Below are 144179 nucleotides of genomic sequence, written 5' to 3'. Positions count from 1 at the left end.
GAAGAAAAAGTTCGTATTCTTCGAGATTGTTTAAAAGCTACCTCCGATCGGCAAAAATCATATGCAAATTTAAAGAGAAGAGATATAGAGTTTAATGTGGGTGATCATGTATCTTGAAAGTGTCACCGTGGAAGAAAGTTTTACGGTTCGGTAGAAAGGGAAAACTCAGCCCACGATTTATCGGGCCGTATGAAATCATTGAAAGAATCGGTCCGCTAGCTTATAGATTGGCTTTGCCCCCGGAGCTTGAAAAGATTCATAACGTGTTTCATGTGTCTATGTTGAGACGGTACAGATCAGATCCATCACATGTAATCCCTTATACAGAAATAGAGCTCCAACCCGACATGACTTATTCAGAAGAATTGGTGAAAATTCTAGCTTGAGAAATTAAAGAGTTAAGGAACAAACGAGTACCGTTAGTAAAAGTGTTGTGGCATCGACATGGTGTGGAGGAGGAAACCTGGGAAATAGAGGAATCAATGAGATCACAATATCCGAACCTATTTTCAGGTAACAAATTTCAAGGACAAAATTTCTTAAAAGGGGGAGAATTGTAATAGCCTAAATTTTCAGTGGTGTCAGAACAGTGATTCGAGATCACTAAATCCGACAAATGAGTAGAAAATATTAATAATTTAGTGAATATAAGTTAAGTGTGAAGTTAGGAAAATTTTTGAAATAGCGAATAGTGTACTAGAAATAAAAATTTTAAAAATTAGAATCGAAAATGAGATATCGATAGCTCGAAAATTTTAAAACGAGCTATAAATATTTTTATGAATATTTATGGAGTGTTAATAAGTTAGTATTAAAGTTTCGTTAAGAAATTTTAAAGTTTCGATAGTTAATTGAATAAAAAGGATTAAATTGTAACAAATGTAAAATTATGGGAAATGATTAAATAGCTTAAATGATAAAAGAAAGAGGGTTTAAAAGGCAAATAGACCCAAGGTCTATTTGGGCTGGACGGCAGGTGCATGAGATCAGCAGGAAAATTGATGAATTAAGGGTAAAATTGGAATATTGCAAAATTTACTTAATAAACTAGGACTAAAGTGGAATTATCTAGAATTCTCATTATTTTTCTGCATTCTCATCAGAAAAAACACCATAGAAGGGTTTTCTTAAGCTGGTTTTTCATATTTTTACTGCAAGTAAGTTCAATTCTTGATTATTTCTTGAAATTTTTGTGCTTTTATGACTTTTACAACTAGGTCCACTTGTTGAATTCATTAGTTTTTGATTCTATGAAAGAAATTGGAAGTTTTTTGAATATGTGTTGGAAGTATATGATGATTTAGCATGGAATTAGAGTTTTAAATTGTTTATATGCTGATTTTATTGAAAGAATTGAATAGAAAGTGAATGTTTGGGACCTAATGGTGAAAGAGTTTGAAGTTAGGGTTTTATGTGGAAATTATGAATTTAAATAATTGTGAAATAACTTATGATTTCTAGGTAAAGCATTAATTGGGAAAAATTAGCTTCATTGAGGGATTAATTGAGCAAGGACTGAATTGTATGAACTGTGAAATTTGGGGCAAAAATCAAAATCAACATTTGCACTAAAACAGTTTTGGACAGCAGTAGTAGTCTAACTTTGAAAAATCACCATAAATTGTAGAAATCGAATTAGAATATGAAAAAAAAATGAAATTAAAGCTTATTTAGTCTAGTTTCTCATAGAAGAAACGGTGTAAGCAACGGAATTGTAGATCATGAGATATAATAGATTTTGTGAGACAATATCAGAATGATTTCGGGTTCCCCTGTTCTGATTTTGGAAAATCATCACAAATTAGAGAAAAATAATTAGGGGATTAAATTTATATTTTTAAAATCCTTAATAAGTCTATTTTCAATACAAACAAACATGGACATCATCCAAATTCTGTACGAAGAGATAATTAATTTTTAGTGAAGAAGGGTCGGAATTGTCAGATAGTAGAACAGGGGTCACATTAAAGAATAAACTGTACATATTGGCTAAACCAAAAAATTCTAAAAATTTTATGATAAGAAGATATATGAGTCTAGTTTCAGGGAAAATTAGCGGATCCTAATTTGGAGTTCGGTAGCTAAAGATAAAAATAATTTAGTGACTATGACACTGATGGACAGCATTGGAATATACATAAGTAAATAATGAAATTATAGATAATATTACCTATAAGCGGGTTGAAGATGGTCAATACTGATAAGTGAATGATTTTACAATGATAGATCGAGAACCCGAAGCAATTCGAGGAAAAGAAAAAATAGCTGATTAGTCCCTGAACTTTCACAAATTTTGCAAATCGACCCAGGTAAGTTCATATGGTTGAAGTTTAATGATTATATGTTAATTTTATGAATTATATAATGTAATATGTATGATGAAATATATTTATTGGTAAATAGAGAATAAAATAACAACACGAAAATCGAATAAATGATTAAATTGAGCGGAATGTCAGATTTGAGTACTTCTGATCAGTGTGGTAGCCTTAGCTACACTTATCTGATCAGCGATAAGTGACAAGCGACAAGCGGCAAGTGATAAGTGGTAGCTTTAGCTACACTTATCTGATCAGTGACAAGTGATAAGTAATAAGTGGTAGTTTTAACTACACTTATCTGATCAGTGACAAGTGATAAATGTGATCAGTGTAAGACCGTGGCAGGACTATGACTTCAAAAGGTGATAAGTGATCATACGCAAGACCATAGTTATACTATGGCAAAGTGAAAGTGAAGTACTCAATTTTCCGTAACCATTCTCTAATTTGGTTAAAGAATGATATGTGACAAATGGGCCCAAAAGAATTAAAGGAAATGGATAAGTGGTAGTAAGTTTATACAAGGGAACTCACCAATGGCTGTGGTTGACAAGTGAACTTAATAGTTGTGTATATTGTATAAGTGTATAAATGTTTGGTAAGATTTATGTTTTATGCCTATGAACTTACTAAGCTTCTATAAGCTTACATGAGTGTAATCAATGTCTCTTGTAGATTGACGTGGAAGTATACGGAGGATCGGATCAACACAGAGGATCACACTATTCAGATTATCTCCTGTAACTTTTGTAAATTTCTTTTTGATTTATATGGCATGTATAAGGTTTGATGATTATATAAATACTAAGACTTGTTTAAGAAATATACATTAAAGTAAAGAATGATGAATATGTTAAATAGTATAATTATAATAGTAGTATAATTTGGTATCAAATTGATAGAAATGAATTGGTTGGTTGGATTGGTCTCGGTTTTAAAATTTGCAGGGAAGGTTAGATATTTATAAAGGGATTATATTGAGCAGAAAAAAAAAAACTTTAGGATTTTGCGAAAAATTCCTTATGGTTTCGATTTAATTCTGGTTTGGTCTCGAAATATGTTTTAGGTTCTGGAGGCCCATCTAAAGGACGCCATGACATGTTTTAGTAAATGAATAGTATTTAACTCGTATTAATGGAAAATTAATTCGGTAAACTCCGGTAATGCCTCCTACCCTATTCCGGAGACGAATACGGGTAAGGGGTGTTACATGTAGCCAGGGGGCTGGCAGGGGTCTCGGTCTCTTAAAATAAAAAATTTTCCATTAGGGTGTTTAAATTTTTTAAAAATTTAAATTAGTAAAAGTAAAATGGTACTTTAACGCCTTAAAAACGATAAAAATTTGATTTAATCTTTTAAAAATTTTAAAAATTATAAAGATATAGACTATTTTAATGGTGAAATTGTATTTTTACTATAATAAATATTGTAATTTAATTTTAACCTCCTAAAACTATTTTTTGCCTTCATCCCTGTCTACATGTACATTATATTGGTATATACGATTTACATTCTCAATAAATAATTTAAAATAATAAAATTATGAAGAAGTTTATATGAAAAACAAAACCATATACAGCAGATTGATTGTTTCATATTCATATTGCTTTTAACTCCCCTTCGTCTCATACGAATGATTTGTTTTGTTTAACCCTATCCGTTAAACCTTGTTCAGCTTGTTGTTTCCTGCCAAAAAGTCTTCAATTTCTCTCCCCCCATATGAAATAGATATAGGTTGTCCATGCTAAGCGCAACATAACAGATATGAGGGAATTGCCTTTTAACTTTGCACATGCCTGTCTTAGCTCATGACATAGCTGCAGCACCATCTGCCAAATAGGTTTGGTGAAAGAACATTCACAATAAAGATGATCCCTGGACTCTTGTTGCATCATACAAAAAATACATCTGTCATCAATAGTTATCCCCCAATTTGAGGTCCTATCTTTAGTAGGTAACCTGTTCTACAAAGCCATCCATGCCTCCTCCATGGTGCACTTTAACAGCTTTTGACTGTATCTCATTCCAAACTTTTTTCGTCACAAAACATCCTTGCGGAACAGCAATATCAGTTGGTAGAGTAATCACCTACAAAGCTACTTCCCTTAACGTTAACAGCTTCTTCCAACGACTCCAACTATAGCTTTGAGTGAGGCAATTGCATCAAATGCTTCTCTTTGAGTATATAAGCTTCTATTCATGTTATCCACAAAGAACCCGATTCCATAAGAATAGCCCAAACATGACCAATTATGCTAGCTTGACTCCAACTTCTAAAATCTTTGAAACCAAGCCCTGTAGCATTTTCCTCAGTTCCTTTTCAAAGAAACCTTTTACACATATGGTTAATTTTCTTTAGAATAGCTTTAGGAAGCAAAAATTATCTCGCCCAATAATTTTGAATATTGAATTACACAGCTTGTATAAGTTGAGCTCTACCGGTATAAGATAAGAACCTTGCTGCCCAAGAGTGTGTGCGCGCCTTTACTTTATCCTATAATGGTGCACAATCCCTTTCAGTTAGTTGGCGAGTCATAAGAGGCACCCTAAGTACCGTACAGGGAGCTTGCCAATTACAAACCCTGTAAGTGATTTGACCTTATGCAACTCATTTTCAGTCATTCCTGAAGAATAAAGCTCACTTTTGTAAGAGTTTAGCTTTAGGTCAGAAAAAGAGTTAAAACTGTTTCAACACGAGCTTAATCCACAAAATAGAACCAGTTCTTCCTTTTGCAAAAATCAAGAAGTCATCAGCAAAGCATAAGTGGGTTAAATGGATCTTCTTAGTTTTTGGGTGATAATAGAAGAGCCCATTCTCAACTACAGCATCAAGAAGTTTAGAAAGAGCATTCATAACAATGAGAAAGAGGTAAGGGGACAATGGATCCCCTTGCCTCACCCCTTTAGCACCTTTTAAAAAACCCCACCAAGCCTACATTGATGGATACAGAAAATCTAGGAGTTGTAATGCATACCCTTATCCACTCAATAAATGTTGAAGGATACCCCACAACAAAGGGAAAGCCCCAACTTACTGAGTCAAATTGCCTTCTGCAAGTCTACTTTAAGAGCACATCGAGGAGAGATTGACTTCCTTCCATAGCCTCTAACAAGTTCTTGTGCAAGGAGGATATTATCAAAGATACGTCTTCCTTTCATGAATGTGGACTGATTTCTTGCCATGGATTTAGGTAAGTAACTTATTCAATAAGTAACTTATTCAATCTAGCCACCAGGATTCTTGTATTACATTTATGAACCACAGTACAACAAGAAATAGGTCATAATCTCCATATACACTGTTATTAAACTTCCTAAGTTCCTTCTTCAGTCTCTTCCTTTTTTGAAAAAGTTGAATCATAGGGATACCTTCAACTGGAATAACCAAGATTGTTTGGAATGTGAGGGGGATGAATGACCACAGAGAAGTATTGTAAGTAGGGCAACCAAACTTCAAGTAAACGTTATACGTTTGATGGAAACTAGAATAAAGAGTAATTTGCAGCAGATTCATCGGGGTTGGCATTTTTTGCTTAATCATAATGAAGATAATAATGTTAGAATATTAATTTTGTGGCAGTGTAGCATGTCTTTGAGCTTTGTTATCAGTACAGATCAAAGTATTACTTGTGAATTATGTGTTCAAGCATAGGTTTTTTACTGTTATATATGGAAGGAATGAGGGCATTGCAAGAAGAAGATTATGGAAGCATTTAGTTTATTTGCAGGCTGACAAGTCTTGGGTACTTGCTGGCGACTACAACATCATAGCAAATGTTGAAGAAAGTTTTGATCCACATAGTTGTCAATTTGCAGGTGATATTTTCGATTTTCAGGACTGTACATTTACTTAGTGTTCAGGACCACCCTTCTATGTTGGTCTATCAAATCATCGAAAGAAGAGTTTTTTGGCCAAGAAACTTTGATAGGGTACTCATCATCAATGGAAGCTGACTTGCTTGTTTTGCACATTCTGTCGTGGAATTTGTGTCTCCACAAATTTCTGGTTAAAATAATTATTTCTTGTAATTTTAAAATATTAATTTAACTTCGCGCTTTAATCTTTTTTACTTTTCAATTTATCGTCAATGTTAGTTGCTGGTTGTTCAAAATCCTCCTGTCTTAATAAAAAAAATTAATTGTATTAATGATTTAAATTAACATATAATATCAATAACAATAGAATTATTATTAACTACACTTAAGATGATGAGATATATTCCATTTATTTATTTCTTGGAATTTTTAAATATTTTTTGAAAAATAGTGTCATTACTTCAAGTTCTCACTAGCATAATACCAAAAAAAATAATTCAAATAATGATTAGAAATTATATTAAATTAAAGGGTAAACTACACTCTTAGTGATTAAACTATGGTTAAATTTTCATTTTGGTCATTTAAAAAAAAAGTTACAATTTAGTTACTAAATCATTGGGCTATTAAGTTCTTTTTTAAGAAAAAGTTTTGTCAGCGAGCATCAAGCGATGATTCAAAGATAAGTATGATGGATCAATACCTATCAACGAGTAGAGAAACATATATTAGATCCAAGTCGATCTGACGGTCAATTTAGAGATCGAAAAAAAACTGTTTAAATTTTGACTCGCAAATTCTTGATGTCCAAAGTTGTTTCATGAAAAAAAAACTGAACTGTAGAAGAGAAAGAGAACTCTTGGTGTAGGTAATGCGAATAAAGAAAGTCATTAGTATCGATTTTAATAGCTTAATGACTTAAATGAAAACTATGAATAGTTCAATGACCAAATCATAACATTTTTTAGTTAAGTGACCAAACTAAAACTTACCTATATTTTAATGACTAATAGTGAAATTTACCCTAATAATTAAAAGTCGATATTATATTAAATTAAATTTTAAAGATTTTAAATGCCCATGCAGCAACATTTATTTTTCTACTTCGAGGCGCCTAGCACCAAATTTTCACTTCCTTTTTTTCGTCTTCTCAGCAATATACTTTCCCCTTACCATGATGTTTTCCGGTATGTCAGATTTAACGGCGACCTGGTTATCGCCGGCCTCTCTTTTCATCTTCCTCAACATAACCATCGCCACTATCTTCCTCATCTCCCGCCTCTGTCCTCACAAAACGCCCTACGTCGCTGACGACTACAACTCTTCATCATCCCCACCGCCGTCACTCCACCGACCTCCGTCGTTCCTCAGCCGCATCAAGTCTTTCAACTTCTCGACGTACAGGTTTCCTCTTTCGAACCCAGACATCGATGACGACTCAGCAGCCTATCGGCTGGAGCGAGCCCCGTCGGTTCTCGAACGAGTCAAGTCCTTCAACTTCTACAGATATTCATATTCTCCTCAAAGTCCAGAAACGGATTGTATTGAACCGGTTCAACAATCACTACTCAGCCGAGCACCGTCGCTCTTAGAGCGAGTCAAATCGTTTTACAAACCGGATTCGGTTAAACCAAACGAAACCGAACTCACTGGAACTGATTCGAACGGTTCAGAAACGGGTTTAGGTCCGGTTCATGGTGAAGTAAAAAGAGTCCAATCAGAGCCTACGGTAACACAAAGGGAATTATCAGAGAAGATGAAGAAATCAAGGCGCAAGGTGGAAAAAGAAGAGGAAGAAGTGGAGGAGACGACGCCGTTTGAAGAGGAAGATCATAGTGTTGATGCTAAAGCTGACGATTTCATTAACAAATTTAAGCAGCAACTTAAGTTGCAGAGATTGGATTCTATTTTGCGTCACAGGATGTGCTCAAATGGCAAGTAATGTAAACCTACATTTAAAAAATAATCACAAAATCGAATCATAAAATATTATTTATCGATTTGATATTACAATATCATTCGATTTATATATTTTAATTACTTACATTGTTGTTATATTACAAGATGGCCATTTTGTCGTAATATCTATTACCTTTCAAATGGTAATTCAACTTGGTAGTTAAAATAGATTTTCATTTGACTATAAAGTTTTCAACATAGTTAAGCAACCACAATAGCAATCAATTATAGAGGTTGGTGCGTCCATTTCTTCTTCTCCTTATCTGTCATTTTTTTTCTCTTATGGTAACAAATAATACCCAACTGGGCAAAATTTTGTATTCTATTTTCATAAAAAAATTCAACTTTTCTCATCCCAGCTGGATATACATGTGGCATTTAAAACTCTTTAACTGTCACGTCAGACTGCCGTGTAGAAGGTAATAGATCTTAACGATAGAGTGATCATTTAGTAACAAAATGATAATATAAATAACTAAAACGTAACATTTTAAACGTAAACAACTAAAATATAATTTAAGAAAAACAAAAATGACTAATTTAATAATTTATATTATTAAAAATATATATACTAAAAAAAATGTATAGCGATGGAATAATTGTTAATGTGCATAGGCAACGGAATAGTTGTTGTGGCATTTGTCTCGTATGGAACGTGATCAGTTGTGGATGTAGATCAACTATTTCATGTCATATATTTTTTAAATGTCAATTTCAATAATTTAAATCTTAATACGTAATTAATTTCATAGAAAAATTTAATACGCAACTTGTTTTTGGTAACAAAGAAAAAACCAAAGCTTGAAAGCTATAAAGTTCACATCACAGACATGGTTTCAGACAATAATATTTAAACTGTACCAATGATATATATATTTGTCAAATATGCAGAAGCATGATGTATATATTTCCCTTTAGAATATTTGTAGATGGAAATATGAAAAGGTGTTTATGGGTCAGTTTTATTTGAGTTTAAGCATAATATTATACTTGCTTATGGTGGATAATTTGTTTAGGCTTGAAGGCCCCTCTCTTACAATTTAGGAGGGTTTGGGTAAAAATATTATGCTCAAAAGTGGACTCGAATAAAAATATTAGGCCCATTTAAAATATGGGCTAAGCTCGAGCTTGAATATTTAAGGCCTAAATCCGGCTAGACCCATTTTTAAGTTTATAATATTTTATATTATGTTATTTTTATATATTATGTAATTTAGAACACATGAAAATATAAATTTATACTAAATATACAATAATACTCTAATGTAAACATTAAAATAATGTTAAGATGACTATATAAAAAATTTCAATAAATAAAAAATTATCAAATATTAAAATATTTTTAAAAAAATCAAAAATAATATGAGTGGGCCTAAAATGGACTTGGGTTAGGGTAAAATTTTAAGCTCATATTTTAGGTCGGGCCAGGCTTGGGCAAACATAAAACATTTTAATATCATGCTTAGGCCCGACCCAATCCATAGCATTCCTACATGATATTAATATATTTTATACTTGCCCAAGCTTGACTTGGTCCAACCCTAAATATAGGCTTAAAATTTTGTCCATATTTGCAAAAGATCAACTCAAGTCCATTTTAGGCCCGCCCATATTATTTTTAATTTTTTTAAAAAATATTTATATTATATTATTTTAATATTTAATAATTTTATATTTTTTTATTTATTAAAAATTTTTATATAGTAATCTTAACATTATTTAAAGGTTTTTATTATATATTTATATGTTTATTTTTTAATGTATTCTAAATTATTTAATATATAAAAATAACATAATATAAAGTATTATAAACTTAAAAATAGGTTGGGTCGAGCTTGAGCCTTGAATGTTTAAGTCTAAACCCGACCCATATTTTAAATGGTTCTAATTTTTTTGTCCAAATCCATTTTTCAGGTCTACTATTTTTACTTAAACCTTTTCAAATTTCAAATAAACCTTTAAGTTTGGGTAAATAACCCGACCTATGAACAGGTCTAGAAGTATGTATTGTTTGGAAAAAAAATACAATCCTTAAGAAATATCAGCAAATCTTGTGATAGCAAAAACAAAATAAGCAAGAACAACAATAGATAGGATCCTCCTTGTACCCACCGAGCTCATATATATACTCGTATCAATGGACTTATAGGAATTAGGGGTGTTTTCTATTACGATAAGGACTTCTCCATTGTAGAACTAATTTTTTGAATTAAATGGGATTTTTCATCCTAAAAAAAAAACTTTTAGATTGTAGATATTAGATTAATATAATTATTTATATATATTTAAAAAAATAAAAAAATAAAATTATTTTTATATTGAATTAATATAATTATTTGTATATGATATATATAAACATAAAATAGTAAATCAATTATAATAATTAAATCTATAATTGTTTAATTCATTCTAATACTAATGATGAATTACATAATTGTTTATGTTGTAGTTTATAATTATGTAGTGTTGATGTATGGTCTAGCTTAAATAAACCTCATTGAAGTGAGTTTTTTTTGTTAGAATTAAATGTCTCTCGTTTTTAATGTTGTCAGTAAGTTAAATATTAGGCATTGAGTTATAAGGTTATTTATTGGTTGAGGAAGTAATTTTAAATAAATTGCCTATTAGTTACTGAACAAGCAATGAGAGATTGGTTGCTCGGCATTGAATTAGTAACTGGAACTAATTTATTAAAGACATTGAAGATATCCTTGCGTCGATAATTGAATCTATGAATCAAACAAAGATTTTACATTTGGCTAAAGTTTTTCCCTTTGAATTTTCAAAACCCCTAAATTTACTTTACTTGTTTCTTTTACTGTAAAATTATTATTGTGGATACGACCCTACTAGCCGTTATCTGCTAATATTATATTTAGAAGTAGATTTTATTTTTGTAGGTCTCGATAGTCTAACACTCTTCAAATGGTCTAAGATATGCTCATTAACCTTCAAAGATTCTAAATTATATCGAGGACAAACAACTCCATCTTTTTGTTGTTCAAAATATCTCAAAAAGTAATATTTAATTCCTCAAAATCTTTAAAAAAAATTCTACAAATATAGCAAAAGTTTTATAAAAATTGAGTTGAAAATTTTACTATATTTACGACATGATTTATATGTATTCTCCATAAAGCTTTAAAATGACTATTCTTTTCTAAAAAACATGTAGAAAATAATAAGTTTTTTTCTGGAAGAGATTGGGAAGAATTTTAGTGGAAAGAAAAGAGAAATGGGACGAGATATATATAAGGGAGAAAGTCGACTCTCGTAATTGCTTTCTTTGTATTAAATGGGTTGATCAAGTTAACAGACAAATAAATTTCATAATAAGATATTACAACCTGAAATTTAACGGTCATTAAAATTGAACTAGTTTGCAATCTTTTTTCTTTTTGCATGTAGGACACATTCTTATATGCAACACCCATGAATATGAAAGCATATTCAAAAAAATTTCTAAATAAAAAATAATTTTAAAAAATCACAATAATCAAGTCAAAATCACATAATCGAGTTAGTACAGATAAGTTCTTAGAATATGTGTACATATATATGAAGTAAATATAGTATGCCTTGAGGCTTGGGCCCATAAAAGGTTCTATGTGGGCGTTATAATTGGTTAGTCTCGGGCTTTCCCAGCCTTTAAGACACCAAGGACTAGACGTAAAAAGACCCTTATTAAGTGTTTCAAAACGCTTTTTTTTTCTTTTTCTTTTACAAGTTCGTTTTACGGTTTATATTTGGTATTTGTAACTGCTATTTTTAATAATATTATCTTTAAGAGTCAAACCTATATTTTTTTTTAGAGTGTAATATGTCTTACCATTGTACTCAACCACTTGTTGGTACTCCTTTTTTATTTTTGATTTCTTGTTTATTTCAATTATTTCAGTAAAAAGACCTCTCTAGTCATTCTCTATTCTGAATATACCCATAAAAGTTTGCATGTTAACTTTATGTCACCTTTTAATAGCTAGTGTCTAAAAAAGACAAAATCAAACAAACTAGTTGACTATTTTGTATTTTTTTTTCTAATTGGATGACCAAAATGAAATTTACCAATAATTGGATGATTACAATAAATCAAGCCAACTCAAAATTAGGAAAACAAATCTGCACTCAACCTAAAACAAGTCAAACAAATCCGACCTACGAACAGGTGTAATATTTTGAACATTAATCCCATTATAAGTTCTTATCATATCTGCTCTTTTCGATACCATGTCTAGAACTAGGCATAGCCATTTTCAGACCTTTAAATAGGAGGATAATGCACTTCAACGTACTTGAACCCATGATCTCCTGCACTAGCAATAATATTAATATTAATCGAGTTAAGATTCAATCGGCAACATTTCTAATATTTTGTATTAAAGAAAATGAGTTGAAATGCTCCATATATTAATTAATGTGGATAGTTGGACCGTCATGTTATCTTTCATTCCAAAGATCATGTAGATACGGAATCATGAGTGGTTGGGTTGTATATGTAATGCATTTCGTCATTTATTTCTTCTATATTGCTCACTCCCATTGATGATCTCATTTAGAATTCTTGTCCTGCTCATCCGTACTCTTTAAAAAAACGTATGTAAATCTTTTGAAAATTTATATAATAAAAATTATTAAGTATCAATATATATAAATATTATTTTTTTAGGGAAGGGACCCGTTTATATCAGTTCAACTGTTGAATTTATCGATATAATTTTACTTGTCATGTATGCAAAGTTTTAAATAAATTTGATATCTCCCTCGTATCGATCTAAAATATTATATGTAAATCATTATTGAACAGTTGAATCATTAAAATTTTAATTGTATAAAAAGTTACAGAAGAGATCCTCCTCTACTTTATAATATATATTATTATAGTACGATAAAATATACGAAAATGATACAGCTTGGAATTCGAATATCAACATTATTTGTTACTCGAGTTTTTTTATTATATTCAAATCATACATTTCATTAATAACAGCAACCATATGTAATAAGAATTGAAGGTAAATAAAATCGAACTTGAGGCTTAATTAGTTCAATAATTTCATATTATAACTTTCAAGAATCGATGATATTTGATAAATTAAATTTGAAATTCGAAATTTTTTTTTAAATTTTAAACTAAAAATGTCTTCTTTTAAAAAAAAAAACTAAATTGATTTAAATAACGTGGGGCATCATGTAATAACTAATAAGGTGTGACTAAATTTTCAAATCTGATTCTTCTAAATCATTTTTGTTTTGCTTTATTGAGTACATTAGAATAATGAAGCTTTGGACAAAATTTGAAAGTCCAATTAGTACAAAATTTTGTGACTTTCGACACAAACCATCATCTTCTTTCACACCATAAACTCGTTACTAACAAATTCCACGTTAAAAAATTTTCATAAATTTTTTTAAATACTTAATTATAAATTCTGATCATATCTGTTCTTTTTGACGTAATACGTAGAACTATTCATAGCCTTTTCTCAACCTATAAATAAAAAAAATGTACTTCAATATATTCGAATCTATATTATACTACATTAACAACAATACACATATCGATTAAGTAAAATATTTTCACAATTTTAAATTTTAGAAAAAATACATATATGAATCAAGCAATTTTCAACAGATCAACGGTGTCCCACGAGAGCATTAATTATTTTTAAGTTATATTTTAATTTTGTCTTTCATAATGGGCATTTGATTTTCTTTTCTTTTTCTCTGTCACATCTGCGGCTATCACATTGAAAGAATCTTTTGAAAATTTTTATTTCCTTTGAATTTTTTCTTCTATTTTGTCAAGAATTAAGGGGTTTTTTTTTTTGTCATAAGAATATGATGCTTTTACTTGTAATTTTGTTGTTATTTTTCTTTATATGGCACTGTTTTTTTATTATAAATTTGCCCATGTAACATGTGGAAATATTATATAATTTTAAAAAAAAATATTTGTTGAAGAAAAAAAAGAAGGGATAATGATTTGGGACAGTCCTTTGAAAATATATATATTTGTTGGGTCAAATCCTAACATTTATTTTTTTGAGAGAATCAGATTAGATTTGTTTGTTCTGTACGATACCAAAATGACAGCACTGTCAGAGATTGCATTTTAAAAAAAAATGGGTTTCTCCTTTAAGCATAAATCAAACTTTAAAAAAAAATGGATCCGTTTTAGATAAATAAAATTTATGCTCTACTTTTTACTACTTATTATCACAAACTTGAACAGACACTAGATACACTCAATATAAAATCACGCAATAGAAAAAAAAACTCTCTTTATTGAAATTAACAGAAGATGAATAGGGAAATATCGATTCTGAGGATCGAGTCAAAATTTTGAAATTTTTATTCAATAAAGTTATAACTAATCCCAACAATACAATTAGAAAAAAATCTATTAGAATAAAAGAAATAAGTAAAAAAGTTCCTTGATGGTCATACAAATTAATCGAAAATTTAGAACAACAGGGGGGAGAAAACGAGGAAAAAAATAACAAAAGCAGTGAAAACAGTAGCAAGTTTTTTTTTGCAAATTCAGGTTGAGCCAGGGTAAAAAAAAAGCTTACCCGAGGCTCGGACCGTTTAGAAAATAGGCCTTGTTTTTTTTGCCAAAGCTCATTTTTCGGGCTTATATTTTTTTCCAAACCCTCCCACTTTTTGGACAGGCCTTCGGGTCAGGTCAGACCATCAGGTCTATTGGAGATTCTCTATTATAGCTATAGGAATTGAATCAAATTAATCACTCTATTATTAAATGGATTAATTTAATCTCTATACTATTAAAAAGAATTAAATAAGTCTAAATTGTAACAAAGTTAACATTTGCGGTATAAAAAATATTTTTTTAAATTATAGTTTAATTATGAACAAAAGATTCATAAAAACTTTAAAATTATTAACTTTGTTAAACGGTAAATGATAACTTTATTATAATTTGGCCTTATTTGATTCCTTTTAATAGTATAATGACTAAATTGATCCATTTAGTAATAGAGAGACTAATTTAATCAGGTCCCTATAATAGAGGAACATTTCAAGTATGTACACCTATATATTTATACATAATAATCATATGAAATTATGTTCGTAAATGGACCATGGAGATCTCTATACTAGGAGTTAGATTGCATTTTGTCTTTTCTACTCAAAAAATGAGTAAATTAGACTCTACACATTAGATCAAAGAGAAAACTAGTCATTATGTTAAAAAATTCATCCGTTTCTACTGTTAAATATTGGCGTGGAGGGATTAATTCAAGCATAATGGATGAAATTTTTAATATACTATGAAATTCATGGAATTTTTTATGTGGATGGACTAATTCAAGCAATCAAACAATGGCATGCCATCAATTAACAGTAGAAATTGATGAAACTTGTAACAAAAGGACCAATTTGCTATTTAATTTTATGTACAAAGATTGATTTATCTATTTTTTTAAGTAAATAGGGTAAAATGCTATCTGATTCTTAATACAAGGACTTTCATTATAGTTTTACCAAATATATTTATATATAAATAAAAGCAAACGAGTAAAAGATGCTGCATAAATAACCCGACCTAAAGAATATATCAATATATAGGGTGTCACGTTTTCTTTTATGCTTGAAATTAAATAGAAGAGAAGAGAATATAATATATAGGTTCCTATAAATTCACATGTTTAGATTATGACACATTAAAAGTTATATAATAATTAAATATTTTTTTATTAAAATGGTAATATTAAATGTTTAAGATTAAGGGCTTGAATTTTTTTATCCAAGTTAGTCCTTAAACTTAGCAATTATTCTTGTATTGGGATCTGAACTTAACAATTGTTTCTACATTAGAGCTTGAACTTTAGGTCCAGGGATTAACTTAGATTGAAAAGAAGTTTAGGCCTCAATGTTGATTAATTTTTTTAAATTCAAAACTAAATTGGCACAATATATAAATATTAAAGACTAAAATTACTATTATACCAATTTTAAAAACTATCACATCATCTTTCGGTGATTAAAAAAGATATAATCGAAACATGTTTAACCATTTATTAAACGAGTATTGTCTTTAAAACAATGGCATAGCAATGGTGACTAAAGAACAAAATACATGTACAATGGCACGCAAAAACTCTGGGGGTAAAAAGGAAAAAAAGAAGACATAATCTGTTACAAGAGATGAACTTCACAGATTCTGTTGTGGTAGGAAGGCATCAATGGAGTACGGATAGCATGATTGATTGAGGTAACAAAAGATGGGAGGATGATGATGCTGTGAGAGAGTATCCAAATCTTAATCTTTTTGGTACCAATTTGGACTGCAACTGGGACCCAAAATTCGTACAAACACAACTTTGGTTTCATATTATAATATTGGACTATCATCATTCAAACGTATCTGATATTTGCAGATACGTACTCGGAATATGAGATTGATTCTTTTGAAGTTGCAGGCCACTGCAAAAATTTATACATCACAAGCAATATATATATATATTTAATAATGGTAGATGGTTCATTCGGGATCATATATAAATATAATATATGTTGATATTAAGTAAGAATTATGGTGGTTGATGATGGTTCACTCGGTGAGATAATTGTAGGAGATGTTATTAGTGTTTGGAAGAGAGAGTTGGAGCGATATCTTGAATTCTTGACCTTAAAAGGGTCTTATAATAGGCGCGTATTACATGCTGGTTCTAATCGATATATAGATATCATTTTCTTTTAGATATGAGTAGGGTGAGTATTCGATCGAGTCGAGTTGAATCGAGTCAAAAAATTTTAAATTAGTCGAGTTGACAAATCCTATTTTAGTAACTGAACTCAATTTTAATTTTTTTCGAATTGAATCGAATCGAGGCAAAAAATTTCAAGTCAAATCGAGTCAAGTTAATGAATTCTATTATTTATACTTAATGTTGCGTTTAGATGGGTCGATTATTTAATTAGTAAACGAAGTATAAGATTATTTAACTACATGAATAATATAATGAAACTTAATGGGTTAACATTTATCAAAATGACGTATTTTTATCTTTTAATTTAATTATTTTAAATTTTAACTTTTTAAAAAAGTAAACATTTATCAAAACAACGTAGTTTTGTCTTTTTTTATTCGGATTTTCGGATAACTTGAATTGTGTAATTCATATTTGAGTCAAACCGAAAAACTTAATTTTTTATTCGAATTGATCCGAATAAGTTGATTAATTCAAAAATTCGAACTATTTAATTTAAAATTTAAATTTTTTATCGAGTTTTTCGAATCGAATCGAATTTTGCTCACCTCTAAATATGAGTTGCCTTGACAAAACAATAGTAGATATAATCTACAAATATCTCTCATCTATCCGATGTGATCCCCATAGTGCATGCTTGCGTTGTTGTGGGCTTATGTAATGGAAGGTGTACTACAAAAGGTAAATTCGCGAAGCGTTGGTATAACAATAAATTAATACTGTTCTTTTATTTTCGTTGACATAACTCATTTCCTTTAAATCTATTCCTATCAAATTGATTGTAATTAACGCATTAATTGATATCATATTCATTCGAATCAATATAATATAATAAAAACTTAAATTTAAAAGAACTTAAAACTCAAAACGAATCAAATCTAAAATTTATCTAAATTTAGAATAATCTGAGCCCTATTGACCCAATGGCTCCTACTATTCTAGGATGTATATTCTAGCTTATCGGCTGAAAATTTGTGCTGTAAAACACCCTAATAGACAGCCAAAAGCACCTATAGCAAGTTGCATTTGCAAGTGGGATCGTTTGGTCAAACTTTTTTCCTTTTACCTTAGGTGCTCCAATAAGTACCTTCCACCCACGGGCATGACAGCAAATCTTCTTCACCATGCTCGATATTTGTATCCCATACATATTCAATTATAAATATAAAAATATTGTTTTTTAAAATTAATTAAATACATTATAATATTTATAAAAAGATTAAATATATTCATATCAAACATATAATTCGATGTAACACAGTTTATAGCTGTCAATTATGGGAACTGGTGAAAGAGAAATATGGTTAAGTTCAAATCAATCGAAAAGATATTCCTTACACTCTTCACATGATGAGCCAACTTTACTTTGGCAAATTAAAGAACAAATTCATATGCTGCGTAATTAAGAAACGTGCTTTAATTATTTGTACTTCATTTCATTTTTCATGCACGTATGGGTTTAGATATGATTGCTGTACGTGATAAGGGATCACAGTGGACATAGATTTTGGCGGTGCAAAGTTATTGCCTTTTTTATTATATAATTTATGACGATTCGAATTGATTTTCGATTTTCATTTTAGGACCATGTGATCTTGTAGAGTGATTTTGATCTCAAAAAATATATTCAGTATCTTATTATGTCTTCCTTCTTTTCTCTATTATGTCCTTACAAAATTTTCAAGATAATGAAAATCTTAAAATTTAAAATGAAAATATTAATAGGGCATTGAACTATTAGAAAATGATAATATTTTTATTTCATACAAACTTTTCCCGTAAATATTATCAAAAACCTTTTAATCCTATAAGCAGGATTAAGAAATAATGATGTTTTTTCTTTAGTTGATTTTAATAATTTAAATATAGGTTAAAAGCACATGGTAAATATATGTAGGATTATTATATTGACACCTATAGAACAACTCATTTAAAAGAATATATATGAATTCTCCCCTTTGCCCCACTTTTCATAATGTTTTGAATTTCACATTCATGATTAGGAAAATTCACTACCTCACTTTTTTTTTTGGTATAAAAGAAAAAACAAATTAAATTCAAATGATTTTACATGTATAATAATAATAATAATAATTTGTAGGCCCAGCTTTGGGGTTGTTTGAGAGTGCAGATGTCCAAAGTGTAAGGCTAGAAGGGACTAAAAATAAAATATTTTTTCAATTTTTAATATGGGAAAAAAATTTAGGACCCCAAAAGTTTTCAGCTTTTATCGTATTATATTTTATAATTTCTTTTAAAAGACATCTAATTTATTATTTGTCTAAAGCCTCAAAAATATCAAGAATGGCCATGATGATTTGATATATATGGATGGTGAAAAATTTTAACTTTTGGCTAACTTTTTACCCCATATAATAAAAAATTGTAATTTGAAGATAAGTGTAATTTAATTATAATTCATGAATTAATAATTATTTCAAAATTTTAAAGCGGATAGAGACAGGAAAAAAAATTTAGTCTCAAAAATTAAAATTATGATTCAATTAAATAATAAAATCTCAAATTAACCTTTAAAAAATTTATAATTCAATTTCGTTTTTATGCATCCCAATTATGTGGAGGCACCATTGTTTTCACTGTATGATGTTAGGTATAAAGAGACCTAACTATCACTGTTTTGCCATGTGAGTATGGCATGCTTAGTTGTTATCAGCATATACAGTTTCTTGATGTTCCCATCGGACATTGATCTTTCTTACATTTGATTTGTCATGTTTCTTAATATTTTAGACAATTGCATGTTGCACATGAATGTTAAACATTATATTCTTAACTACATTTTAAGATTAATACAAGCTATATAGGTGCATGGAAATTGTTGAAGGGTCTCCTATCTGACAGGTCTTTATACCTATCAGATCTTTAGGTCAAAGATTTTCCTTTTGAATTTATGTTCTTTTTTTTAGTCTAAATACTTGAATTCCAACCGTATCTAGGACATAATTTATATCATTATACAATTTCAATATAATTTATTTTTTTATAAAAAATATTATAGATGCTTGGATTATTATTTTTAATATTTGTATATAATTGTTTTATTATTTTTAATATTTGTATATAATTGTTGAATTAAATATTAAATCTAATTGATGAAATTATTGTCTACTAAAAAAACATGGTTAAATTAATTACTAATTGGTCATTTCTGTTAAAAATTTTATTTATTTTATACTATTAAAAAGACAATAACATATAGTATGCCACATGTACCTCATATTGACGTACAATGATCGATTTTTAACGGTAGTAATAAATAACCATTTTGCTCTTTGATCTAACATATAGAGACTAATTTACCCATTTTTTAATAGAGGCGACAAAATGCTATCCAATCTCAAATATAGGGGCCTCTATAATACTTTACTAATAAAGGGAAACATGTAATTTTCTTCCTTGTGCATGGCATGATACTTGTCCTCTAGTTATATTTTATTGTTGAATGCAAATTGCTTTTTTTAATATTCCTAGATAATATAGTTGATGTCTATATATATATATATGAGATAAGTTTAGATCCTATAATTAAACTTAATTAATTTTGTTCTCCAAAGTCTTTTTGAAAGTTTGAAACTTCATTAATTAATTCAAAAAGAGTTTGATAATTAGTAGGATAATTTTTTTAATTCAGCTTTAAACCAAAATGGGAATTGTTAATTAATTAGTGTTTTCTTAAAGAAAACTTTTTTTTGTAAATTTATTCAAGTTTTTAAAGAAATTTTAATTATATATCACACATTACATGCAATAATTAAGTTATAAAATTATTTATTTTAAAAAAATATTATGTGGGATGATTCAAATGAAAATGTTTTGGCATGATTTATACAAAATTTTTTATATTTAATATAAAAATAAAAATAAAAATTAAATAATTTGATAGGTTAAATTTTATATCTCAATGGTTCCACCCTCATATATCTGGAATTGAAAGTTGGAAATTTTCTAATCCAATCACAAAAAAAAAGAATTTTTTTTAAAAAAATTGCCTTAGTTCATAAAATTCCTCAAAACCTAAAAATAAAAAGCAATTGAATATGCTTTAGATGATTACCTAATTTTGACCAAACTTGCATCCTAAAATAGCAAGAGTATAAAATAATAATATATTTTAAACAATATAATTTATCGAATCTGAAGCCAAATTGACCCAATATTGACTAATTTTGACCATAAGATCATGATCGGACGGTGAAAATAACTCGGCTTTGGGTCCCCCACAAGTAATAAAAATCCATGTGGGTGAGTGGTTACCTGGCTATAGCTATAGCCAGAGGAATCTTTGATGATAATTAATAATAATACTAATCATAGTAGTGATAATCATAGTAATAAAATACACAAAGCATGAGCGACTTTAGAAGTTTTTTACTAATTGAAGAATTTCTTCTCAATTTTTTAAATGTTTCAAACTGTAATTTTATCTTTTATAATGTGTTTTAGCATATTTGAACCCATATCCTTTTGTATTTACAACAATACTAATACCGATTGAGTTAAGACTCAATCGACTTATAATAATTTGAGTAGTTATAATTATTTGGATATATATATTATTTATAATAAATAATAATAGATTCTCAAATTGTCAATTAAAATCATTTGATTTTGTTTTTTTATAAAAAAAATTTACATTATTCTTAATCAATTTAAGAAAAAAATAATAATTACGTAATGTTTTATAAATATAATTTTGACTAGCACTAGATACTGATTAACAATACAAATATACAATACAGATAGCCAACGACGTCGTTTCCTTCGGCTCTAACCTTCTATCATTTCCATGCAAATTTTCCTATGCACTATATATAACCATCTTCTCCCTTTGAACATCTCATAGAAAAATAAGCTAAGACATAGCCTTTTTTTCTTTCCCTTTTCGCTTACATTTTTTTTCCATTAATTTTCATTTTCTCTTTAATTCAAAAAGAAAAAAGAAAGAAACAATGGTGATGAGTTTTCAATTTCCAGCTTATTTCACAGCTATATTCATTATAACCCGTGTGATGTCCATCATGAAGATATCAAAGCCGTTAGATGTCCATCACAAGGATATCAGAGCCGTTGATCTTGCAACCAAGCTCTCCGTCGACCCTTCTGCCATCGAATCAGCCTCTCGAGACTTTGGCGGGATCGTAAAAGCCGAACCCGAAGCAGTTCTTCACCCTTCAGCACCACAAGACATTGCTGCACTCATAAAATTCAGCTACTCCAATTCAGTTCCTTTTGGTATAGCAGCCAAAGGGCACGGTCATTCTGTCAGGGGTCAAGCGATGGCGGAAAACGGGGTCGTGGTGGACATGAGATCGATGGCGAATAAACGTCGGAACGGAACCGGAATCCGGGTCTCGATAGACAGGCTTTACGCCGATGTCGGCGGCGAACAGCTTTGGATCGACGTGTTGAATGCGACGTTGGAATACGGACTTGCACCCGTTTCTTGGACCGATTATTTGTACTTAACCGTCGGCGGAACGCTCTCCAATGCTGGAATCAGTGGACAAACTTTTCGTTACGGTCCTCAGATCAGTAATGTTCTTGAAATGGATGTTATAACAGGTATCTGATTTCGTATTCTTTTTCAATTTTTAATCTCGAGTTGGGTTCAATATTCTTTTGTCCTGTTCACAAAGATTCGAACAATAAACTCATTTTTCAGCATTCTTTGGGTAAAATTACCATATACAACATTATAATAAGAATCGAATCATTCAAAAAATAAATAGATTAATTTATATATATTAGATAAAAAAATCGACTCTATACATTAAATTAAAGTACATGTGACATGACACGCGTAATTATTTAGTTATTTTTAGTTACTTTAATTTTTAACAGTAAAATTAAATAAAATTTTTAACAAAAAAAAGTCAATTTATTTTTAGTCTAATTTATAAAAATTTTAAATAAAATAAATAAAATACATTCTATAATACTTTTATACATTTCTTAGCTGGTGCCTGACGGTTGATCATATGTACATTTAATTTTAAATGGCAGTCCATTTCATGCCAACCTATTGAAATAATTTTCTATAAATGTATTCGTTCTAGGGTCCCCACTAGGAAACCCCATAGGACAAAAGTTCAAACGGTGATCATCATCACCATCATCATCATCATCATTTATATAATGTTGTATGTTGGTTGCATCATGCATGCATGCAGTTATTTACGAGCAAATTTTATTTTTAAATTCAGGGAAAGCCGATTTTTTGACATGCTCGCCGAGGATGAATTCAGAGCTTTTTTATGCTGTTCTTGGAGGTTTAGGACAATTTGGAATAATAACCAGAGCAAGAATTCCACTTCAACCAGCACCGAAAAGGGTAAATATTAGGTTTTTTAACTAGCTCAAAGAATAAAAAAATTAGTCTCTTTCCAGTAAAATTTTTATATGGTTAAAAATTGGTCCGTGCATATTATAGTACGAGAAGATAAAAGAATGAAAATTTTAATTGAAATAATTAATTTGCTTTTTAATATAGAGGAGATAAAAAGTAATTTGATTCTTAACACGAAAACTTTTATTGTACTTTTATGGTAAATACTGTTACAAATTATCATGTTTATTAAGATTGTGGACTTAAATAATTGGTTGATTTAATTATTTTTAAACAGGTAAAATGGGTTCGACTACTGTACGATGATTTTTCATCATTCACCAAAGATCAAGAGCTTTTAATCTCAAAAAATGGAAGAAAAGATAAAAGTGCATTGGATTATTTAGAAGGTTCATTGCTTATGGATCAAGGCTCACCAGATAACTGGAGATCGTCCTTTTTTCCATATAAAGATCATCCCAAAATAATCTCATTGATAACCAAGCATGGAATCATATACTGCCTTGAAATCGTTAAGCATTACGATGATCGAACAAAACATACAGTCGACAAGGTAAACTAAAAATAATGGTCGAATTTGTCGGTGTCGTAAAATTATAAGTAGTGCATATCATATTGATTTTGTATGTTTTTTTTTTATTATTGCAGGAGATGGAACAGGTTCTGCAAGGTATGAATTACATGCCTGGATTTATATTTGGAAAAGACGTTGGGTATGAAGAGTTTTTGAATAGGGTTCGAAGTGGGGAACTGAAGCTTAAATCACAAGGATTATGGGATGTTCCACATCCATGGTTGAATCTTTTTATACCTAAATCTCAGATATCGGATTTCAACAATGGTGTTTTTAGAGGCATTGTTCTTGAACGGAATATTACTACAGGACCTGTCCTCGTTTATCCTATGAACAGACAAAAGTAAGTATTTCTTTTTGGGCTATTTTGATTAAATGCCTCGAACTATCACCTATATTCTAAATTGGTCCACATCTGATTGAGGAGTTCAAGTCAGCTTAGTTTTCAATTTAAGCATTAAATGTTGTTTGAGTATGTTGTGTACGGAGGCGAAGCCGGAATTTTTTTTTTTGTGGAGGGTCGAAATTATTAAGTTATAATATTTTTTTATGAAATCTAAAAATGCAATTTCACCCTTGTATTAGATTATATTTTTATAGTTTTTAGGATTAAATCAAAATTTCATCTTTTTAGAAGCTAAATTACAATTTTTCATACATTAATCTATAATTTTATAAATTTTAAACGGTTTAAAACATAATTTTTCCATTTTAGGATGCCAAGGCACTACTCTTCTTTCACCCCTATGTGTGTACCTACCATATTGACAATTTAGATCTAACATATTAAAGAAGGAAAATTATTTCATTAATTTAACACGTCAAATCTAATTTATTCATAATGTATGTATACACTTATTTACAATTTAATCCATGTATTTTAAATATTATCCATGTAAAATATGAACGGTCGTTTAATATTAAAATTGAAAATTAAACTACAAGAAAGACTTAATTGATACGATGACTAATTTAAGTAAATAAAATTTTTTTAACCAAAAACTTGATCATCATGAATTTTATATATAAAGCATAAAATAATGAACAATTTGAATGTTTGAATTAATGGCAGGTGGGATGATAGGATGTCAGCTGTAATACCAGATGAAGAAATATTCTACACAGTGGGTTTTTTACATTTAAGTGGATTTGATACTTGGAAAGCTTTTGAAGACCAAAATAAAGACATAATGAGGTTTTGTAATAAAACTGGAATTATGCTTAAGCAATACCTTCCTCATTACAGTACTAAAGAAGAATGGGTTCATCATTTTGGCTCAAAATGGAAGGTTTTTCAACACAGAAAATATCAATTTGATCCAAGAATGTTATTGTCACCAGGCCAGAGAATTTTCAATAATAATTAAATCCTAATTTTTTTTTGTATTTTTTAGGGTTATTAATTAGGAGGAAAAAATAATTACTATGTCTAATCTTTTCATGGTTTGTTAGGGTAACTTTTTTTTCCATGTATTCTTTAAGGGTTTTTTTTTCAAGAAAATTTTACCCATGTAATGAAAATTATTAAATTTTTTTTACATAGAATGTTATTTTTATATGTATTTTTTTTAATTTTTACTTGTGTTTAAAAAATTATCCACTCTTCACGTAATAAAATTATATATAAAATTTGATTTAATATGTAATTTAATACATGAATTTTGATTTGATATAATGATACACATAAAAATTTGATTGCAATCCAGACATACACATAAAAATTTGATTTTGATTCGGTTGTACACCTTTTAAAAATAATAAATACAATAGTTTGTTTTTATATTGGATCTTAATATAATCATTCATGAATGCAATATATAAACGTACAAGTTGATAATGTTATTAGTGGTTTGTTAAAACTGAATCAAATTAAAATTTCATTTATAAAAATTACACAATATCAAAGTTCATGTATAACATTACACATTAAATAAAAATTCATGTATAATTTTAATATTTATCTCTATTAACCAGTGAGGTAAACAAGGTGAAGAAGATGGTAGTAGAATAGAGGAGAATGAAGCAAAGGCTGGGAAGGGTTTTAACTTTTTAAAGACTCAAGATATCAAGAAGAAGGAATGTCTATGTGAATGTGTATAAGCTATTTGCATGACCCTTCTACAGTGGGGACAAGCTTGAATACCCTTAGCGATGATGATGATACTACATTTTAAGATGAGACATTCTAGGGTAACTAGCAATCAATTTCTCTAGACCTCCACATAGCTTTCACATAGTTTTAGCGAAGTTGTCCCTTTTTAAAAATTATTAAGTTTAGGTTCGTGAACCCCAAGTTCGCAATATAGTTGGTCTCATTGAGGGACACGTGTTTAACTCTCTATGAATGCACTATAACATCAGTGAGGCTAGCTACACATGATATAACAATCCCTTATTTTAAAACATAATTTTTTTAGGGTTTTTCTCACCATTTTATTAATTAGTTTGGTTGGGTTTATGTGGATCTAATGGCCCTCTTGGTATGAAGTATAATATTCCATATTCTTAAACCTTTTTCAATGTTTAATTAGAATAAGTTTATTGGATGATTGTGGATCTTAATTGAAAATAGCCACTATACCTACATTTGAAATGATAAGGTTGGTAGGATTATTCTTTAATACAATAGCGGTGTGAAATCAAAAAATTTTCATGTATTTCATTTATTTATTTACTTTAATTTTTTTAAAAATATACTTATATACACTTTTATTATTAAATTACTTGTTGAAAGTAGTGTTTTAAGTCAATTGATGTTAATTTTTTTTAATAATCTTATTATAGGTTTTGATCATATCTGTTCCTTTTTACACAATATAATGCTTAAAAAAACTCATAGTCCCTCCTCAACCGATAAAAAGGAGGATAATACGCTTCAGCGTACTCGAACCCATATTCTCCTGTATTGACAATAATATTCATGCCAATCGAGTTAAAAAAAAAGGAAGAAAAAAGAATATTATCAAGAAAATATGTAAATCTTATCCAATCCTCACAAAAAAATGAAAGAATATTATGATTGAAAAAAAAAAGTGGAAAGAAAGAATCACAATTCAGTTCATACTACACTAAGCAAAAAAGAATGGGATCAAATGCTTAACAAATTAACATGTCCAATAAGGACCAAAATGAACAAAAATTAAAGGGTATATATGATTGGTGTACATGGTAGGCAGGACAAGATTGCCTCCAATATTCAAGGCATATCAATTAACAACATTGTCCCTTTATCATGGCTGCTAGGATTAGAAAATTAGTGTTAGGGTTTTCTAAAATTCTCATTACTTAATTAAAAAATATAATATTAATTTAAGAGCTTGTATTTGATACATTATAATATTTTCTTTAACTTCATTAATTGATTTTTTTTATTTGTTGATTAATTCACTGGTAAAATAATAAAAACACATTAATATTAAATTCAATCATTAATCAGAACAACCCATACCCTATATCTAGAAAAAGGAAATCTTTATTCTTTCAAAATGAACTCAAAACCAGGAAACATGGCTGCTCCCTCCCCCTTATTCTTTTTACACTTTTTCATTAATTAATAAAAAAAAAAGCTTGTTTTAGAGTCCAAACAACAATCGCGATTCAAATTTAGGCCACACTTGGAACAATAAACACTATTAATCATCAAGCCATCACAAAGAATTTTTAATCTTTAATATTGTTAATCAATTAAATCGATTCCACACTAACTCCAACTGTTTTAGTTAGTGCTTATCTATTTAATAATAAAAATTAAATAAATTAAACATACCCTTATAACGTTCAATAATGAAAAAAAATATTGTCTAAAATTAGAGTTGCTCATGAGCCGAATCGGATTTAAAAATAATATTAACATACTTTATGCTTATTCAAACCCGGTTCAGACCAAAACCTGAACTTAAAATTTTATCCAAACCTATTCATATTTGTAAAAATGTAATCCAAGCCTTAATATTATTTTTAAATTTTTTAACAAATATTTATTTTATTTTAATATTTAATAATTTAATAATTTTTTATTTATTAAAATTTTTTATATAATCATCTTAATATTATTTTAATATTTACATTAAAATAATATTATATATTTAATATAAATTTATTTTATTAATATATTATAAATTACATAATATAAAATATTATAAACTTAAAACGGACTAAACTCAAACCTTAAATATTCAAACTCAAGTCATATTTTAAACGGACCTAATTTATTTATCCAAATCATTTTTCAGACCTAATATTTTTACTCAACCTCTTTCAGATTTCAAAAAGACATTTAAACTTCATAAGATAACTCAACTCATAAACAGATATATATAAAACCAACCATACTCTTATATTTTCCATGTCTTTCTAATTTTCTTCCCACTTTACCATACCAAGCAATGCCTAAGTGACATAAACAACAAAACTTAATTTTCACACAATTTTATTTCAAAAGAGTGTATTCAATAATTTCAATTTTGAATATCAATATTTGTTCTCTTTTATATATTCCTAACATCCTGACCAAAATATTAAAAACTATTACCTTTTCTTAAAATGAACCATTTACTTTATTTTATCCAAATAAGCCCTATTTTTTTCTTTTTGGTATAGAGGAAGTAGGAGGATGATGGCAGATTCTAACATTCAAACCCCAGAGAGACAAAGTTACCACAGTATATAAATAAATACTACTATATATAACATATATTTGGCCTCAATAACATGTTGAATAGGGCTGGACATATGACAGTAGAGAAGTTGGAGAGTCCAATGAAGAGCAAGTAATTTTTCAACCTATTGAACCACAAAAACATTCAAACCCCACTAGACCATACATGTACAAAACAAATACAACTTAACAAACTTTACCTTACAATGCTGTCTATTCGTATGGCAAAAGGTTGAATGTTTACTGTGAATCGAAGAACCTTCAAATCCTTCAGTCATCATGTCCACTGAAAAATTCAATCAGCAAAGGAATGAACCTGTAAGGGGAACAAAGGGGGTTTCGTTCCGAGTCACATGCATACTTAAGCTTCAATGGCAGTAACAGCTTCTTCATCGGTAGTATCAGTTGAAATTATTTCTTCTGATGCATCCCCATCAGAGATATCACCCTGCCGTTCCTTTTTGTTCTCAGGTTCAAGTAGCTTTTCCCTAAGTTTCGTAGCAAGTTCTTCCCGTGCACTTTCGTTTTCAACCAAAAAGTTTTTGAAGGCTTCCTTGCCATGGATTTTCTGGTCATTGAAAGTGTAGAATGAGCCAGCCTTTGTAACAAATTTGTGTTTCGTTGCCAAATTTATGATCTCCCCTTCCCGGCAGATTCCCTTTCCAAACTCAAGCTCGAATTCAGCATTCTTAAATGGCGGAGCGTGTTTGTTCTTCACAACCTTCACAAGAACTTGACTTCCAATAGTCTAAAGATCATAGAAACATCAATAAACACTATGATACATGGAAAAATATAGCAAATTTGTTCGACTGTCAAAGAGAATTATCGAGATTTGGATATTTTATAATTTCCTAATCTTCATGACAAGTCTTTTGCACTCAAAACTGGATATGCAAGGCAGTAAATAGTGAAGATTGATTAAAGAATTTAAGCCTTTCAAAATTATATTAGCCAGCCTGTAGATTTGAGCAAAAACAATATAACTGCATGTTTAACTTTCTTGGGAATGTAAGAACATTGAAAGGAAATTTTAGTGAGTTGCTCAACAGAGATTAAGAGCATTGAAAGGAAATTTTAATGTGTTGCTCAACAGAGATTCAACCAAGATAAAGGAAAATAATCAAATCACTGCACCTAAGAAAATTTTAGGTGAATTATAAGATCAGAGACTTTCTTAAACTGTTACATCCAAAATCAATTCATGCAAGGAAAGAAAGGATACAGCTTGGTACCTCTTCTCCTTTCTTGACCAACCCAGTTCTCCGAATATTTAGACGAACTGAAGCATAGAACTTTAAGGCATTACCACCGCATGTAACTTCGGTTGGCCCACCAAATCCAAAAGTTGAAAGTTTTGACCTCACCTGATAAAAGTAAAAAAGTTAATTTCTTATATAAAAGCATGAAATTTCCATGATTCATTTGGTATTGCAAACCTAGAATCTTGCAAGAACTCCACGCCTGACCAGAATTGGGGGCAACAGTTCAGCTAGGAACATTCTATCAGTCTGACTAGAAGCTTTAAAAAAAGGAGCAAAAAGTTTGCCAATGGGCAAAACTCTCGATGTCAATGACATGGAGTATAATCTTAATCTTTGATTAAACCACCTCAAAGCAAAAAAGTTGCTCATTTTAACAAATTGAAGCTTTAGAGAACTATCATGCTAATATTAAGTTTATCAACAAAACTTATCAAGGGCATACTCAGGATATAAATCGTATACCTGATTTATAAAAATCAATATGGTTTGTGACAATGATAGGGAATGACTCAATTTACGGAGAGCCTGGCTCATCAGTCTAGCTTGCATTGCCATATGAGCATCACCCATCTCACCATCAAGCTCACCTTTAGGCACTAGAGCAGCTACCTGGCATGAAAACAAAATTATTTCAGGACTCACTTCCAAATAAATATAAGAAAATCAGAATATAACATAGAAAAAAACTATAGAATTCAACCCTTCAACAATGACTATTCCAATTGATTTGGCACAAAAAAACAATTATTACAAAAAATCCTCCTCACAGCATGTTCTACCAGCTAACAGCAGTATTTATTAGACCAGACTCCATAATGGAAAAAGAAATAAATCCGAAAACACCTTACACTGTCAACAACAACAACATCAACAGATCCACTCCGTATAAGGGTGTCTACAAGACTGAGAGCTTGTTCTCCACAATCTGGTTGCGAAAGAAGTAAATTCTCAGTGTTTACTCCAATTGTCTCAGCTAGAGCTGGATCAAGAGCATGCTCCGCATCGACAAAAACACAATAACCTGCATATTATAAGATTCTAGAAACATGTAAGCATCCAGCACAGAGATAACGGCAACAACATCAACAGAACAGTAGTCACAACAAAAACTCCTCCACCCTCCAAATGTAATCACCTTATAAATATAAGAATGTCAAATCGCTCCATACAAAACTCACATAATGATATTGGAAAGTAACAAGAGGTCTAGCCGTAGCTTCCTACTATCAGTTTTAATCATCAAAGCATAAGAGAATTGTTTATGAATAATGAATGTCATATGAATGAGAAGTTTGTCGTAAGTCGTAACAAATCATAAATCAGACAGTACTAAGTTAAACTACATTAAATGACCTCCTTGTTTCTGTGCTTCAGCAATTACATGAAGTGCGAGTGTTGTTTTCCCAGAAGCCTCTGGTCCATATATCTCCACAACACGGCCCTGTAATAGTCCAATAAAGTGGTGTTTAAGGAACTAATAAACATCATAGGCAGCTATCACTTAGTAGCAGGAAAAGGGGGAATAAACAAAACGAGAATTGCGGGGTACCTTTGGAAGGCCACCGATACCAAGTGCTACATCCAAAGCAAAAGAACCGGTGGAAACTACTGGCACATTTCGAGGAGACTCGGAACGACCAAGCCACATAATAGATCCTTTTCCAAAAGAACTAGTAATCTGATCCAGGGCTTGCTTTAGAGCTAAATCTTTCTTCGAAATATTCTCCTCACCAGAATCACTTCCATCTGACTTGGATTTCCTCCTACCTTCAAAGCGTACATGCATTAAGTAAGTACCATATTTATTTTTTTAACTCAAAATAAAGTCAACTCAAGCAAAATAACTAAAGAGCTCCATCATTTAGATCAAACTTCCTTTTTTTTTTTTTACAGAAAGGACCCTGAATTAACCACCATACTCTATGGTAAACTTGACTTCTTTCAATTAAATATCATCACAGCATTCAAACATGAATTAAGTTAATAAAAAATGCCACGAAAAAAAAACACTCTTCTACAGTCACATGCAACATTAATTTGGGTATCAACATTCTAATTAAAAGCTCGAAATGGAAGTTTCAATACCTTTAGAAGAAAAGTTACATAGCTGTGAATATGACCCTAATACCCCTCCTCTACATATCTGCAAAAAAGAACAGATTCGAAGTTCCATGAACACAGTGAAATACAATCAGATACTTTTAACATGAAAAAAAACAAAAGGGCTGTGATCTTATCGAAGAAAATAAACAAAAGGGTAAGCATTAAAACCTGTGGAGCATGGAAAGAATGTTTCAAATGAGAAATATTTCGAAGAAACCTCGCCATATCAAGCACGGGAAGAACAAATTAGCAAAAAACAATGGGTTTTGAAGGAAGGGGATTGAAGAACAAATTAATTGAGCTTAAATGTTATTCCATGGACTAAAAAATGCTTCGGGTCTTTCTGTTTTCATTTGGGGTTTAAAAGGAAGAAGAAATGAGAGCAGAGAAACAAAGTGACACCCTGCTCTGTGAAATGTGAAATGTGGAAGTTAGGGTTTTGGGGTTGGGTTTTGTTTCCCTCTCTTTTTAGTGCGGTTAAAATGGCCTCTATATGGCAAAATAATCCAAATTTTATCTATCTAAATTTTATTCTACTTTTAAAATTTTTAATCTTAACTACATTAATTTTTCTATAATTATATTTTTAAAAGCCATTAAATTAAATTATTGAATTTATTTAATAGTTCTTTTTAAGGATGAATCTAATTAATAATTTTATATTTTATATTTACATATAAATATATTTATATAGATGTAATTGAGAATATATTTACATGTATATATAATATATATTTTATTTTTATCAAAATAATATATAATCATTAAGAAACTAAAAACGAGACTATAAACATATATATATATGTGAAAAAATATTTAAAAACATCAATAAACTCGAAACAATACATTCAAACATGCCCGTATCGATATATAATGGTACCAAAACAAAAACGATAAATCTATGGATACGATATTAACTACGGGTCTGTTTGATTGGCAGTAAAATGTTTTCCGTAAAATGATTTCTGGAAAATGTTTTACTTTTCTGTAAAATGACTTACTGGAAAATATTTTCTGGTGTTTGATTGAATCTGTGTAAAATATTTTCCGCTGTTTGACAGATTTCCTGAAAACATTTTCCGGAAAAGTTATTTTTTACATATATTAATATATATTAATAATTTTTTATATTTTAAATTGTTTTTACATATATTGCAATGATTTATTTATAATAATACTCAATAATAAGCTACAATATTGATCGTTATAAATTGAAAAAATATTATCCACAATGAGTACTAGTAAGAATATTGAATAATTATAAATTGCTTCGAAACCATAATGAGTACTAGAAATAATATTATCCAAATACATAATTAGTAGTACACCACATAATAACAACATTGTCCAAGTGCATAATATTACACCACATAAAAGTATCAATATCTTCAACCCTGAGAAAATTTTTGAAGCCAAATTTTTCTATGCTTCTTATTTTTAACTAAAAACATTTTGGCCTCTGATTCATGACTCCCTAGATAATCACACACCGAACACAAGAATTCATCATCAAATCCTTCTTCCTCCATCGACATCACTTGTTCGTAAAGCTGTGCTGTCTTGTCGGCAGTAAATTGTTTCAAAGCATTAGCAATTTCGCCAAGTTGCTCACCCACAAATTTAATTTGTTCATCAACGAGACTTTCTTGACCACTTTTTCTTTTACGTTTGGATGTGCCAGATGAAGATACATTTGTTCTTACCTCTTCAGCCTCTTCATTGTCGCAGTCTACAGGCATTGAATCTTCATTACCATCATCCAAATCTATGTCAGCAAATGTTCTAGCAAAACTCCCTGTTGCCATATCTTTGCCAACAACCACAGCCATTTCATCATAATGATCAATGCTTTTATTCAAAAATGGTTCATACTTCTTGTGTGTCTGTTGGATATTATACACAATTAGAATAACAAGTAAAAAACAATTGAAATATACTTAACATATATATACATATATTACCATCACTGTTGCATCGTATGTTGCTCTATCACATGTGATCATTTTCATGTTATCATCCCATCCAAAACCACTTTCACCTCGAATTTTGCATATAATCTGCCACTGGTTTTTTACTGTCCTCAAATGATTTTCCACGTGCTTCGTATCGCATTGGACTTGGAATCTAGAAGAAATGGCGTCAGCAACTCGATTAATAGAAACTGATTTGAAAGTATTAGAAGGCTTATTTCCTTTTCGAGCCTCCTCTGCTAGAATTTCAAGGAAAACATGTTCCATCGGTTTTGTCCACCTGAATTGCTTGGAGGTCCCTTCTTTGTTGCCCTTACCCATTCTACATAATAATTGTCATTGTCAATAATTTCAATATCCAACAAGCTTAAAACATAATAATCAATTCAATATCCAACAATGTTAAAACATAATCAATATCTAACAAATTCAAGACATATATCAAAATCCAACAATCTAAAATTTGACAATGTTATTATCCAACCAACATTTACAAAAAAAAACATCAGTCTAAAACATACATAACATAGAAATAATAACCCTAAGCCCTAAATCTACCTAATATTTCTAGCCATATAATCAGTCCACATAGTTTCTGCAATCTCATCTCTCTTAGCAGACCATTCTCTTGCTTCTTGTCTTTCTTCTCGCTCCGTGAGAGTTTGTATTATCGAATCAAACTCAGACTCATCGTATAATCCTTGATTAAGTAAATCACTAGGATCAACTCCAATTATATGATTATGAATTATACAACAAGCCAAAACTATATCTACTTGAGTTTGAAAATTCCAAAATGGTTCAGCATCTAATACACGAAACCGTTTCTTCAAAATCCCAAAAACACGTTCAACAGTGATCCGTAATGATGAATGTCGAAGATTAAAGAGTTCCTTTGCATTTTCAGGCTCTTCAGCACCAAACTCTTTTAAATGATATCGAACACCACGATATGGGGTAATACATCCAATTCGGATGCCATATCCAGCATCAGCAAGATAATATTTACCTACAATTTTACAATACGTAATTAATACTGATAAACTATGAGCTTACTGGAACTATTTGTGATAAATATTACCTTCTGGAATTCTTAATCCTCTTGGGCGTGAAAGTGCATCACTTAAAATACGAGAATCATGTGCACTACCTTCCCAACCAGCTAGAACATAGGCAAATTTCAAATCAAATGTAATGGCAGCCAATACATTTTGTGTCGTCCCCCCTTTACGGCTACGAAATCTTCCTTGCATGCTAAGTGGAACCGATGCACGAATATGAGTTCCATCTAATGCTCCAATACAATCTTTAAAATAAGGATAAAACCTTGGATTGTTTCTAATTTCACTAGGAGTTGACTCATCAGGTAATCTAATAACTAGTCTATACAATTTCAAAATAGCTCTCAATACAACCCTAAAGTAATGGTGAACTGTCTGAATTGATCTATAATATCTAGATCCAATCACTCGAAACCTTACATTATGACCAATTATATGTAAAAATATAACTACTTGCTCCCTAATATCGACAGATTTAGACGATTGTAACAAATTATTCATACTAAGAATATCACATAAATTAAAAAAGGCGATCGGTCTCATCCTTATTATATCAATGCAATGCTGGTCACCACTATATAAAATACTATTAATATAGTTTTCTCTTTCATAATCTCGATTCACACGAGGGCGAGAAGCAATTTCCTTCCTAGTTTCTAATTTTTTAATCCAAAGAGCCCCAAAAGCTAAATCTGAAGCCACAACTCCGGCAATTGCCATTTGATTTTGATTACGATCCATCTACACAAAATAATGCCACACAAATATATGATCACTACTACAAAAGATGCAAGATTTTCATAAGATCACATAAAGTTACCATGACTAAAAAAGTGCATACATACATATCAAGCTAATTATAATTGCCCAATAATAATTTTTTAAAGTAGCACTTAAATATTGATCATAGTTAATACAATACTTCAATTGGTGCAAGAGTTTGTTATATATTATTAAGTTACCAATACATACATATATTGATCATGTATATAAAAGAGTTTTAAATACTTCAATTGCTATCAAGTGTGTTTTCTTTTTTTATTTCAATATAAACAAAAAAATTTGACAATGTTATAAATTTTTTTTATTTCTATTTTTTATAATTTTTTTAAATTATAAATTTGACAATGTTATAAAAAAATTTATTTCTATTTTTTATAATTTTTTAAATTATAAATTTGACAATGTTATAAATAATGTTTAACTGCACTGCTACAATTGCTATATATACAGTTAAAATTTCGGACATAATTAACAAAAATATCAGTCTTATCATAAATATAACAGCTCATCACTGCCATTTCCCAACAAATTACAGAAAAAATGTAAATCAATAATAAACCATACCCAAACACATCCAACAACCATTTAATTCACTTGAACCGAATTATAACAACCACAAATGCATATTAGAAGGCTTATCATAAATCAAGCACACCACAAACCTCTTATGAAAATATCGACCAAGGCCACCAACACGAGTACGAATGCTGAGGTAGAGGCTAGGACAGCAAGAACTATACAGCTGGAGGTCAAGCATACAAAGAAATTAGAACCGTTAGGAGCAATAAAAATAGAAGCTAAGACAACATCAGTCTTGCCATCATCAATAAACATAATCAAAATCCAAATCAATAAACATACAAAAATTGGGTCATCTTCAACCGTTTATTTTAACACAATTACATCCAACTTGTATAATTAAAGACAACATCACATGTTTTTATCTTTTCACTTCTATAATAATTAAATTTATATCGATATTAATTAAAAACTCCAACATTTCATCCATAATTCCTGATATAATATTTAATCATCCTCAACAACTCTCATTACCATATTAACAATAATCTGTAGAAGAACAATTAAAGGCAAAAAGGTAGCTTAAGGGCAAATTTGGTTATGAATAATATATAATGTAATGCATGTGTCAGATTAAGAGTAGGGAGATGTATATAGCTTAATTAAGGATAGAGGAATTTTGTTCATATACAATTAATTGGATTTAAATTAAAACAATTAAACCCTAATTTTAAACCATATATTAATCAAATTTCGAGCATTATATTTTTACATTGATATTCAAATATAAGTAAATAATGAGATTTTTTAGGGAAATATAGGTTGAATCAAATACCCTAAACTTAGTATATAAAATAATGCTGCATAAATAACGGTCTTTTACGTTGCTCAAACTCTATTAACTTTTTTAAGTACACATGTCCAACATGTTTTGGACAAAGATATGACCATTAAAATAGATGAAAATTTTCAAAAAAGATTTGAAAAATATTCAAATCAAAGGAAATGAAGTCGTGTGCATAGAAATCAAAGTTCAAAAGAAGCTTGGAACACATCCATACTCAATGGCTGCCAGTTTATTCTTCCCATCACTACACTTTATTTTCTATCTTCTTACTCTTCATTTTTTTTAGTTATAACATCCTACACATTCATACATTACTGAGTATAATCTTTCAAAGAACCTTTATAATATGATCCTTCAAAGACCATATAAATATATGAAAAAAAAACTTATAAATAATCAAACAAATACATATTCATATCCAACAGCCACTTGAGTCTAAGCAGCATAAAGTTGAATTTGGTTAGTGCTAATGGCAACTCACGGTCAAAGAACTGTTAATACAGCATAGGAAGCAAGCAGACTAAATTAAATTAAAAGTAAACAACGAACAGGACAAGACAGCTGAATTTGCCTAAACGATCTAATCGAAAACACAAACAAGCAAATGATCAATAGTTCAACATAGATTTTCTGAGGGCAATTCTATTACACTAAAAAGCCATGTTCTTTCGTTGAGTAACGAGCAAGTTCCAAGACAGGTGTCTCATTGGTGTGGGAAGCTACCATTTTAAAGTTATGTTAGCAAGGATAAACAGACAGAGAGAGAGAGAGACGTACATAGGATATACTTCCATATTCCAATGAGGTCATTTCGACATTTGCCTTTTCTTGACCTTTCTACTTGAGTTCTAATCTGATCTGGAACACTAACTTTCCTAAGAGCGTTGCCCCCTAACTACTTAGCCCTACCCTTCCTCATCGTAATCTTCTTCATCCTCATCTAACCTTTTTCCAAGCTGAGCAAGTTGAAGAGGATCAATGGCCATCTTGTCCATGTCTGAAAGAGACCAGCCTGGGTATTCTTCATGTTTAGTTTCATCGAAATAGGAGTGTTGGCTCTTATCAGATTAGGAGCTTTATAGAATCTATTATAAAACAATTTCTACTGCTCTCCACATAGTATGATCCAATCAATTCTAACAATGAAACTCACTCCTACATGAAACACTAATTACCTAACCGAACCTTTAGCAATCCCATTGTTGCTCCTTTTTTATTGATTTTCCAAAACAAGAAACCCAAAAAGAAAAACCGAACCTCCAAAATGAAATTCAGAACACGAACAATCAGTTAGACCCAAAATACTAATCTTCTGGCCTTATTCGATCCAATCTGAATCACATCCATGCAAACCCAAAAGATAAAAAGAAAATCCTACCCAAAATCAATAATAATGCCAAGAAAAGCAATCATTTCTTTTTCTTTTTAATAACAAACTCAAAATGAATTAAACAACGCTGAATAGAACCGAAGCATCATCAAAGACGTGAAATCAAACCCAGAAATCTAAAATAAGTTACCATAATCAAATGCAATAATGAATCAAATAAATCACTGATAAATCAAACATTTAGCAAAGAAGCTAAACCAGCTAAACAAACAAGTGATGCTAAACAGACAAATTATGAACATCAACGAGTAAACAAAGAGTTTACCTTAAATACGAATTTGTTGGCGATTCGGGAATAAACAAACCCTTGATTTTCTGGAACTGGAACTGGGTGGAGGACCGGAGGTAGACCGGAGGTGGATCGATGGAGGACGGAGGTAGCTTGATGCCTTGATTTTGGATTTGGGAACAAAAATGGAGAAGGGGAGATAGGGTTAGGGAAGACTGTCGGCAGTAAAACAAAACAATAATGTTGTGGATACAGTAAAATTAGCAACAATAGCAGAGGAGATGAGGCAGAGATGATGAGGAGCTATGGAAATGGTTTCAACGGTGAGAAGATGAGCTGTGGAAAATGTCTTACCGATTTCTAAGGGGTAAGACATTTTCCGGAAATATAGGGTTGATTTTCCCGTGTTTTGGAATTGATTTTCCAAAAGGAAATCATTTTCCTCCAATCAAACACCGGAAAATGGGGAAAACCATTTCCGGAAAATCATTTCCCCCTATCAAACAGACCCTACATTGATATCAAAATTAATTTATAGCAATCTTCCTGTCAATCATGTCTCGGTCCATGAAGAGAACCTATTGCTACAATCCCAAATTTTTGCAGATTCAACTTCACAACTGTAACCAAAAACATCATTGTAACTTCCCCAATGTTATTATGTTACTCGGATTGTAGGTACGTAAGGCTAACAAAGAAAAGTTGAGTGACCCATGTCTTTTAAGATGGGAGTAAACCAAGCATAAAAGGGGACTTTATTTGTGACATTTTTTAAGAAAAGTATATTCAAATATTTAATTGACCAAGGTATTTATTTCTATACCATTTCATGGTCAGGTTATATATTTATGCATGAAAGTTCATCCGAAATTTAAAAGGGTTTAGATAAAAATATAAATTTAAAAAATAAGTTTTGATAAAAAAATTAGGTTCGTTTTAAATATGAGTCGAATTTAAGTTTGAACATTTAAGGCTCGAGCCTAGCTCGACTTGTTTGTAAGTTTATAATATTTTATATTATGTTATTTTTATATATTATATAATTTATAATACATTAAAAAATAAATCTATACTAAATGTATAATACTAATTTAATGTAAATATTAAAATAATGTTAAAATAACTATATAAAAAATTCAATAAATAAAAATATTAAATTAAAATAATATAAAATTAATAATAATAATAATAAAGCTTTTTTCTTTTCTTTTTTTCTAAAAAATAAATGTGATTAATTTTGTATTCCCTCGTGATTTAAATGTTTAAAAGAGGCAGCCAAATATGGTTGGAAAAAAATGAGAAATGTCGTAATTCAATGTTGTTTCATCAAATTGTCATAATTTATCCTTAGTTCTAGATTTTTGACGCCATTTGTTACCATTAGATTTATTCATAAGTCGGATTATTTATTCAAACTCGAAGGTCGTTCAAATTTTGAGAGGGTTTTGGGTAAAAATATTTGACCTAAAAAATAGACTTGTGCAAAAAAAAATCTGTTTAAAATATAGGTCGGGCTTGGACTGGAACATTTATTACTAGAGCTCAACTCAGCTCGACCTATTTTTAAGTTTATAATATTTTATATTATGTAAATTATAACATATTACAAAAATACTTATATTAAATATATAATACTACTTTAATGTAAATATTAAAATAATATTAAGATGATTATATAGAAAATTTTAATAAATAAAAAATTATTAAATTAAAATAATATTAAAAAATTAAAAATAATATGGACAGACTTAAAATAAGCTTGTGTTAACATTTTACAAATATGGACAGGTTTGAGAAAATTTAATGTTCATATTTCAAGCCGAATCAAGTTTGACGAAGCATAAAGTATATATTATGCTTAAGCCTGACCCAAACTTAATCTGACTCGACCCATGAACACCTTTAAATATAATTTATCAATTAAAAATCTGATCGTATATGTTTTTTTAGTTATAATATATACATATGCATGGATGGAAACATCTCTCAAATATTTTAATATTAACTTTGGAAGGAAGAGGTTGAATGGACGAGACAATTCTAAAAGTTGCCGGTTTAAGGTGGAGATTTTGGAACTTTTTGGGACCAGACGCCAACATTGAATGTCGCCGGATCAACATGGTGTCTTCCTTTCATATATTTCGGTCGAAAAATGTTGGATTTTTTTAAATAAAAAAAAAGTTCAATTTTTAAATCCACGGTAAACAATATAATTTTACTTGGTCGAGATTTTTTTGGGCTTAATGCAATATTTTTTTGGTTTTAGAGTGTAAAATGTATTTGAACTTTTAAATACATAAAAGAAAAGCAATTAAATTCATGTTTATTTCAAAATATGTGTGACTAAAAATATAAAAAAATAAAAATGAATAAAAGTTATAAAAAAATTATAAAAATTTTCTTTTAGTAATTTAATTTTTATAATTTTTTTACGAATTTTATATTTCTTTACTTTTTTTATAATTTTCTTACGACTCTATAAAATGTTATAATTTTTAATATATTTTTATATTTTTATTAAAAATTAATTTTTTATTTTTTTATTTTTATCATTTTTACCACATGTCACGCCGTGGTTGTGACACGTGGTGGCTTTAACTAAAAAAATTAAAGGCAATTAACTTTAATAATCAACTGTTAAAGTTAACGATCAAAAAAAATTTTTTTAATGCATTTTAGCAGTTTAAGTACTCAATTGAGTGGGGGGGAAAAAGACAATAGCTTAATTGCTTCTTTTTTTTTAAAGTTTGAGGGTTTTTTACACCCTTAAACTTATTTTTTTAGTGTAATGGTAAGGGAAGTTGTACTCTTAAAAGGAAATCTCATATTCAAACTCTGAAAATAACAATATTTTGTGATGGAACTACGAACCATAAAAGAATTAATCTTTGTTGATTGTAAAATGGACATGAATAATATTTTGATAAAAAAAATCTTTGAAATTTAACCTTTTTTTTTTGAAAGGGAAAGCAACAAAGTATTGCAGCAGGGATCTTTGAAAAGCAGCACACTCGGCTGTATATACATCGGTAACAGAAAGAGGAGCAAGATCAATGAGTTGTCTCTCCGATGGAAGCTTCACTGCTAATCTTTCCATGCCATCCGCTACTAAATTCCGACTCCTCGCAACATGCGACACCTTAACCTCCCAATGCCTTTGGATTTTACTTTTCATACCAATCAAATTAGTCTTGGAACCTCCTAATTTAACGAAGCAGTGATTCAAATATTTAATTTTAGATAACTTTAATGGTGAAATCGAAAAACTTTTTAAGTTAATGACTAAAATAAAAATAAGTTAATACTTGGGTGACCAATGATATAATTTACCGTAAAGTTATAATTTATTTTTACCAAAAATAGATAACTTAATTGAGGAAATTGATGTTTGACCTTTTTTTTTTGGAAAAGTAGAATATAAAAAATTAATTACATAAACTAGACCTAGTCCCTTCAACAAGGAGACCTTAAACAAGCAGAAATCTTTAGATCCATGCTGGACCAGTTTGACCAAACGACTAGCTTCTTAATTTTTCTCTCTAGAAATGTTTTTAATGATCCACTATTTGAAATGCGATAACATCTGAGGAATTATTCTAACCAAAGCATAATTTAACCTTTCTGGAGACCTCTCTTAAATAGATGTAACTGCCTTAAGACAATCCGATTGAATTAACACATTATTATATCCCCTGTCAGATAAAATAATCAATCCATTCAAAATACCCCACGACTCAGTATTAAAAACAAATCAATCTTCCAAATGTCTATTAAAACCAATAATCCATGCTCTGTCTCGATCACGCACTATTCTCCCTCTGGTCGCAAAACCAGCTTCTTTCTGGACAGACCCATCTGTACTTAAAATGACTGAATCGTTAAATAAACATAAAGTTGAAAACTTACCTCGTATCTCAGTCATCTTGCCCCTAGTTGAAGAGACAAATTGCTTTCCCTAACTGTAAGACACCTTAATAGATTCATTAACACTCCAATAAGCACCCTAGAAAAATGAGAAGATTACGATTCTTCCAAATATGCCATGCGGTGATCCCAAATAGACATCGCTAGTCTACATCTCCTAAACACCAGTCATGCTAATTTTGCAAGTTTAACATAAGCCAATCATACAAATTTCCTGCATAGAACCTAGCATGCCATTTAGTTGGAATTAAATGATCCCAGACATTCATCGTTGCAAAATAGTCTCTAATCGCATGAAGCGCATCCTCAAAACCATGACCATAAACCCCACATGTTGAATTATGACCTAGTCCTCGCCTTGCTAGTTCCACCTCAGTAAGCAGACGTTGATTGAAAGTCAGCCAAATAAAATACCAAATCTATTGGGGGTTTTGGAATTTTCAGGGGATATGCCAAATATGTTTTTTCGGATTCCACGACCCTTCCTGAAGCTTTTCATAGGCATTTTTAAGGGAAAAAGAACCTGTCGAGGTACCTCCCCAAATGATCTTGTCAACCCCGACGGGTAATTTTATAGTTTTTTTTAGGGTGAACTATCTAGTTGCTCACTTAACTTTTTCAATGCTTTCATTTTGGTCACTTCTGTTAGAGAATTTTTTTCATTTTAGTCACCCAATTTTACTGTGTGGAGGGTTAAATTAGTAAAAAAACATGATGACATGACATGCACAGTAAACCACCGTTAGGGATTTAATGTTTGGGTGACTAAAATAAAAATTTCTCTAATAATGATGACCAAATTACAAATAATTTTATTTAGGTGACCGAAATAAAAACATCTAAAAAAATTGGGTCAACAACTAGTTACTTTATCCAAAGAAAAATTCAAGTTTTCAATTTTGACTCATTATAAATTATAAACAAATTACAAATTCAAGTTTCCAATTGGGTTTTAAATTAAAAATTATATACTGTTACTTTTGAAGGAAATTAGAAACTAATTTTGGGTGACGTGAGATGTAAAGAAAAGTGGGCTTTTTTTATTATTATAAAAATAACCTTAAAATTTTGATTAATTATGAAAATAACTTAATTTTCTAGTTATATACATAAATGACCTTAAACGAATAGTAAAAGTTAGTGGAGCAAAAAAAAAATGGCACCATCAACATGGTACGTTAGGTACTCGAATAAAAAAATCAATTTTTTGATGTGTCAAGGAGAATGAGCTACCTGTATAAATATCACGAAAATATTGTTATTTCTCAATAATTAGGGTCTTTAAAAAATTAATTTTTTGGTGGAGCCATTAAGAACGACGCCATCACCTTTTTTTATGTATAAGGGTTTTTTTTTTATTTTTAAAAATTTAAAATATATATTATTTTATTAATTTTTTTATTCAGGTGCTGACGTGACATATTGATGGCACTATTCGCTTTGGCTCTAACTTTTACAATTAATTTCAGGTCATTTATATATGAGTTTTTTACCCTAATAATATATAAAAATAAAATAAAATACCAAAATAGTATGTTGCTAAGATTAAGTACCAAAATGGTACATTTAGATGGGTTGAGGGTGGTGCATAGGCGACACCATCCTTATTTTCTGACAATATACATTAAAAAATATTATTTTAGTAGTGGAGGGTGTCAGATAGACGACACTAGTTATGCCTATCTGATAGGCAGCACACCAAGTATATTTTTCCTCTCCACCTAGTGTAACACCGAGTATATTTTTCCTCTCCACCCAGTGTATTTTTTATGAAAGGCATGTTATTTTTTATTATTTTAATATTTTTTTATTTTTAATCAGGTAAAAGATGAAATCATTGATATGAAATTTGGAATTTATGAGATAAATTAGGAATTAGTTTATATGTTTTAATTTTTTAAGATTTTATGTTTTTTTAAGAAATTATTTTTTGTTTTTTATAAATAATAAAAATGAAATTTATTTTGAACTTCTATAAAAAAATTTATATTTTTTTATAATAATTAAGTTGGGGTGTTATTATATATATATATATTATATTTTAAACCAAAAATGTTTACTTATTATCATTTTAAAGTAATAATAAAAATATTTGTATTTATTATGTATCGCTTATGTTATGTTTTTGTTATTCTTTTCCAAACTGATACGAGCCAGATGGGGGAGTGGGGAGAATATATTGGGTGTGCTATCTATCAGATAGACACCACCAGTGCCGCCTATCATATAGGCATAATTGGTGTCGCCTGTCTAACACCCTCCACTACTAAAATAATATATATTTTTATTGTATAGTGTCAGAAAATGAGGGTAGTGTCGCCTATGCATCACCCTCCACTTATACCATTTTGATACTTAATTTTAGCAACAACTCATTTTCATATATATATTTTTATAATATTCCGGTAAAAACCCTTTATATATATATTAGGGTTTTTTACCCCAATATTATAAAAAAAAATTATACACTAAAATGGATTGTGAGTCAGATTAATTACGAAAATGATATACTTTTTGGGGTCGTGCCTACCTGACAGGCACAATCCATTATTTTATTATTAATTTTTTTGTTTTAAAAAATTATTATTATATTATTTTAATATTTATATTAATATATGGATAAAAATACGGGTTTTACACGGATAAAAAATACCCGAAACGGGTCGAGCCTGTCAGGTAGTCGTGCCTGATAGGCATGCACAACACCCTGCACATTTCATTTTACAAAAAAATGGTCTTATATCACTTTTGGTCCCTCTACTAAGCCTAAAATTAAAATTCTATTTTTATACTTGAATTTTTACAATAATATTTGGTCCTATTTTTTTATAATTTTTTTTCCAAATAATTAATATTGTTAATTATTCTGTTAAAGTTTTGACGTGTTTTTTTAAAATGATATGTTAAGTTAGAATAAGTTTTAAATAATAAAATTTCTAACAAAATTGTATTAAAATTTTTGTTAATTACTTTGATAAAATTTTTGATTAGTTTAACAAAACAATGATATGTTAAGTGGGAATAAGTTTTAAATAATAAAATTTCTAACAAAATTGTATTAAAATTTTTGTTAATTACTCTGATAAAATTTTTGAAAATTTTTGACTTGTTTTTTTAAACAAAATATTAGTTTAACAAAACAATGATATTTTAAGTTGGAATACATTTTTGTTAGAAATTTTATTATTTAAAACTTATTACAGCTTAACATATCATTGTTTTGTTAAGCTAAACACGTCAAAAATTTTATCAGAGTAATTAACAATATTAATTATTTAGAAAAAAAATTATAAAAAATAGGACCAAATATTATTGTAGAAATTCAAGTATAAAAATAAAATTTTAATTTTAGGCCTAGCAGAGGGATCAAAAGTGATATAAGACCAATTTTTTGTAACATGCAAAGAAAGAAAAGGGAAATGTGCTGGGTGTTGTGCCTGCCTGTTAGGCTCGACCGATTTCGGGTTTTTTTATCCATGTAAAATCCGATTTTTATCCATATATTAATATAAATATTAAAAATAATATAATAATAAATTTTTTAAATAAAAAAATTTAATAATAAAATAATAGGTTGTACCTGTCAGGTAAGCACGACCCAAAAAGTATACCATTTTTGTAATTAATCTTGTTGAGAACCCATTTTCGTGTATAATTTTGTTTTTATAATATTGGGGTAAAAAACCCTATATATATAATCAGAAAATTAGTTCATTTTCGTAATTAATCAAAAATTTAAGGTGATTTTATAAAAAAAGCCAGAAAAGTGGTAGGAAAAAGAATTGAATGCAGGATGATTGCGGCAACAATGGACAACAAGAGCAGAACAAAAATCTTAACAGTAATTTTCAAGAAATTATAAAAATGTCATTTGCATGATCAATCCCATGACCGAACACTCGTCGACTGTTAAAAATAATTACACGACAACAAAATCCCAGTGTCTGAAAGATTTTTAAACCATTTTCTTCCGTTTATTTCCATGGAAGCTCTGTTTAAAAAGCTTACTTTCTTTGAAAAATTTCAAGGTTCCAAGAAAGGAAGAGGTTGACCTAAAAATGTAAGCCCTTCAAAGTTTTCCTTTAAGAAATCCCAATATTTCAAGCTTTGAATTCATCAAACTGCTCGTGGTCTTCAACCACGAGGCTCGAAAACCGTTGAATTAGACCCATATTTTTAATCCCATTTTTATCAGTCAAAGCCCTATGTGGTGTTAGGTACACGATTTCAATGACTTTCCATTGCCTGTTTTTTTGGGAGGTTTGGTGTATACTTATTTTAAGGCTTAGTGGACTCCATAGCTTTCTTTTTTGCTTGTATTATATAAGAGAGAGCGAGTTGTCAGATTCTGAAACAACGTTTTGATCGATTCGTACAGGATTTTCATAGAGAATATATCCAGTATATATATTCAGGTAGATATATGTATGGCAGTTAATATTCTTTGCCAAAACTTTGGTTTGATTTTGCACGTAGCATGCTAGATGAAAAGGGTTTAATCCTTTACATAGAGTCTGTCTGTTCGTATTGAATTCATAACTTGATTCTTCTTATATGAACACTATGATATGGGACAATCTGTAAAGTATCTGATATAATCTTCAGTATATATACAAGTAGATATGCCAAAAAGTTGTTTTGCGTTTGCATATAAGGTGCTTGATGAATGGGTTTAATCCTTTACATGGAATCTGTGTGTTGATATTGAATTCATGTTGCTCAGATTAGAATTTAGTGACTGAAATGATTTGATTTGATTCTTCTTATATATGAACTTTATGATATAGAATAATTTGTATCCTGTAATATATCGTATATATCTTATGCATTCAGTATATATGCAGATAGATATGCCAATTAAATTCAGTATATATGAACTTGATGAAAAGGGTTTAGTCTTTTACATAGAGTGAGTGTGTTGGAATATTGAATTCATATTGTTCTGGTTTTTCGATTCGGCTTACAACGTCAGTCTTTGTTCGAAAGACAGAAGTGATATCGAAGGCAAATAGTTTGAAGGGAACAGATTCAGAATCCATGACTAACTCGGTTGAATCAGATGAATTTCAAAGAAAAGATTCAAGAACATTGAGAGATGGCACACATGATCATGAAGTGGTACTCAAGAAAACGTTTTCTTTCAAGGATTTAGTTATAGATAAAGGGAAGTTTGGTTTGACTGTATCGAATTCAAATGGACTCTTGCACGAGCCGTTTTCCACGCTTTCTCTACCAGAACCGACGATTTTGTTTTCACCAAGACCAGTTAGTGAGCTCGATGAGGCTGCTGTTAAGCTTCAGAAGGTGTACAAGGGCTACCGGACTCGAAGAAACCTTGCCGATTGTGCAGTGGTCGTTGAGGAGCTATGGTGGAAAGTATTAGACCTTGCAGAGCTCAAGCAAAGTTCTGTGTCGTTCTTCGATGTCAAAAAACCAGAATCCATGGTTTCGCGATGGGCAAGAGCCAAAACAAGAGCAGCAAAGGTATGAATCCTTTCCTTACAGTTAACACATTCAAATACGTCTCCATTTAACCATATCAATGGTGTTTTTTCCTTATTAAATTGCAGGTAGGAAAGGGATTGTCCAAAGATGAAAAAGCTCAAAAACTAGCCCTTCAACACTGGCTTGAAGCCGTAAGTTACTTTGAAACATTAACAATTAGCTGCAACTCCATGTCCCAAATCATCGGAGGCTAGTACTCAAGACGGGGACTTTTCCCTCTTTGTAGATTATATACACACATATATACATATATACATAATCTTAACTGTATGGCTTTGACATTACATTATCTTCATTGCAGATTGATCCACGACATAGATATGGACATAACTTAAACCTGTACTATGATGTTTGGTTCTCAAGTGAAAGCACTCAGCCATTCTTCTACTGGTACAAAACAGTAACAAATCAGCCCTTCATCACATCCCTGTGAACTCAAAATAAATCATCTCATAACATAGTAAAGACATTGTCTTGTCTTTTGATGTTTTGAAACAGGTTGGATATTGGAGATGGGAAAGAATTAAATCTCGGCAAATGTCCAAGGAAAAAACTACTGCAGCAATGCATCACATATCTTGGACCAGTATGTTCTAAAACAAGATTAGCTTGAAAATGTATATGATTCAACAATGGCTGCCTCAATTTAATAAATCATTTTTCAATGACTATATTTGCAGAAAGAAAGGGAAGAATATGAGGTAATAATTGAGAATGGGAAACTTGTTTTTAAGCAAAGTGGGTTACTAGTTGATACAACAGGGGGATTCAAATGGATATTTGTTCTTAGCACAACTAGAGCCTTGTATGTCGGTCAAAAAGAAAAGGGTAAATTTCAACATTCTAGTTTTCTAGCTGGTGGTGCCACCACCGCTGCCGGAAGATTAGTTGCTTGTGATGGGGTTCTTGAGGTACATTTCACTTTCGTCCAGCCTTCACCGCTCGACTTAACCGTATTGGTGTAATTTATGTGCTTAACTCTTTGTCACTTTTTGACATTGCTTTTTAGGCTATATGGCCATACAGTGGTCACTATCATCCCACAGAAGAGCATTTCATGGAATTCATCAACTTCCTTGGGGAAAACCATGTAAATCTCACTAATGTTAAGGTAAAAAAAATCTCTATTCAGCTCGACATCGTATATAATGCTTTCAGAATTCGAATTCTAACATCTATGACCCTTTTTTGTTTACAGAGATGTGCCACTGATGATGACTATTATGGACAAGCCTCGGCTAATGAACCCAAACCAAAAGAACTAATGGAGGGTACCGAGTTGGAACCACCAATGTTCAATCCGGGCAACAGATTGTCTTGTAAGTGGACCACAGGGGTCGGACCACGTATCAGTTGTGTTCGGGACTACCCAACTGAGCTCCAGTTCAAAGCACTGGAACAAGTTAACATGTCACCAAGGGTGGCTCCTAGTGTGGTGAACCATGGACCAATCCCTTCACCAAGGCCTAGTCCAAAGATGCATATTTCCCCACGGATTGCAACCATGGGTCTGCCAAGTCCAAGATCCATATCAACATCTAACTGAAAGCCAGTTCAATAGCCAAAAATGTTAATTCATTAGTATTTTTTGTATTCATTGCTCATTTTGTTTTGTATGTAATCAATCATTATTAAGTCAATCAAATTTTCTATAGCATTACAACGAAAGAATGGTTCCACTGTGACCTAAATCCTAAAAGGGAGAAGAATACATACAACACTAGAGACCTTAAGCTTAACCCCAACTTGTGATGCCTAAAACCCATACAATGAACCTTAAGAGATCTAAGCTGGACTTGTCGCATACCATCGTCGAAGAGAATCACATGTGGCACCTGACCGAAGATCACGCCATACCGGAAACAACACTTGATCTTAAAAAACGAGAAAAAGAAGAAGAAAGAACACTAGTAAATTACAAACAAGTTGAAAGCAAACCCATTGTTGGGTTTCAACCCCTGTGAGCACTATGAACTAATGTCACGGGCCGCAGTTCAAAGCCCGTACCATCGCACCAAATGCGTTCAGTGGATGTCTATTGTTTAGATGGGGATCATTTGGCCCATGAGAACTGGCCCGATTCAAGGAATTGTTAAAGAAGCCTGGTTGGCCCGATAACAAAAATATGGAAACTTTGGCTAATTTGGTAACTAATCTTAGAAGATAGAGGAAATCATATCTTATAAAGTTTAGACAGGATTTGATATGGCATATCTTGTAAATCCCTTAAATCATGGGATATGGTTAATCTCATTCGTCGGTTTTAGGGAGCTCAATTATAATTAGAGAGTCTCCCCCTCATTTGTAATCACTCCATCCATTTTAATTGTGAATTCTTAAAAGTAATAGAATTCTGAGAGCATTTACTTAAACAACTTGTGTGCAATCTTTTCTGTGGCTTTCTATTGTTCTTTATTGCTTCTTTTGGCATAAGTTTGTTTCAGCTCTACAACTGGTGCCTTGGAGGAGTTCTTAAGGAATCCTCATTTGAGTAAAGGTTGACTTAGGTGAGTTTGGACGAACGGGTCGCCTAATACCGCACGGATCGCAAGACGAAAGATCTAGCCTAGTGACACCAGGGCATTGTTTTCGATGCTGATGTCTATAATGTTTTAGTAGATCTCAGTGTCGCATACCTGGCCCAATTTGGAAGCCTTTCCGAAAAAGTAGAATGATCTAGATAAAAATATAGGCTCGAAAAATGAGATTAGTAAAAATATAAGGCTCATCTTAAAAAACATGCGGGTCTTGTATAAAATTTTTTTGGCTTGAGTTTGTGTAATGGCCTAAATTCAAAATTATCGGAACAGTGGTTTCGTAACCACAAATCCGATTTAAAGAGAAATTTATTTCAATATTTTTGCATGAAAATTGATATGATAGGGAAATCGTATGAAAATATTGATAGAAAAATTTTACTGATTTAGTGATTGGATAGAAAAATAAATTATTGAAGAAATTGGGTAAAAACAAGGTATCGAGACCTCTATCTCGTAAAACCGAGTCAAAAATAATTTTATAAATATTTATGAAATGTTATTAATGTGGTATTAAAATTTCATTAGGAAATTTTAATGTTTGGGTAGTCAATTAAATGAAAAGGACTAAATTGTAATAGGTGTAAAAGTTGCTAGAATGATTAAATAGCTTAAAAGTCTAATGAGAAAGGATTTAAAAGGCAATTAGACCCAAAATTTATTTGGGCTGGACGGCAAGGGTATGAAATCAGCAGAAAAATTGATAAATTAAGGGTAAAATTGGAATATTGCAAAATTAACTAAATAAAACTAGGACTAAATAGGAAATATCTAGATTTCTCTTCATTTCTCTTCAATTCCAGCAGCTAAAAACGCAATAGGAGGGTTCTCTAAGCTGGTATTTCATAATTTTTGCACCAAGTGAGTTAATCCTTGCCTTTTTCTTGTAATTTTTGTGTTTCTAAGACTTTTACAACTAGGTCCTACTATTAAATTCATTAGTTTTTGATTTCATGGATGAAATTGAAAGTCACCATGGTTGAGTTCTGTAAGTTTATGATGAAATAGAATGAAATTAAAGCTTTAATTTGTTTATGAGATGATTTTATTAGGTAATTTCAATAGAAATTGATTTTTAGGACCTAATTATGAAAATGCTTGGAATTAAAGTCTATTGCTGAAATTCTGATTCCTAAAGGTTGTAAACTAGTTTAAGGTGATAGAATAAAATGTTAATTTAGAAAAATCAGCTCAATTGAGAGGCTAATTGAGTAGGGGAAAAATGGTAATAAACAGCTTGCACAAAAACAGTTTGGACAGCAGCAGTAGACTAATTTTGAAAAATCACCATAAATTTTAGAAATCAAATTAGAAGATGAAAAAACATGGAATTAAAGCTTATTGAGTCTAGTTTCTCATAGAAGAAATAGTGTAAGCAATGGATTTGTAAATTTTGAGATATAATGAATTTTGTGAGACAAGGTTAGAATAAATTCGATTTCCCCTGTTCTGACTTTGAAAAATCATAAAAAAATTGAAGAAAAACAATTATAGGCTTAAATTTATATGTATAGAATCCTTAATGAGTCTATTTTTAATAGAAATAAACAAGAACATTATTTGAATTCTGTATGAAGAGATAATTAATTTTTAGTGAAGAAGGGTCAGAACTGTTGACAGCAGAACATGGGTGACTTTAAAGAATAAAATATACTTATTGGCTAAACAAAAAATTCTTAAAATTTTATGGTAAAAATATATATTAGTATAGTTTCAGGGAAAATTAACGGATCTTAATTTGGAGTTCCGTAGCTCAAGTTATAAATAATTTAGTGACTATGACTCAAGTAGACAACTTTGAATGAACTATAAATAATAGTTGAATTATAGAGAATGTTGCATATGAACATGAAATGTATTAAATTGATAATTAAATTTATTTATGTAGATCCGGAAGACTCAAATACGAAGCTAGATCGAGAAAAGGAAAAAAGTTTGGGATTAGTAGATTTTTATTGTTTATAAACAAGTATCAAGGAAAGTTCATGTAACTTGAATTATATTCTTAAATGCTTGAAATGCACCTTTTTTTATATGAATATGATTTGAATGTTCATTGTACGAAAATTGATAAAACATTGATATATTTGATAAAAATGGGAAGAAATCCCAGTTGAATGAAAGGAAAATTTCGATGGATCTCTGAAAAGGAATTGACGGTAAAAAGGATCTAGCCCGGACGGGTGATCCTATCCTGATATAGCCCTCCCGAAGAATATGTGTAAAATGAATTTAGCCCGGACGGGTAATCCGAATTAGGGTCTGAATTTAGCCTGGACTGGTAATTCAGATCCAAGCTCATTAGAGTAATTGTCGTTGCAGGGGATTTAGCCTGGACTGGTAATCCCGACAATACTCTATGAGTTTATATTGCAGGGGATTTAGCCTGGACTGGTAATCCCGCTGTAAGATTGAGGTTCGCTGGAGTGTGCTCTCTGAAATGGAAATGTGCGCACATGAATATGAATTGATGGACCCGGAATTGTACAATAAATGTGTACCTTTGAAAATCCATCGAAATTCCGATAAATTCAACGGGATAAGTATAAAAAAAATAACAAGGAAATGAAAATTATGATATTGATGAGCTCATCAATCATGGTATATATTATTGATACATGGAAATTATTGTACTAACTTGAATGTTGAGTTTGTGCATGTTAGGGTAATAATGCATTGAATGGATATATGAATGTTTATTATATTGTATTGAAAATATTAGGTAAGTATAATTCTTGTTACATGAGCTTACTAAGCACAAAGTGCTTACCCCGTTTCCTTTTTCCCTGTTTTGTAGTGTTAAGAGCTCAGAGGTCGGATTTGGTCTAAGACACATCACACTGTCAACCTCAGGATTTCTGTATATAAAGAAACTTTATTTTGGAAATCAATGGCATGTATAAGCTAACAAAGTAAATGTTAACGTGAAATGAATGTAAAGTTAGCCATTAGTATGGTTAACAAACCTGGTTTTAGATATGTGATGACGTTATCTTATAAATATGCATGAATTTATCTTGCAAATATGTTGAATTGATTTGGTTGATGTGGATTGGTCTCGATTTAATATTGCAGGGAAGGTTAGATATTTATAAAGGGGCTATATTGAATATAAAAAAAATTTAATTCGTAAACTCCGGTAATGCCTCGTACCCTATTCCGGCAATGAATACGGGTAGGGGTATTACAGTCTGGCCCAATGAATTTGATAAAAAAATGTTTTTTCTCACTATTTTTTTAAAATTTATTTTCAATTTATTGGGAAACATTTATTTTAATATTTTTAGTATTTTTAATGCATTATATTTATTTAAAAAATAATAAAATAATAATTTAATACAAGTCGAGCTCAGATTTTAGTATTTTTATTCAAGTTAAACTTAGACAAAATTTTAAGTCTATTTTTCAAGTCAAGTCAAGCTTGAACTTATCAAACAGACTTGAAATTTTGTCAAGATCCGGCCCAAAACCGGCCTGGTACATGGATAAATCTAGCATAGCCTCAATAAAAGCAAAAAAGCTTTTCAGATCAATTGAAGAGAAAACACAAAGCCACAAACTTGAGAACGTGAGCCTCTAGTGGTTGGAGAAAAAACAACTTTGCAAGCTCGAGTTATAAGAGGCTTAGCACAAGCCCCACAATGGGGAATCCCATGAAAAATGTAAGTCGAAGCCATTATTTTGCTCAAAAATAGGAGATGAATGGGGTAGACGGTGAAAGAAATGCGGAGGTCAAGAGACAAAGGGAATGAGGTTATGCCGACAACAAAAGAAGGCAAGAGCGGTAACAAAGGAGGGAAAAGGAATGAAAAGACGAGAGAGATGAGGTAATGAGAGAAGGGAGGGGAAAAGGGTAGTAGCCAGCGATTGGCCATTAGCTTGAAACCTAATACCTCTTCTGAAGGCTAAGAAAGGGAAGTACCATTCTCATTAAAGAAACCATGTATGAAATTGTCTTTGCACATGACATGATTAATGTAATTCATCAACCATTGAATTCCATTATTTATATTATGGCCTAAAAAAATTTCATTTAACTCGATCAATCGTTGTATTCATACTAATTTGAGGGTAAACTTTCCATTACTATCATTCTCACTTTCAACGTATAAATCAATTCATATATCACCATAATATTATTTGTATTTTGTCTCGGAATAAATGCGCTTTGATTTTTCAGTAGTGTAGTATAGGAATCAACTTCAATTTGTTCATAACGAAGAAAGAAACAAATTTATGTATATTACACAAGCTCATGGAGAGTCGAAAGTTTCCACCTTTTGGCTTATATTCATGATTTTTAAATCGAGTTCAAGAGGTCGAGAATTACAATATTAATAGTATGTGAAATATTCGAAGAAATGAAGGATAAAATCGAGTTCAAGGGGTCGAGAGCTACGATTTAAAGCCAAACAAAGGTCGGACAATTTGTTTATTAGGTGGTCATTTAAAGTAAATTATGTAGAAAATAGATGGCAATTAGGTGCTGGCCCACATTATATTTTCGTTAAAAAAAGCAACAAATAATTAACGGGTGGGTGATCAAAATGTTACAACTTGATAATATGGGTGACTAATAGTAACTTTTAAAACGATGGAAAAAGAATTAATTACATTAGACATCCCTAAACTATGATCTTCATTCTAAGTGGTCTCTAAACTTTAATACATTCTAATTACATCCCTAAGCTATCGTTGTTTTATTAATTAAGTCCTTTCATTACTAAAATTGTTAATTTAACTATTAAACGAGATGTCAAATAAGATTTGGCATGATTTAGAATGAAAATTTTAAACGTTACGTGACAACATTTACTTTTCTTTTTTCAGTTTTACCTTATTTTTAGTTTTTACTTTTAAAAGTTATCTGCTAACATTTCATTTTTAATAAAGCCGCATAAGATATTGTTAGAATTAAGTGACCCGAATCCTTATTTAAATAAAATATAGTGGTAAAATAAATAAAAGAAGAATCCATATAGAATTACACTTCTTTTATTTTATTTTAGAATAAGGTTTTTTAAACCTTATTAAATTCTATCTATTTGATATTAATTAGAATAAGGTGTTTCAGTCTTACTAGAATATGGCTTTACAAGCCTATAAATAGACATAGTCTATTCCTCTTGTAACAATTTTATTTTTGAATTCGACATAGTAAATTTTCTTCTCCTCTACTCGTGGTTTTTTTTCCAAAAGGGTTTCCATGAAAAATCTGTGTGTTTTTTATTTATTTATTTATTTTATTTTTCACAAATTGGTATCCGAGCTTCCGGGTTGTTCATCTCGATCACGGTAATGGCGTCTTTAAAATATGAAATTCTGTTGTTGGATCGTAACACCAGATTTGCATTGTGGCAAATTAAAATGCAAGCAGTTCTTGTGCAGATGGATCTGAAGGATGCCCTGCTAGGGATAGATAAGATTCCTTCGACATTAACAGATGAAGAGAAGAAGCGTAAGGATCGAAAGGCATTAACACAATTACATCTGCATTTGTCCAACGAAATTTTGCAGGATATGATGAAAGAGAAGATTGTCGCTGCATTATAGAAGAGACTAGAACAAATATGTATGTCGAAAACTCTAACAAGCAAATTGCATATGAAGCAGCATCTTTATGCTCATTGTTTGGAGGAAGGTGCGTCTGTACACGAACACTTAACAGTTTTTAAAGAAATTCTCTCAAACTTGGAAGCCATAGAGGTTCAGTATGATAAGAAAGATCTAGGGTTGATTCTACTTTGTTTGTTGCCGCCGTCTTATTTAACCTTTAGAGACACGATTTTATATAGCCGCGAGTCCCTCACAGTTGATGAGGTTTATGATACTTTGACCTTGTATGATAAGATGAAGCATCTTGTGGTTAAACTTGACTCTCAGGGAGAGGGTCTCATTGTTTGTGGGAGACAAGATCGGAATACTGATGATGATCATGGAATGACACAGGAACAGAATCCTCGCGGTAAATCTAAGGGTAGATCAAAGTCTTCAAACAGAGGTAAAACTTGCAACTTCTACAAGAAGAAAGGGCACATTAAATCTGAGTGTTATAAGCTACAGAATAAGATTAAAAGAGAAGCTGCGAATCAAAAGGAAAAATAACCAGAAAATTTCGGTGAAGCTGATGTTGTAGAAGACTACAGTGATGGTGAACTTCTAATCGCTTATGTCAATGATTCTAAAGTAAGCGAGGAGTATATACTTGATTCAGGCTACACCTTCCACATGAGTTAAATCGAGGAGTATATACTTGATTCAAGCTGCACCTTCCACATGAGTTCCAATTGGGATTGGTTTACAACTTACGAAACAGTGTCTGAAGGTGTTGTTTTGATGGGAAATAATACTTCGTGTAAAATCGCAAGTGTTGGAACAATTAAAGTTGAGATGTTTGATGGAGTTGTCAGAACATTTAGTGACGTACGACATGTTCCAGAATTGAAAAGAAATTTAATCTCATTGAGTACTCTTGATTCAAAAGGGTACAGATACACAACTGAAAGTAGGGTTTTAAAGATTTCCAAAGGTTCCCTTATTGTAATGAAAGGGCAGAGAAAGATTGCCAAATTATATATTTTGCAGGGTTCTACTGTTACTGGTGATGCAGCTCAGATGATGATACTACTAAACTTTGGCATATGCGCCTAGGGCATATGAGTGAGAATGGCATGGTAAAATTGAGCAAAAGAGAACTTATTGATGAGCAAGGAATTTGCAAACTGAATTTTTTTGAGCACTGTATTTTTGGGAAGCAAAAGAGAGTTTGATTCACCGAGGAATCCATAACACTAAGAGAACGTTAGAATATATTCATTCTGATCTGTGGGGGCCATTCAAAATGCCTTCGAGAGGTGGAGCTAATTATATGTTAACCTTTATTGATGATTTTTCCAGAAAAGTTTGGGCGTTCTTCTTGAAGCAGAAAAGCGATGTGTTTTCCGCATTTAAGTCTTAAAAAATTATGATTGAAAAATAGACGGAAAAACAAATAAAATACATTCGTACAGACAATGGCTTAGAGTTATGTTCTGATGAGTTTAATAGATTGTGCAAGTCAGAAGGGATCGTAAGACACTTGACAGTTCACCATACTCCACAGTAAAATGGCGTCGCTGAACAAATGAACAGAACGATCATGGAGAAAGTTCGATATATGTTGTCAAATGCCAACTTACCAAAGTCGTTTTGGGCAGAAGCAGCCTCTACTGCATGTTTTTTATCAACCGGTCTCTATCCGTTGCCATTGAGAAAAAGACTCCACAAGAGGTATAGTCTGGTAATTCTGCTAATTCTTCTGATTTAAAAATTTTTGGGTGTCCTACGTATGTTCATGTTGATAATGAAAAATTGGAACCGAGATCCATTAAATGCGTTTTTCTTGGTTATAAAGCTGGTGTAAAAGGATGAAAATAGAAAAGTTGTGATTAGCAGAGATGTTTTTATGAAACTGCTATGCTACCTAACTTATCGCTTAAAGACTCTTCCAATAAAGAAAATCAAAAGCAGGTGGAGCATCAGATTAATACAGACTCAACTCTTCAAGCCAGTACAAAAATTGAGAATAGAGTTGCTTCTTCACCACAATACTCTATCGCCAAAAACAAAATTAGAAGAGAAATTAAACCTCCAAAGAAGTATGCCAAAGCTGATTTAGTTGCTTATGCTTTAAATGTGGCTGAAGATATAGATGTAAACCAAGAGCCATCTAATTATTCTGAGGCGGTTAGTTGTGAAGACTCAGAAAAATAGATGTTTGTTATGCAAGAGGACATGGAATCACTTCACAAAAACAAAACATGGGATCTTGTGAAACTTCCTAAAGGTAAAAAGACTGTTCGTTGTAAATGGGTGTTTAAAAAGAAAGAAGAGACTCCAGGAGTTGAAGAACCCAGATATAAAACAATGCTTGTTGTAAAGGGTTACAGTCAAATTCCAGTAGTGGACTTCACAGATGTGTTCTCCCCAGTTGTAAAGCATAGTTCGATTCGAGCTTTGCTTGGTATTGTGGCCATGCATGATTTGGAGCTTGAGCAGGTAGATGTAAAAACTGCATTTTTGCATGGAGAACTTAAAGAAGATATTTACATGCAACAATCAAAGGGTTTTACAGTCTCAGAAAAAGAGGACTATGTTTGCTTGCTGAAAAAGTCCCTTTTACGGTTTGAAACAGTCACCAAGACAGTGGTACAAGAGGTTTGATTCCTTTATGACTTCTCATGATTTCAAAAGAAGTAGTTTTGACAGTTGTGTTTACTTTAAGAAAAATAGTGATGGTTCTTTTGTGTATCTACTTCTTTATGTTGATGACATGTTGATAGGAACAAAAGATAAAGGAGAGATAAGAAAGGTCAAAGCACGATTAAGTGAAGAATTTGAGATGAAAGATTTGGGACCAGCAAATAAGATACTTACTATGGAGATTCTTAGAGATAGAAAAGTAAGTAAATTGTACCTAAGTCAGAAGGGGTAAATTGAGAAAGTTCTTTGCAGGTTCAATATGCAGAGTGCTAAGCCTGTTAGTACTCCATTAGCAGCCCATTTCTGACTTTCATCGGCTTTGTCTCTACAATCAGATGATGAGATTGAGTACATGTCACATGTTCTATACTCTAGTGCAGTGGGATCTCTCATGTATTCTATAGTTTGTTCACGTCCAGATTTATCATATGCAGTTAGTGCAGTTAGCAGATATATGGCGAACCCCGGTAAAGAACATTGGAAAACAGTTCAGTGGATTTTAAGATATTTATGAGGAACTACTGATGTTTGCTTACAGTTTGGAAGAACTAGAGATGGAGTAATTGGGTATGTTGATTCTGATTTTGCTGGAGACTTTGATAGAAGAAGATCTCTCACAGGTTATGTCTTTACAATCAGAGGTTGTGCAATCAGTTGGAAAGTCACTTTACAAACTACAGTCGCTTTATCTACCACTGAAGCTGAGTACATGGCGATTACTGAGGCTTGTAAAGAAGCTATTTGGTTGAAGGGACTCTTTAGGGAACTCAATGAAGACCTTCAAATCAGCACAGTATTTTGTGATAGTTAGAGTGCCATCTTTCTTACAAAAGATCAAATGTTTCATGAGAGAACAAAACACATTGATGTTCGGTATCATTTTGTCCGTGATATTATTGCTCGTGATGATATTGTTGTGAGCAAAATTAGTACTCATGAAAATCCTGCAGATATGATGACTAAGTCACTTCCTATAACCAAGTTTGAACATTGCTTAGACTTGGTTGGTGTTCATTGTTGAAGTTAAACCCTTAAGGGGTTTTATGGAAGAGGTGGAGAACTTATTCGTTGAGAGTTCGCGATGAAAAACTTGTTCATTGAGAATTCGTGTCAAGGTAGAGATTGTTAGAATTAAGTGACCCAAATCCTTATTTAAATAAAATACAGTGGTAAAATAAAATAAAAGAAGAATCCATATAGAATTACATTTTTTTTATTTAATTTTAGAATAAGGTTTTTTAAACCTTATTAAATTCTATCTATTTGATATTGATTAGAATAAGGTGTTTCAGTCTTACTAGAATATGGCTTTACAAGCCTATAAATAGACATAGCCTATTCCTCTTGTAACAATTTTATTTTTGAATTCAACATAGATTAGCCTATTCCTCTTGTAACAATTTTATTTTTGAATTCGACATAGTGAATTTTCTTCTCCTTTGCCCGTGTTTTTTTCCCGAAAGGGTTTCCACGAAAAAATCTGTGTGTTATTTATTTATTTATTTTATTTTATTTTTCAGAGATATTACAGCTAATTTAACGGTTAAATTAATGATTTTAACAAAAAAGACCTTACTGATATGACCTCGATAGTTTTAGAATGTAATTAGAATGTTTTCAAGTTTAGGGACCAATTTAGAATGATATAATAATTTGGGGATGCATAGTAATTAAATAAAAAACATAGTTTATCACCGCAAGTGGAATTTGTTATTAATTTTGGGTAAACTACCTAGTTGGTCACCCAAATTTTAGGGCGCTATGCCAATTAACTGTACACACTACATCATGTTTACACTTTCATTTTGGTTACCCAACTTTTAGGTAGCTTTCATTTTAGTCACCTAAATTTTTTTTAACCATGATTTGGGCAAAAAAATCAAGGATTAAAGTGAAAAAACGATAAAAACTAAAATAATACACAAAATTGTCAAATTGTACTTATTTATCCCATTTTTGAAATCCTAATTTTTTTAATATTAAAATTTTAAATTTCAAAACATCAAAATAAATGGAATAAATTGTTGAAGATTTTTTATTCTTTGATAAATTCAACTGATTTCTTACTACGAGATTAAAATTAATTAATTGTTTGTTCTTCGTTTGGGGTAAAAAAGTAATGAAAATTTATGAGTTTTTGTTGGGAATGGAAGACAAAATTTATTAATTGTAAGGATTTTTCATTGCTTTTAGTTTAGCAGAAAAGATTCAAGATAATGTCAATCGATTTACTACTATAATTTAGAATCTTAATATTTAAAATTTTATATTTCAAAACCTAAATTTAGAATTTTCAACGGTAGGATAAACAAGTATAATTTGAATTTTTTTGTGTATTATTTTAATTCCTAACTCTTTTTCACTTTAATCCTTGATTTTTTTACCCCAATTTATACTTAAAAAAGAAATTTTTTTGGGTGACTAAAATGCAAGTGGCCTAAATGTCGGGTGACCTACACAAAAGCGAAAACATGACGTGGCACGTACAATTAACCGTCATAAGATATTTAACATTTGAGTGACTAAAATGAAAGCATCCTAAACATTGAGTGACCAAACTGAAAGTTTTCTAAAAGTTATGTGACCAACTAAGTAGTTTACCCTTAATATTTTTACAGCTTAAAAAACATTGAAAATATTTATACAATGGGGTCAATTGATTAATACATAAGAAGGGGGGTTAAAAAAACCCCCAAAATTAGTGAAGAGAAAATCATGTGAATCAGACATTTCCATTGTCGCATTGATCACTAAAATCCAATCCACGGAGCCCATCGAATTTCCCTATCAATTATCAAGCCACCCTTTTTGGAGATAGAAAATAATACTAATTATCTGTTTTTAGCGTTTCATAGAAACAGAATTATGATTTCTTAGCTACTCTTCTTTTTCTTTTTTTTCCCCTTACGGTTAAGCTAGCTTAACCCTAGCTTTTCTGTTAATTTTAATTTGTTTTTTTGGCTTAAAACCAAGATGGGATTCTAGATCTTTTTATTTTTATTTCCTTTTGATTTGTTTTAATTCTATTACGTGATCGAAAATTATGATGTATATGAATTGTTGGAGCGGTTGATTTGGTGTTCAGTGTCTCAAAATGATTTCCTCGTTTTTTTATTTGTTTTAAATTTGTGGGAGTTTTCTGAATTAGGGTTTCCGGTTATAGTTAGGGCTTCAATTATTTTTCTTCCTTTCTTTACTACTTTTAAGTTGAATTGATGGAGCCTCGTGTCGGTAATAAGTTTCGACTTGGTCGTAAGATCGGTAGCGGCTCTTTTGGAGAGATTTATTTGGGTTTGTTGCATATTTTTATTTTTTCCTTTTTTTTTTTGGTATGATTTTGAATATAGGTTGGTAATTTCTTTTTCCTTTTGCAGGTACGAATATTCAGACAAACGAAGAGGTTGCCATTAAGCTTGTAAGTAGCCTTGCAAATAAGCTTGCCATTAAACGAAGAGGTTTAATTTTGTATGATTTTCTTGTTTGTAACTTTAATTTATTGCGTACTGATCTATAGCATGGCAATGTTGTTGATATTCTGGTTAGGTTTTTATTAGAGCTGATGTTCATTCGATTTCTTGCTTTAACAAGATCGTTTATAACTTAGTGCTGCACTTTAGTCGTAGGATATGTAGAAGCAATTAACTGTAGAAATATATAATTCTTTAGGTAATCAGATTCTAGCAAATGGGCATGGGAAGGAAAGGAATTTGATTCTAATTTGTCAAGGTGGTTAAGATGCACCATGCTTGATAGAATTGTAATGTTCTGGGAAAGCTTGACAACGGTGCAGATGTTTGGAGCCCTTGACACATTGGTTTATGTTTATGATACGGTTGGAATTTGAAGAAAGAAAGTAGCCAGAAAGGAGAAGGAAGAAGAGAGAAGAGAGCACGAGAGAAATGAGGAAGAGAGAGTGAGAAAACTGATTTCCAATTACATAACTGCCTCCCTTGCCTGATTGGTGGCTAAATAGAGAAATAACAGCTCGAATAGAGCTGGTAACTAAACAGCTTAATACGCACCGTTTCATTAAACGGTTCCTTAGTCCAAAACGCCCTGTTTTGGACAATACTTATTCCCCCTCTCCTCCCACCAAAACGCACCGGATCATTAAAATTAACCAATATGCAACGTTTACAATTAAACAAAAGATTAACTGAAATAAACAGAAATTCAAATGAAGTGACCATTGTTTGACTTTCCCGTTTGTTCCATAGCAATTACAGTTTTTACTTGGTGTTATTTTTGTTATAGTTTTAGGGTTGCATTAAATTAATGATAATCATAGTTCGTGGACTCCCTTGGCAATAAAGAGAGAGAAACAGAGAAGAAAACTATTAATCATGATTTAACTTGGTAGGAACATCACAATTATCAAAAGGAGGATTGGATTTGTTCATAAGTAAAAATTTCTTATTTTCTAATTGCTGGCTGGCACAGTAGACAAGAAGAAGATACTTTGGGTGGTTATCACCTGAAATAAATAAGGTTAAATGGGATGACTTACTTTGTATGTTGATTACCAATTTACTGTTGTATATGCATTATTCTCATTATATTCTTGAGATTTGATTTGAAGTCTTTTAATTAATCAATGATACTTTATAAGCTTTTTAAGGGCCCACTTTCAATTTGACTGACATTATTATTAAACTAATTTTCTGCTTGAATTATTAATTTGATTCGATCAGTTAAAGTTTTGACATTCTGTAAAACAATAGCTTGCTTATGTTAAATTTGATAATAATTTTCTCCTTTGTTGTAGTTGTTTTAAACATATTTAATTCTTTATGGTACATAAGGGAATTAATGACCTTTTCTTTAATGAACAGGAAAATGTGAAGACAAAGCATCCTCAATTGTTATATGAATCGAAGTTATACAGGATCCTGCAGGGAGGAAGTAATGATACTTCTAGTTTCATTTTTTTAAGAACATAAAGCTCGTGTTTCAACCTTTGGTTGTTTTTTCAAATTTCATATTTACTTATCCTTTTGTTTCTTATGCCTGCAAATATTAACTTTCCCTATCTTATCTTTTACTTGTCAGCTGGGATTCCAAATGTTAGATGGTTTGGAGTTGAGGGAGACTATAATGTTATGGTTATGGATTTACTTGGACCTAGTCTTGAAGATCTATTTAATTTCTGCAGTAGGAAACTCTCATTGAAGTCAGTTCTCATGCTTGCTGATCAAATGGTAGCTTTTTAGAATTCCATAGATTGGTTACTTCAGTTCCTCTTCCTTTACTTTCTTGTCACTTAATTCTATTTTTTTTTCTCAGATCAATCGTGTTGAATTTGTTCATTCAAAATCATTTCTACATCGGGATATCAAGCCAGACAATTTTATTATGGGCTTGGGAAGGCGTGCAAATCAGGTTTCTGCTTTCTGCTCAAAATATTATTATGTTTTATGTGTTCTTTTTCTTCCTTCTTTTATATGTTGCAGGAAAATCTAATGTGCCATTGCTTTTCATTTTCACATAGGTCTATATGATTGACTTTGGTCTTGCTAAGAAATATAGAGACAGTTCACATCAACACATTCCTTACAGGTGAGAGAACTTTGCATAATGTGATGTATTGTATTATACGTGCAGGTTAAAAATCCTGGTTTGTTCCCAATCCCCCCCCCCATTTCTAAAAATGAAAAGAAAAAACTAATACGGTTAGTGTAATCTGAGCTGAATCTACTTTGAGATTCCCATGTTTTTCATCATTGACTGGTTATTATAGTGAAGGTGCATCCTCTTTTAGAAGATGTGATTTTGATGGATTCCATATTTCTTTTGTGATTTTGATAAATGGCATGTGCAACTTACTATATAATGTTTTGACATGAAAATATTGATAGAGAAATGATATTAAACTCAATTAAGGGAGAGTTTTTGCTGATGAATTTAAATTTATCAAGCTTTTACCTGAGGCATTTACCTGATTTACATTTCAATTTTGGTCCATATTCTGTCTCAAAATTAGTTGATACATGTTCGGTTCTCTGGTCTGTTTTGTGTTCTGAGTTATGAAATTTCCCCAGCTTGGTTAAAACATTTTAACTTATGGCTATAATCTTTTAGTATGGCTTGTATTGGAGTTTCCAAAATAAAGAATTTTGATGAATTGTCATGAGGGTAATTGTTATTACCTGTGGTGGCAATGTTGATGCATCATACATACATATATATATTTTACTTGGTCATGTCTATTTCAGGGAGAATAAGAGTCTATCTTTCAATTTTCATTTTACTGATTTATTTCTTCATAGTTTGTGGTGCACTTGTGAAACCATATATATATATTACTTGGTCATGTCCATTTCAGGGAGAATAAGAATCTGACTGGAACTGCAAGATATGCAAGCATGAACACACACTTGGGCATCGGTATGTGTGGTCAATTTTATTCTGATGTAATTTCTTTAATGTCTGGATCTTTCAAGCCTTCTCAGTTTTGATTATCTGTCCTATTCCATGTAGAGCAAAGCCGTAGGGATGATTTGGAGTCTCTTGGATACGTGCTTATGTACTTCCTAAGAGGAAGGTGAATTCTTGTTACCTATAGTACTTTCCTTTTTGTCTTGTGTGTATTTCATAATAGTTATCATTTTTGGTGTCTCCTCTTTTAACAGTCTTCCTTGGCAAGGTCTGAAAGCTGGAACAAAGAAACAGAAGTATGAGAAAATTAGTGAGAAGAAGGTTTCTACTTCAATTGAGGTAAGGATGTCTGTAAATCTTGCAATTGCATTAGGTTTCTGTAAAGGGAATGAGATATTCGGAAGATGTTCATGTGTCTTGGAGCTTCTGATTTTGTGTTAAAAAAATTATGACTAAAGATAGATGCGCTTTTCAGGCCTTATGTCGAGGTTATCCAACAGAATTTGCATCATACTTCCATTATTGCCGTTCACTAAGATTTGATGATAAGCCAGACTATTCTTATCTCAAAAGAATCTTTCGTGATCTCTTTATTCGTGAAGGTTTGAATTTGCGTTTTTAACAATCCATACTGTCAACTTGTATTATTTCCATAGATCACAGTAGTGTCACATCTCTTTGTTCTTGTTGATCCTTACTAAACAGGCTTCCAGTTCGATTATGTCTTTGATTGGACCATTTTGAAGTATCAGCAATCACAGCTGACCACTCCTCCAGCTCGAGCCCTTGTGAGTACTTAGTAGGATGTTTTGCTCCTGTTATTAAGCTGTATGGAATGTATCTTTTCTAATGCTTGTCTCTGGTAGGGCCCCGGTGCTGGAACAAGTGCTGCCATGCCCCCTGCTTTTGCCAATGCTGACCGACAAGCAGGTAACTGTTGTTCCTTTTATACAATTGAGTATTTTAAATAGCAGTGCTTACGATGTTTTGAATTTTATAACCTTTTGTTTCTGACACCCTTCCGTATTCCAAAATTGAATTTTATAACTTTATCTGATATTTAATACAAAAATGCATTTGGTGTGTAAGTATAAGAATTGTCTTGAACCATTTCTTTAAGTTGAAATGTCAAGTTATGTTTTGAGTTATACCATTTGTATCTCTTGGCTGCAGCCGGTGATAACCTGCGAGCAGCTGGTTTGTCATCTATGAATTCATCTCGGCGGAAAACATCAGGACCCTTGAATTCCGGAAGTCACGCAAAGCAGAAAGGTCCAGTTGCAAATGATCCTGCAATTACTAAAGACGCTATGGTATTTTTATTTTATGATTATATGCACTTGTATTACTAGTGTAGATTCTAGTTACTGTCTTGCTTCCTTTTCATTTAGGATGTATCTGCAGATACATGGGATGATCAATATTAATCTAAAAGCTTATATATATGTAGGCATTTATATATGTATATTCTATTTCATTCTTATCTTTTGCTGCTAATTTGAATTTTACTGGCAACAAGTATATGGGGCAATCCGGTGGATCCTCTTCAAGGCACATTGCTGGTAGCCGTGAAGCTTTTGCTGGTAGCGAGGCCGACCCCCAACGTTCTCGTACAACCGATGCTAGCCATGGAGGTTTGAACAGAAACTCAAGCCGACAAAGCCCCGTTGAATCTTCTGACCCTAAGCGGGCCTCGTCCATGAGAAACACCTCTCATGCCAAGAACTACGAAGCTGCCCTCAAAGGTATGGAGGGCCTGCAGTTCGGAAGTGACGAGAGAATCCATTATTAAACTGTTTTTGAACCCGGAAACGGAGTAGGTATCCTTGGGGGAGTTGAGTTTTCAAGAAACTTGTGACTTGGATCTCCTGATTTGGTTGGACATGGTGGCACCCAAAGCATTAAAATTTCTCCATTGATGAAAAAAAAAAAAAAGGCCTGTGAAGAAGGGTAGAAGAGTGGTATGGCTTATTTTCTAAACTCGCTGTTTTCCTTTTCATCTTTTATAAGATTATGGTTTTCTTGGTCATCTGGTACACTTTTCTTGACGTTTTGAAACTTTTTATGGCATTGTAAATTGCTTTACTTACTCTATTCGTGTCACTTTGTTCATACTTTCCTTTTTTCTTTTTCATTTTTAGGAAATTTATATTCTTTTGTTTCACTTTCCCTTAAACAGTGTGACCTATTTTATAGTATCTATTTTTAATTAATAAATTGTTGAGCTTAAGCTCCAACTTCTAGGATTCTAGTCCCTTTTGTTTTTGAATTTTATATTATTTTATGTGAATTAAATATCTTAATGCGTGTCAATTTTTAAATGTTTAAAATTTAATTAAAAATATAAAATTACTGAATATTAAAAAGCATTTTTAAGAAAATTTAAAAAATCTAGATGAATTTAAATGTATTTGGGTTAATTATATATAAATAAGAGTGAGTTTAAAAAAAAATTTGAGGTTTATTTTTAGTTAAAAATTGTGCTTTGTATATTTCAGGTAAACTATTAAAATAATTATTTTTGTTTGTTATTTTGCTGTTAAGATCTGTTACCTTTCAAACAACTGTTTAACGTAATAGTTAAAATGAGTTTTAAATATCAACGTGGATGTCTAGTCGAGATGAGAAATTTTTTTTATGGAAATAAAATACAAAATTTTGTCGAGTTGAGTTTTTTTCTTTGTTACCATCAGAGAAGAAAAGAACAAAACGATAAAAAAATAAAAATAATCTAAATCATTCTCATTTTTTTGCACTCTCGCAACAATTGAAAATAAATATACCCATAATCCCTAAAGCAACAATTTATTCTTAAACGTAACCTTAATTCATCCTCTAAACTCTACATACTCAATGCAATACAAGAAATACAACTATTACAACAATCCAAATCATTCTCTCCTTTCTTTTCGCCCTCCCTAAGTTTCTCACTTTCCTTAACAGTCCAACAAGTGCCACCTTTGCACGAGGTGACATAGGTGGATCAAATCAATAGAAAAAATGGCAACAATGCCTTCTTTCATTCCCAGAAAAATCTCCTACCTGGATTTTCATTCGATCATGAAGTTCTAAACATAGCTAGGCAACCACAATAGCAAATAGTTATAGAGGTTGGTGCGTCCATTTCTTCTTCTCTTATTTGATGGTAACAAAAAAAAAACTCAATTGAGCAAAATTTTATATTCTATTTTAATAAAAAAAATTTAACTTTTTCCATCCCAGTTGGACATCCACGTTGGCATTTAAAATCCATTTTAACTGTAATGTCAGACTGTCATTTTGGAGGTAACAGATCTTAACTGCAGAGTAATCATTTCGTAACAAAACAATAATGTAAATAACTAAAATGTAACATTTCAAACATAAGTGACTAAAATATAACATGAGGCAAATAAAAATAACTCTTTTAATAATTTACTTAAATCTTATTTGATCGAGAAAATATATTTTACCGAGACGAGATAGAGGCAAAATAATGATTACTGTATCTATTATATTATTTTTTTTTCTCGTATTTATATCGTTTTAATTTATTTCTTAACCACACCAGGAGCCCAAGATTCCTTTGGGCCGATTTGGGCTCACACCGGAGCTTTAAAAGGAAAAAGAGAGCCGCATTTTGTTTGGATAACAAGAAAACAAATATACTGTTTTATTTCACTGTCACCATTTCACTAGAAACCAAATTGAGTTTCGCTGTTTCGGCATCTTCAATGCCGCTCTGTTGAATAAAACCCTAGAAATCGTCTCCCTTTTACCTTAAATAAAACAACTCAACACAAATAAAGAGTCCATCGCTTCGGCTTCGAAGATCATCCACAAATCTGTCTTAATAAATTAGTCAACATTCAGTAGATTCCTGAATCTGCTAATCTCAGTAAGTTACTCTATTTCTACTAATATTTTCAGCTCAATCATGCAGATCCATTAGCTCATTAATCATCTAGTGGAAAAGAAAACGATGTCGTTTTGATTTATTTGATAGAAGTTAAAATTTAGAGATTGTTATATTCTTGTTTTGATTTTTGAAGTGGATATAATATAATATGATTTCGACTGGTTCAGGTTTATTTTGAGAATAGAGCTGAAATTAATTGATTGCTTGAAATGACTGATGGTAATCCACCACCCGGATCATCGAAAGAAAACCCGGATCCGAATCCTGAGGCTAACCCATTTTCCAATGATGATAGCTCATTAGAATCCATAGTTCGAAGGTTTCAGGATTCAATGTCCTCAGTAAAGAGGCATAAGTTTTGGGAAACTCAGCCTGTTGGTCAATTTAAGGATGTTGGGGACACTAGTTTACCCGACGGATCTATCGAGCTGCCAACTCCTTTGTCCGAAGTCAAACAGGAACCTTATAACCTCCCGAGTCCGTATGAATGGACCACATGCGATATGGACTCGGAAGAGACTTGTACCGAGGTTTACATTCTTTTGAAGAACAACTATGTTGAAGATGATGAGAATTTGTTTAGGTTCAATTATTCCAAGGAGTTTCTTAGGTGGGCTTTACGTCCTCCTGGTTATTACAAGAGCTGGCACATTGGTGTCCGAGCTAAGGCTTCGAAGAAGCTTGTTGCTTTCATTACTGGCGTCCCTGCTAGGATAAGGGTGCGTAATGAGATTGTGAAGATGGCTGAGATCAATTTCTTATGTGTTCATAAAAAGCTGAGATCAAAAAGACTTGCACCAGTGATGATTAAGGAGGTTACTAGGAGAGTTCATTTGGAGAATATTTGGCAGGCAGCTTATACAGCCGGAGTTGTTCTTCCGACACCGATTACTACTTGCCAGTACTGGCATAGGTCATTGAACCCCAAGAAGCTTATTGAAGTTGGCTTTTCGAGGCTCGGGGCTCGGATGACTATGAGTCGAACTATTAAACTTTATAAGTTGCCTGATTCTCCTGTCACCCCTGGATTCAGAAAAATGGAGCTTCGTGATGTCTCGGCTGTTACTAGGTTGCTCAGAAACTACTTGAGTCAGTTCGTTGTCTCTCCAGATTTTGATGAGAATGATGTGCAACACTGGCTTCTTCCTACGGAAGATGTCGTGGACAGTTACTTAGTAGAGAGCCCAGAGACACATGACATAACTGACTTCTGCAGTTTCTACACACTGCCATCATCAATACTCGGCAACCAAAACTATTCGATTTTGAAAGCTGCCTACTCTTACTATAATGTCTCCACAAAGACTCCGCTGCTTCAGTTGATGAATGATGCACTCATCGTTGCTAACCGAAAGGATTTTGACGTTTTCAACGCGCTGGATGTCATGCACAATGAATCTTTCCTCAAAGAACTAAAATTCGGACCAGGTGATGGGCAACTTCACTACTACTTGTATAATTATCGGATACGAAATGCTTTGAGACCATCAGAGCTCGGTCTTGTACTCCTATAGGTACGAATGTTTCAGCTTTTGATGCTGAGATTTTAATTGCTTAGTCAAAATACAATGTTACTGTTGACAATGCATATTGTTCTATGGACTCCATTAATGTTTAAGATTTTGCTTGTGGTTTACTTCGGTATGGATGTAGCTCTCTCGGTTTTTCATTGTTTAGAACACGACACATGATAATAACACAAACATGTTACGGTTACATGAGCATATCAAAAGTTGTATGAATTTCTCTGGAAATCTAGGCTTTGATTGCTAGGGAATCGTAGGCCTTGTGTGAAACTCTAGTGCATTTGTGTCGGGCTCTCGTTTAAAGATCGCTGGTCTCCCCGATCGACTGTGTAGGGATACCTGCAATATCGAACATTGTTGCACTAAGATAACATGCAAATAAACATACATTGAGATATTGCTTGGCAAAGATGCCCATGGAAATAGGGAGAAAAAGAAGGAATTTACCAGCTCTTTCAAGGACTGCTTGCAGCTTAGATAGTTCCGGCGATATGAGCATGATGGTCTCGGCCTCCTTGTCGCGGCCTCGGCCTCAGCCTCCATTGATTTGGAAGTTCTATCAAATGAATGATCTCAGAACCCACACACAACTAAACACGAGTGGCTTTTGAACTGATTAGATGCGGAATCGGTATGGACGAGTTGAATTAAAATTTTAAAAAAAATCAATAACTTTTTAATTGGACCGATTGAATTGATGACTTAATTGGTTCAATTTAAAACACATTAAACCTTATTTCATTTATTTCAAGTGAATGAATAGCATGCATAAAAAATAACTATAATAGTTGAAAAATATTTTTAATTATTTCGTTTAATTTTAATTATAGAAGTATAAAAATATTTTAAATGTTAAAATAGGCTATTGACTCACTTGATACAAACTAGACTTAGGGTTGGTTTAGATGGGTGGTGCGTTTTCTTGTTGTAATTAGTGGAAAAATAGCGGTGGTAATAAGATTAGATACTATAGCGAGAGTCACAACATGATGTTATAAGTTAAAAGTATTATGGAGATTTGCATTTTGTCCCTTCTATTAAAAAATAATAAATTAATATCTATACATTAGATTAAAGAGCAAATTGGTCTTTTCTATTAAAAATTTCATCCGTTTGTACTGTTAAAAATTGTCATGGTTGACGGAATAACTAGATAGTGACGTGTAACGTGTAACGTGTACCTTTTACTGACATATAGCTATAGGGATCAATTTTTAACAATAGAAATGGATTAAAACTTTCAACTGAAAGACCAATTTGTTATTTTTGTAATGGAGAAGATAAATGTGATCGGACTTTAAACATACAGACTTTCATAACACTTTTAATCATGTTATGAAAATGTCATATGCCGAAATTTTAATTCTATTATATATAACTTTAACCTTTCACGTAGACCTTGATTTAAGGATGGTAACTGATAGATCAATTTCGAATATTTATTAATAGTTAATTTTATTTTCTTAAATTTGGATATGAAAGATTCAAATAATATTAGAATTATTATGTGCAACATATTTGGAAAGAATGCAAATATAAACTCTCATATAATTACTATTTGAATTTGCTTTCTATTTTATATGTCTATTATTTAAATTTGTTTTACTTTTTATTAATTATATCTGAATTTATTTTCCATTTTATTTTAATAATTTTTAGAATTTACAATTATGTAACGAATTTGAATGTTGGATGAATATATTTATCAATTGTAATTTGGAATAATAATATTAAATTTTGATAAATTTCACAAAAGTTGCAAATATTTAACTTATTGCAAAATAATAATAAAAAAATAAATTGTACTGATTTATATTTTGGTTACTCAACTTTAAAAAGTAATAAAATGATTATTAAATTATTCGAAAATTTTTATTTAAGTTACTGAGTTGTTAAAAACGTTGTTGTATAGCTTTTTCTGTTTGCATTATTTGTAACAATTAAAAGCTCTCATTCTCTTTCTTTCATACAATTTTAATTTTTTTCTTTTATAAAACATATTTGAACGTTAGAAATTTAAAAACCAAAATTTAAACAATTTTATTTTTTAATATTTGACATTGACCATTAGATAAATTTGGATTTAAGATATGTTTTTCTACTCGTTGAAGGGGACTGAGTCATCGTACTAATTATCGAATGTTGCTTAAAACTCGCTAGCCAGACTTTTAAAAAAAACTTAGCATTTCAATGACTTAAATAAAATTTTTTAAATAATTCAGTGACCATTTTTATAGTATTTTAAAATTAAGTGACCAAAATATATACATACTAATAATTTAGTGATAATAAATCTAAATTATTCAATTAAAAAATAAAACAAACACTAAATTATTCAATTAAAAAAATAAAATAAATACTAAAAGGGAGGAGGAAGGAATTAAAAAAGAAAGAAAGAAGTAAACTCAAAGTTTGTCATTTTACAAGTAATTATTTTATTATAATTTCTGATTATATCTAATATTTTTAATATATAATTCTTTTTCAATCTATAAATAAGATGAGAATACATATTCTTTTATTGAAAATAATATATATGAAACTCGAGTTTAATCTCAAATAACTGTAGCTGAAAACCGTTAACAAAAAAGGGAAATCCACGTAAAGAAGAAAAGTCAAAGTCACAATCAATGTTCCACCCTCCCGCGTTTCACACCATCGTTCCCCACGCGCTTCCTTAGCGCCACCCTTATCCCTAACCGCGTAAAACCATCTATACGTATATAAACAACAACGGAAACTCCCACCGTTCCCACCTTCATATTTATATATTTTCAACTCATCTTTGCTTTCACATTTCGTCAATCAAGCCATTTATTATAATATTTTTGTTTGAATGGAAATGGGTTCTTTCACATTCCTTTCTCAACAAGAATTCTCTTATAATAATAGCAGCTTCGATTTCTTTGAGGAAATGGAAAATGGGTTCAATGGGAACAGCAAAAAAATGAGTAGAAGAGTTAGTGATGACTCTTTGGTCAATGAAGAAAACAATGGGTTTAAAGACTTATTGAGTTTGTTATTAGACGAGGGAGCAAAGCAAGAGCAAGAACAGCATCAATGGCTGACTGGCTTTGAAACTTTCTTTGAAGCTGAAGCAAAGATTGAAGAAATTAATGGTTTTGAAATGGAAGAAGAGTTGGGTAATTCCAGAAAGAAGCGAGCTCGTAAATCTGGTTCGATCGCCGGTACTTCTTCGACGGTTTCAGCTAGTTCCGATAACACCGGCGGTGGTTCGGAACATCAACGGAGGTTATGGGTGAAATCACGATCTAAAGATTGGTGGGAGAAGTGTAATCATCCGGATTTTCCCGATGAGGAATTCAAACGTGAGTTCCGAATGAGTAAACACACGTTCGATATGATTTGCGAGGAGCTTGAACCTGCGGTGATGAAAAAAAACACCATGCTCCGTGACGCTATCCCGGTTCGTCAACGCGTTGCGGTTTGTATTTGGCGGTTGGCCACCGGTGAACCGCTTCGAACGGTGTCGAAACAGTTCGGGTTAGGGATCTCAACCTGCCATAAGCTGGTTTTAGAGGTTTGTACCGCCATTAAAACGGTTCTAATGCCGAAATACATTCAATGGCCCGATGAAAACAAAATAAAACAACTCAAACACGAATTCGAGTCCATCGCCGGAATCCCAAACGTATGCGGTTCAATGTACACAACCCATATTCCGATCAGCGCTCCGAAGACCAACGTCGCCGCCTATTTCAACAAGAAACACACCGAAAGATACCAAAAAACATCGTATTCAATCACTCTCCAAGGCATCATCGATTCAACCGGCGTTTTCACCGACGTTTGCATCGGTTGGCCAGGTTCAATGTCCGATGAACAAGTCCTTTCCAATTCAGCGTTTCATCAAAGAGCCACGATGGGACAATTGAAAGATTTTTGGGTAGTAGGTGGCAAAATGTACCCATTAATGGATTGGGTTTTAGTTCCTTACACACATCAAAATCTAACTTGGGCTCAACACGCTTTCAATGAAAAGATTTATGAGATTGAAAAACTGGGAAAAGAAGCCTTTGGAAGATTGAAAGGGAGATGGGCGATTTTGCAGAAGAGAATGGAAATTAAACTTCAAGAATTACCGGCGGTGCTTGGAGCTTGTTGCGTTTTGCATAATATTTGTGAGATGAAGCAGGAAGAAATGGAGGGGGAGTTGAAATTTGAGGTATTTGATGATGAAGTAATAGCTGAGAATAATTTGAGATCCATGGCTACTGCACAAGCTAGGGATAGTATTGCTCATAATTTGTTGCACCATGGTGTTGGTGGTAATCCTGGTTTTTTATTATAGTATTATTACTGATTTTTTGTTTTTTGGTAAGAAAATAGTGTTTAGATATTTTTTTGATCAATTCTTTTTTGCTATTGCAATAAAAGATCATTTTTAGATTTATTTATTTATTATAATTAGTTTCACATTAGTTCATTAATATTTAAATAAATATATATATTAAAAATTTATAAACATATTCAAACTGTTTAATCTCTTTTTTTTTTTTAATCTCTTGTATTCAGAATGATTCAATAAAAAAAATGATTCAATCCTAATAAAAAATATCAATCAATTTTTAGTTAAATCGGTTTAATTGATTAATCCAATTTGAACCTAATAATATATGCGGTATCCCAGTGAGAGGGACTTCAATGGTAGAACAAATGGGCCTCGAGTGCACTAAGTTTAAAATTTGTTATCAGTCATTGTACTAAGTGTAAGTTACATATTTAAGTTTTGTATTTTAATTTGTATTTTTCAAGTTTTGAAAGTTTAGTCTTAACGAAATAGTATTTGTTAAATTAAATTATGCTATTTTTTAAAATTTTAATGGTAAATATTGTTATATATGTTATATTAACTTGTTATTTTTACGTAATACTCACAAAAAATTATGCTATTTTAGTTAATAGATTTAATGGTTACCGTTTTGAGTTAGAACTGAAACTTTAAAATTGAAAAAATATAGGGATTAAAAATAATCAAATTACAACTTATGCATATTGCAATACTAATAGCAAAGTTTGATATAGCAAAATTAATTCACTAGATAACATTGAACTTGAATATTTAGAGAAACAAGGGGTTAAAGGTGTAAAAGATAGAAAACAAATTAAATGTTAAAATATGTTCTAATTCCCTATACCCTTCATATATTTGAAAATTAATTCTCTAATCTATTTTTAGTAGATTAGTCTCTCTACCTTTGAGAATTAAAAATATAAGTTTAATTGTTAACATCGTTAAAATTATCCTATTAAATTTAAGTTTATTACAATTTTTTTTTGAGTGTTATATGACTACTAAGTGAACTTTTTTTTATTTCAAAATGTCACACTAATGAATTTAACAGAATAATTTTAATAATATTAAAATTTAAATTTAAATTTTTAAATTCGAAAAGAAAGAGACTAAATTTAAAATATACAAATAATATGAACAGATAATATAGTATTATAGATAAGTTGGTCATGAACTCAACAGACTTATTGTTGGAAAAATATGATTTTTGAAATCTTTGAGTCACATTTTCGATTGGCAAATGAGGAGTTTTGAATCATAAAATTATGATTTTATGTTCTACCCAATAAGACATTTACAGCGAGATATCATATGCTCAAAATGGTTGAGTGATGAATGAGAAATTAATGCTTAAAGTAAGCTACTTGTGAATTATGTTGAGAAAAATGAAAAGCATTAGTCCCACGTTGATTGAGAATAAACCAACCTTACAAATATTGAATAATTAAATTAATGCTCTCCTTCACGCATGAGTGTATGCAAATTCAAATTTCATTGGGCTTGGGGGACACATGACATTGGTGACCCAAAATGTTGGTCTTTTTATCCCAATATGCATTTTTTTTTCTCAGCAGATGTTATACAGAATCTGTTTTAAAAGGACAAATATCTCGATTTGATTTTATTCCAATTAAATTGATTTAAAGGCTCCTTTAATGTAGATTTGTATATTTATTCATGAAAATTTCTAAAATTTCTCCATATTGAGTGCTTATAAAAGCCTAAAGAATACTGCAGAATTCTTTAGAGACAAACAACGAATTTATTTCACTCTAAAAAATTCTTTTCTCCAAATATTCAAACATTTCGGTAATAAAAGAAGCCAATGTTTGTTCGTTGATCATTGCAGAGGTACCACTACCGCAATCATTTTGTTGTTGTATCTTAGGATACGGACGACCAACGTTTCTCCAAATACCATAGGAGCGGCCGAATCTATCTTAAGACTGTGAAAACAGGCCTCAACATCTAGTAAAACTCGATTCTCTTGTTCGATTTCTGGTTTTTCAAGAACTTGTTTATATAATTATTTTTTCAAATATGATGTTTTTAAATAAGTATAAATATTTATTTAATTTGTTTTGTTTAGATCTGGGTTTTTTTTTACATAAGTATAAAGACTTTTTTTATATTATTTGTTCAGATCTTGTATTTAATATAAATATTTATATTTATATATGTTTGCTAACGTATTTTGTTTTACACCCTATAAATCTCTTGGTCTCGTAAGTATAGATTATCATATCAGGTTAGCAAATAAATGTGATGTACAAGTGATAGATATTTTATTCATGCAGTCCTCTTGATGTATGTTCTCAAGATTGATGGCTCGTTAAGTCTTAACATCTTTAGTTTGTAAGGTGATTCATGGCTTGCAATATTATCTTACAAGATTAACATGACATAAACTCGCAAAATGAAAAGATAACAAACATAAACTTTCATACAACTCACAATATTTTAATTTAAGTAAATCATATAACTGACATTTAACATCATATGCAATGGCAAAAGTCAGGGGAGCTGGTAGAGGCCTCAACCCCTAAAATAATTTTTTTTTATTTAGGCTCATTTATAATTTATAAAATTTTAATTAGGAATGATAAAATTATACTTTGATCCCCTAAAAATGATAAAAATTGTAAAGATATAAGGTATTAAATTAAATAGTAAAATTGTATTTTTACTATTGTAAAAATATACAATTTAATTTTGCCCCCAAAGTTTTGGGTTCGCCCTTGATTGTATGGGTAAATATATTAGCTTAGGAACATATATATAGTAGAGGTGCTCATGGGTTAGGCCAGATCGGATTCTAGTCGGTCTTAAACATGAGATTAATATACTTTATGTTTGCCCAAGCTCGGCTCAATTCAAAATATGAGCCTAAAATTTTGCTCAAACCTACCCATATTTGTAAAAGACTAACCTAAGTCTATTTTAGACCCGCCCATATTATTTTTAATTTTTTAAAATATATATTTATACTATTTTAATTTAATATTTAATATTTATTGAAATATTTATATAATCATCTTAACATTATTTTAATATTTACATTAGAATAGTGTTATATATTTAGTTTATATTTTTTAGTGTAATTACCGATACTTTTATTAAAATAAAAAGAAACCCACCCAGTCAATACCGAAGTAGCGTTTGCACGAGGACCACCTAACCAGGTTAATTTTTTTTAATGTGTTATAAATTACATAATTTATAAAGATAACATAATATAAAATATTATAAACTTAAAAATGAATCGGGTCGGGCCTGGTCGAGCTTAGGCCTTGAATGTTCAAATTCGAGCCCGATCTATATTTTTAAATGAGCTTAAAATTTTTTGCTCAAGCCCATTTTCCGGACCTAATACTTTTACCCAAATCCTCTCAAATTTCGAGCAAGTCTTTGAACCTGAACGAATAACCCGACCTATAAATAAACTAATATATAGTCGGTATTCATATAATAAAAACATACGAAGGGCTTTAAACTTAAAATATGCACCAACAATAGGTAGCCAAAGTTCTCTTTAATAACATAATAATAACAATCAACACATATTATTATAATTGATAAAGAACATCATCATGTTCATTGCCACACAAACATATATATAATGTAGTCTTTGCAAAGTACATGCAAAAACTACATCACAATCATAAGCCCCAAAACCTTTATTCTATAATAATGTCTTTTGGGACGAAACTTACATATATTTAAAAAAAACATATTAGATGATTAAAAGTGAAAAAGAAAAAGAAAATAAGCTTATAAATTAGCTAATCAAATTGAATACCCGTAACCCTTATTGTAAGCATAGTCGACAAGGGTGTTAAGGTCGGTTTCATCCTTGATGTTAATGTAATAGCTTTTGCCGACGACACGGAGGGCTTCTTCGGCTTGCCGGTACGGCATGGCAGCATCCAGATGTAGAAAAGCGTCTTTCAGCTTTTCCTTGTTTAGCTCCCCATTAGAATCAGCATAGCTCCTGAACACGTCGGACAATTTGCCTTTAGGGTCACTTTTTTGCTTTCTATGCTTGTCGTAGTTCCTGAACATAGCTCTTGAAGAAAATACAGGCATTCTTCAATTTGAACTTCTTTTTTTTTTTTTTTGCAAACAAATGCCGGCGGAGGAAGGGTTTGGGTTGGAGATTTCTTTTTTTTTTTACTCTTTGTTGTGGTTTTTGGTTTTTGCAATTTAGTCTGTTTATATAAGACCAAAAAAAACTCGAATAAGAATCTATTTTAAAAAAGTGTGTGTTCTGAGGGGGTAAACTTTTTTTTTGGGAAAAGTATTGATGATGGTCGGATTGGAATCGAAAAATATTTGAATTTGAGTTTGATCCCTCTAGTTTTTGAAATTTGGGATTTAATCCTTTAGTTATTCCCTCTACTTTTATAATGGGAGTAATTGGCTGAATGATATCATTTTTACATGAATATTTTTGAATAACTTGATCGTAGGTTTAAATCTTGGATATAATATTGTCATAAACTTCGAACATAAATTGTAAAATAAACATAGAAGATGAAAAGGGAAAAAAAAACCGTTTCAACATTTACCCATCATTAACACTAAAAAGATTAACAAAAAATATGACACTATTTAAACCAATTAAGCACATTAACAAAATAGAAGGGCCACAAATTATAATAGAAGGATTAAATCACAAATTGGTGTAAAGTAAAGTGACCAAATCTAGATTTTGACCATTTTGATTGGCATTTTTCATCATTTCACGTAGTGGAATCTTTCGATGAGAAAGGCAAAGCGTGTAACGCAGTAACACTCAAATTGATAAAAACGCATCCTCGCTTGCTTAGCTATGATTATTCCAAGAGGATTACTAAGAATAAGAATATCAATGTCCATTTCTGATTTTTCTTTCTTTTACTTTCGGTTATAAACCACATAGAACTGAATAAAAATTATGCTTTAATGATAGTAACTTCCTCTATCACTTGCCTACTTGTACATCTCCTCCACTATATTCATATCTACAATAATATTCTTTTTCGGTCCCTAATTTTAATCTGGTTGCTTTCTGCAATTATTTTTAAAAATAACACTCTTCAAATTTGACCAAGGGTGAAGAATATAAAAAGGTAGGTAGGGCCCCCAAATATGAAGAATTGTAGTTTTGCCCCCTTATAAATTATTAAATTATAAATTTATATGATAAAATTGCATTTTGGTTTGGATTTGTTCATGGACCGGGCCCTAACAAAATTCTACGCTTGTTTGATAGGCCCAAGCTTGACCTGAAAAACGGGTCTAAATTTTTTACCAACCCCAACCTGGATTATAGATGCTAAACCTAAGCTCGGCCGTAAAAAAAATTATTTTATTTTTATATAAAAAATTAAAAAATATAACACATCAAAAATACTAAAAACATTAAAATAAATGTTTCCGAACAAATTAAAAATAAATTTAAATAACTAGGTGCAACTTAACAAGTAAATACCTCTAAAATAGTAGCAAAATTAACAATAAAATAAGAGTTATATAATATCCAAACAATAACAACAAAAATAGTAGCAACTTAATAGTGAAACAATAGCAAAATAGTGGGAAAACAATTTTTTTTTTGTAAATTTGGATCGAGCCAGGCCCAATCCAAAAAACTCTTACCCGAGACCTAACCCATTTTCTAAATAGGCCTTATTTTTCTAATCAAGCTATTTGCTTATATGGTTCATTTTAAGCCCACCCATATTATATTTAAAAAAATTATATTACATTATTTTAATATTCAATAATTTTATACATTTTTTATTTATTGAAATTTCTTATATAGTCCTCTTAACATTATTTTAATATTTACATTAAAGTAGTATTATATATTTAATATAGTTTATCTTTTTAATGTATTGTAAATTACATAATATATAAAAAAAATAACATAATTAAAGTATTACAAACTTAAAAACGGGCCGGACTCAGGCCTTAAATGTCCGAGCCTGACCCATATTTTAAACGGGCCTAATTTTTTTTGTCAATGTTCATTTTTTAGGCTTAATATTTTTATTCAAACATTTCTAAATTTCAACAAGCCTTTAAACTTAAGCGAATAGTCCGACCCACTAGCAGATCTAATACAAATTGTTAAAAGAAAATCTACATTGCTCAGCCCCATTCCGCTCCGCATCCATTTTTCAAAAAAGGAAAAAAGTCTACTCTATTCAGAGTGGAACGGTTCAAACTTCCTTGGACTTAGGTTTTGCCATTCTTGTGTCTAATCAGTGACAACACTTGTGTACAAGAGATGATGTTTACAAATCATAAAAAGTGTCTTGATAATTCCTCACATTATTCTTTGGTCATGTAATCGGAGTTTAATTCCTGCATATAAAACTGAACCACATTTATTTTTTTGAAACACCGGTGAATACCTTTATTTTGGAAAAAAAGAAAGTTAACATTTTGTTCGTGGAATTTAACCACGATGTTGTGACTCACGTGGAATCAATAGCGATAGTTGCTTGTAAGATATGCTATATAAAGTTCAAATTGATGGAATCTTCTTCTTTTTTGCTTTCCAATTTTGATTTTCTGGCTGCTGTGTTTCAATATTCTTTTTATATGATCATTGATTTTTTCTTTTAAAGTTTATATATTCATAATTCCTCCCAACCGTTAAACAGAATGATAAATACGTTTTAATGCATCCGAACTTATATCTTATTGTATTAATAACAATATCAATATCAACTGAACTAAAAGACTTAAATTGACAATCCTTTCCTATTTCAATTATTGATTTTATATAATTTACTACAAAATAGACCTTATTCATCATTACAAAATGGTTTGATGGTCCCTTATTAAATTTTTTATTTCATAACATACGTACATGATACGGTATTATCGTACTACACTTATAAATTACAACATGGATAGAAAAATTATGTAATAAATATATTTATTAAAAATTTATTAAATAAAAGTTTATAAAAATTAATCAAAATGGTAAATTTAAATATTTATAATTTATTGTATTATGGTTTAAATCTTATAATTAATAGTTGAGATTTTATTGATTTTATAAAAGAATATTTTAATAAGCTTTTCCGTAAAAGATTTTACAAGTAAATAAATGGAACCTAAATATAGATTCTTTTATACCAAATGTTTCGAGGCATTATACATGTAAAATTCTCCTCTTCTTCTTCTTCTTTTTTTTTTTTAATAAAAGAATCTTAAAATGTATTAAAAATGATTTTGTTATAATGCTTATAATTTCTAACTATTATATTTTATTTTTAAATTGAAAAAAAAAATCGCATATAAGCATACTTAAACAATTGTTGCAATAATAATAGTACCAAATGAATTAATTCTTGATCAATACTTTTAATACATTTCTTAATAACATGTTTTTTAAAAAAAATATATTTATCATATTTCCCGTGTCAAAAAATATTTTTTATTTGAATTTTTCTTCAATATATTTGCATTGGATAAGTTCTCACTAGAAGGGTTCATGGGCCGAGCCGAGTTTGGGTTAGGCTCATATAAGATATCTAGATCAATTTTTCAAGTTCGGGTTTGGCTTAGACCGAAATATGGATTTGTTGTTTGCTCAAGCCCGACTCAATTTAAGAAAGTAAATACGGGCCCGACATGCCTATATTTGTTTTTTAAATTAGTTTTTGTTAGAGCCCAATTTCGTTAAGCCCCAAAAAAAACCAAAATAATATAGTCTATTACAACAGTCCATGTACAAAAATATTAGGCCCAAATTTACAAGCCCAAATGTCCCGAATGAAAAAAAAAACCTAAAGGCCCATTGGCCTAATAACTTAAACTTTTTTTCAAAAAGTCAAAAACCTTAGGGTTTCTGGCACTGTTCTTCCCCTCGTAGGCACGCAACTCGAGGCCCTTCGTCTTGAGGCCAGATGCACCCCTACCGCCATTGCACCAAAGCGACAAAGGTAGGGGTCTCTCCTCGTCGTTGACCCTCCACTGCCACCTGCAAAAACAGAAAGAATAAAAGAGCAGAAACAATAAAAGAAAAATATGTATAATTGGCTATAAAATCCGGATTTGAAATGTATTTTTCTAGACACAAAAAGCAATAAAAAATAGAATACGAAGAAAAAAATTTCAAAGGTGATTTCTTTATTTTTTTAATCTGTTATTTTTTAAAAAAGGCATAAAACAAAAAAAATCGAGAACTCACCACGTTGTTTCGTGTTCCACCGTTGCGAGTGGACGAGGACACCGTCCTCGGTGATGGACGGCTCCCTTCGATGAGACGGCTGAGAAACCGAAGGGACTTTTTGGATTTTCTTACCGTTTTGTTGAGTTTTGGGAAACACCAACCCTAGATTTGGATTTTGGGAGCCGAAACACTCAAAAACGGGGTCGTTTTGTGTTTTTCGATCACCGAGAATGACAGAGCTCGTCGCCGACGACCGGTGGCCATCGTGGAGGCTTGCCGGACCTGAAGGCTGGCCTAAGGATTTTAGAGAGAAAAAAGGGGGGTTTTAGAATTTTTTTAAAAGGGGGTCTAAAATGATTTTTTGGAAATTTTTTTGTATTTATAGGACCATTACACGACGTCGTTTGGGGCTGGCCTTAGAAGCCTCAGAACGACGTCGTTTCAAAGCCCGATCCGGATTCCTTGGGATCCGTGTATTTGTAACACCCTCTACCCGTATCCATTGCCGGAATAGGGTACGAGACATTACCGGAGTTTACTGAATATTTTCAGATAATTCTGAGTCATTTATTATTTATATTTTAAAAATAATCATAACGTCTCTCTATTGGGCCCTCGAAGCCCCAAACATACATTAGAAACCAACCGGAATTAAATCGGGATCATAGAAAAAAATTTCGCAAAATCTTAAATTTTATTTTCATCTAAGTACTTACTATTTCAATGCTCCTTATAATTAAACATGTTACCATTCAATCAATAGCTTGACACTTGTCTAAGCGTCAAACAACATCATTGTTAGTATACTTGCACATATTTCATCTAAATTCAACATTGATATACTTATTTTCTCGACATATCGCACTTGAGTTTAATAATAGTCTCAACTTACATAATTTCCTTGTATCAACATATCAAAGATAATCATATATGTACATGTCATGAAACATATCATGCTCTTACAGTTTCTTCATAAGCATATATCATTCATTTCATTATATCAATATTTCATGCTCCATCATTTCCATTATTTTATGTATATTTATTCCGGTAATAGTTTATATCAAACTTAACATAAATTATATTCCATGTACTTATACTTATTTCGTTTATCTATCTTCATAATTATTTCATACAACTATTTTGTACATATATTTCCATATGACCAGTTCTTGTAAACATTTCACACAACCATTTCATATAACCATTCGTCATCTGATACGTATTACCTGAATATCAATTGTTCAATAGATGTCATAGCGTCTCCCATCCACGGTCTTATTTATCTTTGACATGATGCCATAGTGTCTTTCAACTATGGTCTTACTCATTTTCTGTCATGGTCTTATTCTTTTCATATCACATTGCCATGGTATCTTTCAACCATGGTCTTATCCATTTCATATCACGTTGCCATGGTATCTTTCAACCATGGTCTTATTCATTTCATATCACGTTGCCATGGTATCTTTCAACCATGGTCTTACACATTTCATATCAGAGAGCACACTCTCGCGAACCTCATCCTTACAGTGGGATTACCAGTCTAGGCTAAATCCCCTGTAGTATAAACTCGTAGAGTATTGTCGAGATTACCAGTCCAGGCTAAATCCCCTGCAATGACAATTACTCTAATGAGCTTGGTCTGAATTACCAGTCCAGGCTAAATTCAAACCCTAATTCGGATTACCCGTCCGGGCTAAATCCATTTTACACGTATTCTTCGGGAGGGCTATATCAGAATAGGATCACCCGTCCGGGCTAGATCTTTTTTACCGTCAATTCCTTTTCAGAGATCTATCGAATTTTCCTTTCATTCAACCGGGACTTATTTTCAATTTATGTCGAGTATTAGCAATATTTCATCAATTATCATGAATTGAACATTCAAATCATATTTTTATCACATAACCACATTTTTCAAGTATTTAAAATACAATTCAGGTTACACAAACTTACCTCATTACTTGTTTGTGTTTATAATTTCATTAATCCGATATCTTTTCTTTTCCACGATCAAGTCTCATATTTGAGTCCTCCGGATCTTTATAAATAAATTTGATAATCATTTTCATTCATTTCATATTCTAATGCATTTAATTAATGCTCTAGGAAAAATTACCATTTTGCCCCTAAACTTTTAATTAATGATGATTTCATCCTTAGGGTCAAGAAAATAAAACTCTTGCAATTTAATCCTTCTTTCCAGCTATTATTCTCATACATATTGATAACAATCCATGAATTCTATAAATATCAGAATTTTCCATAATTTCAACACTTTTCAATTTAATCCCTAAAACATGTTTTCCCCTATCTTGAACTAAATTAATAATTTCATTCAATTTTGTAATTTAAATAATAAAATTAATCCATTTCATGCAATTTGGCCATTTTTGACATTTTTACAAAATTACCTATAAAGTTTTACTTTTATTCAATTTAGTCCCTGAGCCTAAAGTATGCAAATTAGCCATGCTAAATGAATATTCATATAATTTTTTCTCCTCCTCCACTCCATTCCACATCCTTAATGTATATAACACACTTGTAAGTAACATTATCTATATTTTTTTATTATTTACTTTTATGAATATTCAAGCTATCCATTTGTGTCATAGTCACTAAATTATTCATATCTGGATCTATAGAACTCCAAATTAAGATACGCTAATTTTACCTGAAACTAGACTCATATATCTTCCTACCATAAAATTTTAAGAATTTTTGGTTTATCCAATAAGTACAGTTTATTCTTTAAAGTTACCCCTGTTCTGCTGTCTGACAGTTCTGACACTTCTTCACTAAAAATTAATTATCTCCTCGTACATAATTCAAATGATGTTTCTGTTTGTTTCTATTGAAAATAGGCTCATTTAGGATTCTAAAAATATAAATTTAATCTCATAATTATTTTTCTCCAAATTTTTATGATTTTTCAAAGTTAGAACAGGGGAACCCAAAATTATTCTGACCTTGTCTCACAAAATTTATTATATCTCATGATTTACAATTCCATTGCTTACATCATTTCTTCTATAAGAAACTAGACTTAATAAGCTTTAATTTCATATTTTATTCATCCTATAATTATATTTCTAAAATTTTTGATGATTTTTAAAAGTTAGACTACTGCTGGTGTCTAAAACTGTTTTAGTACAAGATATTAATTACCATGTTATAACACCTTTATTTTCTTTTTCTACACCATTTCTCATCACTTTCTCTTATTTCTCTTCACTAACATATCAAGAACATAGGACCTTATGTAAGAAAACTCTACTATAACATTATTTCCATGCTTTGTCAATAATAACAAACTTAAAAATATATTGAAATCTTGATATACTTACCTTGTTCTATTGATACAAATCTTTAACTTGATTTTCTCTTTCCTCCAGCTTCTATTTCTTGAATCCAACTTGATATTCTAACTCCCCATGGTCTCCTTAACATTTTTCTCTCTTGGTAGCTATGGAAATTCTTTTGATTTTTAGGTGAAAATGGCGAATTTTTGGTAAAAGGACCAAATTGTAAAGAAAGTAAAATTTTCTTTCTTTCTCTCTTTCTCTCACGTTAGTGCATGGGAAATATGGATGGGAATTTCTCATCTTTCTTTCTTTATATACTAATAAAATAATAATAAAATATATTATTAAAATATTAATAAAATAATATTTATCTAATTAAATAATTATAAAATATCAAAATATCTCTAGCATATTATTACTTTCTAGATTTCTCTCTCTTCCAATTGACCATTTTGCCCTTCATTATCTTTTAGAATTTCATCCTTGAGTCATCATTTAATTTGGTAAATTGTAGTATAGTCCCTCATAATTATTCATCTATTCAATTTGGTCCTAATTCATCCATTTTCCTTAGTTTCTAGATCATTCCACCCTTAAAATATTTACACTATTGGTCCTTCAAATTTTTCATATTTACACTTTAACCCCTCAAATTTTGAGTATTTACTCTTGTGCAACAAAACTTTTCTCACTTTTACAATTTAGTCCTTTCTTGAATTAATATATCATAATATACTTCCCAATATTGACATAACTCAAAATTTCCCTTTTTGTCACTTTATTTCCTTATTTTACTATATCACGAATAATATTTTACTGTAAAAAATTTCGGGATATTACAGTGTTTTTGTAAAGTGGTCTATTTGCTACCTTAGTCCTTCCGCCTTTGAATATTTTTTAATATGGTCCTAATTCCATTTTTTTATTTTTTTAGATTGCACCATTTAATTTTAAACTACATTCAATTTAGTCCCCCGATTTGCCAAAGGAAAGGAGCGTTTAATGGCCAGGGAATAATTTTCTAGTTGGTCCCTGTCCTTTTTCACGCATTTAATTTTAGTCCTTTATTCTATTTTATTATTTAATTAATTTATTTTATTATGATTTATACTTTTAATTTTGTTTAAATTTCGATTCAGTCCCTTATTTATTTAATTTCAGCCTTTCATGATTTTTTTATTTACTTATTTATTTATTTTTTTGTTATTGCCTTACCTTTTATTTTAAAATTTATATTGTTTATATTTGTACATTTTTTTCCCACATTGTTATTATTAGTAGTACTATTATTATTTTTATTGTTCAAGATAATATTATGATAACCAAGACATCATTATCGCTATAATAAATAGGTGCATTTTTATTATCGTTATATTTGTTCATTATAATCCACGAGCATAATTTTTTTTTCTTATCCCATTTATTTATCTATTTATCATTTTGGTATTATTATTTTATTTTTTTACCCTTTACCCTTTGCCATTTTAGCTTATTTTGTTAATCACTATTCTATCACATTAAAATCCATTTATCCGTTTTCACACCATATTTAAATAAATTAAATATATATCATTTAAAACTTACCTTCGTTTTATCTAATGAATAGAAAATACTTAAAACTGAGGTAATGTTCATTATTTTTAGAATTCGAGGAGTTGTGCTCCTGACTTCCGGAGTATGACATCTTCTTAAAACTAAAGTAATCGAATATCTTATTTAAAATAACAAAAATCAAGATTTAGGTAACGATCAAACGACTATTATTCTGGTTTTCAAGAATTAGAGGAATCGTGTCCTAACTCACGGGACGTGATCCTTCTTCTCTATTAATTCGGAATAAGGCATCTTCTATTTAATTTAATTTAGTTAAATAACATCTTAATATAAAGAGGGATCATGTTTTAAATTCTCTTCAAATTTTCAATTCTCAACGCTAAGATATCAAGTAATCAATTAGGTACCAATTTTGGGTGTCACAACGGTACTAACCCTTTCCATGCGTAACTGACTCCCGAACTTATTTTTTGAATTTTGTAGACCGAAAATATTGTTTTAATAAATCTAACATTTTATTAAAATGATCAAATTACAAGGTGATCTGATCATACCTCATAAAAATGATTGGCGGCGACTCTATTTTCATTCGTTTTTAAATAAAAGTCGATTTCCAAAAAGATTTCGACAATTTTTATTTAAAAATAATTTTATTAAATATAATACACTAAATCCACTAAAAAAAAGCTAAAATAACACATTAAAAAGTATTTATATTAAAAAAACACTACCATAAATATAATAAATATTTTATTATATTTAATATAAATTTTAAAATTATATATTTTGGATTGGGTTATTTAGTTAGTAAAGTTTTTTTTTTTTAGATTTTTGATAATGAGCTTAATTATTATTAGATTAGTGATTTAATATAAATATAAATATATAATTATTATTTAACATATATAATTAATATAATATTTTTTATAACATAATATATTTGGGTCGGGCAAGGCTCAGGCAAAAACTTACCCAAGGCACAATCCATATGAAAAACATGCCTTAAATTTTACTCAAGCCCATTTTTCTAGTATCGTATTTTTATTCAAATTTTCTCATCTAATTCGACCTATTAACAGATGTAATTTTCACTTCAAAAATTAAATAAAAAAACAATACATATATATATTCTTAATTGTATTAAATATATAAAGATAAATCCCAGCGTGGAGCACGAGGATCACACTCGTATATATAAAATGAGTATAAGCATCTTTAAATTGAGGAATTGTTTGAACCGTGGATTAAAATGCTATTATTCAAAGCAAGTCCTTTTATTTTTCAATGACGGAAAGTTGTTTTTCTAATCAAAACTGCTCGCTTTTTAAATAAATCATAGCAATGGACTTATCTTCTTTTTTCCCTTTAAATATAGGGAAAAGAAATGGTCTGTCAGGTTTCCTTCAAAGTTTTCGCCCACGATCCGATTTAAATCAAGACTAAATTATTTTATTTTGTTTTTGAAAAACATTAGTTAAATATATATATTAATTAACTAAATCAATATTCAATATTTCGGATACAAATTAAAATAGACAAAGTATATCAACAAAAGTGTATAAATAAAATGAATTTAGATAAAAAAAATTATATCAGAACCAAAATAAAATATATTTAAATATTAAATATAAATATAGTTGGAGAAATTATTTTATGAATACTTCCCACCATATCATTCATGGTCACTGACAGATTTATCTTCGTAATTTACACTGAATCTGAAATTATGACATTGAATCCTGACCATAAATCTTAAATCTTAAATCCCAAACCCAAGTCTCAAATCCTAAACTTGAACTTTTGTTAGAAGTTGTGTGACCCAAATTCTTATTAAAAATAAAATAAAGTGACAAGATAGATAGATCTACGAGAGCAAACGTTGATTAGAATAATGTGTTTTAACCTTATTGCATTACTTCTATTTGACTTTGATTAGGATATAGTTTTACAAACCTATAAATAGACGTAGTCTATACTCTTTTATATCATTCAAATTCGACATGGTGAATTTTCTTCTCCTTTGCCTGTGGTTTTTTCCCGAAAGGGTTTCTACGTAAAATTTTGTGTTTCTCTTTTCTCTCTTTCTTTGCGATTCATTGTCATTATCGACGCTCAATTTTTACAACTTTGAACCCTGAATCTTAAACCTAGGGTTCAGGGTTAGGGGTTAAAAAATTACCAAAATTATTTGTTAATGACATGAAAAAATTGTTGAAATGTCACTAAATAATTGGAAACGGACCATGGATGATGTGATGGGAAGGATCCATAAAATAATTTCTCTTAAGGTCACTGACACATAATTTTGGTAATTTACCTTGGACTCCGAGACCAAAACCTTAAACCTTGACCCTAAATCCTAAACTCTGAACCCAAAATCGAATCCCAAATTATAAACTTGAACCCTGAACCTTAAACCTAGGGTTTGGGGTTCGAGTGAGATTCGAGGTTAAAAAGTATCAACATTATTTGTTAATGACACGAAAAAATTATTGAAACCTTATTAAATAATTAGAAATGAATCATAAATAATATGATCTGAAGGTTCTATGAAATAATTTCTCATATAGTTGAGTCAATTAATTTTTTCACTCAATGTTTCATTATTATTATTATTATTTTCGGAACTGTTTTAACTTAAAATATATATATTTTAAATTTTTTCTCCATAGTTTCAATAAAATTAAGATGAATAAATATGGTGGACTCTAGAATGTGGTTTGAATTGATAAAATATAGGTCTAATAAGTAAAGTTTATTTTTAATAGATTTTCATATTTTGATAATAATGTTGACCTTGAATTCAATTTCTACGTTAAACATTAGGGTTCTCATTTTTTTAACGACAGCGCCTCCATTTTGGTTGGCAGCCGCCCAGTCTAGATATCCATAGTCCATACCGTTTGGGCGGTTACTTTTGCCTACCAATACTTAAACAATAGCTGCTTCTTCTTCTTTTTTTTTTTTTGGCCTTGTGTTATTTAGCTTTGTTTAAAAATAAATAATGTGGAATCAAAGAAAAAAAATATTTCTATTTTAATATAAGGATGGCTTGTGACAGAGCTTAATCAAAATATTAATTTAATTAGTGAAATTATTTTAAACCTAATTTGGTTTCAAAATAATAAAATAAATTTTAAAAAGTGTTTAATATTTTTAATTTTATTAAATAACTGACCACTAAAAATAGTTTGCACAAATTCAAAAAGAAAAATTATTTCATATTTTTTTAATGAAAAACTTTAAGACATAATTTGATAATTATAAATGTAGCTAATAATTTTTATCACTTTTTTGTCACTTTAGTCTTAAATTTTTTTCTTTTTTGGATTATGTTATTTTTTAATATTTAAAATTTAGTCAAATTAATTTTTTTTAGATGAGGATGTTATTTAGACAGCTAAAATTTCAACGACACTAATGTAGTAGTCCAAATGTACTTCATAGAAAATTAAAAAAATTAGAAAAAATTAGAAAAAAAACATAAAAGCATTCAAAAAAATTATCCATGTCAGTAATGAACTACATATAGATTGTTGCGTGAGTCGTTACGTTAGTGTTGTTAAAATTTTAACGGTTCAAACAACTTTTTCATCTAAAATTAACTAAATTATAAAATAATTTTAAAAAAATCAAGACCAAAGTTAAAAAATAAATAAATGTTAAATTTAAACTTGTTATTATGCCAAAATTTAATTTCAAAAACGAGATTCAAAAGGTGACATATACCTCATTAATGTATGTAAAACAATTAAAAATAAAACAGATACCTCATTTTCACTAGCGCTATTTCGAAAATATTTTTTTGAACAATTTTATTATAGGTTCTGATCATATTTGCATTCTTTATAACATAATGCATAGAACTACCCATAACCCTTCCCCCACTCATAAATAAGAAAATAATGTGTTTCAGTACACTCGAACCCATCTTTTCCTACATTGATAATAATATTTATATTAATCAAATTAAAACTCAATCCACAACCCATCGAAAAATTCTAAAATTCTCACATTTTTTAAATATCCGCAGTCATAACTTAAACTTGAGATCAAAATAATTTCTGTCGTGTGTGAATGTAGAAGGATGATTTGGTCATTTTCTAATGTACTTTGTCGGGTTCTTACAAGTTTTGGTTCATAACATTACCTTTTCCCAACATGTGCGGAACCTCTCATATATTCTCTGTCGCCTGGGATAGGACTTATTCAATCGGATGCGACTCAATCCACGCCGCTCTTATCACGTGTCATCCTTTCGTTGGCTTTCTCCCACCCTGAAGTTGGGACCCACCAAAGCATCAACCGTTCAACGTTATGTAACTAGATCGGGCGGCTGATGGTAAGCCATTCGTACCGTAAAATAATCTCAGTGTTTCACGCAGCAAATCTCCTCCTAAAACCCAAAAATCAAAATAATAGCAAAAATATGTAGGCGCCAGCGAATGGTGAGCGGATATCTTAGTGTAATGTTTCCCAATCCCGAAGCAGTTTTTATTTTTATTGGTGGGAAAAGTTGTTTTTAACTTTTGCCTCTATGTTTTACCTAAAATTACAAAATACCCTTTCCTTTTTAGAACATATTATATATATGTGAAGGCATTAAAAACATATTAAAATGTTTTATTTTATAAATACATTTAATGATAGCATATAAATATTAAATGGAAAAAATATCATGTTATATTTTATTTAGCAAAAAAAATTACCTAAATAATTTATAAGATAAATTTATTATTTAATGCATGAGATATTTTTTTATTGTTTATTTTAAATTGTATTTATATTGATAAATATTTTATATTTAAATTTTTTAATTTTATATATAATTTTTTAAATATCAATAAATCTAAAATAATATACTAAAACATAATTGTATTCATGCATACAATACCAAAAGAAAAACGATAATATATTGTTGTATTCATGCTTTCAAATATAAAATCAATAGAAGAGATATTCATGCGTCAAAATCGAAATTATTGAATTTCTCAAATTCACTTATGTTAAGGTTGGGTTAATTTAAATAATTTAATTTAATATTTTAAAGAGTAATTATTTGGTAAATTGATAATATTTTTATTTTATAAGTAATTTTAAAAATTTTTCATTCTTGACTCTGTTTGTAAAATCTAAAAACTTCGTTGACAATATACTAAATATGTTTCATATTTTAAAATAATAAAATATTCTAAAATTATTTTTATATTAATATTTTATATTTGTATAATTAAATTTAAACATTATTATTTCTAATATTAAAATAATAACTCAACCAAAATTAAATATGAACAAGCCAATTTAAACAGGCTGGATTATTAGACCGAAGATTTGAATAAGTTTTAATTAATAGCATTGACAATTTTAATTTTTCGTTAATTATTATTTTTATTGATTAATATTGCTATTATTATTATTATGAAAATGACTAGCCACCTTTGATTGCTTAGTTGGACTTAAACTTTATGGCAAATCCCGTAAATAATAACAAATTGATGCCTTAAAACACCGACCAAAGTCGAGAAAAACGCAGGGTTTTAGTCTAAAAACTTCCAAAAAACGTCGTCGGTTTTAGTTTTAGAGCACGAAAATTCCACTGTTTGTTGCCACCACCAAATGTCCAACTAGACCTTCTTCGTCACCCTCCCCTTCTTTGGACACCAGCTGACCAGTAACAATAAAAAAAAAAATTTAACGCACACACACACACAAAAAAAAACTTTTAAACTTTTTCGCTTTTGTATATAAATCGTATTGCCATTTCCATTTTGCTTCCATTTTTCTTTTTCATTTGATGAGTTAAATAAAAAAGGGAAAAATCGTGAGAAGAAAGAATTTGTTTTCTTATTGTTTATCGTGAATTCGGAATTCAACCTTCATAATTTTGTGCTTTTAGTTTCTTCAATTCAAAATTTTTCTCGTTTCAGCTATTGAGTTTCCAGTTCAGTTGTTTTTGGTTCCGATCTGACTCGTCGAGTCAGACTTTCATCGACTCGGTTGTGGCTCGGATGAGTTAGTAGAGAGAAGATCGTTTGCATATACTCGTCATGGTAATCCATTGCTTTAGCGGTTTTTAATTGCGGTTGAGTTGAATCGGTTGAACATGGCATCTTGTTTTTTGATTCTTTACTTTAATTTTCTTTGTTAGATATTTTATAGCTTTGGCAAGCTTAAATTATACAGGAAATTCTTTGAAGGATTCGATGTGATCTGTTTTTTGTTTCATTTTGTATTGAAAGATGATGAACGGTTTTTTTTTTTTTTTGTAAAATTTTATAAGAAAAGCATTCAAGTATATCAGCTTTTAAGATTAGAAAATTTGAATGCTTATATTACTTGACTAAGAAATCGGAATGCAAATCCAGATGTAGAGCAACATTTGATCGGTGTTATAAACACTTTGTTTGTATCTTTACAAGCGGATTTCATGTAAATGAAGTACAGAGTTAGGATTGGTGTACGGATAAGTTTTAGGTGAAAGATACCAACCGATGACAATCATGACTTGGAATGACTGTTTTTTAATGCTATTTATAGTTTTTTTTGTTTAGGATAATAAGATTGTTTTTCTTCCTGTAAAATTGTTAGCTCTTGCTGAATGTCTAACTATTAATAAAATAGTAGAGAAATTAGTTCAACTTAAAAGTGGATTAGTTATTTTGTTCTTTCATGCCATAAATATATCATCTGAAAATGAGTAACTCTCTAGTCCTGGGTTTTGGATGGTAAAGAATTGTTGGTAGTTATTAATACTATAATTAGACTTACATGAAAGTTGAAATGGGGGTTAAGGATGCCATAGTGAGGCGACACTACTATGCTGGTGAGTAAGATAAGAGCCACTGGCTGACAATTTCTTATTTTCTTTGGATGCTCAACACATATGACATGCTGCAAAATTGTTTCTTGCCAATGATTTATTTTATGTTCTTATGAACAAAGTTCGGCTCTGATCTTTGATGTAGTTTTATGTCATTATCATGAACTTTAGGCAGAACCTAAGAACTATTTCTTTGTATATGAGGCTACTTTTTAAGTGGCATATTGGCAATGATCTTTTCTGGATGTGTATTATTCAACCATCTATTTATACACTTTCTGTACTTTATTTACAAAAATAGCAGTATTTTACTCCTCGGTAAACACTTCAGTTCCATTCTTGTTCATCTTAAAACAGTATGCAATGTTAATGATGTGGACTGTCCACTAATTTGGCATATTGCTTGGTTCCTGAGACCCGTTACTTAAATGATTGGAATTGAAAAATTCATCCTAACAATCTTCTTTCCATGAAATATTCTTTTTTGCATTCTTCTTCAGACAGTCTCGACTTTTTTCTGTTTACAAACTTAGTTTCTTTCTTTGGATGGCTAATAATTTTATATATTTGTAGGCTGCTCCTGTTAATATTATTGTAGGTTCTCATGTATGGGTTGAAGATCCCACACTTGCATGGATTGATGGTGAAGTTTTTAAAATCAGTGGTGAAGACGTTCATGTCCAAACAACAAATGGAAAAACTGTGAGTTTGTTTTAGCCTTTTGTTGGTTTGTCTGTCTGTAACAAGCGCTACTTGTTAATGTGAATAAAATTTTGTATTAGATGCCAACATGTTTGTGATTGACTAGTACAACTATAGCAATTCTACTTCATAATTTACAAGTTCTAAGGCAGACAAGACCTTATCAAACAATTTCTAGCTTAGCAGTTAGTACAATCTATCAGTATATAGCGTGAAGTGTGCATCCAAAGTTCATTTACCTATTTCAAATGGAAACTTGGATGTTTACTTTGACTAGATTCTCTGCTACTTATTTTCTAGGTTTTCGTGGAATAGATTTTATTCTAATATTTTTACTGACCAAAGAACTAATTGCAGGCTGTGGCAAATATCTCAAAGGTTTTTCCAAAAGATACTGAAGCACCTCCTGGAGGTGTTGATGACATGACAAAACTCTCGTATTTGCATGAACCTGGAGTTCTACATAACTTGGCTATGAGATATGAACTTAACGAAATCTATGTAAGATATTTTCTCTTCTCTCTTTCTCTGTTCCCATGCTGAAGTAGATGTTGAGCAAAGGAATTATAGATTTAATTACAAAGACATCTTAATCTTGCAAGCTGAGGTGCTGTTCTTTGCTACTTTCCTCAGACATACACTGGAAACATACTGATTGCTATAAATCCATTCCAAAGGTTACCACACTTGTATGATACTCACATGATGGAGCAATATAAGGGGGCAGGATTTGGAGAGCTGAGTCCTCATGTTTTTGCCGTTGCAGATGTTGCCTATAGGTAAATAACCTCTGTTCTATTGGACATCAGATGATTTCTAGAGATGCCGTTGCTGATTTATCATGTAAACAGGGCAATGATAAATGAGGGAAAAAGCAACTCCATTCTCGTTAGTGGAGAAAGTGGTGCTGGTAAAACGGAGACTACAAAGATGCTCATGCGATACCTTGCATACCTTGGTGGTCGATCTGGAGTTGAAGGGCGTACAGTTGAACAACAAGTTCTAGAAGTAAGATGAATCATATATAATCATATATAGTTTCTGCATGGTTATCTTTGATCCGATAAATTGAAAAGAATCAGAGCATTTTCCTGATTTTGTACTTCTTAATGTTTGACTTCTTCCAGTCAAATCCAGTTCTTGAAGCCTTTGGTAATGCAAAAACTGTTAGGAACAACAATTCAAGGTGAGCATATTTTTGCTATTAGGATTTGAAAAATTACTACTTTCTTCATACATGATAGCTTATTCCACTCCGGATTTGTACTATCAAATGTTGGATTTAAAGACGTTTTGAAAAGATGGATCAAGGGTCAGTTCATGTTTCAGTCATTGCTGCTGGTCGGTCTAATTTAATGTAGAAACAATGGTTTCTCTAATCAATTGTTTGAATTTGTTATTTCCTTGAATTCGTTTATGTGTTTATCTGAGTTTTCTTGCTTCTTGGTACTATATAGTCGTTTTGGTAAATTTGTTGAGCTCCAATTTGACAAGAATGGGAGGATATCTGGAGCGGCTGTTCGCACATATTTGCTGGAACGGTCTCGTGTTTGCCAAATTTCAAATCCTGAAAGAAATTACCACTGTTTTTACCTTCTTTGTGCAGCACCGCCTGAGGTATTAATGCTTTGATTTTATAATGGGATATTTCTTTTTTGAATCAGTTTTCACGTGCATGTAGACTTGCCTATGCTGCTAATAATAGGCAATGGTTGATAATGTTTTCTGGAAATTTTCAGGTTAGGGAAAAGTTTAAGTTGGGAGATCCTAAGTCTTTCCATTACCTCAATCAATCAAGCTGCTATGCATTGGATGGGGTAGATGATGCTCAGGAGTACCTTGCAACTATAAGGGCCATGGATGTAGTTGGAATCAGTGAGGAAGAGCAGGTCAGGCTTCTCTTCCATTAGTTTCAGAAAATAGTGTACTTATGAATTCATCCCTAACTTTCGTTATGATTGATTCAGGAGGGAATTTTTAGTGTTGTGGCTGCCATTTTACATCTTGGAAATATTGACTTTTCAAAGGGAGCTGAGGTTGACTCCTCCGTTATCAAGGATGAGAAATCTAGGTTCCATCTTAATACGACAGCTGAACTTCTCCAGTATGATTTATTCATCCTTTCTTGAATATATTTTTGAGTTCTTGTCTTGCATGTATTCTTTCTTTAATAAATGTGTGATAAACCGTATATACAATAGGTGTGATGTTAAGAGCTTGGAAAACGCATTAATAAAGCGTGTAATGGTTACTCCAGAAGAAATTATTACAAGAGCTCTAGATCCTGTTGCTGCAGTTGGTAGCAGGGATGCATTAGCTAAAACCATCTATTCTCGCTTGTTCGATTGGTAAAAAAACTTTATCTCTATTTTGTATTCAACCAGAGTGGATGAATTTCTAAAACATATTTCTTTGTTCCTATAAGGCTTGTGGATAAGATCAACATTTCAATTGGACAAGATCCAAACTCAAAGCAATTGATTGGAGTCCTTGATATTTATGGTTTTGAGAGCTTTAAGTTTAATAGGTAAGACGTTTCCCTCTAAATACAATAAATGGAATTTTTACTATTTTAGCTAACAGGACAGGATTTTGTCCATTCTCTTGTTTCTATAGTTTTGAGCAGTTTTGCATCAATTTTACAAATGAAAAACTGCAGCAACATTTCAATCAGGTTTGTAACTTTTACATAGTTCTTTTCTTCTACTTTAGATGCTATCTTGGCCATGCTCATTCTGAATATATGGCAATTTTGTCTTTGCAGCATGTTTTTAAAATGGAACAGGAGGAATACACAAAAGAAGAAATTAATTGGAGCTACATAGAATTTGTTGATAACCAGGATGTGTTGGATTTGATAGAGAAGGTTGAACATTGTTGCTTAACTTGTTTCTTGTTATTTCATATGAGCTAATCTTTCCAAGAATATAATATGTTTATTTATTAGTTTGAATATTCTTCAGTGTCCTTCTCATGCACCCTGTTTCATAATTACAATTACTTGCTCATTCTTTCTGCAGAAACCAGGAGGAATTATTGCACTTCTCGATGAAGCTTGGTATGTAGATTGTATCTTGCTGCATTGGATAGATTATTTTTTGAAGTTTTAGGGAACCCAAGTCACTATAGTTGCCTCTACTAGTGCTTCCATGCACGTGCATATGGTGCTCAACATGTTTAATGAAGAAGAAACTATATGCTGTGTCTGTCATTTCCTATTCTACATTGTTGCTTTTGGTTGATTTCATCTTTACTGCTTCACGCAGTATGTTTCCTAGGTCCACACACGAGACATTTGCTCAGAAGTTGTTTCAGACATTCAAAAACAACAAGCGCTTTATAAAGCCGAAGCTATCTCGTACTAGTTTTACTATTTCTCACTATGCTGGAGAGGTAGCTTGTTTTGCCTTGCATACATACAAACAAAGTTTCTCTAACTACGATGATTACACAACGGTATCTTTTGTTGTCTTCTCCCCAGGTGACTTATCTGGCTGATTTGTTCCTTGACAAGAACAAAGATTATGTAGTGGCTGAACATCAGGATCTATTGACAGCCTCAAAGTGCTCCTTTGTAGCTTCTTTGTTTCCTCCTCCTGCTGAGGAATCTTCAAAATCATCCAAATTTTCATCCATCGGATCACGCTTTAAGGTATTAGTGATCCATTAATCAACCTGTTTATCAGATGAACTGTACTTCTCATCGGTGTTAGATATGAAACCCATTGATTGAGCATTGATCCCATTGCCAAGTGTTACAAAGTGCACACTAACGGTCATTGGGAAAGTGAAGCATTCAAAATGTTTCCAACCTACTTAAATAAAGGGGATAAAAGCTATTTGACCTCTAATTCCAAACATGACCCTATAACTCAGGTCTTGGGCATCATCATAGTGTATCTGTTCCTGGTCACAAAACAATTCAGAAATTACAGGGAAAAGGAAAATAGAACCTTGTGAAATAAAATGCTAAGTTCACCAGTACAGTTTATATCGAAGTTTTTTTAACCTAGTGCTTCTTTTCTTTTCCCGCTTATGTCAAAACAGTAATTAATGGTTGCAATTTCTAACAATATGGTAGTTTGTCTCTTATATTATCACAAAAAAGTTCATGATATATTCCATGTCATCAAAACCATGAAGGCTTTGTTTTCTATGAACTTAATTATAGCACGTGGAAGAAGGAAAATGCAATGGATCCAGAATAAAGTAGTCTGCTGTAGTTTAGCATACCCAAAATAAAATTAAGGAAGCTCATAAATATTATTGTGCTTATACAAACCATAAATCCTGTCATTCTGAAACCATAAATAATTGTGCACTAATTTCAGTACTGTGCATGAATGATTTTAGAGACTGGTAACATGGTTGATAGATCCTTTTCTTTCATTTGCAATTGCAACTATTGACTCCTTAACATTGGAATTTTTATATAATTTCTCTCTGATAAGCAAAAAATGTTTTTAAAATTGCAGCTGCAACTTCAATCTTTAATGGAGACATTGAATTCAACAGAACCTCACTATATCAGATGTGTGAAGCCAAACAATGTCCTCAAACCTGCAATTTTTGAGAATGCCAATATAATTCAGCAATTAAGATGTGGTGTGAGTATGATTTTGAAAAAAATGATAATCTCTATTTGTTTTGCTCCAATCTATTGAAACTGGTCCTTTTGATGGGTATGATGAAATTATGTAATTTTCTCTCTTATAGGGTGTTCTTGAGGCAATCAGGATCAGCTGTGCTGGATATCCGACTAGAAGAACTTTTTATGAGTTTATTCACCGTTTTGGTGTCCTTGCTCCAGAAATTTTGGAGGGGAAGTAAGTTGTGAATCCGATCATTTTGTAGTTGTAATAAGTTTAGGTATAGAAATGGACATATTCATTCAATGGATGCTTACCTTGATAATGTATAAGTTCAAAAAGAAAAAAAAAGGCATCACGGTCTCTTGCTAATCTAAGGTTATAGTTAAGTAGTGTTATCCTATCTGCCTAGTCTTGAATTTCACGCCGCTTACTAGTTACTAGTAATTTGTTTTAGGTTGTATGCTTAACATGGTATCAGAGTCAAAGTGTGTTATGTTCTTCCCACTTGCAACCCCTTGTGTTTGTCCACATGTAGACACTTGTGGAGCTACATGTGAGGGGAGTATTAAGTGATGTTATCCTATATTTGTTAAATCTTGAGTTTATTGCAGACAAGTTGGGCCTCTCCGCTTACTACCAATTGATTTTTTGGTCGGATATTTAACATTATGAGATAGGTGATCCAAATAAGATCATTATTTTCAATATTTTATCATACATTGCCTGGTACAGAACTTTAATGTTTCTGAAATTTTTTTAGCCAAAGACTTGAACTATTGCACTATGTAACTGCTTCTCACAGTATATTGGTTGATGTTGCAATTTATATAGTCATCTTTTGTCACTTCCCTAGTTTTTTTTTTTCGTTACTATTGCATATGACTTTGGTTAAGGATTTTATCATTTTCCGTTTTGTGTTTTTGTACGTGCAGTCATGATGACAAAGTTGCATGTCAAATGATCCTGGATAAGATGGGATTGAAAGGTTACCAGGTAATTGAAACACGACCTTAAAGATTTTAATTTTGGTAATGGTATTTAGGAAGTACGATAGGATTAAAGGATTCAGGGGAGGTCCTCCGTATCATGGAAATATAATTTCACTTTCCTCTCCTAGCTCCATTCACAATGGCAAGGTGTACTGAGATCTTAGCAAAAGTGGTGAATTGCTGAAGGATTGCTAATTAATATTTTATAACTCCTTGAGTGTATCACCAATTGATAAGCTAGACACTTTATGCCAGTAAGCATGGGCTATTAGCACTATTGGATTTATGGAAGTACGGGTAAGGAAGTGATTTATAATGAAAATTTCTGCTTATAGCTTTAAATCTTTAAAAAAAGAAAAACATGACAAGGGTTCGGTAATGACTGGTTTATTCCTTAACATGTTCAATGTAGAGCATGGTTAGGAAATGTGAAAACCATGACTAATAGCATTGTTATCCAAGTAGGATGACCACAAGAACAAACTCCATGTTAGACCTGATTCCTTAGGGGTTAAAGACCACCTTTACCAGTTGTTAGCCTGTCATATCTGTCACAGAAGTACCCAATTTGGTTGGACAGATAACTGTTTCTTTTGGGGTTAAAGACCACCTTTACCAGTTGTTAGCCTATCATATCTATGTCAAAGGTGATACTGGAAATAGCCATCTGTTTCTAATATCCACCATGATTACAAATATTGTGTGATCATCTATATGCAGTAATCAACTTGTGTATTCCACTCTATTTAACATGACTGGCATTGCAGATAGGTAAGACCAAAGTTTTCCTTAGAGCTGGTCAGATGGCTGAGTTAGATGCCAGAAGGGCAGAAGTGCTTGGAAATGCAGCCAGGACCATTCAAAGACTAATCCGGACATATATTGCAAGGAAGGAGTTCATGGCACTACGTAAATCTGCAATCATGCTGCAATCTCACTGGCGAGGTATCTTTTTATTTTCATTAAAAGTTCAAAAGAAATTGTTTGAAGCTGATGATCTTCAGAAGTATTTTCTTGAGCTGCAGTTGTAGTTCTCTGATGCTTTTCGTTTTGGCTTTGAGCACACTAAAATTTATCCTGTTTATGACTGTCCCTTCCTTTTTCACTTGAATTAGGTTTATTAGCCTGCAAACTGTATGAGCAGTTGAGAAGGGAAGCAGCTGCATTGAAGATTCAAAAGAACTTTAGGCGGCACATTGCCAGGGAATCTTATTTAACAGTGAGGTTGGCCGCAATTACATTGCAGACTGGCCTAAGGGCAATGACTGCTCGGAATGAATTCAGATTCAAAAAGCAAACCAAGGCTGCAATCATCGTTCAGGTCCTACTACAACTACTTGATCATCTTCTCTTAACCTTTACAAAATTGAAAGACGCACATCATTACTGAAGCAATGAAGTTAATGAAATTCAGTACAGAGAACTGAATATTGAGTGAATACTTTTCTGAACATTCAGGCTGCTTTGCGTTGCCATCTTGCTTACTCTTATTATAAGAGTCTCCAGAAAGCAGCACTAACTACTCAATGTGGTTGGAGGGGAAGGGTTGCTAGGAGAGAGCTCAGAAAGCTGAAGATGGTTTGATCTTATTCTTTAGTGCAACTTTGCTTACAAGAGCTTTAATGCACTTTACATTTTAAACTCACGTTATAACCATTACTCTAAATCTTTTTAGGCCGCCCGAGAAACAGGAGCTCTGAAAGAAGCAAAAGACAAGCTGGAAAAGCGCGTAGAAGAACTCACATGGCGTTTGCAGCTTGAGAAACGTTTGAGGGTAGCTTATGCCATTTTTTATTCTAACATATATTAATGTTTACTATTGCTGCAATCTTCTGTAAAACGTCATCATTATCTGTTTTCATCTGTAAAACCTTTACCCTTTAAATCAATACAACAGACTGATTTAGAAGAGGAAAAGGCGCAAGAACTTGCCAAGTTACAGGATGCTTTGCATGCTATGCAAGTACAAGTTGAGGAGGCAAATGCTAGGGTCAAAAAAGAGCAAGAGGCTGCTCGAAAAGCTATTGAGGAAGCTCCTCCAGTTATTAAGGAGACTCCTATTATAGTTCAGGACACAGAAAAGGTTAACTCCTTAGCTGCTGAGGTAGAGAGTTTGAAGGTAATCATGTCTATTTCCCTCCTATGATTTTCTACTAAGTAATTTGATTTGGATACATTTTCCGTGTGTATCATCATCGGATGAATGATGTGGATCGACTTCCAATTGCAAGATATTGCAATTAGCTTGACGTTGTTGGCTTTTTATTATTTATCTTGGAGTCGGAAACTTTGATGATAACAAAAGAGACTAAATGTTCATTTGTAACCGCAGGCATCATTGCTATCAGAAAGAAAAGCAGCTGAGGAGGCCCGTAATGCTTGTACAGATGTGGAGGCCAGAAGTGCAGAGCTGCAAAAGAAACTCGAAGATTCGGAGAGAAAAGTGGATCAACTTCAGGAATCTATGCAGAGGTCTGTATGGAAAAGAAAGTTGTTTGAATACAAACTAGCAGTACTTCATAACAAAATATTGAAAGAGAGAGAAAAAAAAAGGGATTCATTCATCTCAAAGTTGATAAGTGACAAGATTAGTTCTCCCTTTTCCTATCCATTTTAGTTGTCAGTTGTCACTAAACTCAAACATATCCAACACAAGAATGCTTCACTTGATGCTTCTGTTTGCAAGCTCCCTTTCCTTGCTTTACTTTTTCTTTATGCGGCTCTTTGTGCCCCATGTTTTATTTAAACTTTTTTATTTAATATCATTCTACGCTTCAGGTTGGAAGAGAAGCTTGCCAATTCAGAATCTGAGATTCAAGTACTTCGTCAGCAGGCACTAGCAATATCACCAACTGGAAAATCTTTGACTACAAGACAAAGAACTATGATTATTCCGGTATAAATTAGATATTATTAGTTCATTACACATCCTCATATTGTGTAGTACAAGCTTAGAGAAATATAGACTGAGCATTTGTTAATTAATTTGCAGAGGACACCAGAGAATGGAAATGTTACAAACGGAGAAACAAAGGTTTCACCGGTAGGAACATCATTGATTGTGATAATGGAAACTAGAAGTTCATAAGATATGAGATTTTTTTTAGTTGTATTATATCGCTCACTGCTTATTATCTCACTGCTCATTATCTTCTCAGGACACTACTCTTGCCATATCAAATGTACGTGAGCCCGAATCAGAGGAAAAACCTCAGAAATCCCTCAATGAAAAGCAGCAGGTTAGTGACCAATTTATGGAACTCATTCTAATAATCTATCTCATACTTTGAGGAGTAGATTCCTATTCATATGGATGTGCAGTCCCGATTAATTGCTTCTAACCCATGTTTTGTGTTTCAGGAGAACCAGGACATATTGATTAAGTGTATTTCAGAAAATTTGGGATTCTCTGGGAGCAAACCGATTGCTGCTTGTGTCATATACAAATGTCTTCTTCAATGGAGGTCATTTGAAGTTGAACGAACAACTATCTTTGACCGCATCATTCAAACAATAGCTTCTTCCATTGAGGTAAGCGATAGTTTGGCTTTTTAATCATTATCTGCATCATTAGCCAATAAAAATCATCATCTCCCAAAAGCCTTTGCACATAGAGGCTAATAGAATTAGATCAAGACTTTTCTGGATTAAAAAAATTATCATTAATGTAAGCAATGTCTACCTTACTGAAGATCCAGGATAATAACGATGTCTTAGCCTATTGGTTATCGAATTCATCAACATTATTACTGCTGCTCCAACGCACACTTAAAGCAAATGGAGCTGGAAGTTTGACACCACAAAGGCGAAGAGCAACATCAGCTTCACTCTTTGGGAGAGTGTCCCAAGTAAGAAGCTACTATTTATCTTAAGAAAAAATTTGTCCTGTCCTTTCTATATATTTAAATTTCTTTTCCTGACCTTATTTTGTTCTGATATGATTTTTAGGGACTACGGGCCTCTCCGCAAAGCGGTGGACTTTCGTTTCTTAATGGTCGTGGACTTAGTAGACTGGATGACTTACGGCAAGTTGAGGCCAAATATCCTGCATTACTGTTTAAGCAACAGCTTACTGCCTTCCTTGAGAAGATATATGGAACGATCAGAGACAATCTAAAGAAAGAGATCTCTCCACTGCTTGGATTGTGCATTCAGGTTATTGCTAAGTTATTTCCTTTTCCAGGCTATCTGTTTTGTTCCTTTTTCAGTTCTGAAATATTTTCAATATAATGCAGGCTCCAAGGACATCCCGGGCGAGTTTGGTGAAGGGACGTTCTCAAGCGAATGCTGCTGCTCAGCAAGCTTTAATTGCTCATTGGCAAAGCATTGTGAAAAGCTTGAACCGTTATTTGGATATAATGAAAGCAAATCATGTAAATTCTTAAACTTCGCTTGAAAACAAAAACATGTAACCTTCTTTGAGGGATTTTATGGATCTCATTTTTCTGGTTATGCAGGTACCCCCATTCTTAGTCCGTAAAGTGTTCACTCAAATATTCTCATTCATCAACGTTCAGCTATTCAACAGGTATCAATTTGTGTGTGTGTATGTGAACTTTTATGCGCATTTATTACTTGATTCTATTACAAAATTAGAAGGCTATGGTAGATTCCGTGATAACTGTGCGGCATTTGTCTAACTCATATATGTAGTCTTCTTTTGCGACGAGAGTGTTGCTCATTCAGTAACGGGGAGTACGTGAAAGCTGGTCTTGCTGAATTAGAACAGTGGTGCTACGCCGCAACTGAGGAAGTAAGCTCTCTAAGCAATCATTCGCAGCTGTTATATCCTGCCTTCCTTTTTTCTGGTTCCTTTACCCAAATGCTTCGTGTCAACAGTACGCAGGCCCAGCATGGGAAGAACTGAAGCACATAAGACAGGCTGTAGGATTCCTGGTTAGATTCAACTTATAGCATTTCATGTTCAATAACGGTTTCTAATCAATGATCTCATATGACTCAGTGATCGGAACGTTCCTCTGTAACTCAGGTTATTCATCAGAAACCAAAAAAGACCTTGAATGAGATAACTAAAGAACTTTGCCCGGTAAATACCTTTCACTTTCAAGCTTCATCACCTCATAAAATTTGACCTTCTTTTTTTTTTTAAGTCTTCATTTTATTTCTTTTTATTGCTTGCTTCTTCAGGTTCTCAGCATACAACAGCTGTACAGAATTAGCACTATGTACTGGGATGACAAATACGGCACACATAGTGTGTCATCAGATGTAAGTTCGAAATCCAAATTACGTACCGTGAGAAAGCTATACCTGTTCGTTCCGGCACTCTGGAATTTTGAGATACCTGTTTTTCTAAGCTTGCAAATTTTTACAGGTCATTGCAAACATGAGAGTTATGATGACTGAGGATTCCAACAATGCTGTTAGTAGTTCTTTCCTGTTAGACGATGACTCAAGGTTAGTTTGTTCTGTCTTTTAGCTTCATTTTGAAAAGTACTTCACTCCATATTCTCAACATCTACAATTGATGTCGATGCAGTATTCCGTTCACGGTGGAGGACATCTCCAAGTCCCTGCAAAAAGTAGACATATCTGACGTCGATCCTCCATCAATAATTCGTGAAAATTCTGGTTTCGGGTTCTTACTTCCACGTTCGGACTAATTAAATCACGGTTGCAATCATCCAACACACGTAAAAGAGTTTGATATTTCACAACTCATATGCCAATGCCGCATTCCATCTGTGGTGTACACATCTCCAAGTCTCTGCAACAAGTAGAGACATATCTGATGTTGATCCTTTATCCATGGTTCTTACATCCGCACTCGGACTGATAATAATGGTTGCAGTCTCCGAATACATATATCAGTACTCTTGAAGCACTGCACTAGGCATGTGCATATAGTTTCATAATCTCCAAACATCTCATGTGCATAATAACTTTTCTCTTTCTTTTCTTCATAATTTTCACATCCTCCCAGGCTGTTGGTTTTTAATGTCCGGGATGGTCATATATGATTCTTTTCCCCATGTTCCAAGGAAAAGAAACATGGGAATGTTTCTCAAAAAGCCATATCACAAATTCACAAGCATTGATGTGATAATGTGCAATTGAGGTATAGGTTTTGGTCTTCACAGCCTACAACGGGCGTTTTATTCTTTCTTTTTTGTAATTTTTCTAAATTTCGTTTGGGAGCAACGGGGCTCCTTTTGCAGGCTTTCCTCGGTGATTTTTGGGTGTAAATGTAACTAAAAACAGATTGCATTTTATAGGGTTCTTGATTTGTTGTTGTCTGAGTTCATTGTGTAAATCCCAACTTTTCCTTTGGTATTGAATGAACAATAGTGTTATAGTATTCCTTATTTTATTTTCAATTCAGGTTACATTGCGCATTGAATTGGACAGGCACTTAAATTGGATTTTTGTCAAAATTTAAACTTTCGTAAAATCTATGGAGTAAACATACCTGATCACATGTCATTAACAGAAATTCTTCAATTTAAACTTAAAAATTATTAGTGTTAATCTCTATATATTATGTGCAATACGAAAATACCTTTTATGTTTTGTGAATCAATAATTAGTCATATCATAATTAGTAAAAATTTGAATAATTTATCGTAACATAAAAATAATTACAAAAAAATTTAAACATAAAAAAAATTCTTTAAAACAAGTAAGGTATTGTGTTAATAAAATTATATGAATGAAATTAATTTATCATGTACTAAGATAGTAAAAAAAGAAGCAAAAAAACCATCAACATTAGTACGTAAAGTCCAATGCTAAAAATGTCAAAAGTAAATAGCAAATAATAGTTCTGCCCTTACTTTAAAAATATAATTACCCTTATTATTTAATAACAAATTGTATATATTTATAATATATAATATATTTATGTGATTTTTTTAATAATATATCAGACCCTTTTATAAGCCCCGAGTTTGACAAAACGGTTCTTACTATATTTACAATAGTTTTGTATTTAAATCTACAAGGGTTGAAGTTTTGAGTGTAAAAAGTTGATAAAATTATTACAGATTCACAATTAAAACTACATGTTAGGACTCTCATAAAAAAGCCAACCTGCAACACAAAACACACCCTATCCGTGTTTTGCCCAAGGTTTTTACAACTATTCAGACTGGTGGGTCACGGAAGATCCATTCGCCTGCATTGCGTTTTCGGTTAAATCCGAGTGCTGATCTTCTTGTTGGCACGGCACCTGATTCCCGGATTTCTTTTTCTCCTTCACTATCACTTGTCTCGGCATCACTTCCAACAGAAAGCTTCCTCCATTCCATACAGATGCAGAAACCTTGAGTATTTGGAAAATCGCATGGAATTCGTATGATAGGAAGATAGGGACTGTGAGTGCCATGGTCGCGACCGTAAAAACGGCTTGAAGTAAAATGTACATCAACAAACGGTTTTGATCCCCGAGCAACCCACTTAAACGCCACCATATGTTGTTTGCTTTCTGAGCTTTTTTAGAAAGTTCCCTATTAAAAAAAGAAATCATCTGAATGAAAATATTCATGGTGAACTGACATAGAGATAATATAGAAAGAGAGAGCAAACCTATAAGAAGTCATGACTTCGGGATCTCTTAGCAGCCTCTGGCGACGTAGCACGTTGACAATGAGGAAATAAAGAACTTGCCAAAGAGTATAAGCAGCTAAGGGAACCCCGAACAGCCAAGTCCATAAGTAAGATTTGTCTTCTACGTAAGGCCATGAAAATCTGTGAGGAGTACCTTCGGGATGCATGGCTTCAAAGGTTGCGGGATTCCACCATCGAATCGTGAAAAAAACAATCCCTGAAAGCAATCGAGAAACATTTGGACATATTATAAACAAATTTAAGCTTGGCCTCTCCTTCAAAAGAGCCTTGACCACTAACTTCTATTGGTGTTCTGCTGCAACACCAACCTGCCATATACCAAATTCCGGGAATTTATACTACTCGCATAGCCATCTAAGGTACAAAGTTTAAACAAGTCTCACAGGCAAGGAATAATAAGACAGTTACTCGGGTCTGTAGTTTCACAATCTAACATGAAACAAAACTCATGGAATGTCTTTCAAGCAGCTCCATTCTGTATGTGATTTTGTTTCAAAATGTCTTATGTTTACATTTGTAGAGGACAGTAGTCTTAGCAAATTATCAAACGAGGCCTAAGCAAACTACAACATTACAAAAAGCTGCTACATCCTTCACTCCTTGTTCAACAAAACATTACCAAAAATTTACCCACGGGGCATTTCTTTCAAATGGGAAAATTCGGGTACTTGACATCTTGTCTTTCTTAAACCTTCTTTGAAGGCCGGCATATTGATGCCATAGAGGCAGTTCCCTCTATTTAGAATCAGAAGATCAAATTTATACATAAAAATTGGAACTTTCCATTGAGATCATACATGAACACTATCAGATGGAAAGTTTAAGCAGCTTTTTATGAGCATGGTAAGTTTATATAACATGTCTGCAATCAGCCATAGCTAATGGTATCTTCCACATACAATGTCGAAGGCACAAGTTCAGAAATCAGAACATTTAACAGCCTTGAAATTCAGTTCACCCCTCCCCCTTCCCTTTTGAAAATATCGAAAATTGCTTTATAAAGATTGCAAGTGCAAATAAGGATCGAACATACCCGGCAAAAGATGTATAAGGACGCTTATAATTTTGTCCATGGAACTAAAAACCAAGCTACAACGCCAAACAATGAGCGCCCACGCTAGCGGTCCCTAAAGTAGCATCCAGAAAGAACAAACAAGTTAAAACAATTCATTCACCAATCGAGATATAAGTAAGAAACCGAGTACCCCAAATCTTTACCTCAGCAAATGAGAAACAAATCATGAAAAGCTTTTCATTCTTCGGATACAGAAGAAGGTCAACCAAGAAGATTGTGTTGGCATAATAGCAGAAATCCTAACATACACAGAAATGAATCTTTTTTCGATCAGTTTTCCATGCAATCTTACTAGAAAAAAGAAGATCAAACCGAACCGGCATAGAACTTACCAGAAGATAATAATGCCATTTCTTAAAACGGTAGTATATCCATCTAAGAGGAACAAAGGTGACATAGAACACACAATATACATAAGGAATATCTTGTGGTCCTGAATCAAAAAATCAAAATCAAAGACAGAACAAAGAACAAAAAGTAACTAATGGATTCAAGAGCCAATACTTTCAGTAATCAATTTTCAAGAATTCAAGGCCGAGTTAACTCACTTGCTCCCAATAGAAAGCAAAACCCTCCAAACCCAAGAACCCCCAAGAGATGAGTCACCTAAGAATCAAAAACCCATGAACAAAACAAGAAAAAACCCGAAAATTTATAACTTGAGATCCATGTTCTTAAATTATAAACATGAAACCCACAGTTTAAATACCTAAAATAAACATGAATGTAAAGTAAAAAAAAAAAGTTGAGAAGATTACCTTATTGATAAAGCGCTCATGTTCTTCAGCTTGTTTAGCGATCTTAACAGCTTGTTTCGACAACATTTCCTTCGTTTGAACCGCTTGTTTGGACAAAATCTCCTTCGTTTTCGCCACTTGCTGCATCAAAAAACAAGAACCCAAATCGATCAAATTAAATTAAAACAAATAAAAGCAAATGATAAAACACAAATTTTAATGAAAAAATGAGTGAACAATCATACCTCGGCTCGATCTTTGAACCTCCGGTTCACCGTCCCATATAAATCCCCATTCCCATTCATGTCATCCATGAATTCATCGCTGCTCGACATTTTTCTTCCCTTTTGTTTACCGTAAATCCAAGTCAAATTAAAGAACAAAAGAACTTAAAAGAAGGAAAGAGCGAAAGGCAGAGACAAAAGGTGGTAGCTTACCGCCTGATTATATATACATATAATTATAAATAAATAAATTGCTAAAGTGGACTCTAGTTTTTAATATTACTCATTTGTTAATTGAGATTACACTAAAATTACTAAAGTACGATATGGATTGAAATATAAAATAATTATGTAATAAATTTAAAAAATAACTAGTTATGTAATATTAATTTTATTTTTTTAGGTTTTATATGATAAATAAAAATACTTTTAAAATAAATGTTTTTTATTTAGTAAAAAATTAAATTTATATTAATTTCTCAATTGAGTAAAGGTCGATTAATAAGTTACATCAACTTGAACAAATTAATTAACATAAATTATAATTATTTGAAAATTATTATTTATAATTATATTTTTACTTGTAATTTTTTTAAAGATATGATTAATAATTTATTTTAAATTTTATAAAGTTAAAATGATATGTGAATTACATGTGACTTGCCAATAAGTTCAAGGTATATAATCATTTCCTAAGGTTGGATCTTATAAGCAGTGGAGGAGCCTGAAATTTATTTGTTGAGGGGAGGTCAGAATTAAATCTTATATCTTTACGATAATAAAAATATATATTATTAAAATAATAAATTTTAAAAATTTAAAATTAAATTTTTATTATTTTTAAAGAATTAAAATGTAATTTTATGATTACTAATTTAAAATATTATAAATTATAAAATGATAATACCTTGGGTTTCACTAAGCTCAGCCAATGCTTAAAAGAAATTTATAAATTTTTGGTTGATTCGGTTTATTATTTAGTAGTAATTATTTTTTATTTTATTATTTTTAAATTTAATTTAATTTAACTTAAAACCCATAGATACCTTACCTACTCTAAGTAAATGATTAATTAATTTTTCATTTTTTTTTCTAATTTCTAGGAGAAGACTCCTAATTACGTGTGTAATGTAATTGTTTCAACGGTGACATGGAGTTTTTGTTATTGAACGAATCGGTGAAAAGTGTCATGAAACCATTGGGTAAATGGTACATAACACCCACCTATCAATTGTAGAAAGTTCTAGGGAAGATAAATCTTGCCAGCTGTCGCACTCTGACTTAGCCTTATCTTTGCAAATAGTAAATGGCCGCGTGGATTAAACAATTTGCCCCCTTTTTTTTTTTCTCAATTTGATCTTTCCTGCGTGACTTATGGAGATTTTTAATTCGACAGACAAAACGTAATATAGTCCTCGATGTAGAGAAATATTCCCCTTCCCGCGCTTCCATGAGTATGGGCCCAACCGACTGCATTTAAAAACTTCGCGGTTAAGACTAAGATTTGATGTTATCTTCTTTTCTTTTATTCTAAATTCGAAGGTCACAGTTTCCAATCTTAGAGTTTTTTACTAAAATGAGTTTAAAATTTTTATTATATACCAAAATAAGTTGTCAGATAAATTATTTACGAAAATAAGTTGTTTTTTTCAGTCGCACCTGTTAGAAAGGCGCGACATAATATTTTAATAATATTTTTTTTAATATTATTATTATTATTATTATTATTAAAAATTCAGGTAAAAAACGGGTCACGCCTGACCCGTAGGCGCCACATGTGGCGCATGCTGCAGGGGCGCCACACCCTGCAGCCTTACCATGCACTGTCATTAACTCTTAACCCTCCCCAGTGTATTGTCATGTCAATATGGGGAGGGATGAAAGTAATTTGTATAAGAGAAAAATTGGGGACCATATAAGGTCCCCCCAAAATGTTTGTGCATCCATGAAGAATCAAAGAGTGAAAAAAAAAAGAGAAGAAGAAGAAAAAAGGTTAGTAATTTTTTATAATTATTTTAAAATTAAATTGTTAGTAATTTAGAATTATTTGATAAATTTTTGTGTTTGTAATTATTTTTAAATTAATTTATTAGTAATTTAAGATTATATATTCTAAATTATTTTGTTTAGTTTAATAATGTTAAATTTATTTTGTTAAATAGTTTGTTATAAATAATCTATTTTCGTAAATAATCTATCTGACAATCTATTTTCGTATATAATAAATTTTTTAAACCCATATTAGTAAAAAACCCGAATTTAGCAAAGAAAAAGAATTTTTTTTTAAAAAAAATTCTAATGAGATGATTATTGACTAATAGCAGAGATTGATTTTGAAGGAAAAAGACACGGGTTTTTTACCTATTTGGTATAAAAGAATTTATTATATACAAAACTAGATTGTCAGATAGATTATTTATGAAAATAGTTGTGCAATAAAATTATTTTTTAGTAGTGTATTAGTGTATTGTGATTTTTTTGATAATGTATTTTAAAAAAATGATTAGATTATATAAATTGTTAGTGTTTAGTGATTTTACTGTATTATGATTTTTTAGAAATATATTTTTTTAAGAAAATAATTTTATAGCTATTCTGTGTTAGTAATTAATGATTATAAGTTGTTAGTGTTTATAGTTTAGTGTTTTGTGAATTTTTAATGTAATTTTTATATAATGTAAATTTATATTATTATTTATTTATTTGATAATTTTTATTGATTGATTAAAATTTTGATTAAATTTGTTGTTATATAATTTTATAGGTTGTGTGAAAGAAACTACTTAGGTATGTTTCAATTTCAATTATTTTTAATTCATATGTTTTTTAATCTTTAGATAATTTATATTTATTTTTTATTGTATGTAAATGATGGGGAATTATGAGATATTTATCGTATTTTGTTTCTAAAATTTTGAAATAATTTATTTAAAATTTTGAAATAAATTAAATAAATTTAATTTTTTTAATTGCAGATTTGCGACAAATGGATTCATTGATCGATAATAATAATCACATATCAAGTAACATTAATGAGATGGTAATGAAATTTTTATTTGATAGTCACATTATTTGTTGAATGAAATTATATTGTATTAACTATTTCGTTAATATAATAATGTCAGGTCGAGTACCGCGTATTGAAGGGCCGTATTCATAGTGTAGGTTTCAGCCGGATGAACGCCTAATACCGTTCTTAGAGTTAGCCGGGTTTGGATCAGCAGCATTGATCTGGACTTTGGAGAGGGAGTAAGTTTTTCTAATATTAATTTTATTTTATTATTTTATCTCACTTGACCCACGTTAATATAAAAATGTTATGAACTGTGCAGTTCATTTGGATGCCATATTTTGTTCCTGAAGTTACAGCTGTTATTCCATCGTATGCTCAGGTCCACTCACACTTATGGTGCATTAGCGCACCTCTTATCCATTTTTAGATGGTGGAGTGGTATCATGGCGATCGGGTACTCCGACAGTTCGGTTGTATACAATATATCCCGACACAGCCAGTACGATTGGATGCATAGCTACATGACATGACTAGGAGGGGGAGGCATGGAACTGATTGGGGAGATTAGCATGAACAATATATTATGATGTGGAACAACCGGTTTAGTAGGGTACCTCAGATGGATCGTTGTTTGGATCTGCAGCCATCGCCATAGTACCTATAGTGGCACTATGAGAAGGGGAAACCATTTTTATTTGGTGGGCGGTCGATGGTAGTCCCCCCGCATACGACACGAATTGGGCAGCATTCACCACATCCGCATCATGCACCAGAGTCGGAGCCGGAGCCGGAACTACACTCCAGGAATAGTTCTTATCGTCTAGATTTGGAAAGCGATAACTATTTCTCGGGTTCTTCATCCCACGGATATCATTTAGGGTTTGATATCTTCAGCCCACCATCGTACTCCGCTCCTTCCGGCTCGTATCCACCACAGTATTCTGCTCCTTCCAGCTCGTATCAACCACCATACTCCGCTCCTTCTATCTCGTATCCACCACCGTACTCCACTCCTTCTAACTCGTATCCACCACCGTACTCCACTCCTTCTGGCTCGTATCCATCGACATTCTCTACTCCTCCCGGCTTGTATCCACCACCATACTCTACTCCTCCAGAGTCGTATCTACCTTCGTTCTCTACTCCCTCCAACTCGAGTTCATCATTGTATTTGATATGGATGAAGAGAACATTGATTGTCGAAATCGTCCGCAACGTGAACGTCGAACTCCACAAAGATATACCCCTAGAACGACACCATCAAACCATCAATTTTAAGGGGTTTTGTAATATAAATAACTTCATATTTATGTAATGAATTTTATTTGGCATTTTATTTATGAATTTAAGGGTGAATTTTGGAATTACTTGGTTAAAGTATATAATAAGAAAAAAAGAGTAGTATTAAAAAGTAATCAATTTTAAAATACTTAAAAATTAAAGAGACAAGACTTTTTCTTTCATTATGCAATGAACAACTTGTAATGAACAATATCTCAATTTCTATTCGATCGCGATGATTGTCCAGTGTGGTAGTTTCGGAGAGGGCATTTACTCTGATTATGACCTGCTACTCTGCATAATCCACACAGCTTCCCGTCGGATTTCTCTCTAATGTCTATTTTGTTACGAATTCTGGATGATTGCGGACGACCTTTCGGGTTCCTACGCAACCCTTTGTCTGGGATAAGCTCAAAGTTCATTCGAGGAACCTCCCAAGTAGATAAGTCAGGAAGCACGGGAAATTCATTCTCCCATACACGCAACGTGCGTTCAAGGGTGTACACTTCATCGATAAATTGATCTACATTAAGCGAGACTTTAGCACAAGCTGCCACGACATGTGCACAAGGATAATGAAGTGTCTGGAACCTCCTGCAATCGCAGCGTCTATTTCGGAGATCAACTCCATAGGACCTAGGTGGTATACCGGGTCGACGGCCGATGGTCTCTATAACGTGAAACGTTTCATTACGTCGTGAATATACTTCTACATTCATCGACCTTGCCATCCGACGGTTTGCAACCATTGCATCTCTAACATGTTCGACAAAAAGTGTCCTGGCTCCATCTGGTTGACTTGTTGCTGACCCATTCTTGGCATCAAGGTAGCCAACTTGTAGAATGTAACTGCGAATACAGATGAAATCGGAAGATGTCGCGTTTTGAACAATACAGCGTTGATCCCCTCAACCAAGTTTGTGGTCATTTGACTGTAACGAAAGCTCTTGTTAAAACTTTAAGCCCATTGCCATAGCTCCATGCTACCCAACCATTGTCGGAAAGATGTGTTCGTCTGACCTTCCATGTCACTCTCAAGTCGAGTCATCCTCTGCCGAAAAATGTGTGGTTCTAGCTTGTAAGCTGTGTATGTATTAAGAAGATATAAGTTAAGTTACAGTCTCGCCACAAAAAAAATGTATCTTATATATTGAAATGATAAGGTTATTCTTTACCCATTTTCACAAACTGTCTCTTCCAATCTGCATTCTTATAATCTCGATGAAAGTTAGCCGCAATGTGCCATATGTAGTAAACTGATCTCCATGGCGCACCAGAACGCCTAATGGTGGCAATTAATCATTTCCCTCTATCGGAGATGATGCAAATATTATCATTACTAATTACATACCTTCGCAGATTTGTAAGAAAGAATTCCCACGACTCCATGTTTTCTTTATCTACGATGGAAAATGCAATCGGTAGCATGTTCTTGTTCCCGTCTTGAGCAATCGCAATAAGTAAGATTTGTGTATATTTACCGTATAGCCATGTCCCATCTACTTGCACAAATGGCTTACAGTGGGGAAATGCACGCACACATGGATTAAATGTCCAAAACATCCGTTGGACTATTCTTTTACCAGATTGTTGTTGCTCATCCGGGCCATAATAAGGTCGTGTCTGTAACTCAATGACAGTCCCCGGTACGTTCTCCCTCATTGCTGCAATCCATCCCTGTAACTCATTGTACGATGCATCGAAATTTCCGTACAATTGCTCCATTGCCATCTGTTTAGCTATCCATGCCTCGGTATGATACTCGATACTGGAATCGTACCTATATTTCGGCAATTAATACTGAAACTTTAATGGTCAGCATGTTTTCAACCATTGGCATGATGCATGTACAAATAGTTTTCGAATCAAGTTTTCGATGATCTTCTGTCATTCGTGTTGAAGTACATGCGTGAGGCCCAACAAATTTTCGTATCTCCCACATCTGAGACTTCTGGATAAATACAGCTCGTATCCTCCAATTGCAGCCTTCTGCCGACTTCCAACACTCTCCAATATATAATGTCGGTTTAGACTTGACGACTTTGTAGTCCACTGATATATTCATATTATACCACTTAATGACAAATACGCACTCTTCCCTACTTTTGAATCTCTGGCCCACGAACAACTCCTGAAGATCAGAATATATGGCTATCTGGTGAGCAGGTAGTATCTCAAGGTACTCCGGGAACTCGGCTGCATGTGCCGCATCGGGGTCTATCCGAGACATGTGTACCCCAGGATTATTGTGTATCACAATACGACGGATCTAGTTCCCGACTAAAAACGCATTAATGTTTCCATTCTCGTTCACGCCTTCATCGTCAATATCACCTGGGACATCATCCACGTCGGGATCACTATTAATATCGACTTCATAATCAGAAGGATCACTACTTCAGTATACATCATCACCACCCACATCAATCTCGGGTGTAGCATTAAGATCAATGTCGATCCCATGTGTAGTTGATTGACTACCAACGTATGATGTCGGAACCACCATACACGGCTCTTGGGGTCCATCTTCTTCACCTAATGGAGTTGGATCTTCTATTGACTCCACAACAGCTAACTCAGTAAATAAGTGAATCGGTGCATTTTGGTTGCTATGGCAGTAAAGAACGACCGTTGTATCCACATCTTCATCGTCTACAAGTTCCATTTCGGTAAATTTTATGGGATCCATCGAAACTGGAAACTTGTAGAAAATTTTCGAGATCCTTCTCCCACAACGTCTATAAATTTTTTCACTAATTTTTTCCTTCATATCATCAAACGAGATATTTCTATTAAATCTCATTGCAACTTGTTTGCGGCATTTAAAAATACATCCGACGTTTGTTGTCAAAATTTCTCCATCAAAATAAACGCATACGAAAAATTTGTTCTCCATCTTCAATACTAGATCTGTTAAAAAAAGTTCAAAATTCTCAAAATTTTCAAAATTTTTGATGCAAAAATTTTCATCCAGAACCTAACAAACAAAATTATTTATCCAACAAAATAATATTAAATAATAAAATTTTTAACAAGTTTCTACATTCTATTTAAAAATAAATAAATTAAAGCACCTTATTTTTCTTCTTCTTCTTTTCCTTTCTTCCCTTCTTCTTTCTCTCTTTTTTCTTCTGCTAATTTTTTTTACTAATTTTTTTGCTCATGGTTTCTAGGGAGGGGGTATATATAGGGGAAATGGGTTGTGCCTAACGAGGAGGCACCACATGTTGCCCCTACCTGACAAGCGCGATATGTTGAGCCTGTCAGGTAAGCGCGACATGTCGTGCCTACTCAGGAGGCTCAACCATATTTTATCGTATTTTCGTATATAATAAAATTTTTTATACGAAATAAATAAAATACCCGTAAAACTACTAAACACTAACAATTTATATAACCAAATCATAAATTACTAATAAAATAGCTATAAAAATATTTTTTAAAAAATACATTATCAAAAAATCACAATACACTAATACATTACTAAAAAATAATTTTATTGCACAACCATTTTAGAAATTAATTTTATTGCACCAACATTTACAAATTTTATTGCCCTCAAACTCTAATACTATATAAACCTTTCACCATATCATCTTTTTCCATTCAATTTCGTCCGTCTTTTCTAATTTTTATTCTCAATCTCTTTTACTTTCGATTTTCCAGTCTCTAGACTTCTAAAAAATTCTAAATTATTTTCTTTACAGTTGCAAATTATTTATAACAAAATATTTAACAAAATAAATTTAACATTATTAAACTAAACAAAATAATTTAGAATATATAATCTTAAATTACTAATAAATTAATTTTAAAATAATTACAAACACAAAATTTTATCAAATAATTCTAAATTACTAACAATTTAATTTTAAAATAATTATAAAAATTACTAATTTTTTCTTCTTCTTTTTTCTTTTTCTCTCTTTGCTCCTGGAGTGTGATGGGACTGCAGGGTGTGGCGCCCCTGCAGCAGGGGCCACATATCGCGCCTACTGGTCAGGCACGACCCGTTTTTTACCCGATTTTTTTTTAAATATAATAATAATAATAAATATTAAAAATTATTATTATTAAAATATTATGTCCCGCCTCTCTGATAGGCGCGACTAAAAAAAACAACTTATTTTTGTAAATAATTAATCTGACAACCTATTTTGGTAGATAATAAAATTTTTAAACCCATATTAGTAAAAAAACCCCAATCTTGCTATTGAAAAGGGCTTTTCATGAATATCAATAAAAGGTATATATTCAATTTTTTGGGCTAATGAGATAAATACGTCATTTTTTAAAATTAATTAGGGATTTAAGTTTTTTTTAATTTAAGGAAATAAGTTGATTTTGGAGAGAGAAGCAAAAAACGTGTTCCGAATGAAGTATTTTCTCACTTTCAAATTTTTTTTGTTAGGTGTTGGAAATATGGAGAGAGAAATTTATTCATGTTTGTGATTGAGAGAGACATTGTGATAGTTTTAAGGCATATTTAAGTTTGATGATGTGATAGCGCTCGAAGACTCACGCATTTCATCTATCATGTGGGGATGTAGCACCCCCTACCCGTATTCTGAGCCTAGAATAGGGTACGAGGCATTACCAAACTTAATATGATCAATCATGTAAAAAAATCAGCCATAAATTTTTTTCTAAATTAAAAACTTTCATACATATGTTTAATGTCCCTTATATGGGCTTACGGGGCCCAAAACTTACATTCAGGGTGGTTCGGGACCAAACCATAAACATATAAAACTTTTGCAACACTTAGAAAATTTTTACACTTTAGAGAGTCACACGTTCGTGTTTTCAACCCCTGTAACTCTCTGTTTATAACTTCATCACCCTTGTCAGTCGTTCACTTCATATAAATAACAAGAAACGTGTATGGGCTTAAGTCTCATTCAATTTCTCATATATATACACAATTTCACGTCATGTAATCATACAACATATATCAGCCATATCTCTGTAATCTAAATATATTTTCATAACAACTTATCTTGATTTCAGACTATTTCATATTTAAGCTTAAATAACCAAAGTATTTGAAATATCATCTTTATGCAAATAGTACACATGAGGTATATAATTCTATAATTATGAATAAACACATTTATCAAACATTTTCCATATTCATATATCAATGTCTCATGTCTCCATATATCAATAACCGTCATTTTCATGAATTCCGAGTTCAATTTCATAATTATTTATCTCGTGTTCAATTTATTCCATATCGAAATTTTATTCATTAAAACATTTGAATTATCAATACATATGGGCAGTACATTCAAGATGAACAATTATACAATCACAAATGAATTCATTTATCAACCAAGTTCTATACTTGTATCTTATCAACTTGTACTTCCTTGTATCACATAATTCCATGTAACACTTACCAAACTTTGTCAAATTAGTGAATGTCTTACGGAATTGAGTACTTCGTTTTCTCGATGCCATAGTTCAACTATGGTCTTACACATATTCACATAATGATGCCATAGCCCAGCTATGGTCGTACACATATTCATATATCGATGCTATAGCCCAGCTATGGTCTTACACGAATCACATATCTCACTGATGCCATATCCCAGATATGGTCTTATACGGAAAGCACTTGTCACTTGTAGCCGAAGCTACCACTATTCACTGATCAGGTAGCCGGAGCTACCATTTTTCACTGATCAGGTAGCTGGAGCTACCACTTTTCACTGATCAGGTAGCCGGAGCTGCCACTTTTGACTGATCAGGTAGCCGGAGCTACCACTTTTCACTGATCACGTAGCAGAAGCTACCACTTTTCACTTGTCATTTGTCATTGATCAGATAAGTGTTTCACTTTCACTTTTCCTTGATCAGATAAGTGTAGCCGAAGCTATCACTTATCACTTGTTGCCATGATCCAACCATGGTCTTTTCCTTCAATTCATCTTGTCACTGAACTGAAATGCTCAATTTGATCATTTATTCAATTTTCATGCTTTTACATTATTCACGATTTTATCATCAATACATATGAAATAACACATCATGAAATTCATAAAATTAACAAATAATCACTAAAATTTAGCCATATAAACTCACAAGTTCAATTTTTGTATTGTAACGATAATCATAATTTCATAATAAATATACCAAATAAAACATTATATCATTTCTAATCCAACACTTATCGATTATAATCGGGCATGTGATCAATTTATACACGAGTCATTCATATATTTTTGTATATTTTCCTCCTCCTGCTCTCCATCCACATCCTTAGTATAAACAACACAATTGTAGTTAACATTATCCATAATTTTCACTATCTACTTATGTGAATATTCAAGCTGTCCATCTGTGTCATAGTCACTAAATTATTTTTATCTTGAGCTACAGAACTCTAAATTAAGATCCATAAATTTTTCCAGAAACTAGACTCATATGTATTCTTACCATAAAAATTTCTTAATTTTTGGTTGGGCCAATTAATACAGTTTATTCATTGAAATCTCCCCTATTCTACTGTCTGACAGTTCCGACCCTTCTTCACTAAAAATTAATTATCTTCTCGTAAAAGATTCTAATGATGTTCTAGTTTGTTTCTATTGAAAATAGACTCATTAAGGATTCTAAAAATATAAATTTAAGCCTCTAATTATTTTTATCCAATTTTTTATGATTTTCCAAATTCAGAACAGGGGAACCCGAAATCATTCTGACCTTGTCTCACAAAAGTTATTGTATCTCATGATTTACAATTCCATTGCTTACATAATTTCTTTTATAGGAAACTAGACTCAATAAGTTTTAATTTCATATTTTATTCATCCTCTAATTCTATTTTTAAAATTTTTGGTGATTTTTCAAAGTTAAACTACTGCTGCTGCCCAAAACAGTTTTAGTGCAAAATGTTAATTTCTATTTTACCCCAAATTTCACAATTCATACAATTCAGTCCTTGCTCAATTAACCCCTCAATTAAGATAATTTTCTCAATTAATATTTTTTCTAGACATTATAAGTTATTTCATAACTATTGAAATTCATAATTTCCACATAAAACTCTAACTTCAAACTCTTTTACAATTAGGTCTCAAACATTCACTTTCTATTCAATTCTTTCAATAAAATCAGAATATAAACAATTTAAAGCTCTAATTCCATGCCAAATCATCATATACTTCCAGCACTCATCCATAAAAACTTCAAAAATTAGACATGGAATCAAAAACTAATGAAATAGTAAGTTGGACCCAATTGTAAAAGTCCAAAAACATAAAAATTTCAAGGAGAAAGCAAGAATTAAACTTACATGAAGCTATAGTATGAAAACCACCTTGAACCCTCCTCCATGGCTGTTTTTCAGCTGATGAATATGAAGAGAAATGAAGAGAATTCTAGATATTCCAATTTAGTCCCATTTTTTTTAGCCAATTTTGTCAATTTTCCAATTTTGACCTTATTTCACCCATTTCCTAATTTTTCTCAGCTATTGCCGCCCAAAATATCTCATTTGGGCTTATTTTCACTTTAGGTCCTTCCTCATTTGACAATTGAGCTATTTAATTCTTTTGGCAACTTTTACACCCTTTTCAATTTAGTACTTTTTATTTAATTAACCACCCAAACGTCAAAATTTTCTGACTAAATTTTATTACTACCTCACCAACACTCCATAAATATTTCTAAAAATATTTATGGCTCGATTTATGAATTCGAGGTCTCGATACCTCATTCTCGACCCAATTTACCTAATTAATTCTTTTAAATCACCAAATTCACTAATTCAAAAATGCTTTTATATTCACATTTGACTCATAGGTATTAATTTATTAAATTTTCAACTCACCTGTCGGATTTAGTGATCGCAAATCTCTATTCCTGATACCAATGAAAATTAGGCTGTTACAGGGATGAAACTATTACCTTAGAAGATGTGACGTTGCAACTCGAGCTCTCAATTCATCGTGGTTATACGGTCACGAGTTGAAGTATAACTAAAGTTCCCAGTTGATAGTAGCTATGCAGTCATAAGTTCAAGTATAACTCGGGCTCCAGTTGACGATTATTATGCGATCACAGGTTCAAATTTCATGCCACTAGAAGATGGTGCTTTATAAACCTCATACATAAGTCATAATCATAGAGAGGAAAAAGGGTTTTCCAGTATAATTAACTTATTCTTTTTCTTCATTTCCATCTCCATCAAAGTAGTATCCTTAATCTCATTGTCCGAAACTTGTAACAGAGTTGGGAACAATAAGACTTTTAGAGGGAGTAACTGTGAAGGTGGAGAAAAAGTTGAAACTCAACTATGGACGACTGTGGTTTGTTGTTATTAATAAGTTTTTTAATCACAATAATCGTTGTCGCCTCGAGTCTCGTTTTAGTTTTTCTCCACTGCCACAATCACTCCCCCTAAAAGTCTTATTACCCCCAACTCTGTCATAGGTTATGGACATCTTCTAATGTAATGGTTTCATCCCTACACGGGAAATGAAATGTGTGGGTCTTTGAGCATCACCACATCACCATTAATTCAAACATACCTTAAAACTATCACAATGTCTCTCTCAAACACAAATACAAAATAATCTCTCTCCCTAAATTTTTGAGCACCTAAAAAAAAAACAACTTCGAGCTTGAAAATTTTTTCTAAGGGACATTGGGTGAGAGAGCTGATGGAGTATGAAAGCAAAACCCCCCTTTATATAGGCAATCGAGGGGGAAATTTTTAAAAAAAAATAAATTATGTGAGAGCGCATGACCGTCTAGGATTCTAGGGATGGGATGTTTGAAAATTATCTCGAGATTCCAGAATTCTAAATTCTTTTTGTGAGATTCTATGTTAGGGATAGGGTTGAAAATGTATAGGAAGAAAATGCTTCCTACAGAAGGCATTTTCAGTTGAGGTGGCAGCAAAGACATTGAAAGTGTGCATTGTTGGAGGCATTTTCTTCCCACATATTTTTACCCCCTGAACTCTAACCCTAAACTCGAGATTCTCAGGCTCGAGAATTCTGAATAAAATTTAAAAATCACATCCTAAATTTGAAAATCTCTTCTAACAAAAAGCGTTTTTTAAAAACTATTTAGACTTTTCAAGAAAATGCTTCTTGTTAGAAATATTTTTTAAACTTGTCATGGTCAATCTTTTTCAACATTTTGAAGTTATGTTTGATATCAGGGGTAGTATTTCCTATAAAATGAATGAATTTTGTTAATAGTTCCATCTTGACATTTTGAGCAAATTATTTTTATAATGAAATTTGCATAAGAAAAAGATTGTTTATGTTAAAAATTTGAATTTCAAAACCGATCTAACAAAGTAAATTAGTTCAAGTAAGTGTCATTTGAATTTAGATAAAGTTTACTCATTTTTCTATATAATCTTTTGGTTTTAAACATGTGAAACGAGTTCTTTTGTTGAAGATGAGTCGTTGAAGATGAGTACATGAATTAGAGTCATTATTTATTACGACGGTCAAATTTTTGACATTAAAATTGGTGTCGTTTTTGTATTAACCTAATCTACAGTTGACTTTTAACCAGAGCATAAAATTGCACGAGCTTTGGTAAAAAATTAGAAGGAAAGTGGCAACTTCAAGCCGAAGAAGAATTTCGAGCTTGAAATATAAATATCTAAAATCACTGGACCCCGTTAGATATGATATATTTGAGCTAATAGGTGACATGAAGGTCAAGGCGATGCTTGATTCGCATTGGTCTAGTGGAAATGTTATACTAGAGTTATATGTCCACTTTGTCGATGTTGATGAAGGTGCTCTGAGTTCGACAACAGTTATAGTTAATGCCTATCGGGAACAAGAAGCAGAAAGTCCAACCACATGGTTGTGCGATAGGTTGACAACATTGTTACAAAGCTCCTATCAAGAAATGTCAGAATCATCAATGGGAAGGCATTCATTTGTTTCAGCATTTGATTTCAACTTTGACGTACAGTTCGTCCAATAGGTAGGGTTAGTTGGTAACCTGAACTTCAACATATATGCACGACATTTTGTAAGTGCTTTTGATTCAACTTCTAAACACCGATGTTTTATGCTGGAAAACCTTGTACGAATATGCCATCAAGTTACACCGGTGGACAATTTGCAAGTGATTTTGGTTATAAAGAAGAGATATATTTACATCCCAAAGGGGCTATAATTGGAGATACCATTGTTTCTGGTACAAAAGTTCCTATAAAAATGGGAAATGCCTTACCTTTGAGTGCGGTTTGAACTATTGATTTACATAATTGGAAAGAACCAATTAGGTTTACGATGAAACTTAAAAATCGATCACTGATCCAATTTGAGTACCTCTACAGGATAGACCTCAACAGAAAACTGAAGAGCAACGACAGCAAGTGGTTGAGTTCAGTAGTTCCTCATATAAAATTATTGACTCTAGAGATACGGTTTACAAGAACAAGTGATATACTCCTTACAAGCTACACCGGTGAAGAGGCATCCAACCCTAGACAATGTAACTAAGGTTGATAACGAAGAGAGATCTGAAATCCATAATGATCCAATTCGAGAGTTCGGGCCGAGTGATTAAGAAATTACATTATTTTTTGAACCATAAGAGAGTGATTCTGACGATGAAGGTCTAGACAATGTTGAAGGAACTCATTCGGATTTCACAACAAATGCACCTCCACCCCACATGCTTAATGTCAACCTTGATACTAAAAATGGGTTAAAATTTATGAAACTACCTCATAAAAAGATCAGTTGCTGCAAATTCTTTACAAACAAAAACATTGGATTCCACTTACTAACAAAAACTTTGTCAAACTTCTTTAGAACCTTCCATCCTTTCCAAACAAATTAGGCTACAATTTACTTAAATATATTTGCCAAAATTCCACCGAAGTGAAACAGTTTATTTTTAAAACACTGTAGCCTTAAAATTATAATATTATTACTTTTTGGTGCACAAACCACAATTACTAAAATCATTACTGAATTTGATATAAATAAATAACATTTTTTAAACATTTAGAAAATTAATTAGTATGGTATTGTACTAATAATATGGTATTAAATATATAATTTTATAATTTTATAAATTAATTTAATGTATTAAATGTATATATTATTATAAATAATATTTTTTTGAACAATTTTATTATACATTTTGATTATATCTATTTTTTTATTCAATGCCTAGAACTATTCATAGGCCATTTTCAATCCATAATAATATTTTTCAATATGTTCAAACTAAACCTGAGGCCCAGCCGAAATGTGGGAGGGTTTGGACAAAAATATAGACTCGAAAAATGGGCTTGGATAAAAAAAATAAGGTCCATTTAAAAAATGAGTTGGGCCTTGGGTAATGCATTTTTCACTCGAGCCCGGCCCGACCCGAATCTACTAAAGGATAAAAAAATTTGTTTTTTAAATATTATTTTCTTATTGTTTTCTCCCTATTTTGCTACCATTTTATTATTATGTTGCTACTATTTTGTTGTTATTGTTTGAATATTGTATAAAACTTATTTTATTATTAATTTTGTTATTATTTTAAAGATATTTGTTAATTTTGTTATTATTTTAGAGACATTTGCTTGTTAAGTTGCATCTATCTTAATCTTATTTAAGTATACATTTTTTTTAAAATTTATTTTTAATTTGTTGGGAAATATTTATTTTGATGTTTTTAGTATTTTTGATTGTATTATATATTTTTTAAAATAATATAAAAATTAATATGAGCGGGTCAGGTCGGGCTCGAGTTTTAGTATTTTTATCTGGGTTGGACTTGGGCAAAATTTTAGGACCATTTTTCGGCCTGGGCCCTAACAAACTGGTCTGAATTTTTAGTTGAGCCCGACTCAGCCCATGCTCACATCTAGTTAGAACTCACATTCTCTTACATTGACAACAATGACTATACTAATTGAACTAAAACTTAATCAATTTATAAATAATATTTCTAAAAAAGTGATATAAATAATATTTCTAGAAAAGTGATATAGAAACAAAATCTTAAAATAAATTCAAAATTTGCTTTTGCTTCTCATGGAGGATTTTCTAAAACTTTCTCAATCCTCATGTGCATTGGAAAGGAAAGTAAATATTCCAAAATTAGGTAACGCGGGAATAAAAGCTACCAAAATTATCATAAATAAAATATATTGTATATTTAAAATAAATTAATTATGTAAAATATAAGTTTTAAAGTAATGCTTTTCTTTTCTTTAAGGTACTTTGTTTTTTTAAAGTTAATAATAATATTTAAAGAAAGATAACTATTTTTTAAAATAATATAAAATTTAAGATATATAAATATTCATTATTTTTAATAAAAAAAAACCAATTGAATATGCTCTCTCAACATTTAAAGAAAAAAAGGAATATGCTCTCTCTATATTGAACTCCTTTTGTAAAGTTAGCTGCTCAACAATAACGTCACGTTATTTCCATGCAACGCAAGTAAAGTATTTTGATAATTTAATAAGTAAATTAGATAAAAAATAAATTGGGTTTAATTTTTTACTTTTTATCTTTTTTTATTATTAAAAATTAGTTTTTATGCGTCAACATGATATACACGTGGCATGTCATATGTTATTGTCTAGTTATTTTATCAATTATACCAATTTTTACAATATAAATGAATGAAATTTTTAACAGAAGAGATCAATCTGCTCTTTGATATAACTTAAGGGCAAAGCTAGAAATTTTTTTAAGAGACCGAAATTAAATTATAATTTTTACGATAATAAAAATATAATTTTGTTATTTTAATTGTCCATATTTTTATAATTTTTAAAAGATTAAATTAAAATTTTATCATTTTTAAGTGATCAAAGTGTAAATTTATCTTTATTAATTTAGAATTTTAAATGATCTAAATGAAAAATTTTCATTTTAGGAAGATTGAGACCTTAACAATCTCCCTTAACTATGCTCCTTATATAATATATAAAGATTGACTTGTCCATTTTTAGTAGAAATATAAAATGTAACCTAATTTTTACATAGTAAAATGTGATTAAATCCAAAATTAAATGGATTAAATCGTAAAAATAAAATAAAACTCTTTCAATTAGTCTATTGGATTTAATAAACGAAATAATATGTAATTTTAAAGAAACCAAGTATTTTTTAAATTAAAATTTACGTAATACAATTAATTAATATGTTTTTAAGAGAATTGTTTTATAAAATATTTAAAATTGGACCAAAAAAGTAGAATATAATATAAACCGCATAATATAACGCCTTTTCATAGCTTGGTTTCAAAATGTTGGTTCGAGTAAAAGGCAGCGGCAATTCAAGGCCCAAAGTGGGGCAGCGAACCGCCGAGACAAGCCCGGTTCATTAGTCTCAGCCGCCATTAATTTGCTTGCTGTAAGTTTTCGATATCTCCGTCCGATTCTCTTCAGCTCCCATGCTTATTGCGGTTTTTTTGGGGTTTTTTTTGCTAGATTTTTATATATGATTTTTTTTTTGAATAGGAACTTTTTTTTCCTGAATTTTTTGATAGCCAAACGCCGAAGGGAGACTATATATTGAACTAGTTGGGAAATTCCAGTCTCTGGGAAGCTCAATTTGGTAATTTAATTTAAGTAATTTTGAATCTTTTGTTAGATTTCGATTTCGATTTGTTCAATGAATTTTCAGTAAGGGTTTTTATTTTAACTTCTATAGATTAATCTGATTATTATTTTTTATTTTATGTATGAAAAAGATGATGTTGTCGAAAGCTGAAGCTAGGAAGAAGAATGGTGGGAATTCGAGTAATGGGAAGTTATTGAATGAAATTGAAACTATGAGCAAAGCTTTGTATTTAGACAAGAACCGTTCAAGCAATTCATTTTCTGCTTTTAATTCTCGGTCTAAACCGACCTGGAAAACCAATTTGCCGGAACCGAAATCAACCGTGAAAAATAGTAATGAGGACCCTCTGCTTAAAGAGAAGAAATCTGTTTGGAATTGGAAGCCTTTGAAAGTGTTTTCAAATGTTCGGAACCGGAGGTTTAATTGTTGTTTCTCACTTGAAGTACACTCCATTGAGTGTTTACCAGTAAGTTTTAATGATCTTAGTCTATTTGTGCATTGGAAGAGGCGGGATGGGGATCTAACAACTCGTCCTTCTAAAGTTTTTAATGGAACTGTGGAATTCAGAGAGAAGTTGACGTATACGTGTTCCATATATGGTGTTCGAAGTGGCCTTTCGGCCAAGTATGAGGCTAAGCATTGCATGCTTTTTGCATCTGTGTTGGGAACACCAGACTTTGATTTGGGGAAGCATCGAGTTGACCTTACGCGGTTACTTCCACTTACATTGGAAGAATTAGAGGAAGAGAAGAGTACGGGGAAGTGGACGACAAGTTTTAAGTTATCAGGGAAGGCCAAAGGTGCTACCATGAATGTTAGTTTTGGTTATATGGTTGTTGGGGATAATTCTGTGCTGCTCAAAAATAATCAGCATCGTGCTGAGTTATCACATATAAAGCAGAATAATCAGAGTACAGGAAAAGCCGTTGCTGGATTTGATCACATTGACCTGGTCACAACGAGGTGTGTTGAGAGTCTTCCCAGTTTAGTTAACACCAGGCCTTTTGGCTCATCTCCCGTTGTGGAAGAGATAAAAGATCTTCATGAAGTTTTGTCTGTGCCAAAGTCAGAGCTCAATGTTAAAAACACAGTAGACCAGAAGCTTGATGAAGAAAAGCCTGATGCTTCTGCTTCTTCCAAGCCTGAACCTGATGTGTTAAATGAACATTTTGTGCCCATCAGACCTCCAGCTTCCCTTGCATCTGAATCAATTAACGAATATATTGAAAAAGAAAATGAAGATAATGACTTCTCTGTTGACAAAAAAGGGATAGAGTTGTCTTCAGAAGAACAAGCTAGGTCGGAGGAAGTTACCTTCGTGGCTACTTTAGAAAACCCTCAAGTTGTTGAAATTAATCCTGGCATGGGAGTAAATTTTGAAGAATGTTCTCAGCTTCATCCCTCTAATCAAGGAGAGGCTAGGTTGGAGGAAGGTACCCTCGTGGCTACTTTATCAACCGTAGAAAACCCTCAAGTTGTTGAAATTAATCCTGGCGTGGGAGAAAATTTTGAAGAATGTTCTCAGCTTCATCCCTCTAATCAAGGAGAGGCTAGGTCGGAGGAAGTTTCCCTTGCGGCTACTTTATCAACTGTAGAAACCCCACAAGTTGATGAAATTAATCCTGGCGTGGGAGAAAATTTTGAAGAATGTTCTCAGCTTCATCCCTCTAATCAAGGAGAGGCTAGGTCGGAGGAAGTTTCCCTTGCGGCTACTTTATCAACCGTAGAAACCTCACAAGTTGATGAAATTAATCCTGGTGTGGGAGAAAATTTTGAAGAATGTTCTCAGCTTCATATCTCTAATCAAGGAGATATGCTCGTGGTGCAAGATCGCAGTTCCGAAGAGGATGAACAGTGCTCAAATGAATCGCTGATGAGAGAATTGGATTTAGCTTTAGATGGTGTTACAAATTTGGGGGAAGCATTAGCTTCTTCTCCTGGCCTTGAAGATCCAGAGGACTACATGGATAATAAAGGTGATTATAAGGCGAAATCACTTGGCTTGGATGAAGCTACTGAATCTGTCGCAACTGATTTCTTGAATATGCTCGGTATTGATCATAGTCTACTTGGCTTGAGTTCTGAGAGTGAACCTGAGTCACCAAGGGAGCGTTTATTAAGGCAATTTGAGAAGGATACCCTAGCCAGCGGTTGCTCATTATTTGATTTTGACATGGCTGATGAAGAGGAACTAGAATCTGGTTTCGACACCTCAACTGCATCTGGTTGGGGGAGCTTGACCGAGAGTTTTGATTTATCATCTTTTATCCAAGATGCTGAGCAAGAATATCAGAAGGAAACTGGTGGGAGGAATAAAACGAGAGCTAAAGTGTTGGAAGACTTGGAGTCTGAAGCGTTAATGCGTGAGTGGGGATTGAATGAGAAGGCTTTTCAGCAATCTCGATCTGGGTCTTCTGTTGGGTTTGGGAGCCCAGGAGATTTGCCTCCTGAAGATCCACTTGAACTGCCTCCTCTCGGAGATGGTTTAGGTCCATTTCTTCAGACAAAGAACGGAGGATTTTTGCGATCTATGAATCCCTCACTTTTCCGGGATGCTAAAAGTGGTGGGAACCTGATCATGCAGGTGTCTAATCCGGTTGTAGTACCTGCAGAAATGGGTTCTGGTATAATGGATATACTTCAGCAACTGGCCTCAGTTGGGATTGAGAAGCTCTCTATGCAGGCAAATAAGTTGATGCCTTTGGAGGATATTACCGGTAAAACTATGGAACAAGTTGCATGGGAAGCTGCTCCTGCTCTGGAGGGACCGGAGAGGTTCATGATTCATTTTTCTTTGGTTTCTCAACATATACTTCTTTCATAAACACTGTTTGTGAAATCGTACTGATATTATATGTCATTGCTTCTTCTACGCAGGCAATGTTCGTTGCAGCATGACTTTGAAGTTGGGGAAGATATGTCTAGCAGGCAAAAGAAAGTTAAAAGAAGATCAACTCGACCCAGCTCTAGCGATCTTAATTCAACCTCTGTCAATGAGATGGGGTCAGATTATGTAGCCCTTGAAGATCTTGCTCCATTGGCAATGGATAAGATTGAAGCTCTCTCAATGGAAGGGTTGAGAATTCAGTCAGGCATGTCAGATGAAGATGCACCTTCAAACATCAGTGCACGGTCTTTTGGGGAAATTTCAGCCCTTCAAGGCAAGGGGTTTGGTATTAGTGGGTCCCTTGGTCTGGATGGAACTGCCGGGTTGCAATTGTTGGATATAAAAGACAGCGGTGATAATGTCGATGGATTAATGGGTCTGTCACTAACTCTTGATGAATGGATGAGACTTGATTCCGGGGATATTGACGATGAAGATCAAATAAGCGAGCGAACTTCTAAAATCCTTGCTGCTCATCATGCTACATCATTGGACTCAATTTGCAGAGGGTCAAAGGGAGAGAAAAAACGGGGTAAAAAGTGTGGTTTGTTAGGGAATAACTTCACAGTGGCATTGATGGTGCAACTTCGCGATACCATGAGAAACTACGAGCCAGTTGGTGCACCAATGCTTGCTCTTATTCAAGTGGAGAGAGTGTTTGTCCCACCAAAACCAAAGATATATGCTACTGTTTCGGCTTTGAGCAACGACAATCAAGATGATGATGACTCCGAGGCCGCCACAAAAGAGAAGGTGAAACCTGAGGAGATGAAAGAAGAAAAAGCTTCCCAAGAGGAAGGTATTCCTCAATACAGAATCACCGATGTTCATGTTGCAGGTTTGAAGACCGAGCCCAGCAAGAAAAAACTTTGGGGTAGCACGGCCCAACAACAATCCGGTTCTCGATGGTTGCTGGCCAATGGAATGGGAAAGAGCAATAAGCATCCATTATTGAAATCCAAGCCTGGTTTTAAATCTTCAACCCCCTCAACAACAAAGGTTCAACCAGGTGACACTTTGTGGAGCATCTCGTCTCGTATTCACGGTACCGGGGCTAAATGGAAAGAATTGGCAGCCCTTAATCCTCATATTCGAAACCCTAACGTTATATTACCCAATGAAACTATCAGATATCGATAAGTAGTATATGCATTGGAATCTGCTTTGAGATTATTACAGTGTTGATGAGTTCTGCTTGCAGAGATTTTTCGTGCATTTTGTTTGAATGTATCCATTCGTGCAACTCAAAAAGTCAAAAACAAAGCAAAGATAAGCTTTACATTTTCCTCTCTTTTCTAAATATAGTCTCATTTGAAAATCCTACATGAGAATGGACTACAAACTTGAGCCACCGTTAGGGTAGTGCCTTGAAACTTATATTTTAATAACGATGATAGTATTAAGTGCTAATATTTAGAGGTATTCAAGGTCAGGTTGGGTCGGTCTTAAGCATTATATTAACATAATTTGTGCTTATCTAAACCCGGTCAGACTCAACTCAACGATATTTGCAAAAGATTAATTTAAGTTCATTTTAAGCTTATCTATATTAATTATTTTTTTAAATATTTATTTTATTTTATTTTATTTTATTAGTTAATAATTTTATATATTTTTTATTTATTGAAATTTTTTATATAATCATCTTAATATTATTTTAATGTTTACATTAGAGTAGTATTATATATTTAGTATAGATTTATTTTTTTAATATACTTTAAATTACATAGTATATAAAAATAACATAATATAAAGTATTATAAATTTAAAAATAGGCTAGATCAAACCATGCTCGAGCCTTAAAGATTCAAGTCCGAGTTTGACCCATACTTTAAACAGGTCAAATTTTTTCAAGTTTTTTATGGGCTTAATATTTTTGCCCAAATCCTATCAAATTTCAGTCAGATCTTCAGACCTGCTAAGATAATCCAAATACTAGTATCTTTCATCTTTCATTTTAGCATTTGAGATTAAATGCAACTTAGGCATTATATAACACTTTCTTGTCCTTTTGGAACAACCATCTAAAAGCAAACACAGGACTCAAGACACGAATTTTGCCTTCATTCAGTTCTCCTATGTTACTAGACTCGAGTGACATTGTCAACTATGAATGTATGCCTGATAAGGGTTTATCAAAAACATCTAAACCAGATCCTCTCAAAAAGGGAAAATTCTATGCTACACATAGCCTAACAAAAAGAAAACGATTAACCCATCGAGATGCAAATGAACTAGCAGTCTTTACTTTATCTGGCAACGAGTTTTCCTGCAAGTGAAATGTTATATATCCGAAATCTGGAATCAAGAGTACATGTTCAGCACCGGGAAACTACTAATACTTTACATCCAACTGACAGTCCCTGAGAAAGATTACAACCTGATTGAACTGGCATTTTCCTTAGGGTCAAGGTCGTGCTCTCTTGTTGCTGCAAGAGGGACACTTGTACTGCTTGATATGCTCGGCCCTGGCGGGGGTGATCTTTACGCATTTGCCATGGAACCACTTTTCACATATGTCGCAGCAAATCCAGAACTCATCTGACGCATAGTTCTCACCGCATGCGCCACACAAGGTGTCCCCGTGCTCCTCTTCCACTTCCACTTCCTCGTCCAATCCCTCTTCCTCATCCTTCAGTTGCACGCTCTTTGAGTATTTAGCAGATTCAGACCCTCTCTGTGAAAAAGGAAATAGCCGAGTATAACGTGGTGCAGAAATGAAAATGAACGTAATAAACACTGAATCAATTGAAAGAGTTCCACATAAAATTGATAATAAATAGATAGAAGTACGCTTGGCTTAGTTCATTACATGTATTTAACTGAAAATGTCAGTAACTTGTCAAAATGTGCTTGGCATATCAAAAAGAAAACCCGAAACAACACTAGCATAAAACCATAGCTGGGGGTTGGAATCCAGCTTCAGGAATCATAATGTGATAAAACAGCCTTGACAGACCGGATTAGTCCGCATTATGGATAATTTACAGAATAATATGACATAATTAGCTTTGAAATTAAATGTTTTGGTTTTCAAGAATGTTCAACTAAGTTTGGCCCAAATAAGGAACAAAAGGAAGGTTTGGCTACCAATATAACAGAACTATGAAGTTTAAGATATCCCACACATTGCCATTATTCTTTTCCATTACTATTAACTGATAATCATATTTTACTTAAGATATCAGAAAACTTTAAAAAAAAATGTCCCACTTACAGCTTTTCCACTGGACTTGGATTTATTGCTGCTATGATTTGAAACTGATGACTTCTCCTTTGTCTGTTTCTTGGCACTTCCAGAGACGATTTCAAATATTGTAGGGAAATCATTTATCATAGTGAAGAGACGTTTCCTGCATCAAATTAACTCACAAATTAATATCTACAACAAAAATGACAGCATTCTTCCTTAATTAAAAATTCCAGTCAATCTTTTCAAACTTCTATATGAAAAAATATTGTATGCAATAAATTTCACTTAATTTATGGATATCTGTTTCCAAGCTTCATGTGCATGTCCAGCATTAACTCACATGTCCTTAACCATTCATCTAAAGGATATGACCTAACAGAACCCGAGGTGAAAAATGATGTGCACAACATGTTTAAATGCACTTATATCCAGTTTATATCCAGTGAAACATTTAAATACTTGATCCCCCACATGACATGATGACTCAACAAGAAGGATGAGACATAATGGCTACATGAAACTTTTGTTGTGCATCCATTTCCTATTATCACTATTCAATACCTTTTCCACCATTAAAAGGTCACAGTTAAAATAAAGTTGATTAAGCATACAGTCCACCAAGCATTATTAATTTCTCCCTGGAGTTATGCAGCAGAAAAGGGGTGAAATTGTACCTGTCAGCTTTATCAAAACCAAACCTAGCACCAAAATAGTGAGCCACTGCTAGTAACCACGCATCACTATGAACAGCAACAAGTGCCAACCAGTCCTTTTCTTGCATCCCGTCTCTAGCAAAGTTAATACCCAATGCGGGCTCCGGAAGCTCAGGAGGCACTTCCTCTGCAGGTAAAGTAACTTCCCACTGTTCAGTAGGAAGTCCATACAAGCAAAGATTCTCCTTCTCTGAAAAACACAATGTCGGTCAAACGAAATCCCAAGTAGACATAATAGAGAAACAGGGTAATCACATCCATTCTTAAGTAAGTTTGGCAAATCACTAACAACGTAATACTAAACAAAAACAAACCATCAAGAACAGACGAAATCAACCATTAACGTACTCATATATAATCAAATTACTGAAAGTCATATTACCAAGAGAAACAAATAAGACTATTGGTTAGGAGATTGAGAGGTCATACATTTCAAATCCATGTTTCAAAGCAAACGATAGAGCATAAAGGAAGTTGTACAAAATGCTGGACAAGGAAATGAAATAAGTTGTTTCAATAAAATCTAAGTTCCGATCACAGGATTTAAACTTAAACAATCACAAATAAGTGATCTATTTGCTTCATTAACTACACAAAGTACATCTAAATTTAGTAAAATTCAGGGATACTACAACACCTCATTAGGAAAATAAATAATTTGATTTGAGCTACATGCTAATTTAATCATTACGTCCAACAATCATAACGTAACAAACATAAATTTTGGATGTGCAACTTTTAAGCAAGTAAAAAATAAATAAAACTAACCAGGATCGCACTGTTCAAAAAATTCTCCAACATCTGCGACCGAAAACAAAACAGAAAAAAAAAACACAAGATTAAAATGCGTTAACAAAAAACAAGCTATAAATAAAATAAACATAGAAAAAAAGTAACCCTAAAAAGAACTCAGAGGAGGAGAAGACGAAAAGACCGGCGGTTAAGGCTTTGATGATTCCTGCACGGCGGCCTTTGAAATCCCTAAAGACTTCCTCTACTGTTCTGAGGCTATGCAGTGTTCCTCCGTCCATTCTCCGTACACTTTTTTGAGTGAAGAAAAGAGAAGGAAACAAAGGAGTGAGTTTTAACGGAGAAAAAAAAACAAAAGGAGAGAGACGAAATAAAAAAAAATCGAAAATCTCTACACAGTGTTGCTGTGATTCAAAATTTGAAAACAACAAAAAAACATATCAGAAGACAGGAAGGAAACACTGAAAATAAATAGTATTTAGCAGAGAGCAGTTGGATAAAAAAACAAAAAAAATAGTTTATTTAGTATAATTTTTCTTTTTAATTAATAATTGTTTATTATAATGAAAGGTCAGATAGATTTTGTGGGTTTCAATTTTGTTTTGCTTTTTTGAGATAAGGGGGAATGCTTAGAACTTTGACATGGATGAAAAGGACTTTTAGTACACGTGGCGTACGTTGTTTGGTTGAACGCTTGCCACGTTTAAGGATCTAGTGGGTATGCATGTTTATACAATAATATTTGGGGAGTCGTTTGAGTTTTTTTTAATAATGTAATTTTAAGTTCTACATTAGCAATAATGTTAATATCAATGAGTTAAGATTTAATTGATAAATGGTTTGAAACTTAAACATTAAAATAAATTAAAATTTAAAAATAAATTAGGTTAAATTGAATTTAATTCATTTAAATTTTGTTTTGATTTTTATTCAATTATTTATACTTTATTCAAATTTTAAATAATTAAAAATTAAAATACTCAAATTTGATTTTCAATAAGTCAAATTTGAAATTTGTCAACAGAATTAAATTTGATTTTTTTTAATTGAATAGTTTAATAATAATTTACTTACAAGATGAGACCCTAAATCATTAATACTTTTCTTTTTGTTGTTTCAATCTAAGGTCTCGTAATAAATAAAAAAAAGTCAATTCTGTATCAATACCGCTGATAAGACCAAAATGTCTTATTCCGATAATAAATCAAAACATCAAATTTTTATTTTTATTTCAGTGCAAATTTCTATAAGTTGCAATCATTTCATTGCGTTTTAATTCTCTTTGATCTAGACCAATGCATCCAGACTTGTACTGATTGGTATAACTGTGCTTCATTTTCACTGTTGGAAGCATCTTGTTGATTGTCTTGCAAAAAGTGAAAGAGATTTGGAGTTGCCACAACAGTTTCATATAAATTAACAGCTCAAAATTACCATTGAAACAAATAGAAAAAGAGAAAAGGTCAGAAACAACCTAAATTGTCAAAACAAATGCTGAAACACCTAAAAGACCAAACTGCCCCATACAAAAAAAAAGAAGAAAAAAACAGAGATGCAAATAGTTCAAACATATCAGCACCAACCATACATCTGCTACATTCTTTTTTTCATTTTTTTTTCTTATAATAGTTTTCTTATTTCATACAAATGGAACCAGCAGAATCGGGATGGTATTACACGATTGTTCGTCAAAGTCAGTCATACCGTATACTAAACGGGAATTCGCGTTCTTTCTCTTTATCGCTTTTAATCAGCTTATGTTTCGTATGCCAGTAAAAGAAGAAAAAAAATCGTGGAGACAATGATCGACGACAACAGCGGGGTGTATGTTTATAGAGTGCTTCTACCAGCTGCAGCTTCAAAAGAAAAGGGACAAAAGTTTGAGATCCAGGGTGCGTGAGCCAAATAATAAAATCTCAAAAGATTGCACGCCTGCTAGTCACCTCTCCTCTGGGAATCTGAAAGCAACATCAGGCACCAATCAAAAAGAGAAAAAAAGACGGGCGAGGGGGAAGGGGTCGCATAGAAAGGAAAGTAACGAGTAGTTAACATTCTATTGGCAGTTCCGGCTACTCCATATATAAGCAAAAAAAAAAAAGATAAGCAAAAGAGGGAGAGAACAGTGAAAATGAAGCACAGTTATATAGGTGTGTTGTTTTGTTTCTAATTTCTATATTCAGATTTGCCCTCCACATGTACCAGAAAGAAGGCATGTAAAGATTCGATGTGGAAATGTTCACCGTTGAATATAATATTAAACAATGTAGCCTTAGTGTCATGACATTAAGAAATGCTTCCAACAGTAGTATATTTTTGCAAGACAATCAACAAGATGCAGAAACTAGGTTGTTCACAAGGTGCTGCTAGGCTCGGATGCAAATTCGAGCTTAAGCAGACAAATTTATAATGCAAGAGATAGAGGAGGAAAAATAAATATCATCAAGAGGCAAAAAGGCTAATCCTGTCAAATATCATCCAGCGATAGTTACATTGGGAAAAAGGTTAATTACCAATACCATATCCAGTTTTCGGCACATGTTTTTCAAAAAACTGCTGAATTGTTTTCCAGTAGTGATCACCGCCAGATAACCAAGTGTCCATGTGCATGCCAGTAGGGAATTCTACCAAAATGCATTGCCTGTTATGAGCAGCTGCTTTAGCATAAAGCATTTGCATATGGGATGGCGGAACCATTTCGTCTTGCAATCCAGAAAGAAAAAGGATAGGCTGCTTGACCTGCAGATGTAATGCTCAAAATAACAAAATCAACTAGTGCGGTGATCGAGTGCCATACACAAACAAGGTAGAACAAGCATCATCTCCATGTTTCCCTAGTTACAGATACATTTGGAAAATTCAAATATGTCAAAAATGCCAACTGTAGGTACAAAAATTATCTTGAACCTAAACTTATTTTACTCCCTAGCATCTAATAGACAGATAAGCATAAGGATAAATGTCTAAACAGTTTCTTTCAAACCAAGGAACTATTTCCTTCACAGTTGACTCAGATACGCTACATATATGTAATAGGAGATTTTTCGTCATATATATGCCACTAATAGTCTTAAAGATTCAGGAAGTGAAGTCAAATTTCCAATCAACGAGTACCTGCCCAATGATGTCTATGGTACTCCATGGCGAACGGACAAGAAAATTAAGAATTTTGGGACCTTTGGTACCCGGGCCTCCAATAAACCACTTCAGGAAAGGCAATAAAACTCCAGCCATGTCCAGAATAGATGTGAAAGTGTTTTCTAATATCATTGCAGCAACCTGGAATGTAAAGGCAAACCAAGAAATGACATACTTAATATAACCTAAAACAGATAATATATATTAGGAGAAGAAATAATAAAATATTTGTAGCTGAGTCTAGCAAACAAATGCACAAATTGATTGTAGAAATGCCTTCTACCATGAAAGATGAACAGTAGAAATTAGAGCAACATGATCACATGAGTGGAAGAAATCCACGCCGCGCAGCATGAAACAAATAAACAATAGTAATCAATTTGGGAATATAACAGTCCAACTAGATGAAACTTAAATGCTAATTTAGTTGAATTATGATCACACCTTAAAGTGAACTAAAATATCTGTAACGCGTCTGCACAGCCCAGAAAAACTATAGTCTCATTCAATGCGTTACGCTCAACTGCATGTTTCCAGTTCTCTCATCATCCTTTGAAACTAACTCTACACTACATCATCTTTCTCCGGCTTATGAACATTGATACAAATCTATGTGTAAGCCGCAAATGATCTAACATCTCCAGTCAGACCACAAGTTTTACAAGTAAATGTGCCAAATGTAATAAAATTTTGCCATTCTATTGATACAGTCATGTCATGTGAAAGCAGACAAATCTGAAGTTTAACCAGGCAATTGTCCAACAAGCAAAACAGATGAAACCAGTATGTTGATCATCTTTCCGGCATGAGTTTGAACTACTGTATCACAATAGCGTAGTTTCTGATTCTAATCTCTTTACTCTCAGGAAGAAAGAAAACTAAATGAAATAATCACAAGAGAAATACCTTATCAGGATTGTTTTTGGTGAGTACTGATCCAACAGCACCCCCAAGTGATCTTCCAAAGACCACTATTCTATCTGTGTCAATATCAGTCCGCTGGGAGAGATGATCCAGGGCAGCCTAAACGAAAAAAAGAAAGAAACAGTTAAGATTGCTAGTTTGGTAAGGTAGTGGCTTTATGAATCTAGTATAGAAAAACTGACAGAGTCACAACCTGAGCATCGTTAATAATTCCATGCTGAGAAGGATAACCATCACTTGCTCCATAACTGTTTGATCAATTGGGTGTTAAACTTCATTAAGTAGATAAGTCGTATACTAGGAGTAATCAAGGTCGTGGTGCCAAAAACACAAGAAAGCATAAACAGAGAAGCATCAAATTAGATGTTCAGAACACGCACCCTCGATATGATAGCATGAAGACATTGCACTGTAACCTCTGCAGCATTATGCGTACCATTTCCAGACGGTGAGCAATGTCTGCGGATCAGTGGTTAAGGTTGCCCAAGGACCTTGGATTTCAGAAGAGAAAAATATTTTTCCAATTTGAATACACTAAAATGTGAAATGGAAATTATAATGCAAAGACATTAAGCTGATGAAAAGGATACTTCCAGCATTCTCTTGAAAAAACAGGATGGTTGGGCCTGCAAAACCAAAAGAACTACTTTCTAAGAAATGAGATGGTATTGCGGTCTGAATCACAGAACACCAACATACCACAATATATTACAAGACAACATCTTAGCATATGATTGTGAATGCTCGGTTACGTTTTCATATTCATTTTCTCACAAGATCTCACAAACTTTTACCAAAACTTTCAAATACATGTAATAGCCAAATCAAGTGCCCAGCCCAAAACAAATAGAAACACATCAGTTATGCCATTCATATCTGACTCTTACCAATTGGACTAAAAACGATACACTATTCATAATGACAATCATCACACTACATCAATCAAACAAATCGCCCGTCTCCCAGAAATTTTCACCTACTTTTAAAAAAAAGTTCATACTCTTAATCTCAAGAATTACTTCAGCTCTCACTTAATTCAAATAAACCCTATTTGTTTCAATCATCCTATTTTCATTGTTCAAAGTTCAAAATAGAGCAGAAACAAGGATATAAGCGCAAACTAGACAGTCTAATAGTCAAGAGAACATAACCTTTCAAAAAAAAAAACAAATCAAACAATAAAATTCTTATCCAAAAAATGTAAAATCTTAACCAAAAATCAGCATTCAACTAAACAGTCTTAAACCAGCAAAAAAACACTAGCTCCAAAAATTCAAACCGAAAACCAAATCCTAATCCCTAATCTCCTAAAAGACAACTAAAACCAGCAGAATTACTATAATTCAATTAAAAAAAACGTAACAGAAAAATAAAAACGCTAAAAAGAAGGCGGATCGGGAGTAAGACAGTGAGAGTGACCTCGACACTCAGGGAAGAGCTTGATGAACCAAGCATGGAGTCGGATTCCGTCCAAGGATCTGAGCCAAACGTCCTCGTAGACGAGCCCGAGTCGGGCCGGCGTTATCGGGTAAGATTTAGTTAGACCCGGCAAAACCGGAACGTAAACGAGCTTCTCTTGAAACGCTACCAGCAACGCCATCCCAGCCATCACCATCCCTCCCACTCCGTACAACAACACGCTTACGTAAGACACCATTTTTTCTCCTTTCTTCTTTTTTCCTTCTTTCTCTTAGTCGTCGCCTAGGATTTGGTTTTTTGGATTTCTGTTTCTTCAGAGGAGTGTTCTTTATGTGGTATTTTCTGATTGGTTCTTTTTCTTTTTTTTAAAAATTTTTATTTAGAATTTAGTTTTTTTTCTTAAGAAAAAAATCGATTGAATTTCCAGATAATTTTGTTTTGATTCAAAGGATGGTGGGTCCCATTTCGGCATTACCCTCCCTTCACAAGGACATTCGGCATTTGGGTTTAGGTCAGTTACCCTAAAGACCTTCTAATAATAACGGTAGACCTCATATTAGGTAATAATAAAAAATTTTAAAATTATACAATTATGGTTAAAATGCCATAAGTCCCTATACTTTATAAAAATTTAGAATTTAATCTATACTTTTTAGATTTTAAAATTTAGGTCCAACTATTAAAACTGTTAAATTTATTGGTGTAATATTTTTAAATTAAAAAAATACTATCTTAGTAGCCTTTTAATTAAAAAATGACATTGTAATTAATCTGAATTTAACAAAATAAAATTTAATAGTGTTAACAGTTAGACTTGAATTTTTAAATAAGAAAAGCAAAAATATTAAATTCCTAAAAATAAAAATGTAAGGATTAAATTTCAATTTTTCAAAGAATAGAAGGACTTATGGAATATTTTATCCTATATTTTTTATAAAATAAAATACAATATGATATGATATAGATATAGATATAGATATTGGAACGCTTTACGAACAATTTGAATACTGAAAAATATATTTATTGGGAGGGTTTTATCTTTTAACTCTTTCGATTTTGATAATGAAAAGAGTAATAGGCATGTGTCTAAAAAACACCTAAAACTTCATTTTAACGAAAGTCTTTTATTATTATCACAAACTCGATTGAATATTTAAATCTAAAATATTTTAAATATAATAATATTTTGATAAGATATACAGATACGAATAGGTACATGGATTGGATTGTAATATTTAATAATAATATTTTTATTTAAATCGAATTTATCACTTAATTATTAATATTTTATTTTGTCGTTCAATTTCCAATTTCTTCACCAATTTTATGAAAAATGTTTTTTAAATTCAAATTTCAGTAATCGCATCGCAATATGTAAATCTTTAATCCTAATATATATGTCTACCATGAATGATTTTCGTTCGACTTTTTCAGGGGCGAAGCTAGAAAAATTTTGAGGCGGATGAAATTTTAATTTTTTATAGTTTATATCTTTATAATTTGTAAATGATTAAATCGAATTTTTATAATTTTAGGGGGACAAAGTACAATTTTACCTTTACTAATTTAAATTATTTAAAAAAATTTAAAGGTCTAAAAAATAATTTTATATTTTAGGGGGGCCGGGGCCCATGCCAGCCCCCTGGTTTCGCCCCTGGCCTTTTTCATGGTTCTTCGTATATTATGCTTTTGATTGATTTAATTATAGTTATTATGAAAAGTACTATGAAAATTTTTGCACTACATTTTGCTGCATATGTTACTATTTGATTATTCATGTCATTTAAAATAATTTTAACAATACAAATAGATAAAAATTTTAACGAAAAGGATCAAATTGTTATTTAATTTAACATATATGAAACTATTTTACTAATTTTTAGTAGAGAAAAAAATATAATTTAATTTAATTTTGTATAAAATTAGTTGGGCAAATATATAATAAATACCGATAGATATTTAATTGTCTGTCGCTAGTTTTGTTAAGTTTGCCTTTTGACCTGTCCAATTAGTTGTTCATTTATGATTAATAGTTGGTGGTAGTATTTTTTTTAAAACACGATTAATGTTATATATTTATATATATAAAATTTAAAAAATAATGACTTTGTTCGTCTCAGATTATATTTTAGTTATTTATGTTTAAAATGTTACGTTTTAGTCATTTAAGTTACCGTTTTGTTACGAAATGACCACTTTACCTTTAAACTCCGTTAACTCCTTAATGACAATCTTACGTGGCAGTCCAAATAGATTTTAAATACTAACTTGGATGTCCAGTTGAGATGAAAATAGATTTTTAATTAAATAAATTTAATTTGGACTGCCGCATAGGACATCCAAGTTGGCATTTAAAATCCATTTGGACTGCCACATAAGATTGTCATTAAGGAGATAACGGAGCTTAACTGTAGAGTGACTATTTTGTAACAAAAACGATAACGTAAGTGATTAAAACATAACATTTCAAATGTAAGTGACTAAAATATAATCTAATGCAAACAAAGTGACTATTTTTATAGATTATCTTTTATATATATATTACATTTTAAAATTTTAATAAAGAATATATTAAATGTTTTAATTAATTTTTTATCAATGCTCATAAATAT

At 31.8% G+C, this 144179-nt stretch overlaps 14 protein-coding genes and 1 long non-coding RNA gene across 17 annotated transcripts; 8 read left to right on the top strand and 7 right to left on the bottom strand.

Annotated features, from left to right (window-relative positions):
• Positions 1–7216: 7216 nt before the first annotated feature.
• LOC107894802 (pathogen-associated molecular patterns-induced protein A70) lies at positions 7217–8181 on the top strand. The gene has a single exon (XM_016820014.2). The coding sequence runs from the start codon at positions 7312–7314 to the stop codon at positions 8077–8079; it is 768 nt and encodes a 255-aa protein (XP_016675503.1). The 5' UTR covers positions 7217–7311; the 3' UTR covers positions 8080–8181.
• A 13507-nt stretch (positions 8182–21688) lies between these two features.
• LOC107893332 (cytokinin dehydrogenase 3) lies at positions 21689–25313 on the top strand. Its single transcript, XM_016818285.2, has 5 exons — positions 21689–22414; positions 23056–23183; positions 23476–23751; positions 23847–24115; positions 24845–25313. Exons 1-5 carry the CDS (start codon positions 21802–21804, stop codon positions 25137–25139), a joined length of 1581 nt encoding a protein of 526 aa, XP_016673774.1. The 5' UTR covers positions 21689–21801; the 3' UTR covers positions 25140–25313.
• A 3125-nt stretch (positions 25314–28438) lies between these two features.
• Positions 28439–32297, bottom strand: LOC107893333 (DNA repair protein recA homolog 3, mitochondrial). Its single transcript, XM_016818287.2, has 8 exons — positions 31966–32297; positions 31780–31837; positions 31244–31461; positions 31048–31135; positions 30543–30715; positions 30157–30303; positions 29665–29796; positions 28439–29177 (listed from the first exon to the last, which is right to left on the bottom strand). The coding sequence occupies exons 1-8, from the start codon at positions 32020–32022 to the stop codon at positions 28791–28793; spliced, it is 1260 nt and encodes a 419-aa protein (XP_016673776.2). The 5' UTR covers positions 32023–32297; the 3' UTR covers positions 28439–28790.
• A 1199-nt stretch (positions 32298–33496) lies between these two features.
• Positions 33497–41693, bottom strand: LOC121212351 (uncharacterized). Its single transcript, XM_041084823.1, has 5 exons — positions 41622–41693; positions 38633–38899; positions 36274–36353; positions 33759–34089; positions 33497–33526 (listed from the first exon to the last, which is right to left on the bottom strand). The coding sequence occupies exons 1-5, from the start codon at positions 41691–41693 to the stop codon at positions 33497–33499; spliced, it is 780 nt and encodes a 259-aa protein (XP_040940757.1).
• Positions 41694–46403: 4710 nt separating this feature from the next.
• Positions 46404–49690, top strand: LOC107893335 (IQ domain-containing protein IQM1). The gene is made up of 7 exons (XM_016818289.2): positions 46404–48004; positions 48091–48156; positions 48327–48415; positions 48524–48611; positions 48706–48936; positions 49035–49136; positions 49224–49690. Exons 1-7 carry the CDS (start codon positions 47558–47560, stop codon positions 49569–49571), a joined length of 1371 nt encoding a protein of 456 aa, XP_016673778.1. The 5' UTR covers positions 46404–47557; the 3' UTR covers positions 49572–49690.
• An 11761-nt stretch (positions 49691–61451) lies between these two features.
• LOC107893336 (casein kinase 1-like protein 1) lies at positions 61452–67424 on the top strand. Its single transcript, XM_016818291.2, has 14 exons — positions 61452–62094; positions 62178–62218; positions 63636–63705; positions 63853–64001; positions 64087–64182; positions 64292–64359; positions 65126–65187; positions 65281–65344; positions 65433–65517; positions 65654–65780; positions 65884–65966; positions 66045–66108; positions 66352–66491; positions 66698–67424. The coding sequence occupies exons 1-14, from the start codon at positions 62019–62021 to the stop codon at positions 66968–66970; spliced, it is 1398 nt and encodes a 465-aa protein (XP_016673780.2). The 5' UTR covers positions 61452–62018; the 3' UTR covers positions 66971–67424.
• A 1337-nt stretch (positions 67425–68761) lies between these two features.
• On the top strand, positions 68762–70712 carry LOC107893337 (glycylpeptide N-tetradecanoyltransferase 1). Its single transcript, XM_016818292.2, has 2 exons — positions 68762–69055; positions 69244–70712. Exon 2 carries the CDS (start codon positions 69286–69288, stop codon positions 70588–70590), a length of 1305 nt encoding a protein of 434 aa, XP_016673781.1. The 5' UTR covers positions 68762–69055; positions 69244–69285; the 3' UTR covers positions 70591–70712.
• A 2618-nt stretch (positions 70713–73330) lies between these two features.
• Positions 73331–75016, top strand: LOC107893338 (protein ALP1-like). Its single transcript, XM_016818293.2, has one exon. The coding sequence runs from the start codon at positions 73439–73441 to the stop codon at positions 74912–74914; it is 1476 nt and encodes a 491-aa protein (XP_016673782.1). The 5' UTR covers positions 73331–73438; the 3' UTR covers positions 74915–75016.
• Positions 75017–78464: 3448 nt separating this feature from the next.
• On the bottom strand, positions 78465–79122 carry LOC107893340 (uncharacterized). Its single transcript, XR_001682792.2, has one exon. It is a non-coding gene; the product is annotated as an uncharacterized lncRNA (long non-coding RNA).
• Positions 79123–93522: 14400 nt separating this feature from the next.
• Positions 93523–107377, top strand: LOC107893341 (myosin-17). The gene is made up of 39 exons (XM_016818294.2): positions 93523–94005; positions 95349–95477; positions 95835–95978; positions 96111–96256; positions 96329–96485; positions 96605–96663; positions 96935–97094; positions 97217–97366; positions 97445–97581; positions 97679–97825; positions 97903–98004; positions 98094–98151; positions 98242–98343; positions 98498–98535; positions 98744–98870; positions 98959–99129; positions 99953–100084; positions 100194–100303; positions 101002–101062; positions 101826–102003; positions 102174–102379; positions 102517–102636; positions 102734–102832; positions 102956–103177; positions 103391–103530; positions 103837–103954; positions 104051–104101; positions 104217–104297; positions 104419–104589; positions 104751–104906; positions 105007–105213; positions 105294–105431; positions 105516–105586; positions 105712–105811; positions 105898–105954; positions 106049–106105; positions 106207–106287; positions 106394–106476; positions 106559–107377. Exons 1-39 carry the CDS (start codon positions 94003–94005, stop codon positions 106680–106682), a joined length of 4593 nt encoding a protein of 1530 aa, XP_016673783.2. The 5' UTR covers positions 93523–94002; the 3' UTR covers positions 106683–107377.
• A 588-nt stretch (positions 107378–107965) lies between these two features.
• Positions 107966–110894, bottom strand: LOC107893342 (glycerophosphocholine acyltransferase 1). Its single transcript, XM_016818295.2, has 8 exons — positions 110703–110894; positions 110479–110598; positions 110269–110326; positions 110053–110153; positions 109864–109959; positions 109679–109772; positions 108604–108841; positions 107966–108524 (listed from the first exon to the last, which is right to left on the bottom strand). The coding sequence occupies exons 1-8, from the start codon at positions 110790–110792 to the stop codon at positions 108158–108160; spliced, it is 1164 nt and encodes a 387-aa protein (XP_016673784.1). The 5' UTR covers positions 110793–110894; the 3' UTR covers positions 107966–108157.
• Positions 110895–115933: 5039 nt separating this feature from the next.
• Positions 115934–116706, bottom strand: LOC107894459 (uncharacterized). The gene is made up of 3 exons (XM_016819732.1): positions 116327–116706; positions 116151–116257; positions 115934–116058 (listed from the first exon to the last, which is right to left on the bottom strand). The coding sequence occupies exons 1-3, from the start codon at positions 116704–116706 to the stop codon at positions 115934–115936; spliced, it is 612 nt and encodes a 203-aa protein (XP_016675221.1).
• An 11493-nt stretch (positions 116707–128199) lies between these two features.
• LOC107893343 (protein PLASTID MOVEMENT IMPAIRED 1-RELATED 1) lies at positions 128200–132756 on the top strand. 2 transcript variants are annotated; one of them, XM_016818297.2, is made up of 4 exons: positions 128200–128336; positions 128444–128540; positions 128677–131321; positions 131424–132756. In XM_016818297.2, exons 3-4 carry the CDS (start codon positions 128677–128679, stop codon positions 132571–132573), a joined length of 3795 nt encoding a protein of 1264 aa, XP_016673786.2. In that variant the 5' UTR covers positions 128200–128336; positions 128444–128540; the 3' UTR covers positions 132574–132756. The 2 variants fall into 2 exon arrangements, with proteins under 2 accessions (XP_016673786.2, XP_016673787.2); XM_016818298.2 differs by having other exon boundaries at positions 128206–128336; positions 128473–128540.
• A 901-nt stretch (positions 132757–133657) lies between these two features.
• Positions 133658–136706, bottom strand: LOC107893344 (PHD finger protein ALFIN-LIKE 5). The gene is made up of 5 exons (XM_016818300.2): positions 136274–136706; positions 136108–136140; positions 135301–135529; positions 134651–134786; positions 133658–134110 (listed from the first exon to the last, which is right to left on the bottom strand). Exons 1-5 carry the CDS (start codon positions 136368–136370, stop codon positions 133841–133843), a joined length of 765 nt encoding a protein of 254 aa, XP_016673789.1. The 5' UTR covers positions 136371–136706; the 3' UTR covers positions 133658–133840.
• A 795-nt stretch (positions 136707–137501) lies between these two features.
• Positions 137502–141963, bottom strand: LOC107893345 (alpha/beta hydrolase domain-containing protein WAV2). Of its 2 annotated transcripts, none has more exons than XM_016818301.2 (8): positions 141568–141963; positions 140739–140774; positions 140529–140607; positions 140342–140396; positions 140131–140247; positions 139201–139365; positions 138600–138825; positions 137502–138047 (listed from the first exon to the last, which is right to left on the bottom strand). In XM_016818301.2, the coding sequence occupies exons 1-8, from the start codon at positions 141803–141805 to the stop codon at positions 138025–138027; spliced, it is 939 nt and encodes a 312-aa protein (XP_016673790.1). In that variant the 5' UTR covers positions 141806–141963; the 3' UTR covers positions 137502–138024. The 2 variants fall into 2 exon arrangements, with proteins under 2 accessions (XP_016673790.1, XP_016673791.1); XM_016818302.2 differs by having other exon boundaries at positions 138606–138825.
• Positions 141964–144179: the final 2216 nt, after the last annotated feature.

This window comes from Gossypium hirsutum, chromosome A13 (genome assembly GCF_007990345.1).
Source record: "Gossypium hirsutum isolate 1008001.06 chromosome A13, Gossypium_hirsutum_v2.1, whole genome shotgun sequence".
NCBI classification, from domain to species: domain Eukaryota; kingdom Viridiplantae; phylum Streptophyta; class Magnoliopsida; order Malvales; family Malvaceae; genus Gossypium; species Gossypium hirsutum.
The sequence above is the reverse complement of the archived record's forward strand: the minus strand, read 5'-3'. Positions and strand labels throughout refer to the sequence as shown.

Excerpts from the sequence above, each read along its gene's own strand:
- LOC107893335 (XM_016818289.2), top strand. The coding sequence starts at position 47,558 with ATGACTAACTCGGTTGAATCAGATGAATTTCAAAGAAAAGATTCAAGA. Across the intron at positions 48,157-48,326 it reads TTCAACACTGGCTTGAAGCC|ATTGATCCACGACATAGATA; the intron begins GTAAGTTACTTT and ends TCTTCATTGCAG. Across the intron at positions 48,937-49,034 it reads CTTGTGATGGGGTTCTTGAG|GCTATATGGCCATACAGTGG; the intron begins GTACATTTCACT and ends ATTGCTTTTTAG.
- LOC107893332 (XM_016818285.2), top strand. The coding sequence starts at position 21,802 with ATGGTGATGAGTTTTCAATTTCCAGCTTATTTCACAGCTATATTCATT. Across the intron at positions 22,415-23,055 it reads TGAAATGGATGTTATAACAG|GGAAAGCCGATTTTTTGACA; the intron begins GTATCTGATTTC and ends TTTTAAATTCAG. Across the intron at positions 23,752-23,846 it reads CAAAACATACAGTCGACAAG|GAGATGGAACAGGTTCTGCA; the intron begins GTAAACTAAAAA and ends TTATTATTGCAG.
- LOC107894802 (XM_016820014.2), top strand. The coding sequence starts at position 7,312 with ATGATGTTTTCCGGTATGTCAGATTTAACGGCGACCTGGTTATCGCCG.
- LOC107893333 (XM_016818287.2), bottom strand. The coding sequence starts at position 32,022 with ATGGCGAGGTTTCTTCGAAATATTTCTCATTTGAAACATTCTTTCCAT. Across the intron at positions 31,136-31,243 it reads GTATCGGTGGCCTTCCAAAG|GGCCGTGTTGTGGAGATATA; the intron begins GTACCCCGCAAT and ends GGACTATTACAG. Across the intron at positions 30,304-30,542 it reads ATGTTGTTGTTGTTGACAGT|GTAGCTGCTCTAGTGCCTAA; the intron begins GTAAGGTGTTTT and ends TTTTCATGCCAG.
- LOC107893344 (XM_016818300.2), bottom strand. The coding sequence starts at position 136,370 with ATGGACGGAGGAACACTGCATAGCCTCAGAACAGTAGAGGAAGTCTTT. Across the intron at positions 136,141-136,273 it reads CATCAAAGCCTTAACCGCCG|ATGTTGGAGAATTTTTTGAA; the intron begins GTCTTTTCGTCT and ends TTTCGGTCGCAG. Across the intron at positions 134,787-135,300 it reads GGTTTTGATAAAGCTGACAG|GAAACGTCTCTTCACTATGA; the intron begins GTACAATTTCAC and ends AATTTGATGCAG.
- LOC107893343 (XM_016818297.2), top strand. The coding sequence starts at position 128,677 with ATGATGTTGTCGAAAGCTGAAGCTAGGAAGAAGAATGGTGGGAATTCG. Across the intron at positions 131,322-131,423 it reads GCTCTGGAGGGACCGGAGAG|GCAATGTTCGTTGCAGCATG; the intron begins GTTCATGATTCA and ends TCTTCTACGCAG.
- LOC107893342 (XM_016818295.2), bottom strand. The coding sequence starts at position 110,792 with ATGTCGAGCAGCGATGAATTCATGGATGACATGAATGGGAATGGGGAT. Across the intron at positions 110,327-110,478 it reads ATGAGCGCTTTATCAATAAG|GTGACTCATCTCTTGGGGGT; the intron begins GTAATCTTCTCA and ends TTTGATTCTTAG. Across the intron at positions 108,525-108,603 it reads GAAGTCATGACTTCTTATAG|GGAACTTTCTAAAAAAGCTC; the intron begins GTTTGCTCTCTC and ends TTTTTTTAATAG.
- LOC107893336 (XM_016818291.2), top strand. The coding sequence starts at position 62,019 with ATGGAGCCTCGTGTCGGTAATAAGTTTCGACTTGGTCGTAAGATCGGT. Across the intron at positions 62,219-63,635 it reads AAGAGGTTGCCATTAAGCTT|GAAAATGTGAAGACAAAGCA; the intron begins GTAAGTAGCCTT and ends TTTAATGAACAG. Across the intron at positions 65,781-65,883 it reads TGATCTCTTTATTCGTGAAG|GCTTCCAGTTCGATTATGTC; the intron begins GTTTGAATTTGC and ends CTTACTAAACAG.
- LOC107894459 (XM_016819732.1), bottom strand. The coding sequence starts at position 116,706 with ATGGCAATGGAGCAATTGTACGGAAATTTCGATGCATCGTACAATGAG. Across the intron at positions 116,258-116,326 it reads TTTCTTACAAATCTGCGAAG|GCGTTCTGGTGCGCCATGGA; the intron begins GTATGTAATTAG and ends TGCCACCATTAG. Across the intron at positions 116,059-116,150 it reads GAGACAGTTTGTGAAAATGG|CTTACAAGCTAGAACCACAC; the intron begins GTAAAGAATAAC and ends ATACATACACAG.
- LOC107893345 (XM_016818301.2), bottom strand. The coding sequence starts at position 141,805 with ATGGTGTCTTACGTAAGCGTGTTGTTGTACGGAGTGGGAGGGATGGTG. Across the intron at positions 140,608-140,738 it reads TTTTCAAGAGAATGCTGGAA|ACATTGCTCACCGTCTGGAA; the intron begins GTATCCTTTTCA and ends ACTGATCCGCAG. Across the intron at positions 138,826-139,200 it reads CCATAGACATCATTGGGCAG|GTCAAGCAGCCTATCCTTTT; the intron begins GTACTCGTTGAT and ends TTACATCTGCAG.
- LOC107893341 (XM_016818294.2), top strand. Across the intron at positions 98,871-98,958 it reads TTTCTCACTATGCTGGAGAG|GTGACTTATCTGGCTGATTT; the intron begins GTAGCTTGTTTT and ends TCTTCTCCCCAG. Across the intron at positions 103,955-104,050 it reads AAAGAACTATGATTATTCCG|AGGACACCAGAGAATGGAAA; the intron begins GTATAAATTAGA and ends ATTAATTTGCAG.
- LOC107893338 (XM_016818293.2), top strand. The coding sequence starts at position 73,439 with ATGGAAATGGGTTCTTTCACATTCCTTTCTCAACAAGAATTCTCTTAT.
- LOC121212351 (XM_041084823.1), bottom strand. The coding sequence starts at position 41,693 with ATGGAAAGATTAGCAGTGAAGCTTCCATCGGAGAGACAACTCATTGAT. Across the intron at positions 36,354-38,632 it reads CCAACAAATTCGTATTTAAG|CTGTATAGTTCTTGCTGTCC; the intron begins GTAAACTCTTTG and ends CTTGACCTCCAG. Across the intron at positions 34,090-36,273 it reads GGTCGATATTTTCATAAGAG|AATGGGTAAGGGCAACAAAG; the intron begins GTTTGTGGTGTG and ends ATTATTATGTAG.
- LOC107893337 (XM_016818292.2), top strand. The coding sequence starts at position 69,286 with ATGACTGATGGTAATCCACCACCCGGATCATCGAAAGAAAACCCGGAT.